This window comes from Thamnophis elegans, chromosome 1, assembly GCF_009769535.1.
Source record: "Thamnophis elegans isolate rThaEle1 chromosome 1, rThaEle1.pri, whole genome shotgun sequence".
In the NCBI taxonomy this organism is placed as follows: domain Eukaryota; kingdom Metazoa; phylum Chordata; class Lepidosauria; order Squamata; family Colubridae; genus Thamnophis; species Thamnophis elegans.
Window position 1 is genome coordinate 26,153,083 of NC_045541.1, and position 141,287 is coordinate 26,294,369.

A 141,287-nucleotide genomic window follows, 5' to 3' on the forward strand; every position below is an offset into this window, starting at 1 on the left:
CAATTAAAATCCTTAGAGGTACTTAAAAAAGAGAAGGTAGTTCAAACGTGGTTTCAGTATGGCCAATTACAGGCCAGGTGGAAAATAAACCAAAAAAACAGGATTTGTAAAAGCTGAGGATAACTTGTTTAAACAAATAAGAGATCAAAGTTTAATGCACATAAAGAGGATATATAATGTATTAATACAGATGGATTCAGAAACGGAAATGGTTAAAGACTGTATGATAAAATGGGCTCAGAATATTGAAGAACCTATAATGCTGGACACATGGGAAAAAATATGGGTAAGAAATGTAAAATTTACACAAGCACAACATCTGAGAGAAAATTTTTATAAGATATTTTATAGATGGCACTTAGATCCCAAAAAGCTTGCTTCTATGTATTCAAATGTTCAGCCTAAATGTTGGAGATGTGGTTCTTTTGATGCTACGTATTTTCATATATGGTGGACATGTCGTAATGTTAAGGCATTCTGGATAAAAATTTGGTGGATCCTGCAAAATATCTTCAAAAAAAGGATAAAATTCACTCCCCAGCTGTTTTTACTAGGTATATGTATTGACTTTGCAGCAGTAGAGATTAATTTGGTTCTGTACTTAATAACGGCAGCAAGACTCTTGGTGGCGCAATACTGGAAGAAGAAAGACCTGCCTACAATTCAAGAATGGACTTTGAAGGTTATAAACTTAGCCGAAATGGCAAAAATTTCAGCATATCTTAAAGAACATTCAAACGAGAGATATAAATGAGACTGGAAAAAATGGATTGATTATATACAAAGCAAATACGGGACTAAGAAACTCCAGATAGCTTATGCTTAAAATCAGTAATAACTTAAACTGTTAAAAATTTGGGTAACAGTAAGAAGCTGAGTTCAATGTAGAGATATTTTAGACTGTGATTGTCAAAAAGTTATACCATGTATGGGCTCTGGGAAGTCGGGGGGAGGGAAGGGAGGTGGGGATCTAGGGGGAGGGGGGAAATATAATATGTGTTAAATTTTAAAGCATGATTGCACTTGTATACTGTGGCTTTTTAATGCTAGTGTCAAAACAGAACAAACTGAATATATTGGAAGGTAAAGAAAAAAATGAAAAAAACAAAGAATAAGAAAAAGTAGTGAGCAATTGAATGAGAGGAAAAAAAAATAAGTATATCTGGAACAGGCAATCCAACACATCAAAAGAAAACTAACGGAGGCTCAACAATCATTCCTGGGACCAAAACTAGGTTTTCAAAGATTTGTAAAACAGTTGCAGGGTGGAAATTGTATGGTTCTCTGGGGAGTTGATGTTCCACAAGGCAGGCACCATGACAGAGAAGATGTACTTCTTAGGTCCCGACAGATTATACTGTTAATTGAAGGGTCTTGCAGCACAATTTGTAGGGGGAGGACAGAGAAAAATGGTCTTTTGTACCTAGGCCCTATGCCATGAAGGATTTATAGGTGATAATCAACACCTTTAATTGCATCTAAAAGCTTAAAAAGGAATAATGCCACACAGTATGCCTATCACTGCTTGCTGTGGTTTCTGAGCGGTATCCAAAGCAGCCCCCATGTAGAGTGCATTACAGCAGTCCATCCGTGAGATCCATTTGTGAGGTCACCAAGGCATGAATGACTGCCTGAAGGACCTCTTACTCTAGGAATAGGTGCAACTAGCACACTAGATGGACCTGAGCAAAGACCCTCATGGCCACAAGTATCATTCTGTTTGTTTTGTTTTGCCTTTATTTGTATGCCGCCCTTTTCCCTGGGGGGACTCAGGGCGGCTCACAATTCAAAAGAGGGAGGGGGAGAAGACAAACAATAGACAATACAGCATGTTAAAAAGAAAACACAACAATCGCACAATTCGAGTGGGGCTACAATCTTAACCCCAGGCCAGCCGGGACAGCCAGATCTTTAAAGCGGCGCAGAAGGACTGGAGGGTGGTGAGGGTCCGAATCTCCATGGGGAGTTCATTCCAAAGGGACGGAGCAGCCACCGAGAAGGCTCTCCTCCGGGTAGTTGCCAGTTTGCACTGGCTAGAAGATGGGATTCGGAGGAGGCCTAATCGATGCGATCGAATCGGTCTAGTGGAGGTAATTGGCAGTAGGCGGTCTCTCAAGTACCCAGGCCCACTTCCATTCTGCTCACTAAAAAGATCTAGGTCTTCTGTGAATACAGAACTGTATACAATCACCTTCCACCCCATCCACCCTATGATTAAGAAGGATCATAGACCCAGGATTTTTCAAGACCTTTATTTTACATAATGAAAGCTGTATACAAGTCCGCAATCACTTAATCGCCTTCAACTACAGATGGGGAATGACTGCGCCACAGGACATCAAGTGAGGCCCTCTCTTTCCCTCAAATGGACCTGTATTTGGCCTTTTTCTCTTGCGGGAGAAAACAGAGGCCTATTTTTCTACATGTGAAGGAGCAATCGTTCATTGTTTTCTCCAGCAAGATAGTAGTAGTAGTAGTAGAGTTGGGACTTAATAGATGCCACATGACACTGCCCAATTTATTGGAGTTGCATTTATATCCTTAAGCCACTTAAAATCACCTTTCCAGGTATATAAATACTTCACGTTACAAGTCAGAGATAATTTCCTTTAATCCAGTTTCTTCTTGTTGCTTCTCTATTCATGCACTGGAATAGAATCTGCATGTTTTATTAAGGGATTCTGAAAATCTCAGATTCGAATAAATTAACCATCAACGAGATCATCAGAATGAATTCATCCAAATTTACAAAACACAGTGTTGCATTTACCACTCATTCAGAAAGAAAATCATTCATGTACTTATATTACAGAGACAGGGAACAGATTTTGCTCTTTTACTGATCAGTATGTCCCAGCTTATGCTCGCATGACAGTTATTGCAAGTACCGTAGTTGTTGGTACAAGTGAAAATTACAAAAAAAAAAAAAAAAAAAAAGAACTAGCTTTTGAGGGGTCCTGGGTGCTCTCTGAGCTTGGTTGTTTTCTTGCAGACCTTTCATTTCCCAAACTAGGTAACATCATCAGTGCTTGACTAACACTGATAATGTTACTTAGTTTGAGTAATGAAACATCTGCAAGAAAACAACCAAGCTCAGAGAGCACCAAGGACCCGGCATTTCAACCCTCAGCTATAATACATACATACATACATACATACATACATACATACATACCAGTCATAGGTTGTAGGCGATATGCCCTGGTATGGAGCCTGCCTGAAGCACCGGGTACCATTCCGGTATGGTGCTCCGGAGGGCCTACCCGCCCACCTGAGTTCCTTACCTGTCCTTTAAACCCTTTGGCGTTTCCGCGCACGTGCATGGCGCATGCAGTGCCTGCGCAACGCTCCGCCGAGCAGCTGGAGCATCATGGAGGCTTGCAGAGGCATCGATGGCAGGTATGACGCATGCACACACCATGCACATTCATGTGGGCAGCGCCAGGCCTGCTCCAACCGTACCGGTTGGAACGGGATCCGGAACCCACCACTGATACATACATACATTGCAGCTAGTTAGTGTCTGAAGTAGCAAAATTTCATGATATTGTCAAATCTTGAGGAAGATTTTGGGTGGTGTTGCTCAAGATCCTGCAAGGGTTTGTAAAGGAATTCTAACTCTTGGCGAGTTCCTTGTGCCATGGTGCCCACAAGAACTACACTACCAACTCCTGCTTATTCACTTGTTATCAGATGTTTTTAATTACTATACTGGTCCACATAAAAAAGTATGTTGGGAAGGACTACTGTAACTGTCAGAAGCATGCTAAAAGTGTTTTTATAAATATGTCTCAAATTACAGGTTGTTCTTTTAACCTTTAAAATGAAAACCTAGAATTGTGATAAACATGCAGGTCAGGGGTGGGTTCTGGCCACTGCTACTGCCAGTTTACTCAGGGACACGCTTTGTGCGCACTCTTGATGCGTGCAATGTGCGCATGCACAGTAAGAAAAAAGCTTATGCGCATGTGCAGAAGCAAAAAACAAGATGGCGATAGAACCGGTTTGGGGGCGTGGCAGGCTGAGTTACTACCTATTCGGCTGAACCGGTCGAAACTGGTAGGAATCCACCTCTGGTGCAGGTCCCTTTATTTTCTTATTTGCTTCATTCTTATTTCTATTACTATTTCCTTTTCTCCCCGTAGTTTTACAGCAAAAAGGGAAAAATAACATCTATGTCATGTGACTGGTATAATACATGCTAAAGATATATTTTCCAAGGAGCTTTTTGACAGAACACACACAGAGAGAAAGAGACAGGGAAGCAGCGAGAAAGAAACAGAGAGAGTGAGAAACAGAAACAAGAAATAGAAACAAGAGAGAGAGAGAGAGAGAGAGAGAGAGAGAGAGAGAGAGAGAGAGAGAATTTTTACTATACTGAGCATGTGTAAATGATTTAAGTAGGTAACTTTGGCAAGGAGACAACATTATTCAGGTATAAGACTAAGAAATCAAGCTATGGTTGACTGTGATCTTTCATTAAGTGTAGTGTTTTATGCAAGAATATGTAATTCGATTATTTAACTTGTCACTCATATGATTTGTGAAAACAGCCAGAATGTTCTCAATTTTTACTTTATTTCTGAATTTTTTTAACAACCTTTTATATACAAGTTTTCTCTTTCTTGGGCTTTTTTATATTATAAAACTGTTATTATATGTCGGGTGTTATTAACTCCTGACAAGGGTGTTTATGTGAACAAGGAGTGCTTATTATCAATCCTCTTATTATTATTCCCTTAAGACAGCATATTTGCTTCCCCATGTACACAACAATAACTGGAGGTTTAATTGCCACTCTGGGATGCAAAAAATAACTGGAAGCATCTACACCATCAACAAGAAATAACGGCAAATGCCATCGATATTTCTTTATCTACAGATTTTTGCACTCAGTCAAGGGCAGGCATCATATGGAAATACCTACGTTTTAACAGAGCCTCAATTCTGTAAATGCTAATAGAAATCTTCCCTTTAAATTATACTGCTCAACCTGACAATGATAAAGGCTGATGTTTACATACTGTCTTTGTAGTTAACACCCAAAGTTCAATATACCACTAAAGAATTCTAGATAGGAAGGTGAATAATAGCACCCACATGGAAAAAAAAGTCTGGAGGAAAAGCTTTTAATTCATTAGGAGTAAAGAAGCTGGAATGAGTAGCAATATTAGAAGGTGCAAAATAACTCCACTTTTCTTGCTGGCAGTGCTTTGCATTGATGGTAAACACTGCTTGTTCAGAAGGTTACAGATGATAATCACATGACCACAGGACATTGCAGCTGTCATAAATACATGCCAGTTTCCCAGCGCCCCAATTTTGATCACATGACCATGGGGAAGATGCAATGGTCCTGTAGAAAGTTAGCACCCACCCCTCTTCTAGAAGAATGAAATGTTTTAGGAAGTATTAAAAAGGCAGAATATTATATTTCCCTGAATGACAATTAGCGAAGCATGTTTTTTTTAGAGACAGAAAGCAGATTCTCTCTTAATAGCTTCCACCTCTCTTAATAGCCAACAACAGATGTTGTTGGTTATTCTAGGTAGCTCTATTCATAGGCAAAATACTGCAGGCAAATACTGCAGGCAGAAATCCACGCAAGACATGTTATTTTGAAATTCCCTGCAGCAAGGTCTCAACTAGGTAGGGTTAGCCCTCAGCCACAATAGGAATTGCCCAACAAGCTTCTTCATTGCATCAGCCCAAACTTCAACCAAACTTAGCTCAGACAAACTCCTAGGATTTGTACATGGCTTCTCGGGAGTCTGACAACAGCCAATAGAATACATGTTCTTGCACAGGAACAAGAAGTTCAAGTGCAAATCCCAAGTTATAAATTCCACCCCCCTCTCAACTCCATGTGGTCAGCTGCCTTGGACCATCTATGTGGTTCTGCTTCATCATTAAGCCATTTTTCTGATCAGCTTCCAGCCTCCATTTTGTCTCCAGTGCCTATCTCCCACCTTGGAACTGGACCTGGATATTTCTTCCACAGTCCTAAGTGTGAAAACTGGTCATAAATCATTTTTTTCACTGCCATTGTAACTTAGAATGGTCACTAAACAAAAGGACAATATAGAAGTATGTTTTTGGTATTTTTCTGAATCCTAATCAAGTGGGGTCAAGTCAGAGACATCAATTGTTTCTATTCCCTTTTTTTTCCAGTTTCCCTAGAATGTCTAACCTCATGACTGTATAACATCTCAACAGGCCAAAACCTAGCATAAATGTTATACAGTACTAGGAACACCACATAGAATTGTGGAAGGCTATACAAATCTCTAACCAAGTTTTCAAACCCTACAATCCCATTATACACTAGCAATCATTAACAATTCTTTACATGTTGGCAGTCCAATATTTTTCTAAATAACTAATAATTAACATCAAAATCCAATCTTCTTTCAAACAACCTCGACTCTTGATGATTGAATAGGCACATCATTTTTAGATTTTTTTGGCATCAATATGAAAATCTCCAGCTTTGGGCTACAAACATTTGAAGACCAATCAATTGTAGTAAAGAGAGTTTTATACCTCTTTGCTAGTGTTTTTTTCCCCATGTTTTGGGAGCTTTGTTTTTTACTAGCTTAACTATATGGAAATGGCTTGCCATTGTTTTTTTGCAGGATAGTTTTTGGATCATTTAATTAACCTACAGCCTGAGTTTTCCTTGGTGATTTCCTGATAAATAATGAAAAACAAATGTCCAATGAAAGAACGCTAGCATAATTATACCGCAGAACTGTTAGTATAAAAACAAGTCAAGAGAAGCTTATGTACTCACTCTTTCATCCATTCATTCCTATCCAGATTTCTTATATTCATCTTTTCTATAAGGATGAAACTTAATGGGCCCCAGAAGGGTCAGCCTATTGCAGGAAAGGTCCTTATGGAATATGAGATGCTAGTCCCATTCAATTACCATACTATATAGTCAGGTAGATATGGTAAAAGATGCCTTGAAATAACCATTTAAGACTCAAAAGATTTTAAAGGTTAATTCCTTCTGGACTAATTACCTTATTGTAAGATTTGCATTATAGTTCTGAGATGTTTCAATCCGACACTTTTATCTTCTTGACTTGTTGAAATTGTTAGGTATGAAAGATTTGTAAAATTATTTTGTAGGGAATATAGAACTGTCCAAGGTTATTCCATGTCGTCACTGTAAAGGGGTTTCACCAAAATGCAAATAATTTATTTGATTTGTGTGGTCTGAGTATACATAGTTACTACTTCCATTTGCATTTGATTGGTTTTATAGAAACAGATTGCCAGTTTGGATATGCCTTTAATTTGATCCATCACAGTAAAAGTATAATGGAATGTGTGGAAGACCTTGGGGGATGAGGAAAAAACAGATGCTGCCTAGGGAACAATCAAGATGACAGAGGGAGGAGCCTGCAGTCACTTAACTTTCACAGGAAGAAATTTAGGAAGGACGCACCCTAATCGATCTGCCCTTCAAAAGTGGTGGCAGGAAGGAGTTTGTACCTTCAGATTTGCAAGATTCTGTTAATGTAAACTTCTAATAAAGTAGATTTTGTTCATCTAGTCATGTCTCCTATCTAGTTTACCCAGGAATATATTTTATTTTAAAAATACCTAGTTTTTAGGAATGACTTCTCTAAGTAAATTTGAATATGAGTTCTTCACAATTCAATTCTTTATTGCTTACTAAGAGAAAGCTATCCAAATGACTCTAATTAAGCTTTTTCCTAGGTAAACAGAATCTCAATGACAATTTTTTCCTTCCAACATTGAAACATTATCTCATGATTTAAATTCTAAATCTATTCATCTTAAAATTAATGGGGGGGGGGGATAATTCTCACAAGTTTTTTTTTTCCTAAGTCAAAGAATTATGGAAAATGAAAGCCAGCCTATTTTTCTCCAAAGATGTTTTTTGGGGGAAAAACAATGGTCACAGCTTACTAGATTTTAAATATGCTCTTATCTGGATCTAATTATGATCCCATTTAATATTTTGCATTGTCTGCCTAAAATTCTAAAATAATTTGGTTATGAAGACTTCTTTAATGTATTTTCTACCTTTTAAACATGATTTTAATTTTTGTTTTCCTACAAAGAGTTTTTAAAAAAGGAAAATGGTCCCGGAGGAAAAAAAAAAGAAATGCACATTGTAAGAGATATCGAAAACTGTTCAGTTATGAAATATATATCCTTGAGTACCATGCACTGCTTTGACTGTGATGGCAATATGTCCCATTTTACTGGAAAGGGTCTTTTGAATGTGAATGCATATCAGAAAATAGTCTTGTGCATGAAGACATCCTATATTTGAAGGACTATCTGGGACAAATGGGATTTTACAATAAAGTACTATTAGGAGGGAAATCTACCTTCTTGAAATTTCTATCAAACGATACAACCTAGATAGCCAATTAACTAAACACACTCTTACCCAACTTAGATAGGTATTTTATATTTGATTTTTTAATTGTGCTAATTATTGTTAAATGTTTGTCCAGGTGCATCCGTATAAATGAATATATATACAAACATCTAAGCAAGCTTACGCCCCATTCTTTTTTAAGATGGATTTTCTTTTCTTTAGCAATATAAATTGTTGTGGGAGGAATTCTGTGTTAGTCTCTGATAGCAAGACATCAGGAGTCTGGTAGCACTTCTTTTTTTGAATTACCAAATTGTATTAAAAGACATTGATAAGGCACTTGTAATCTGTCTCACATGTCCCTTGCATATGTAATAAATAACTAAACTGCATCTCACAAAAGCTTATGGCTTTTAATCAAATTAGACAACTCATGATCTGCTCAGTCATTCTTTCAGAGATATTTCCTTACCAGGTTCCTCAATGCTTTGAACAATGACAGGACTTCTGATGTGCTGGAAAAGTTGAGATACGTTCAGAGATGCATCTGCCTTGAAAATAGCCCGTGTTGAATTGTATAGCACAAACACAGCGTAGGAAATTATGGCATTTTGTATTAGGTCATAATCTGTCTAATGATAATTTTAGGTCATAAAGTGTTTGCCAATTTTAAATTCCACAGGAGTCATCGATCCCGGGTTTTGGGCACATTCTGTAAACTAGCTCGTTTGAGGTACTTTGGTTCAAAAATTGTTGCCCTATGATGCACTTCTATACCCAATTAAATGTTATGGGAATGAGAGTTCTTGTAGAATATGGATATTAGTTGAAAAAGTTGCTAACAGATGTCTTCTGAAGTCTTGCAATGCTCAGTGCCTCACCCTATACATTTTTAGTTTTCTTTTCAAATAGCATCTTTCAATTTATATAATGTGTGGTAATATATCTTTCTCTTTGGATATAATGTTTTTCCTCCCATCATACTTTGGCACTTTAGGAAGATTTTGCTATTTATTACGCAAGGCTCCTTGAATCTCTCTCTATAAAAACGGCTGTGTGTGTGTGTGTGTGTGTGTGTGTTTCAGCATAACTCTGGAACACCTTGAGCAATTCCAACCAAACCTGGTACACAGATGACTTATTCTCTGGAAATAAATATTGTGGGGATAAGCCACCCCTAAAACCTCTCGGTGTATGTGTTCTGTTAAGATACAGCATGTTGTACCTTAAAATGGATTCTACTGTACAGCACAGTGGAGTTGCCATGGTAATAGCTTAACAGTACTCCACAATGGGGCTCCCTCTGTTAAGGGGGAAAATCCAACATTACAAATTACATTTGGTCTGGACATTTTGCCCCTATAAATAAATACCAGGGCAATGCCAGGTTATCAGCTATCTACTATAATCTTGCGCATCCATAATGCATTCACGAAATTGATACTGGGGCAGTCTCCAGGCTTCTGATTGATTCTGTTTTGCTTTTTTTAAATTTTGGATATTATTCCAGGAAAGTTCTTAAATGAATATATGGAATCAGATGATTTCCAATCTCTACATAAACAATTTCACAATTTAATTTATAACGAAAAGAACTCTAGAACTGATTTCTGGAAGGGAAATAAGAGTGAAATAACAAAATAAACCAAATTTAGTTCGAAGCTAGCATGAAGAAACAAGAGGCAAATTAATCCAAAAATAGATATTTGCTTGAATTGAGGATTTTTTAGATTATTCCTGATGGCAGAGAGAAATCAGGTTGGGCTGAAGCCATTTGTAGAATTTCAGTGTGCCAATTTCTAAAGCTGACAAGAATTCTTATTCATATAAAGTTTCTATTACACAAATAATGAAAAGCAGATTTTTATTGTCCCTCTGGAAAAACATAGTTTTATGGACACAGATCTTTTCTTTTGAGTTAGGTCTCTCTTTTACTGTCATTTGGACTATGAATCCAGCAAGTAAAAAAAAACATGACAAATGCCTGTTGTGCATACACATACATGTATACATAACATATATGGATGGATGCAAAATTGCTCTCTTTTGTAGGCTTCCCAATTTCGGCAGGAAGCTGAATTAGAATTTAATTGTTAGTTGGAATACTTGGAAAGCATTTAGCAATATTTTACAGACAATAAAACACTTGACATTCCAAAGCACAGCTATTTGGGAGTTATAAGAAAAAAATGCTATGAAATATTCATGGAATGGTTTGCCTAGATTAAAAAAAACAGTGCCAAATTAAGTTGATGAATTCACTCAACATTTGATATCTGGGGGGAAAAGAAAAAGATTGGGACCTATACTGAACATTAAACCATCTCTGTGTTGTTGTTGTTTATACAGAAGAGTGAACTTCAGACCACATTCTAAATCAAGATAGCACAACACTCAAAGAAGGCGTGTTGAGGAATCAAATGATCCTAATTCACCTCAAAGAAATATCTCCTGGTTTCCTTTAGGTGGATTCATTTCCAAACTTAGATAAGGCATAGCTCCATCTGTTTTATTTTATAGAATTCTATTATCCATCCTTTTATAATTGTTATATATTATCCTCCAGCTAGAATTATTCTCCCAAATTAAAGGGTCTTGAAATTTAGAGGGGAGAAGGGTCTAAAACACACACACATACAAATATGTTTTTGATTCTAATTTAAAAGGTCTTCAGGTGAGGACACAAACTCACAATTTCGGTGAACTCAGCCAAAGCAGCAAAAAGCATTTTTAGCAATTAACCTGTGTTTAAAGTCTATTTAGGGATTAGATTAAAGAGTTTTTATAACAACCATCAATTGTGAAGGTTTTTATTTCCTGGAAGGGAGGGAAGGTAAGTGAATATATACTTTTTAATTTTTTCATCCTGTTCACTAACAACTTGGCCAAAAAGTAGCTTTGCATATATTATGAAATATGCCCCACAGCCCAGTTAACAAGCACATGCACATCGCCATTTTAACTATTTGTAATTCAGAGTTTTAGGGCTATTACTTCAGTAAAATGAAGAGCAACCATTCTGGTTTTTCAGAATTTAAAGGTTCCATAAACTTTGATTCCAAATTCTATTTCCCATAAAGCAAACACTGTAGTTGCTCCATATTTTGATAATATGGTAAGTTTAGCTTTACTACCTTATCAAAATCTGAACCAATGGCAGTTTATGATGAGATGGTAGTAAAATAACAGTATACATACTTTTTAACTGAGCATTTTTGCTTAGTGTGTGATGCAAACACAGCTAGTGTGAATCTATTAGATCTAATTCCAACTCAGATTACAAACTCTGGAGAATTCGAGACATTATTATCTTCCTTTAAGACTTGCAATTTAGGACTAATGGCTGTAGCAGTTAAAATACAACCAGCATGTCTAAAGTAACTGTTTCTGCTTTCATATTAAATTTGGTGTTTTACCATGAGTTTACCAATGATGTGAGATATAATTTTGCAGATACGTTATTTCATAACGCTTTCTACATCTTGGTAACAATGCTTATCATGATAAACTTCTTTTGTTGTTCCTGTAAACCTTTTCACTTGTAACAATTTTGAACTATTTTGGAAGACAGTGATATGAGGAAATTGCTCAAAGTAACATGGAATGACAAATAACAGCAACAACTCAATATTCAAATAAGGCATGAATGCCTACAGAAGATGCATTAATATGATTTAGACTTACAAATCAATAATAACACCAAAGAGCATAAAAGATGGAGTGATGGTGGGTTTTTTGATGCCTTCAAGTCAACCTTAACTCCTGGCAATTTCTTGGACAAGTCCCTGGTAAGACTTTTGGTAGTGATTTGCTACTTCTTAGGGCTGAGAGAGAGGAACTGGTTCAGAGTCACCCAACTGGCTTTGTGCCTAAAATGTGAGTAGAACTCATCTCCTAAATTCTAAACTGGTGTTTTAACCATTACACCAAACTGGGTCTCATAAGGGTAGTTACTTATACCAAGATATGAGTTTTTAATTACCCATGAATTGAGGAAAGCCCTCTTATACTTTTTTTGATAATACAATAATTGATTGAAACAAAGAATGGGAAGATATAATTGCTGAAAAACGTGGATGCTTTGAAAAATATCCTAATTTGTTACTTATGTGTCTATGTTTTTGTCTGTAAAATTGGTTTGTGTGGAAAATATAGTGGTCCAAAACTACATTATTAACAATTCAAATAGATCTGTGATGGTGAACCTATGGTATGCCTGCCACAGGTGGCACGCGAAGCCCCCTCTACAGGCATGCGAGCTGTTGCCCCAGCTCAGCTCCATTGCACATGTGCATGTGCCTCCCACTAGCCAGCTGGTTTTTGGGTCTCTACCATGCCTGCAGGAGACGCGCATGTATGTGTGGGAGGCCACACACACCTGCGCCTGTGAGAGACACAGTGTGCATGTGCAGGAGACAGGGCCTGCTCACCGGGTGCCCCATTTTTGGTCCCAGGGGCTTCAGGCAGGCCTGCTAGGCCCAAAACGCACTGAGGGGAGCATGGAGGGAATGTCACAAGATGCTTCCAAGATAAGCTAACATATATATATCTTACAGGTTTGAGGAGTTAACTAATTGCTTAAGACTGACATCAGTTTATTTACACATGCTAAAGAAAATCAAATGCTGAAAAGTACATCTTGCTTGCTTCCAATTTGCTATTACATGTATCTCAATCTTCTTGGGCATCCATACAGTTTAAACACCAGATCAATAATCTATAAGGGCTGAATGAAAAGCAATGCCCTTGATTTTATACATTGCCAACTGATGCACTAGATAGAACCTTTGATGAGTCTTTTACATCTGTTTTTACTTTAGTTGGCAAAAAACTGCTATGAGAAAACATTGTGTTGCTATTGTTTGTGACATGGAAACTCACAGTGAGTGCTTGTAAGTGTATCTTAAGGGACACACTGCAATTGAATTGATAACCAAAGTGATTCCTCCAACTGAAATTCACCCATGAATGCAAATGGTTTATGGGGATGAGCACGACGACATGAATACTGTTTTCCTGGACCCAAAAATATAAAGATGGTGACCTGATTGCATGATCAAGAATGAAGTAGATAATTTGTGACAAGCCAATGAGTTTGACATGAAAGAGTTTGGTAAACTGATTAAGAATTGGTGGCTCACTCAAAAGGGAAATTTTAGGAAGCGTGGTTTTTCACAGGAAAGTATGGCTTACAGATACTCCTCGACTTAGGACCATAATAACCCTGCCATTATGATCATTAAGTCATGATGATTGCAAAGTCATCATACAACCAATCTGTCTTTACAACCGGTTTTTGTGGCAGTCATTAAGCAAACCCATTGTTGGGGCATTTTTGCTGAAAACTGGAAGTATATGCTAGTTTGTGCAAAAACATTGTAAATTGCAGTCATGGGGCCAAAGGATACTGCAAACAGGTATAGATGAAGGCAGATTGCCAAATATCCAAAATGAGGTCATGTGACTACATGGAGTGGCAACAGCCATTGGAATCAGGTCATAAGTAGCTTTTGGAGGTCTGTTGTAACTTCAGTTGCTAAGTGACTGGTCATAAATGAAGAACTACTTATACTTCATTGATGTTCAGTATTGGAAATTTTTGATAAGATAAGCTCCTTGAATGCTGATAGCAGAAGTGAAACCTTCAAGATCTGAAATTCATCAGCAATTGTTATGCTATAAAGTTGAGGAATTTCTTTATTGCATTTTGATATCTCACAAAACAGCTTTCAATACTCTTTTATTATAGCTTGTATCAATAAAGTAGAATTCTGGTATTTGTTATGATATCAGTTTCCTGGCTACGTTTATCTGAAAGGTTGACAGATGATGGAGTAGATACAAGTAACAACACTTTGCTTCTTCCAACAACCAGTTCACTAACCTGCTCAGAAAATTAACAACCAGCTCTCCTGAAGTGGTGCGAACTGGCTGAACCCCACAATTGATTACTTTCCATTCAACCCACATATAGAATAGCACCTCCTACTAGGTTTTAGGTTAATGTAGTTCTGAATTGTGTGACTAAGTAGGGGCATCTTTTGATTCAGTTATAGGTGGGGCTACATATTAGGGTGGGTTCCCCTTTTTATTACAATAGTAGGGAGGTTTCTATAAAGGCACTACACTTCTGTTGAACAATGACATAAAAAGGCAATTTTGGAGAGTTTTTTTTAAAAAAACCTCAAGATATAAACACAAACAAAATGCTAAGTTTCTCTACCTTGTCAACCTAAAATTGGCAAATCCAGACAACACAAATAATTCTAGGGTGTTTGCCTCTCCCCATAAACTGTGGCTGAATAAGTATGTGCAAATAGTGACTAGAAGCTGGTTTTAAAAGGGGGAGAATCTGAAAAAGCTATTTATTAAAATGACCTGCCTATAAAATATCTGCATATACTGTATGCAATTAATCTCCTCTGAACATACTAGTCACACACGAACTATTATCCCACACATAATCACACAAATGTATAGGTACATTTTCCTCTCCCTTCTACCAATCTATTAATTTGTAATATATCTCACATAGGTAAACAAGAGCTTTCCAGCTTTTGATGATAGCAGTCCAGAGCCAATCTTGTATCCCAACATCTTACTATGTCTGGAGTCAGAAGCCAAATAAGTTCAGGTTATTCAGGTTGAAAGGGACACTTTCAGGAAATGCCACACCCTGAACAAGAACAGAAAGTTAGATATCCTGGATGAAGGCAATGGCCAATTACTTTTGTACAATTTTCAAGGAAACTGGCTAGATAAGCCAATGAAGTCATCAGGAGATGAGTCCAACAGTTGGGAAATCTCCACATTTCCATTTTTACTCTACTACCTATGCTCTCCTTCATGGGATGTGTTTCCTCTGCTCTCAGCTAGCCAAGTTGCAGCCACTTTAGCTTACAATTACTCCCTTCACTTCCTTTCTTTCTGCATTTACACCCTGAATGTGAAACTTTAGCAGATGAAACAACATTGTGAAGGCTTAAGTTAACAGGGCTGGAATGAAGAGCTTAAGACCAGTTCATTTCAAAACACAATGTAGGTGGCTTCCATGTCAAGAAAGAAGGAAATGCATTACTAAGAGCAGGGGAAAAATAGTCTGAGATTTAAACCCTGTGATTGTTATATATACTGAGCTGGATTTGGCAGTAGCTGAATTGCTTTATTAGTGGGACTTCTTGTTACTGCAATAAAAACAATTAAGCCATTTGAGGCTTGTCCTTGATGTTCCTGCCGCAAGATCAGGAAAAGCTCTTTGTTGTAAAAGAACTTAATTTCTGAGAATATGTGCAAAATGTTATAGTTGTTTGGAAGACTGATTGTTAATAGCCAGCAGTTGATATTTTCTCACAAGGAGTTAATCAGTGGCAGATATTAGCAGATTCCCTTGAGGGTTAATCATCAGAACTATACAGAGGTAATTCCCCTGTTAAGGGGATGTCTTAATGTGAAGGCTTTTGAAAAATTTTTAAAAAAACACTATAGGGAAAAAGAGAAAGAAACTGAATTCATGTGAAAGCCATAATGTGGTTTATGTGATATAAGCTTAGCAAAACAGTCGGAGAAAGTGATCCCTAGCAGCTGGGTAATTAATCACTGCTTAAGTATCTAAAAATTAAAGGAAAATTTTGCACTTTCTAGACTGTCAAACAGTGCTCAATATTAATACATTTCCCCTAATGCTTAGTTAAAATGTGCTTCCTTTCCACTTTCAGTTGGTTTTTTGTATGTTGTACTGTTTTCCTAAGAAGCAACAGCACTATGTTTGAATTTTGAAAAGAAATAACCTTATTTATTATCAAGTTTACATTGCATATAGTATATAAGTTGATTTTGTTCTCCAACAGCCTCTCAAGAATCAGCTAAATTCTGAAACCAGTCTCATTCAATTCCCATTAATACATTATATATTCAAGTTTTAAAGGGATAGGGTACTATTTTTATCTTTCCTATAAAAAAAAGTAAACCTCACAGTAGTAGTACTCAGTAATTAGTATTCTACTCTGCCTATTGAGCTTGATCTCTGTGGAACCAATCAACACTGGTTTCTAACAATTTCACCCTTTTTAGGCCTCTCATCCAGTTTGTTGTTGCTTCTTCAGGTCTCACATTCCTCAGGAGTAAGTTACAAATACCTTTGTTATATCAATGAAGCATCATTCTGAATTAGTACCTCATGAGTTTAAGGAACGATCTTAACAAAACACATCTGTTTTTTGAATCCAGGAATTGCCTCTGAAAATACAAATATAGATGGGTTTTTAATGCATGAAAATACTTCAGAACAATTATCAAAAGATTATTTTTGTTTCACCTGATTTATCATCCTATATCCATAAAGCATTTCATCTGTTTCTATCTACCCTGATTTTTTTCAAAAAGGTTTTGAGCTATATATCATTGCAACTGAGCTCTCCCTCCCCCCTCCCTCTTTATATGAATATATATTAAAGCTAATGTTATTCCTTCAAAGCAGTAACGTTTTGCGAAATTATTAAAAATATTTTTTTTACTCTGTTTTCGATAAGCCTATTAGGCTACAGATATCTTGCACTCAGTGGTTTCCCCCCCCCTTGGCACAATGATACAGCCACTCCTCTCCTAATTAACTCACTCACCTTTGTAAACAGGCATCATAAGTCTGAATACCTGGATTCTGAATGCTGGCCACTTTTATAGTGTTCCTAGCTATCCTAAGGAATCCTAAGAAACCATCGCTTTCTGGTTCACTTGCCTTTGTTATGATCTGACCTGATTGTATTTTCTTTTTCTAGAAAAACTTAAAAAAATACTGTCACAATTGTGGATCCTTTCTATTTCCATCCATTGCTGTCCATTTTCCACCCTCCCCACTAGGCAGGTTAAGGGAGGCAAAAATCACAGTAACAGTAGAGAGTATGCTCTTATTTCCCATTGTTATAGAGCCTCTCTAGGATACTGTCTTGATTTCCCAAGCAGGAAGAACTAGTTAATCCCTTAAACACGTGTATGATAGCTATTCAGTGGGGTGGGGAATTACTTTAACCTCAAAGAAATTGTGTCTATTTGAAGGAAAATCTAACTTCTGGGGGATAGTGGATACATCAATCAACCCCTTCTTCTTCTTTGTACAACAGGTTAACCCCCCAATCAAGTGGGTCAGGTGAAGAGGAACACTGTGACATCCTTAATTTATAGTTTCTCTAAAGCAATTTTGTAAAGTATCCCAGGTTTAAGGAAAAATATGCCTGAATATCTTATTCTAACCTGTAATTAGAATCTCACTGTCCTATCTTAATAAGTAACCTTAATCTAGTAAGAAAAATAATCTAGAACACTGTTTTCTGCTAGAGCAAATATAATCAATCATTCTATACAATGGTTATTATATTGCATCACATACTAACAGTTTGATTTTTTTTGTTCTAGGGTTGATTTATTCAGAATATTTTACATTAATGAACATGTTCAAATTCAGTACTCATGTTTGGCTGGTACAAGACTTTCTGAGTTTCTCTTTCGTATTTTTTAAAGTGCTGATGACCCTCCTGAATCATATCATCTTGTTTTCATTAGCAATTTGGGATGTAACATATTGAAACTCATCCACCCTATTGTCTGTTAACTAAAGATTTTACTAACCTTTACAATACATAATAAAACAGAACATAAAGATAATACACTGGCTAGCTATAATGGTGACTCTAAACAAATTTAAACCTACTTGAAATATGACTGAGTAGTTTAGTCATGGATATTATATGTAAGAATCAATTAATTTGATCAACTTCACTGGGCAAAGTTCCACAATTATCAAACTTTACCAGGATTAAAATTCAGCTACTATAACTGAGAACACATTTATGTGAAATCTGAGACAAATGCTAGGTAGGCATTTTCTTGCCATAGTTACCAAATGCTACTGTGGCCATTTTCAAACTTGAATATATAAAAAGTTGACTACACAAACGTAATGCTTTCCCCATCCATAGGCTGAGGGTGAAATCAGTTGTCAATGTTTCCATCTTTGTCACATTTCTATGCATGTTACAAACTTCCAATAATAATTTATACATGAATGTTATTCGAAAACTATTTTTAAAGGACAAAGGACAATTTGATCTATCTGCTATTGCTATCAAATTGCCTAAGAGTGGCAGTTGTTTCAAACAACTTTTTTAGCTTTGCAAAAGCCTTGCATCCATCCTATTTTTTTTTTTGTTCTTTTCTTTCTTTAAATGAGAATTCTAAAGTTATTATGTGCTTTGGCAGGATTTCAATATATCCACTTGCTGGGGGTGATGTGTTCCAGATTACTCTTATTCTCACTAGATCAATTTGCATCCCATTTTCCAAGTATTATTTCCTCCAAGTAGGTGAGTCTTTTTCATTCTGAATGTACATTACTGCTTTTTAAATTTCAATGTCTGCTCAAACTCTCTAGAGTTTGTCATAACATCTGATCATATTCTTCTTTACTTTAGCTTCTACCAGAATATATTTATTCTCACAGCTGGAACCTCATCCTATATTGTACTTTTCTATAAAAAAAACTTCTGGAGCAAATTTTAAAGCAAACAATATCACAAGAAAATAGTGTCGTACAAATGATGTATTAAAGATCATGGCTTTGACCCATTTTATATTCAGGAGTATATCCAAATCCTAAAGTTGCATCCAGAACTAAAGAAAATGTTTTCCATGAATATTTCCATGAAAATATCTTGTTGGCAATGAGAAATGCTAGTTTTCTGCATATTAAATTTATTTATTCCTAGACATAGCATGACAGGGTTTTTTTAACCTGTTATGACAAATGAATGTATTCCATTAGTGAATTCTTCAACTTGTCAATAGTTTCCCAAGTAACCATTTCCTTCCCGCTTTGCTTAATCTGCATATTTAATAAATATCACCCCTATACCCACACCTGTCATTTATGAAAAGGACAGAATCTATTTGATCTGAGAATGTTTGGCAGGTTGAGCCAAAGCCACCTAAAACTAATTTTGTTTTGACCACATTTTACCATGTTGTCAATAAGGATTTAATGGAAGACCTTGTTATAGGCCTTATAGAAAGCTCTGAATGTAGCAGACAGGATGGTATTGGAAATCAATAGGAGTTAGCAGTTTAGCAAGTTGTGGAAGTCCTTAGAATGGATTCATTTAGTAGGTCATCCAAGTATCTGGAAAAGTGGATATTTCTACCTCAACATGGGAGACTGGGCTACTTGTATGGGAGCATGGCCACGCATTCATGTTGGTTGTACAAAAAGAAGGCAAATCTATCTGAAAATGAATATATGTAACAGGATCAAAAAGCAAATTGTGGACAACAAATCGCAAACATGTTGTAGAATCTACAGGTTTACAATCAAGGTAATTTTACAGACTGCGTGCCCTATAATTTGTTTTAACAGCTGTTATTATCAAGGTGATAAGTGGCAAAGCTTTGCTTTGGATATTTAAAAAACATCAGTAGCCTGTACATCAGTTGAGATTTCTCTTACTTTACTCATCTCTACAGTAGTACTATCTAGACTAGATTATAGAATAGAATAGAATAGAATAGAACAGAACAGAATTCTTTATTGGCCAAGTGTGATTAGATACACAAGAAATTTGTCTTTGGGGCATATGCTCTCAGTGTACATAAAAGGAAAAAAAGAAAAATACATTCATCAAGAACCATAAGATACAACATTTAGTGATAGTCATAGGTTACTAATAAGCAATCAAGTCATACTAGGAAACAAACAACAATATAAATTGTAAAAATACAAGCATGTGGTTATAGTCGTAAGTGGGAGGAGATAGATAATAGGAAGGATGAGAATAATAGTAATAATCTTAGTAAATAGTTTGTTGTGGGAATTAGTTGTTTAGCAGAGTGATGGCATTCAGGAAAAAACTGCCCTTGTGTCTAGTTGTTTTGGTGCGCAGTGCCCTATAGCGTCATTTTGAGGATAGAAGTTGAAACAATTTATATCCAGGATGTGAGGGTCTGTAGATATATTTCCCAGCCCTCTTTTTGATTTGTGCAATGTATAGTCCTCAATGGAAGGCAGGTTGGAAGCAATGTTTTTTTCTGCAGTTCTAATTATCAGTTGAAGTCTGTATCTGTCTTGTTTGGTAACAGAGCTAAACCAGACAGTTATAGAGGTGCAGATGAGAGACTAAATAATTCCTCTGTAAAATTGAATCAGCAGCTCTTTTATTGCTATATATTATATTAAGACTGTTCAAAAACTGCAGTTGATCTAAAATGTGGCAATATTAATGGGATTGGATTGCTACTAATCTGGGCTACAAAAACCGGGAGGACAGTTAGATGGTGGAGAAGAAAGTAGCCATCCAGATTTTTGTATCCCAAATCAGGTAGCTCTAGTTTCATGGCTCATAAATAAACCAACTATCTATGTGACCTAGTGGTCTGCTTTTAAATCCAATTTAACTCTCTTTCTAACAGTATAATGGATTTCACTGGTAGAGCAATTATTTTTTTCCCTTCTCTTCCCTGAAGACACACATATCGTTCAGGCGACTCTTGGGAGCTTATTTGGAGTGCACATTGAGACTGCGCAGGGAATGAGAGGAACTACATTTCGAAGATTTGTGAACGTTAAGTCCACCACGTAGCGTTGGATGGAATCTAATCTCATATTTAAACATCCAAATGAGGTATGATAATTGAACTTGCCCTAGCCAGCAGGCTCTGTGAAAAATATCCTGGGGAATACAGTTCAAACATCTTTGCACTACAGGTAGTCCTCAACTTACAACAGTTCATTTAGTGACTGTTCAAAGTTACAATGGCACTGAAAAAAGTAACATGACCATTGTTTACACTTGCAGCATCCCGATGGTCATGAAATTTACATTCAGATGCTTGACAACTGGTTCACATTTATGACCATTGCTGTATCCCAAGGTCATTTGATAACTTTTTGCGACCTTCTGGCAAGCAAAATCAATGGGAAACCCCTGGTTCAATTAACAAGTTTTATAATTTAACAACTGCAGTGATTCACTTAACAAAATGTGGCAAGAAAAGTCGTAAAATAGAGCAAAACTCACTTAACAAATTTGTCAGCTAGCAACATAAATTTTGGGGTCAATTGTGGTTGTACGTTAAGGACTACCTGTATATGGTTTGGGACTAGAAGGCACCCATGTTACATTACTTCTCCTTCTTTGGATAGATCTGCCATTTGAAGCTTGACAGAGCAAGAGAGCTTTAGAGAAAGAATATTTTGCATAGTGGTCCCTAATATTTCTTACATATGTAATGCAATGTAATGTTTACCAGGGATATTAATTACTATTTTTAAGTCACTCAGCAAAATCTTATGAGCATGTAATTATTTTCTATGATTCTATCAAAACAATCCCCCTGAAATACTCTCCGCTTTTTGTTCCATTTTCTGTTAGGTGGTTTTAATAGGTATAGGAAAAATAATGTCATCAATTTTTGTACATAATTTAAATCTTCCCATTTCAACATAGGCACAGATTTTAGTAAAAATCTGAATTATGAAAGTGCAAAAGTGCCTGTTATTCCAAGTTAATTATTGCAAAACAATGCGATTGAGAATCATATCTGCCCTATCAAAATTCAGTCATCCGGCAGTGATTTCTAAATTATCAGGTGAAAGGTTGGCTGAGTAATATCTTTACATCTAAATAACTATAGAGATAGTTGGTGGTAGTTTTTAAGATGTGTCAAGATGATCCTAATTGTTGTCCAACTAGGCCCCAAAATCTATTTTAGCATGCTGTTCCTATCAGTTGTCATACAGATTGTTTGGTGGTCAAAAACCAGAGGAAATGGCAGCCTGCTTTTGTTGATCATAGCATATGGCATTCAAAGGTATACTGCTCCTGAACATAGCCACTCCATTCATGGATTGATCTTCTATTAATTCGTACAATCCCATTTTTTTTAATGTGGGGCCCTCCAGAAATTGCTGGACATCAAGTCCCACCCAACAGCCAAGCAATTCAATCTCTGGAAAGGCAGATTTCCCATCGCTGCTTTTGTGTTTATTAAAAAAAATGACCCCCCCTCCCCTTGGAACGTACTTCTCCATGCGGACAGCAACTTTGAACACCCTGGTGGGGGAGTGAGGGGGGGGCACATTTTATGGAAAACGAGTTGCCAAAGTTGCCCGCAGGGAGAGCCGCGCGGGCAACACGGCGACCGACTCCTCCTGTGGGTCCAAGCAAGGAAGCGGCTTCGGCTGCGGCGGCTGAACGGAGGGCGTGCGACGCGCGCCGGGTGGGAGGCGAGCCAGGCCAGGCACTGCGGGACCGTCTCAGCCGCCGAGCCGCTCTCCACCAGGCCAAAGAGGGCGCGTCGCAGGGCGGCGCGACGGCCTGCTGTATGGAGGAGCAGGGGGGAGGAGCAGGTGCCCCAGCCGACTGCGTGCGCCGTCCTTCTCCCAGGCGAGCTGGAGGGGCCGCCAGCGCTACCGCCGAGATGCACAGCAGCAGCAGCAGCAGCAGCAGCAGCAGCAGCGAGAGCGGCACGCCGGCGTCGCCGTTCCCTCACCATTTGCCAGCCCGCGGTCGTCTCTGCGCATGACCCCTCCCTGCCTCCCGCTCCCTAGCAGGGGAGAAGGTTAGGCGGAGAGAGGATTCTTCTCCGTCTTCCACATCGGAGGCTGTCCGAGGCGACGCACTGCAGAGGTGTGGGCAGGTTGCTCCGGCCTGAGCAGCCGACGCCGCCTTTCCTCGGCCGCCTGTCGGGCGACACGGGAGCTCCTGCCCGAACGCGCGGCGGCCTCCCCCGCAGCCCCGCCGCCGTGTTCCCGCGCCCGGGGATCCCCGCTTCCCGCTTCCTTCGTCCCACTCCCGGCCATGACCGCGGCGGCGGCGGTGGCAGTGGCGGCCGGATTGCTGGTCGCGTCTCCGCCGCCGCGCCGCCTCTTCCCCAAGTGCTGCTGCCCCCGGCGGCTGCCGCCGGGCTCCAAGAAAGTAGCTTGATGAGTGTCCAAAGTAGCAGTGGAAGTTTGGAGGGGCCGCCATCTTGGTCCCGGCTCTCCACGTCCCCACCGAGCCTGCAGGGCTGCTCCGCGGCGGCGGCAGCGGCGGCAGCAGCAGCGACGGCGGCAGCGGCCGTGGCGGCCTCAGCGGCGGCCTCCCTGCTCCATAACAACACGCCGCTCAAGGAAGGTAAATAGATGGAGGGAAGGCGAGGAAGCGCTCCGCTTCCGCGGCGGGGAAGGGGAGGCGAGGAGGAGGAAGATGACTGACTGGCTGATGTGGGGAATGGGCCCTTAGGGAGGGAGGGGCATGGCGGTGTCAATAGCATCAGCAACCTCGGCAGGCGCCGCCGCCTGAGGGCCAGCGCCTGGCTTGTCGGGGCCGAGTGCGCGATGAGGGCAGCGAGAAGAGGCGAGAAATGTCTTCCTTCTGCATCAGAGGGTGGAAGGTCTAGACTCTGCCCCCCCCTTCCTCTCTCTAAGGCAGGCTCCTCGGGAAAACTCCAGCCCTAATGTAGCCATTTATTCCAGACTCCCACCCCTCGGGGTCGACTTAATTCCTCCCCCCCCTCACTTTTCAGTGCTTGTTAGAAAGAGGGTAGATTTTGACATATAAGCGTCTTCGATGGATAACCTTCCTCCTCTTTGTTTTTAAACTGATTTCTTTATTTTTTTTTAACAAAAGGGAAATAATTTTGCAAATTTCTTTAAACCCCCTCCCCTCGTAGTTAATTATTGTTGCAAATTAAAAAAGGCGGCTCTTCCCCCCCCCCTTCCTCCTCCGATAATGGTGATAATGGTGATGAACGTGGCTGTTGCTTAAATGGAAAAAAAAGGGTCGAATCGTTCTGGCATCATGGAGGTGCAGGATGGTGGAAAAGAGACAAAGATCGACGCACTTATTGATACAGGGAAGAGACTTTCTTCAGCCGTAGGTTTTTCGAGAAGTGAAGGAAGATGGGTTTAAAATCCGGGGCGCAGAATAACTGCAACTTTCCCCCTTTTCTCCATTGCATCTTAGACGATTTTTCCCCCTTTCTTCCCTCCCTCTTTTCCTTCCCCCACCCTCTCCTAGCAGAACGACAGTGAGAGAGCAGGGTGTTGTGGGTGTTTGCAGGGAATATCTGTATGAAGGTTATGTGCAAACAAGTCTTTTTTATTGTTTGTCCATTCCCCCCCTTCTTTCTTGCATTAAACTGTGTTGCCACAAGATGTAGCAATTATACTGCTTTATGAAATGATTATTTTTACTTAAAATGTTGGTGAGCAGGGGATATAAAGGAACTTTGATTCAACAACATATGGTATACTGGAAGAATGAATACTGCATATTCATGATTTTTGGATTTTGATGGCTCTCTGACCACAGTGCTTACTCCAATGAATTCAGTGCCTTTTTGCCTTTTGTTTGTGTTTGTGTTGTATATGTGTGTTTCTAAAATAAGCAGTTCCTGAGAAGTACATAAACTTTAAATATGAGAAATATTACATTGTTTTTGAGAAACTACCGTAGATATTTCCTGTTCAAAATACATTTACATGGTAAACAATTTTTTTTGGCAATAGCATCTTAAAAGGTCTGATCTGAAAATAATTAGAATCCTGGCCCTACGTGGAAGTATCTATCTTGTTTCCCCCATTTAGACGTGTATGAATTATGTCATTTTTGCACACGTTCCTAGATAGGAAGCTGAAAATGCTAAGCGCTGTTTGAAATGAAGGTAGTATAGAAAATACCTAAAATTGGTTTATATCATGAATGGTATGACATTTGGTTCTTTCTGGTTTCTTTGGAGAAATTAAACTTTGAAAAGCTAAAGTTATACAGTATCAGGTATGAGTTTGAACCAGGTTTATTAAGCTGCTGCTAACGCACAGTTGGATAACTGGTTAACTCCATTAATATATAATAATCTTTAATATTGGGTCAGTCTTTATTTTTAGATCAATAAACTTGTCTAACTACTTGTTTATATTGTTTGAAATACATAAATAGACACCCATTTTCTGGCTGCATTTCCTATTTGCAGTACTTGCTGTACCTAATATTTATCTACTGTGCTGAGATGTTGGTTTTCTCATTTTGTTAATTCAACTTGCAAGGCCATCATGGATAGTAATTGCTTCAGTAACTCTTTCAGAAGACAATTTACTGGCATTAAAGTTTATCTCTGGCATTGGGAGCTAGAAATATTACTTCAGAGATACAAGATAATTTCCATGTCACATGAGAACTTTAATCCACCCTCATCTGACCTTTAGTACTTGTTATAAACCTATGAGTTCCCCTTGCATCTTTCATTTAAATAATAAACGTTATGGAAAAAAAGTGACACTGTAGAGCAGGGTGAACAATCAATAGAACTAAGACCATATGGAGGTCTCAGATTAATTTAACAAAGACCTTGTACTAGAAGAAGAAATAAAAATTGTATAATAAAACTCATTAACATAAAACAGGCTGCATGGATAGGTGTAAGTGCACAGTAATAATGTTGGCCTAAATTCAAAAGTTATCTACAAACAGTCATTTCATGCTTTGGAAATAAAAAGAGCATCTTGTCCTAACTTGCAGATTGGTGGGGTGGGGGATATAGAGAAAATCAAAATAAAATATTAAAAAGAAACAAATGGACATGAGAAACAGAAAGGATGTTTAGAAATAGATAACCTCAACTTTTATCTTAGGCCCTGCCCACTGCTTGCTTAGGCCTCACCCACTGTTGACATGCTATCCTCAATAGATCACTTCCAGAGGAAGTGGCCATTGAACTAAAATAATTGCCTGCCTTTACTGTGTCATTTTTAAAATTGGGCAGCATACTTTTAAACTGTAATTCTTTCTAGTTACTCTGTGACAATAACCCTTTAAACTCTCTGCATTCACTTTTCAAGCATTTGAAGTAATGAATATAAAACAAACATACAGGCAGTCCTCAACTTATAACCATTCATGTAGTGACCATTTGAGATTACAACAGCACTGAAAAGTGTCATGACCATTTTTCACACAACCATTGCAGCATCCCCATGGTCATGTGATCAGAATTCAGATGCTTGGCAACTGACTCATATTTATGAGAGTTGGAGTGTCACGGATCATATGGTCACCTTTTGCAACATTCTGACAAGCAAAATCAATGGGAAAGCTAGATTCACTTAACAACTTTGTTACTAATTTAATTGCAGTGATTCACTTAACAACTATGGCAAGAAATGTCACAAAATGAGGCAAAACTCATATAACTTTATTGCTCAGCAACATAAATTTTGTTTGTGGTTGTAATTCAAGGACTATGTTCAACAAAAATGAACACACATATAAAGCCTAGCTTTTATTTCAGGATTTCTAAAAATCATTAAATATTTGTAATTTTTGGAGAGCACATGAGGTAGCTAGATTGGAAGATGCAATTTGCTAAGAAGATCATTGGGATACTTAACAAATATGAAATATTTCACTAACTGCAGAAGTAAAGATTTAGAGTATTGTAAAATATTAGACTTTGAGAAAGAGGTAGTATTTTAAAAAGTGAGATAATTGTGTTGAAAATATCAAGCATACAATTTTATGAATGCAGTACATTTTTGACTAGGGCCTGCAACTCTGTTCGTTGACATGTCACAGGATGTCTTTCAGTGATAATGTTTTTTAATCCTGGTATTTTTTTAATCTGATTTTTGAAGGAAGTTTTCTTGTGGGAAGCATTTAGAGGTATAATGGGAAGTGGTAAATGAGTGGTAAACTGCTTCTTGTTCTCACCTTTAAAGTACCTCAAAATCATGCATTTTTGTATGATTTAGATATGTTTTCTGAGGGCAAGTTAGTGGAAGGTATGTATCTGATTTTCCTTTCAGAGAGCTTAATTTCTTGATTTGTGAAGAAAAGGAAATCATGCTGTCCAAAATGGGCCACTTTCTCACTGAATGTCAGAATTGGGATTCTGACAGACAATCACTTAATATATATTAATCCCATGGATGATTACTCAAAAATTAGTGCTACTGTTTTTAAAGGAATGTGGTCTCTATCAATTGAGGCTATGTACTATGCATTGCCAACAGTATCACCAGGTATTTATAACCTATAAAGTTATCATAAGAACTGCTGTATCTTATACTACAAAATTATAGAATGCATCCGTTTAAATTGTCTTTATGGCTCACCTAGTCCTGAGCAGGAATCAATTGAACCCTCTGTATTCATCCATCCCCTTTTTGAAAGTCTTCTGCCGGGCGGAATTATTTTCTATGGCCATTTGTATGGAGATGAACAAATGGCAAAAACGTAAGTGACAATTTAGAAATCATGATATTAAGTACATGAGTTGGTTTTACATGATGACATCACCACATACATGTCATTTTGGCATAATTGCTGTGTACATACATGTGGTTTTCATTGTTTTAGGCAGAGTGTCCAGTATTTATATCTCTTACCACTAGAACATTTCTCTTAATGCTCATTAGTAAGGGACAGTATTTCTTTTATCATATATCTGTATTTATCTAAGACAGCCATATTGTTTTTATTATTGTGAATTTTCTGGTTCAGTGATACCCATAGTACCATGAGAAGGCTATCAATGAATGTTATTTATTTATTTATTTTTGATGAAAACGGCTTGCACATTTATTTGATACTTTATGCTATGGATTGTGATTTTATGCTATGGATTGTGATTTTAAAATTTATTAAAATTTATGTAACTGCTGTTATGCAGCATAATCTTGGTCAATTTACAAACAATAATAAAAGCATAGAGATAGCCTAAAATTCCTAATGCAACAACACAATATCACAATATCTATAAATGATTTTTCTGCACTTCAGCCATAGAGTATCCTAGTACTTGTAAGAAAAAACAGGCCTTGAGGGTTTTATCAGAAGGCCCAAATCTCAAAAGGGAATTGTGTTCCAAAGGGCAGGGAAGCACATTGTGTCTAGTTTTTGCTAGACTAACATTTATTATTTATTAAATTTATATGCTGTCCATTTCACTGTACAACGGTGATGGTAAACCTATGGGATGCATGCCACAGGTGGCACACAGAGCCCTCTCTGGGCCACCAGCCGTCGCCTCAGCCCAATTCCATTGTGCATGCCTGTGTACCTCCTGCCGGCCAGCTGGTCTTTATTTTTATTTTTTTGAATAAACATAAACAAAATCATCTTCCATTACAAATTGTAGAAAGTGTGTCAATTGGTTACAAAGAACTTTTGTGCATCCCTTCCACAGTCATCACCTATGATTCATATCAAGTTATATATTTTACATCACATATATTTATATATATTGCTATCATCATACCTTATCCTTCATATGACTATAGTTGTTTTAACGTCCCCTTATAACAAACATTCCAAAATTTAAAAGAAAACCACATAGTGGCATTCCCTTATCTATTTTCAATATCATCCAATCACATTATATCTTTATAACACATTCAAAATAAAAATTAATTATGTTTAATAAAAATTTTAGACCTCTTTTCTTAATAATTGTTTACAATTTATATCCAATTTCCTTTTATCCTGTCAATACAAATAATTACATTATTATCATTATCAGTCATTTATTTAACAATAGTTTGACTAAGTTTAACTTACTTTCCCCCTTTTTTCACCATTTAAATTTTTTTACCAAATTTCCTCTTATCAAACCAATACATATATATACATTGTTATTATCAATTATTTATCTAACATTATCCATTAACACTACATTTTAACATAATGCTCTAATTTTAACAAAATTTTTAGACCTCTTTTCTTAATCATTGTTTACAATTTATATCCAACTTCCCTTTTATTGTGTCAATACAAATTATTACATTATCATTATCAGTCATTTATTTAACAATAGTTTGACTAAGTTTAACTTACTTTTCCCACATTTTTTTCACCATTTAAAATTTATACCAAATTTCCTTTTATCAAACCAATACATATGTATACATTGTTATCATTATCAATTATTTACCTAACTTTATCGCTAACACTACATTTTTAACAATGCTCTAATTTTAAGTAAATTTAACTAGTGTTTTATTATTAATTTTCATATCTCAACCTGTGTCTTTCCAGTAATAGTGTAGTCCTATTTCTTTTGCCATTTGTGGAATTAGTCTTCTGGTTATTTCCTTAATCAAATTTGTTTGGACTTCTCTTCGCAACTTGTTGCGTGTTACATATCTTGTAAAATCTCAAAACCCTCCATCAGCTTCTTTAATCAGTTTATCTTTGGTTATCAGTAGGTTGTCAAAATTTCTCCCCTTAAGTCCTCCATTCTTCTCTTTTTTCTTCTATACCTTGAAATCTGTAGTAAAGCACCTTTCCATCTATCTTCCCTTTCCTTGTCTCCAACCACACTCAGTTCACCATCAATATCCATGGTTATCTTGCCTCTTTGTTCCTTTCCCCCCTGGGCTTTTAGGATTCCAGCCTCCACTTTTTCCATTTGCTGAATATCTTCTATTTTTCCATCAGGTTTTACCACAGTAAAGTTTATATTTTCAATATTTTCCAATCTCTTCTCAATTCTCTCTGCTGTTTCTAATAATTTTTGAATTCCAGACATAATTTGTTGTAATGTTATGGTTTCTTTTTGAAGTTGTGCCATCCTTCCAATTAATAAACACTGCCACTCTAGTTTAGAAACAAATCTTTGTTTTCACTTCTTTCCGGCTAGTAACAAGCATCCAGAGGGCACCTGCATAAACAGCCCATGCTCTTCTCTCTAAACAAGTTGAAGCCTTTGAAGTGATCAAAGGGGAAAAAGAAAAAGCAATGTTTCCAGGTCTCAACCTCCAACGTCCAAGTGGCAGTGCAACTTTTCCCTCTAAGATTACTATCCTCTTTATATACCTTTTAAATCTTCTTTTTGTTTCAGGCTTAAAAGAAACAAAGTTCTTAAATGAAACAAAATGAAAAGAAAAAATCCATCCCAATCAGTATTGTAGAAATAAAGGAAAATATTTAATCCATAGGTAAAAAAAGAAATAGAAGAAGAAAATCTGAAACTTTCACTTTAAAAAGTAAAAAATATTCACAAAACTTCCATCGATAGAAGATGCTCGCATTGCATTTTGGGGGTTTGCATGTCACCTCCAGCCCCCGTTTTGGCTTCCAGGTTGGTGCAGAAGGCCTCCCAGGCCCAAAACAAAGCACGGGGGCGCCACATGAACTCCCAAAATGCAATGCGAGTGGGGGGCTCCTTGAACCCCATTTTGGGCCTGGAAGGCCTCCTGCACCAACCTGAAAGCCAAAAATGTGCAAGGGGGTGGGGCGCATACTCAGAGGTGGGGCATGTGCATGGGGGGATAGCGCCTACATTACATTATGGGTATGGTGCGCGCACTGTTGCGAGTGTGCTTTAGGCACGCAACAACAAAAAGGTTAGACATCATTGGCTTACAATATTATAAAACAACAATATTGTATAAGGATATAAGGAAAAGGACCAGGGACCTACTACCTGATCTGGTAGAATGGCAGGTAACCTCAGGGAAGATATGATCCCACAAATTTTAAAAGTGATAATTAGTACCTTGAATTGCATCCAGAAAGAAACTGAAAAACAAGTGCAGCTTGTGCAGCAACAGTGCAACATGGGCAGACTTGGGGCACCCAAAATTATTTGCACTTCTTTATACTGGACCAGTTGTTATTTCTGCATGGTTTTCAAGGACATTCCCATATGGAATGTGTTGCACTTGTTCTGTTTGAACCTGCCACTCATTTCTGTACCTAATACAATTTAAAATTATTGTGATAGCTTATAGAAAAAGCTGAAAGTAACATAATGAAATTAGAAAGAGACACATGCATAATCTTTCACTTAAGAAACAAAGCAAATGTGCAAGTACAAAAGATAAAGTAACCTGTTTTAGTAATGATATGAGAGAAATACTATTGAAATCATAGTTGATTGCAAAATAAATATAAGCCAGCAGTGTGAGGTAACTGCAAAAAAAATCAAAATAATTTGACTTTGCATCAAAAAATGAATTTCTAAGTTAGAAGAAGTAATTGTTCCTCTGTATGTATTACAGTTAGATTTGCATATTACATATTTAATCATTTCTGTTTTGGGCATCATATTTTAATGACTCAGGCTGGAATAGATGCAGAAGAGGGGCAGCTAGGATAATTATAAGGCTAAATGATAAGTGTTTTGAAGAGAGATTGGAGCTGAGCAAGTTTAAATTTGAGAAACAATGACTGAGCAGAATGTGATAGCACTCCTAAGTCTTTGAAATAATGTTATATAAAAGAAAGTCAAGGCTGTGTTTCTCTTGCCCTGGAGTGCAGAATATAAAATAATTGATTTAAGTTGCAGGAAAACAGATAATTTTTGACTTTACATTTTTTAAAGGCAACTCCTTGCCCTGTATTTCAAGTCTGGTTTGGAAATTAGAAGCTGGCCACATGTTGTAATACTAGAACCACAGAGTGTGTTCACAGCTACATGGCAAAATGGTATAACTGTAGGGTCCTTTTGAATGACTAGGATGTGGTATCTGAATTGTATCTTGTAACCAAGCTAGCTAGGCAATGCTTTTATTTAGCCTTATTATGGTATATGAACCTCACACACAGATTAGATTGTGATTTACTTACTTTTTCTTAACCATAGTGTATAACCTTATTGTATGTTGATTATTTGGGTGTGTCAACTAAATCAGGAGTAATAGTAATTTGTGGTTAAGTAGTCCACTGGGAAATACACATAGATTGCATGAGTATCTGAAGACTTTGCTGCTCCCACTTTATTTTCATTCCCCATGGACATGCAATGGTTTTGTTTTGTAAACAAAGGGAATGGAGGGAAGAGCAAGTCTGTCCTTATCCAAATTGTCATGGAAGTGGCTTCAGTCAACCAGTCCATCACAGGCTACCTTAGTTGATGCTTGCAAAAGAAAGACATTTGCAAAAAAAGAGTGGAGGCAAAGCAAAGGTTTTTGGAGTACTGATCAGAAAAAAGAGGGGGGATTAATGAAGCTGTGGTTTGCTTTGGGATCTGGTATATATTTATTGGTTGAAAGTTTTAACTATTGTTATAGTAAAGTTATAACTGACATTTAAAAACATGTAACACTAAAATGATCAGTGCATCTTAGAATGTTTAAAAAAATATTTTTATCTTGAATTTAAACTTTGACATTTTGTGTTGTGAGTACTAGATATTTTTTTTATTAAACTATATTGCAGTAGTCACCTCATCATCCATGTATGGAGTCACAGGAATCCCTTTAATTTGTTATCAGGAATTGGCAAAACCTATTTAAGCAAGATGTTGGTTGAATCATACATTGCACTAAATGTTTACTTAGAATCTTGTGATCCCAACCATTGTGATTTGTAAATAATATTTAATGGTTTAGTATATTGTTTGTTGTGTGTCAGTCCATTGTTATTTAGCTTGAAAACCCAAGTTATACAGCACGTGAATCTACTTGCATGATCACTTTTATGGAAAAATCTTTCTATATCTTTGGCATATGGTTTTCTCTTTAAAATATTAAAACATATCTCACTAAATTCTATAAATTGTTTTTCAGGTTGCTTTTTTGTAAACAAGCCTACCTGTTTAGATTGCCTGTCAAATAAAAGTTCTAGAATATAGAATAGTTAGTGTCTTCGCTTATACTTAAATCTGAATCAAATTCACTGATACGATGCTGCATAATTTGAATTATGAACGATTATAATGACATTTGGAACTCAGAATGGGCTCTCAAAACAATTTTGGCTAATTGTGGTATACAGAGTTTGAATCTACAGAATAGCATATTTTCATATTTTTTTCTTAATGAAAAACAAGGGTATAGTCATTTACATTTAAAATATATCCTGTGATTATTTCTTTTCACAGATTGCTACATTTCTTACATGATAGATGCATCTTCTAGCACAATGGTAGCCTCCCCAGACAAGGGACTTGGCAATAATTTATAGACCTCCTGATTTTACTTGCCTAAATTAAGCTCCTGTTTGGGACTCATTTGAAGTCTTTCATACATAGCTTGGTTTGATAATTAGCTTTGTTGCAAACAAGTATAAAGCCAAACTAAACAGTTGATTGCCCATTTCCTGTATGGGTGATAAGTGCCTTATGCTTCCATATTCTTATACATAAAGAAGGTCAAACTGTAGCTTTTTCTTCCCATTCTTATTACAACTTAATGGACTTTTATTATTCACTTGAAGCTCATGAAGCTGAGCAGCTGGTGTTAGAATGATGCCAGCCTTAACCTGAGGACCACTGGCTCTCTGCTTATTTCTCCCAACATTAGAGATGAACAAATCATAGGTTGTTTAACTTCTTGATTATCGCCCTCTTAAACTTTGTTCCAAGTGAAGAAAGCTTGCTAGGTTGGTTGATGATATTTGCTTAGTTAAAAGAACACAAATTGGGACTATTATATTTTTAGTTTCAGTGGTTGCCATGCATGAATGGAAAGTATGCAGATATTTTCACTCTTCATAGATACAATGTGCTGAACTTAATTTTTTTTGTCCTGGGAGAATTCAGTACCTCAAAACGCTGCAGAATTAGTTCACAAGGGTAATAGGCATTAGTATTAAACATTAAATGGATTCATTACAAATTTTACTTACAAGAAACCATTTTTAACGAGCTTAGGAAAAAAAGCAAGAATTTAGCATAAATATATTACAGCCTACAGATCGTATTGCTTTCTGTATTATATTATCTCCCCCCTCTCCCTCTTGGATCATTGCAGACTACCTATGGTCTTTAATTACAGGTTGAACTTATTAATATAATTAGGCCATATGTTTTCTGATATTCTTATGTTATGCCTTATAAAATGCAGTCACTTTTCAATTAATGTATTTAATTTAAATTAAATATATTTTAATTTATAAGGATATATTTTCCTATTACAAAAAAGCATCAGTTTTACCCAATATTTAGCAATTCTTGAAAATCTTGATGACTTAGCTATGTTTATATGTGCGCAGAAATTTAATTTTATTCATTGGGGATTGTTTAGAAATAAATATGGATAAAACTACTGTGAGATTTCAGATTGATTATTTTGCTTAATATTTTTCCATAACTTAATATTATTGTAAGATACTAAAATCTCTTAATATCTCTGTGCAACATTTATTTATGATCTAAAACCAAACACAGTAAAAGACCAACATGGAACAAAATCACTATAAAAATTTAAAATTGCAAGAAAAACCTAAAGCAATTAGCAGCTAACAGTTAATAGCATGAAGGAAGATCCAGAGGGTTTCTAACATCTATAGCTGTTGCTAAAATTTTACAATATTCTTAGAAGTTTCTAAGTTTCTTAGAAATTTCCGAAGAGTAGTCACTCAGAACAAAGATCATCAGCCTCCTAGTCACAATGGCAACTAGAGTTGTTAACAATTGGAAGTATTAAACCTGATTGTTATTTGGGTGTTTAATAGCAGGATGGTGGCAAATCGTTGATATTATACGGCTGGTGATTTGGAGCATCTATATTATCTGTTTCAGCAGTAACCGGTTCTGGTCGGTTCAGCAGGTCTTCAAAATATTCACACTGGAGTCAGGCAAGGTGGTATCTTGTCACCAACTTTATTCAACATCGGAATGGATGCCATATTGTCGAAAGCGCTTGATAATCAACTGGGAGGAGTCATTATCTACCCAAATAACTTTATACTGACCGACTTAACATTCGCTGATGACATTGCCCTGATCGCAGATTCATTGGATTCACTACAAGGCATGGTGGATAGAGTGGCAAAAGAAGCTGCAAGTCTAGGCTTAGTCCTTAGTAGCAACAAGTCCAAGCTTATGATATGCTGCAACCACATAGACGACCAAACCATCCACATTCAAAATGAACCAATTGAAGCTGTTGATCATTTCACCTACCTTGGCAGCAACATTACGGGAAATGGAGATGTTTCTTCAGAAATAAATGCTAGAATTCAAAAAGCAACAATTGCCTGGAGCTCACTCAAGAAACTCTGGGCTAGGAAAGACATTTGCCTGAAAACCAAAATCCGTATATACAAGGCTGCTATCATACCAACGTTATTATACGGTTGTGAAACCTGGCCAATAAAAATTGCTCATCAACACAAACTGGACTTATTTCAAAATCGTTGCTTGCGTAGACTTACGAAAATCAAGTACTCTGAAAGAATATCCAATGCTGAAATCCGCCGAAGATGTGATATCAATGAAAATGTATCTGCCATTATAGAACTTAGACGCTGGCGCTGGCTAGGCCATACATTGAGAATGCCAGAAAATCGAATCCCAAAAATTTCCCTGCTTGCAGAGCCTGGTCTGACCTGGAAACGGCCAAAAGGAGGTGTTCGTCTAACCACTCTGCGTCACTTCAAACGGAAAGCCGAAGATATAGTCATGCGCCCATTCAATCTTAGCCGAAAATCATATAATAGTGACTGGCTGCACCACCTGACAACCCTAGCCCAGGACCGAAAACAGTGGCGCCAAATTTCCATGGAAGTCGCCTATACCCACGATGGGTGAAGAGGCGTCAAGTACAAGTACAAGTTTAATAGCATTTGTGAGACAGGTTCTACCTCTGAATCTGAACAGAAACCAGTTGGCTTTTAGTTGTGATGCTTATATGTCTGCCAACAGTTGTTCCAATTAGGGCCAAAGTAAATAATTTCTCATATGGACATATAAGATGTTACAGAAACACCTAGACAGACCATGGAAGAGGAGCTATTGTACTATAAAAGAGAACGGGAGACTTTGGCTCTGACATTTTGGATGTGTACTTCATGTGAAACAAATATTTTTAATCAGCCATACATTTTGCAGTACAATTGATACTCAAATTGCATCATCTTGGATTATTGGTACAAACCAATATTTATATCTTGATTGTTGTAGAAACTGGTGGATTGTAAGTATCTACATTTAAATCAGTATTTTTCCTTTATGTTTGTAAATGTTCTATTCAAGTTAACCCATGTTTGCAGTATATCTGATTTTATTACTTTCAATATATCTAACCTATTGAACTTTGTTATATTTTAAATGCTATTATGGTTCCATTTTCCAGCATACTCTATTAGTCAATGAATTGAACCTTGCTAATCTTTGCCAAACTTTCTAGTCCATCATTTGCTTGCATCGCAAATCCAGAATATGTTCCTGCTTGTTGAGCATCCCTACAAAAGAAGAATCAGTCTTTATTTGTTCCAGGATTGACTCAGTGGTAATCCATTATACTCATAGTGATTATAATAATCTTCAGATTTATAATTTAAAGGTATCTGTCTATTTTCTCTCTCCCTCTTTCTGTGTGTACAATTTTAACAAGGGAAAGACTATTGCTGCTGCTGCTGCTTGTAATAGACTTATCAAAACTTCATTCAGATGGGACTCCCCGCCCCATCCAACAAGACTGCCACTGAACAGGGTAACAAGGAAACAGTCAGACCAGGGGATCCAGGCGCAGGTCTTTTTAAGGAGACCTCCCCCTCAGGAGCTGATCCCGGCACCACAGCTATTCCTGGATGTTATCCAGTGACAATGGGTCCAGCCTGGGTCGATGGCTAATCCCAGTGTGGTGAATAAAAAGCTCTACTCTATGGAGAGCACCATGGAGGATCTCCTGAAGCTTCCTCAAATAGATGACCCCATAGTGGCGCTACCCTCCAACTCGGTCCTCCTAGCCGACTCATTGAAGACAAGCGGAAGACAAGAAGGTGGAGAAGGCCTGTCATAAGACTCACATGGCTACTGCATGGGCCATGAAGGCCTTCTCTTCTTACTTCAGCAGGGCAGCCCTATTTTGGCTTCGCAAGCTGCTAGCCAACCTCCCTGCCGGAGATACTAGATCGCGCCAAGACGTGAACAAAATTATTGCAGCGGTCGAATACTCGGCTGATGCTTCCCTTAACGCCACCAAATTTTCCTCTAGGGCTATGGCATCTAATGTGACCACTCGCCGCCTGCTGTGGCTACGCCACTGGCAGGTGGACATGAAGGCGAAGTGGAAGTTGGCCTTGGTCCCTTTCAAGGGTGGTAAGCTCTTTGGTGAGGCCTTGGACTCAGTCTTAATTGAGTCCAAGGACAAATGCAAAATCTTTCCAGCAGTCAAGGGTCGCTCCTTTTTTTGTAGGCAGCCCTTTCGGAACACTGACTCCCCTTCCACATCTAGGGGATTTACCAGATCCTATCCCCAAAGCAGGACCGCTCCCAGGATAGAACATCCTTCAGGAACAAAACCAGACAACAGGGTAACCGCAGGTCCTTTTAAGGAGGGTTCTCCAACCGCTCCTTTCGCAGAACCAAGTGACCGTCACCAGTCGCCTCCCATCTAGTGACTCTATCCCAGCTACTGGGGGAGCTGATCTCGTGCATCGCTTTAGTTCCTTGGGCGCGGCTGAATGCACGGGATCTTCAGTGGTTCCTTCTTCCCATGCAGCGGCGCAAGGCCAGCAACTCCAAGAGGGTGGTCAGCATTCCCCCAAAGGTGATCCGGTCGCTTGGGTGGTGGCAATCTTCACCGCTGATGCGGGGGTCCTTCTTCAAGGAACCAAGAGTGCCAGCTTGTATGTCTGGGGCACCCACCTACAGATACACGTGACGCAGGGCAGATGGTCGCAGGCAGAGCTTGGCCATAACATAAACTGGCTGGAGCTCAGAGCCGAAAGACTAGCCTTGCGCCACTTCCATCAGTTCATCGAGGGTTGCCATGTCCTCATACTGATGGACAACATTGCCACCAAGGCCTACGTCAATCACCAGGGCGGAACTCGATCAATGGCCCTGATGGCGGAGGCGGAGGCCATAGGACGATGGGCGGAGCGTCACCTCGAGTCCTTGAGAGCAGACCACATCTTGGGGGAGGACAAGGTGACAGTGGACTGGCTGAGCAAAATGACCATCAGCAACTCGGAATGGCAACTTCATCCATCTCTGTTCTACCAGCTGACCCAGAGATTCGGTCTTCCAACAATAGACCTGTTTGCCAGTCTCAAGAACACTCAGCTCCTCTGGTTCTTTTCAAGATTCCAATGCCCCGCCACCGAAGGGACGGATGCTCTTCGATGCTGTTGGCCTCCCGGACCTCAGGTGATCAGGGAGATCTTACTGGAGGGCACCGAAGTACTGCTAGTCACTCCATACTGGCTAAGGAGGTCCTGGTTTGCTGACCTTGTCAGCCTGTCAGTGACCAAGCATTGGCGCATACCTCAGGAACAGGTCTCCCTCAGTCAGGGGGCCATACCTCACTCGGATCCTCAATGGCTTCAGTTAGCCATTTGGCACTTGAGGGGGGCCTCCTGAGGCAAGACAGTTTTTCTGACAATGTCATTCAAACCGTCCAGGCGACCTTCCACCGTGCGGATCTATGATGCTACTTGGTCTATCTTCTCTTCTTGGTGTCAGTCCCATCACATCGATGCCACAGCACAAATCCTACAGGAGGAATTGGACAAGGGCCTCACCCCCAACACTCTTTGGAGAAAGACAGCAGCCCTGGCCACCATCCAGAGACGATTCTCAACTGCTCAGCAGACACCCAAGGGTCCTCAGTCCCTTAAAGGGGACTACCAACATACGCCCTCCGACGGTACACTGTTACCCAACTTGGGACTTATTGATTGTCTTACAGGCCTTAACATTGCCTCCATTCGAACCAATTCGTTCTGCTAGCCTATGACATTTGTCGTTCAAAACCACCTTTCTCGTAGCCATCACCTCAACGCGCAGAATTTCAGAACTAGCCGCGCTATCAGTTCGGGAGGACCTTTGTATTATACATTTGGACAGAGTCATTCTGCGATTGGATCAGCCTTCCTATCAAAAATTAACAGCTTATTCCACAGAACACAAGAGGTCATCCTCCCCCACTTCTGCCCGCACCCCAATCATCCCAGGGAGTGCAACTGGCACAAATTGGATGTGCTCCGCGCTGTGCGGGTGTACAAAAAGTGGACAGCCTCTTTTCGCAAGTCAGAATCATTCTTCATATCGTTCCAGCCCACCTCCATGGGCAGGAAGGTATCATCTTCCACCATAGGGCATTGGCTGCGCGCTTGCATTAAACTGGCTTACGAGCAACAATCCAGACCTGTTCCTCTTCGTATCACAGCACACTCCACAAGGAGCACCGCGACTACGGTCGCTTGGGCTACTCAAGTGCCTATTGAAGAGATCTGCAGGGCAGCTACCTTGTCCTCGCCATCACCGTTCATTCGGAATTACAGACTGGACTCCTTTGCTTCTGCAGAGGCTTCATTTGGAAGGAGGGTCTTATAGCGGGTATTTGCGGCTCCTGCTAACCAGGACATTCCTTCTTCCCACCTGGGACTACATAGCTTGGGTGTGTCCCATGCTTGGACACTCCAAGCAGCGCCTAGGAGAATGACCATTGGCTTACCTGAATGGTCATTCTCTAGGCGCTGCAGGAGTGTCAAACCTCGCCCTGGGGTCTCCTGAGGGTGCGTGACTTATCACCTCTATGGCATAGACCTTTTTTCCGTACAGCATCCTTCTGGGTCTCATACCTTCGTTTTTTAAACTGAGCCTCTGAAGGGAGCAGGAGGCGTGGCTACACAATCTTTGAAGTTAGTCCTTGGGCAGCAAGCTGAAGTTAACCCATGCTTGGACACTCCTGCAGCACCTAGAGAATGACCATGCAGGTAAGCCAATGCTCATTCAGCATGATTTGGGGAGCTATGACCCAAAACTTTTATAGGGTCCCAGATGCTGATGTAGAATAGTAGAGAACTCATGGACAGGAAAAGAAAGAAAGAAAAAAAGAAAAAACATGTCAGATATAGGGAAAAATTGAGGACAAGTAGTTAGAATGATTAGGAAAAAACATAATCTGAAATATTTAATCTTGATTCATATAATACTGTAAGCCAAACAAGGTGTATCGTGTAATAAACTCAACTAATTATGGGTTATAGAGTAAATCAGGATTAAATAATGATTTAATATACCTAGGTCTATGACTTCTGTAGATTTGATAATAATGTCTTCTATTTTAACATATATATGTGAAAAGTATTGAATTGGAATTAATCCTTATGTCTGACTTTGTGGAGTTTAATCTTAAATTCTGAGTAAGACCAGCACCTGACCCAACAGAAAGTTATCCTCCTCTAAAGTTGCAGTTATATTGCTCTTTTCTGCTCCGTCTGTCACCCTGTGGCTCCTAATCGAAGAAAGATTATACATTTCACTCATCTAATGCAACTCCACTAGAGTCTAAAAACGTATGCCATAATAAGAATTTTATGACAATTAACTTTTTAGTTAGTGGTACGGTTTGTATTACCATTTCTTGAATTGTTTAATAGACCTAGTTCTGACTACTGAATATTTGGTGAACCCTGAAAGAGCAAAAAGATATGAATGTCATAAAAGAACATTGTGATGTCAGCACATTAAACTCTATTACCCAGTGCAAATTTCAGTGAAGGGAATTTATCTTTGTGATAGTTGGCTATAGGTGTGCTATTTTAATACACAATGTTACATTTATCCTGGTTTGCATGATTTTCAGAACAATAGAGCAAGGTGCATGGTGAATGCCATCAGACCCTGAGGTTAGTGTACAGCATTTTTGAAGTTTTTCATGTTGCTTACTTAAATTCTTAAAGTCAACATTTTATTGTGTACCCTTAGATCATTTGAAGTTATATTTAATAATCTGATCGCTTTAAATGCTGCTGTACTATAGAATATGTTTACAGAATTAGTAAAAATACAGGCTTGTCTTGAGGAACTTATAATTTAAAATTCAACATTGGAAAGCAACAGGAAGAAGTAAAGAACATGGGAATCAATGCAGTAGGATAAAGCTATGCATCAGAAATGTGTATATGCAAAATGTTTAAGTTGAATTCTGCCTATAGAAATAGAAATGTTTTGATATCAGATTGTAGTTTCTTCAGGAAGCTTCCCTAGAATCCTTCTGTCTTCTTCCTTTAGGTGAAGGTTAAGTGTAGCTTTTGCTATCCATATTTAAAATGGTTACATGAAATGTCATTTGAAAATCTGAGTTGTAGCTAGTGCTAATCTTAATATTTCAGTAAATCATTATTGAGTGAAAACCAAAAGTTAAGGAAGGATTGAATAAATCCACTAGGACATTTTAGAGCACCATATCATGGATCAAAGTTGGGTCTCAGTTAAATCATATCAGGATACCAGAATTTGCTTTTTCTTGATGGCTTGCATAAATTTTATAATGCTGTTTTGGAGATTTGAAATTCTCGTGATCTTTTTTATTCTATACATTATGTTAGAAACTTCTTGATAAGCAGTTGAAAAATTCAAAAAGAATACTATTATTGTAATTTTCAGTTTTGTTTATTTAACAATAAATTAAATAGTTATTGTGGGGATGGGGGTGATTTTATTGTATTATATATTTATTTGATTCTTTTTATTACTTTTATTATTTTAAATGAGGGTTCATTTTTTCTAAGCCTCGTTGAGTCACCTTGGGTGAATAGGCAATATAAATTAATTAATTAAATAAATAAATAAATTTTGGAAGTGGATGAAGAAGACACTAGAGCAAGAAGAAAATTGTAGTTGGGTATCCAAAATATACGTAACACACATAATTTATCTTCTTGATTTTATTTCTTTCTTTTGGGCAAACCGGTAGTAAAAAAAAAATGCTTTAAAAAAGTAAAAATAAATTCTGACGAGCAACTGCGACAGTCAGCTGTGCCGCGCGAAAGCAAATCTAAATCGTGCAGCACAGTCCCCCACCCCACCCCCCTGCTGTTCTACTTAACTTTGCAGACTCAGAAAAGGCTTCTTAGCATCTGCATGAAGCGAACCATAGAGACTTCAGAGCATTTCAACCCTGGTCTGATCACCTGACCATGGGGATGTTGCAACGGTGTAAGTGTGAAAAATGGGCACAAGTCCTTTTTTCAGTGTCATTGTAACTTTGAACGGTCACTAAATGAACTGTAAGTCAAGGAATACCTGTATAGTAGCTGCATTGATGCTCTACAGTATAAGAATATGTAAGAGCTCATCAGGCATTCACTGATGCCTTTTTTAATGTGGGATATGCTAATCAAATCTTTCTGTTTGGAAAAGAAAAAAAATTAAAAAAATTCAGAGAAAAACTAGAGAGAAATCTCATTAGTTATCTATGATAATTACTGCAGTATTGAAGGTGTTAACAAATGGTTAAATCTGGAAGAAGCCAATACTAGATTGCTGCTCTTTGCCTGACACACAGCCAAGAAAAGTTATAACACAGTTAATTTTGAGATATGTAACATTCCTAACCATTGATACCCTGTGTTACAATTATTTCCTTTGGAAATATGTCTTTCAAAGATCAAAGAACATAAATATTAATCAGTGGCTTCTCCTATGAGACATAGTATGTGAAATATATCACTCCAGCTCCATGCTTTCCAAAGCTGGCAAATAATAAGTGCTTGCAGGTTAGTATAAACCTTCTATAGTCAAGCTTGTACTGGCTTGCCCAGAATTCCAGATAAAATTTTTACAACTTGGGAGAAACATGTAGTGATTTGGTTTCACTAAGTTATTTCTGAGAAAACAGCAAATCGAAATTGGTTATTTTCTTTGTCACAAAAGATGTAATAGAATCACAGGCCACTTGTTATCGTTATAGACAACAGCATATTCATCATGCAAATGTTTGCTTGGTAAAATTACCTGTCCCAGTAGAGATGTCTGTGGGTGAAAGAGGTACTTATCATAGAATGGGTAACTGGAAGAAACGACATCTCAGTGCCTTCTGGAATTGTTGTCCAGTCAGTGTAAACAGTCTTTGGCATACTAAAAAAAATTGAAATTACTCCATAATTAATCTGTTGTGTATTCTATCTAGGATACCTTTCCATTATAGAATAAATTTGGGGATTAAGAGAACCTGGAATCAGAACTAAATAAAAATGTAACCCTGATTACTGTATATGAGAGAATGTATTCTATTTTGGGGACAATTGGTCTTATTTGATCTGAATGGCATACAATTACATTGCTATCAACGTATTTAAATCCTTTTTTTTTTAAAAAAAACCTAGATAATAAAAAACAGGCCAAGATTTTGAAGGATCAATTCTTGCTTGATTTTTTAGGAAGAACAGTGTTTATTGTTAATGTTCTATTGAAGTAATTAAACTTGGTAGATAATTTTCTGATTTTGATAATATTTATTAAAACTAAATTACACTATAATTAGGTTTTCATATGATGAATACTTTGAAGCTTGCTTTGACCTGAATCCTTGAAAAACATTTTTGAGATATAGGTAGATGAACAATAGTAACAATACATGGAAATTACTGTTATCTGTGTAGTACTACCTAAAATTATCCGGTCCATAATCTTAAACTGGGAGAAGCAGTGCATAATAAGGCAAAACTTTGTCAACAAAGGTACCTCAAATAGGCTGATTTATAGAATGTTGGGATTCATTCTTCCTGAGGAAATGAAATTTGGGGAAGTTGAGGCTTCAGTGCTCTTTGCCTGCTGCAATACATGATCAATTTTAATTTTCTGTGATGTTTCCCAACCACTCATAAAATTCCTTTTTTCCACCCCTGCCCAACTGTAGTTGCTTACCTGTCTTATGGGAGGAGGAGGAAGAAGAGGGAGCGAGGGAAGAAACATTGGTACTACCTGATATGTTGCTTCTCAGTGGGTTGCAGGAGGGTCCAGGAATGGGATTATCATGTCCTTGTCTGCCCAGAGCAGAGACTGAGTCATGATTGTAGCCCTGCCTCTCTGATTCTCTCCTTCACTCCGGTTTTGACTAGGTCACAGCTATGTAAAAAAGACCTGGTAGAAGAAAAAAAATCCCTCCCCCATCGGGCCAAACTATGGACCAACTGACTAAAGGCTGGGTTCAGACCCTCCTGCAACCCACTGAGAAAAAACGTCAGGTAGGACCAACATTTCTTCTCCAGTATTGGTTGCAGGAGGGTCCAGAAATGGGACATACCAAAGCTGGTGTCCTAAGGGGAGAGAACTGACTTGTCTGGAGTTAGGAGAATCACTTCTGCCCTCTAACGCTATCTTCCTGAGTACTCCTGGGATCAGAGGAAGGGGGGAAAGGCGTAGAGCAACCACTTGGGCATTGGCTCCTTCTGTTCTCAGAGTTGGAAATCAGGAAAAGAATCTGGGAAGTTGAGCATTAATCAGAATTGCAAATAAGGTAGGCGACTGCCTATGGGAGGACTTGCTTGCAAGTCACTTGCTCCTGCAGAAAGGATGGCCGCCAGCTCCATGAAACGGCTGTTTGTCCTGTGACTGAAATCTAGGCCTGTCACAGAAGGAGGATCTGTCAGACTGCCTATCAGCTCAGGCTGGAAAGAATCTTTGCTGCTGGAAGTCATTATCCCGGGCTTGGAATGTAGGTCTCTGGAAGTATGGAGATGGGCAATGATCTGCCAGTCTAGTCATAGTTGGCAGAACCTTATGTTTGTCCTTATTTTCTATTAGGATTGGTTCCAAGGATTCGTCGAAGAGGGAACCTCCTGTAAATGGAGAAGCGGCTAGCTTCCATTTAGATTTGGCGTCCGCTTGCCAATTGCAAAGCCATAGTAAACGTCTGCATGTAACAGAAGAAGAGAGAGCTCTGGACACATATTTTACCGCATTCAGAGTAGTGTCTGCGGAAAACTGAGTGGCTGCCAGCAGCTTATTTATATCTTGCTGTAGCTGAACCTCCTGAGGGGAAACTCTGCTGTAGTTGATGTAGCTGGAGAAGGGTTGTGCGGTTAAAGAAGGAAGCCAAAACTGCCGCCCTAATCAGCTGACTGAAAAGTTTTCCGTAGTGACAATTCAGCTTTCTTGTCCTCTGCCCTCAAATTGTCTGCTATGTCACCCGTTACTAGGAAGAGGATGTCAGAGCCGCCATGGGTGCATCTATTATTGGCAACTGAAGGTCCTGAGAGAATTCAGGTTCCATATTGTAAAATTTTCTATTGTCCCTCCCCCCCCGGAGTGGGAAAAGAGCCTGGATGAACCCACTGCTTTTTGACTATACCCCCAAAAAGTTGAGAGACTGAAATCTCCTCCATTTGTGCCATGGGCTCAGAAAAGAGTCCACTATCTGGGCCCTGATTACCCATGGGTTGCGCCATAGCCGAGGTGACTGATCCTAATTTAGTCATGGTTCTGGCCTTGTGAAGCAAGGACCTGAACAAGGCCAGTGGAAATAGTCCTGTAAAGGCCGGAGGGTCTGGGGTTAAACCCTCATCGTCTGATAGGTCAATATTCCTCTTATCCTCTTCACCCAAGATAGAGACCTCGCTCCAGAGGGAAGGTGAATGAGGCCTGTTTCTCTGAAACTCTTGACATATCTTCATGAAAGAGGCTGCCTTGGGACTACTCATGGCTTGCTGGAATTCCTCTCTGGTTTCCTAGTTGCCCTTGGGGTAGTAGATGGGCTTCCCACCCCTACTGGTGTAGCGTCCACCATCTTGAGGGCCCTCTATACTCATGCCCTATGCAAAACTTCAGAAGCGACTCGGGCCTATCACCGCTGATGAGGTGAAGTTCTGAGCCTGGAGCGCCAGCCGTGCTACTGCTTGTCACTTCTGGTTCAATTGCCACCAGTGGCTTCAGGCTTCCCTCTAATCCGCGAGGTCAGCCCCAGTATCTTCCTGCTGTCTGTGGCGATCTCCGTCATAAAAGACTGATATTGGTTACTATTTGTGGTTTGCTCAGGCTCCAAAAAACAAGACATGCAGAGTTATTTCTAAGTAGTTTCCCTTATTCCTCATCTATAGACAGAAACCTTGCCAAATTAAAGCAACTATCCTGTTTCCCTAAAAATAAGACCTCCCCGGTTAATGTCCAATCAGGGTTTTGAACGCATGCGCTAAAATAAGTCCTCCCCCCCAAATAAGCTCTTGCTGAAAATATTGCAACATAGCAGCAGTCACGAGGTGAGCACACTTGCCGCCTCCTGCACTTCAAAAATAATAAGACCTCCCCGAAAATAAGGGTTCACAAGAAAATAAGACCTTGTCTTATTTTTGGGGACACACGATACTACATTAAAGATACACTCTTGAGACTTCTAGAGAAGAACTATCTTAACTCTCTCCCAACCAGAGTACCAAAACTTTGCCCTCTCTTGGTCCTTTCGAATGCAGCCCCTCCCTCCTGGGAAGCCAGACTACATTCCACCACAATTTCTATTTTTTTTTTGTCTCAAGGGAAAGGGATATAAACAATAAATTCATTTCTATTCAAAATCATGAAAACAATAGGAAGGCTGTTAAAACACAATATTATATATAAAAATAGGAAAAATGGTTATTTGAAAACTAGGTGCCAGTATAGTACCTATCATTTTAAATTTGTATCTTATTTGGAGGGAGGGCAAATAGAAATCTGCTTCTACAATTCAAAATTTAAAATGTCTACACTGATTCTTTTTAATATTTAATCCTTCCTTAGCTTGGAATACCCTGCTGAGCACAGGAGAACTCACTTTTAAATGCTTTTTGGTATTTGAAGCACTAAACTTTGTTTCAGTGAAGAATACAATATACTGTTTGGTATTCCAAGAATGGAATTACATTTCTTTTCTTGTAAGTTAATGCAGCAGTAATTATTTACAGTCTGTACGATAATTGTTTCACTTCTCTCATTCCTGACATAACCAGCTATGAAGAGAGTGCAAGGAACCAAATCTTACATACAAAAATAATGGTAAAGGTCATGGATTGAACCTAGGTCGATGTTTAGCTTTGTGGGTCATGGAAAATATCCTTATCCTTAGTGAAAATATTAGTAGCTTTCTTTTCTTCAGTCCCAACAGCAGTAGCTTTAGGACATTATCAGCTGTACTTTGAGATGGAGCACCTTAGGGGGCTTATTTAGCTGTTCTTATGAAAAAAGTATTTTTCTGAATAATGAACATTGGAATATTTCATATTGCAAATGATATGAAAGCAGAAAGCAAGGATTTATACTCAAGCTGTTCTGGGACAAAATTCTACAACTGCACAAACATATGATTTGGTCTCTATGGCTAGGAAATGTTCCAAAATAATACAGTAAGCTTTAAAATTCCATTTCTATCTACATTATCTAATTATGAATCAGATTTCAGAAAATTTTAATATGTATATATCAATAACATGCATTTTAAAATGTTACAATGAAAATAGGTTAAAGCTTGGTTATACATAATTCAATATAAATCTTGTTTTGAATCAGCTAGTTGCAAAGAAGCTTGCTAAGATTTTCGCAATGTAAGAACAGAAATTGTCACAGCTTTAAAAAAGTTGCAGTGATAATCCTTGGTGAATGAGAACACAAATTTTTCGGAACAATTACTACTAAGAAAACTACCAATTATTTGTATAGTTAAAACAAAAATTACTATGATCTTTAAATCTTGTTCTCTTATGTGAGATTAAATGCTCATTATACTTGAAAATTGTGTATGAAAGCTGGCAAAATCATTAGACATCATTTTATCCATGTCTAGAAAATATACATGTTCTATTGTTTTGTTTGTATCTAGTTGTGTTTTTGTATCAGTTTTATATATTTGATATAGTCAAAAAACTTAGTTAAAAAAATTAAATCTAGAAAATGTAGTGACATCAGAATTCAATAATCTTTAGCTCAGAATAAATCTGTGAATGAATTATTGATTACGTTTGTATGCTGTCCAGCAACTCTTAGGCCCCAAGTAAAATTGAATCAGTAGAAGGAAGCTTCATGTTGTAAACTGTATAATAATAAATAGATGCATATGTGAACTTTACCATTGAGAATGTTAGAAATCCTCATATCTGTTCATTTTGGTGGAGAAAGCATTTGTGGAATTTCTCGTGCAAATAATGATAATTTCAACAAATCTGCATGCTGATAAGCCTATCTCAAGATCACACTATTTTAAGAGACGGGCCCTTGTAGGTATCTTCGCTGTTAGATTTGAAGGAATGTGCAGACACATCCAGAGAAACAGACTTGAAAGTAGCCAGGTTCATACCATGTAAGCCTTTCAGAATAATAACCAAAATCTGGAACTCTACCAGGAAGCATGCTGTGAGCCAGGGGTCACCAACCTTTCAGACCTCAGGGACCACTAAATTAATAATTTTCAATCCTGCGGACCACTAATATGATCTGCCTAATGACCAGCTGGGTGGGTGTGGCCCACTTGATGTCACTCACATCAAGGGGCATCTTGCCAGCCTTGCCCCTCCCCTCCCAGCCTCTCCTCGCCTGCCCGGGCTCGTTAGGACCCCAATAGGAAGCAGTTGCTGGAGCTAAGCAGCCACCATGAGAAAGAGTTGGCAAAATAGCTGGCTCAGTTCAAATTGGATCTGGCCAAGAAGGAGGCTTAGTAGAAGCACTTCACTACAAGCATAGGCTTTCCAAGCAGGGGGAAGACCTGTGGGAGTGCAAGGCCAGGTACTGGCCCTTGGAGACTCGCTGGGCTGAGATGGTCTGCCAGTTCCAGGCTATGATGCAGTCCCACTGGAATAAAGTCCTCTGGCTCTTCACCACCCACGGCTCTTCCCTCCAGCCTTCGCCCAAAGCTCCGCACCAGGAGGCTGAAGCAGCCCCAAGTTGGAATTTCTGGCCCCCTCCAACCTGCACAAAAAGACCCTGAGAGGGGAGACTGCAGCAAAACAAGCATTCATTGCATGTATCCGGCCCAGTGCAATATATTGTTTTAGTGCAATAAAAAATATACAAATACTTTTTCTTTCGGCCACAAAATTTTTCTTACGGACCACCAGAGGTCCAGGGACCAACAGTTAGTGACCTCTGCTGTGAGCTACAGTACCTCACACAGCAGTAGTGTTACATGGGAAAACCTCAAACCCTCCAAGATTGTGCAAGACCACCTTCTGTAGTTGAAGCTTCTGAATATTCTTCAAGAGCAGGTCCCAGTGTTAAAATGCCATGTCATCAAAGAGGTATCAGAGACATCTTCAAGGGCAAGGATGGATGCTCTATATCTATCTAGAGGTTACCCATAAACATAACCAATGTTGGTATTATAAACCTGTCAGAATCTTGACTGGAAAAAATCCAAATCTGCTTCCTCCATATATTTTTATATTTAAAAGTTTTAATACTTTTTCTATCCTGCTACATCAGGGTCCATCTTTTGCTTTCATAGAATGTCATAGGGAAAACCATTCTCCATAGTAATGGGAGGAGTATCCAGGTTGGGTTGACCTTGTCCTCTCATTGATTGGGCTGAATCAGATAAGCTGGGCCACGCCCTGGTCACCAGATACCACCCAGTTATCGACTCAGCCCCTCAATGGGTGGCTGTGAGCATCCCAAGCTCCTGGAAAATTTTAAAGAACTGGCTCTTGGCTGATTCCCTGGCCGGGAAGAGATAGAGAGAGAGAGAGAGAGCACGCACAGCAAGCCCTTCAGGACAACGCTCAGCCCAGGTCATAAAGAGAGACCTAGGGCACTAATTGAGATTGCGGGCGAGGGGACGCTTCATGTTTCTGATTTTTGTAAGTATGGTATTTGAATATATTATTCATGGTATCTGAATATATTTTTCAAGACCAACTTTGCTACTCTACCAAGTGCTAATTTGTGGCATGTGCCTTTGGCTGCTGATTCCTATATTGTTGATAGTTTTTATAAAAGGCAGAAACTATCTCCCACTTCTCAATTCTAAAGCTGATTGGCGTATCTGTTGTCATGAGTTCCATATTTTTTAATATTTAATCTTAGGGCCATTTCGCTGTACTCCTTCACTTTCATTCTTAGAGTTTGTATTTTCAGCTAAGTAAAACAAAGTATCAGGAGGATTAATCCAAAAAAGGTTGTTGTACTCATAAGCTATATTTTGTACATTAAAAGTATTAATGTTGCAAATCCTGACAGGAAAACCACCATGAGTTGTGAATATTAGTGGTTTATTGTGAAAATCGAAACAACATCCACTTGTTACACTACACAGCAGCTATAACAGTTTTAGTTTCAGAGGGAGAGAATCAGTTGAAAAGGGAAAGACTTCTTCAGTCTTGCAGAAATAGCACCTCCCTCAGGCTTGGCCTCTCCCTGAACTATAAACAACTGGCATTATTTAAGAACTAACATTTCCCTTTGTAACTTGGATTTGTTATTTTTCTCCTCCCTCATCTCTTTTATTTTTTGTGTCATGTTTCTTAATATCCCTGTTGGTAGGAATTAGTTTTTTTCATTGATTTTTATATATGCTTCTCTGAGAGTACTTCTGCCTGAAGAGCAGGATAAAAAAAATGCTATAAATAAGTTGCTCTTTCAGAGAGACAGTTCACTCTTTAAAGTCCTGTGGACATAAAGCATAATGATAAAACACCTTGTCACCTTTTGATTTGGATATAGCTGATCTGGCAGGCAGTTCTGATGGATCGTTATACTACTCCATAGGTTTCAAAGATCGTTTATCAACAAGGATGAGAGATTGTTTGAGGATATAGCAATGGTGGGTTACGGCCGGTATGCCCCAGTACGGGCGTACCAGTGCCTGCTGGGAGCAGCAGGCACCGTTCCGGTATGGTGGTTTGGAGGGCCTGCCTACCCGCGTTCCTTACCTGTATTTGACCCAAATGGGCCATTTATGCACATGCAGCATACGGTGCCTGCGTGATGCTCCGCCGAGCAGCTGGAGCATCACAGGGTGGTGGGTGCGCATGCATGCGCAGCACACATGCACGTGATGGAAACTCTGCTCCGTCACAGTGTACCAGTTGCGACAGGATCTGCAACCCACCACTGGGATATAGGTAAGCAGTAAGCACTAGAATGTTCTTTTGTAATTGCACAAAGCACTGCAGAATGAACTTTTGCTAAATTAAGAATTATTGAAGTTCAGTAAAATAGGTTTGTCCATGAAAAATTTATTTATTTGTGTACAGAATAAACATTGTGAAGACAGCTATTCCAACTGGGTCACAATCCAGGAAACTGAAAGCCAAGGCGGTTGGTGGTTCCAGATTTCAGCTGAGTCAAAATCCAGAGGAGTCTTAACAGGGCGATTAGCCCAAGATTGATGCACATCACCCCTTTCTCCTTGTTGTGTTTATATGGCCTTTGCATCTTTCGCATGACCTTTGCTTAGTGTCCATGCTTGAATTCCACTATAGCATAATTGATTGTCCCACCTGTTCCTTGTCCCAGTCTTGACAATATCTTCTACTGGGATGGCATGCCGCCTTATGGTATAAGAAGAATAAAATTCACAGATACTTTCAAATCATTACATAAGAAACTCTCTATTATCTGTATGGGGAAAAATAAAACTAAGATCTATTTGAGAATTTCACAATGGCTGTCAATGATGAAAGCGTTTACATAGCCAAGTCTGGGGAAGTTTGAAAAAATTGTGACATATAAAGACATTTTGGACACTGAAGGGAAATTAAAATCTAAACAAGAGCTTGAAGACCAGTTATCATGGTGGCCTCAATTGCAAATGCAATCTAGATATGATAAAGACATAAAAATGTACGGCTTTTATAAAGGACAAACAGCCTTCAATCAACTATTGAATTCTGATGAAAAATTATTTAAGAAAATATATATTTTTTACTAAATTTGAAAATGGAGGATAGACAATACCTTCTTTCTCTTGAGCCGCCATTGCAGTGCTTGAATTCAAGCATAGCATACGTAACCCACAACCTTCTGAGTGTTTTCATTTCCTTTATGTCTGTTCGGGTATGTGTTGTCATTGTACTTCCCATTACTTTTTCTCGATTGTCTCCTGTGTGTATTTTTGGTTCAAGCCTGGATAAAACACGTTTTAGGCCACATACAGACCAAATGCACTGCTTGGGTTTGAGCATGGACTATTCCATTTGTTGCATGATGTGCACACAGAATATTTGCACAGCCTAGAGTAATAATATTAGAGTAGCTAAATTAGCATCTTGTGAAAATTGATATAATTCTCAGCTACTTATTCAGATTGCTGGGACAGTGTTAGGAGGAGTTTAACATTTTGGTAATGTATCAAGCTTCATGCATGTGCTAATTTTTATATAGATATGATATATAGATATACAGTTTATTGGTGCTTTCAATTTGGCTTTTGACTTCTAGTGACCACCTGGATTAGTTCCTAAAGTTTTTTTGGCAAGGTTTTTCAGAAATGCTTTACCATTGTCTCCTTCCTGGGATTGTGAGTGGCCTAAGGTTCTAGGTGGGACTAGAATTCTCAACCTCACAGTTTTTAGTCTGATGCGTTATAACCATGTATTAAAGTGGATTTATTTTATAACACAACTTTCTGCAATTTTATTACAGCAAGTGAATATTTAGGGGGAACTCATTTAAAACAATATTCAAGTACTATAATCTGATACCTCATTGTGTTTCATGTTCATGTTGACCCTGATTTGATAAATGTTTCATATTTAGGTTTAGTTGCCTTATCTCTTGAAAGAAGCCATAGTGTTTAGAAAACACTGACAATAATTTTTATACATGGAATGCTGAAATTTAGCTGAAAATTAACACACACAAGCAGTAAATAAAAATAGGATTCTGGAATATGTAGGATGCATTCTGCACAATATTACTTCTTTTTGACATTCAAAGGTTAGAAGGCTTTGGAAGAAGAAATGATACATTTCATGAAGATACATAAAAATAAAGCAGTATTGATTCATTTAATAGAGCCTCGCATTTCAATGATTGTGGGCGTTTGAAAGAGAAGAAATCCTGATTGAAAGAAAATTGATTGAAAGGAGATACTTCTCATTTGAACCATAGCATTCAATAATTATTTCTTCTAAGCCTGTAACAATGATATAGAATGTAGTGCTGTCTTTCAGATAGATCTTGGTAACATTTAAACATTATTTAATTAACATTTAAATATATTTAACCACCGGTGGCACAGTAGTTAAAGTGCAGTATTTCAGGCAAACTCTGCCCACAGTCTGGGTTTGATCCTGATGGGGCTCAAGGTTGACTTAGTTTCTAAGGTTGGTAAAATGAGGACACAGATTGTTGGAGGCAGTATACAAATAATGCTTACATTGTAAACCACCCAGAGTGCTATAAAGTGCTGTAGGGCGATATATAAATCTAAATGATAGCGCTATTGGTAAATAAAGCTAATGTAATATAATTGTGGAGTCCTTGATGCTTTCTGAATGTGGTGGTTTTCTTGTTGATATTTCATTACCACCAGTAACTTCAGTGCTAGAAGGGAGTAGGTTTTGCTCTCATTTTATACACTAGTGACTGGTTCTTTCAGCATTGGTGGGAGTGGTTTCAGTGGTTCATTGATTAGGCTGTTGTTTACTGTTAGCTTGTTTGTCTGAGTTGGTAGTTCCTTAATGGGGGTATTGTTTAGTTCTTGATCGTTGGTCTAGTGTTAGTTTTATTGTTAATTTCTGCTCATCTGGGTGTTGATTGCTGTTGAGATGTTTAGGTCTTTCTATTTTCTTTTTGGCTTTTTGATTGCTTCTTTTGAATGATATGTAGGTTTCTTTATCTCTCTATGCCTGTTGATGACTGATTTGTCTGAATGCCAGGCTTCTAGAAATTTTCTAATGTTTTTGGACTTGACTTGGTCTAGGGTGCTCATGCCAACCACCAGAAGACATGGCAAAAATTCCTTAATTTCATAACACATGGACATTAACCATAATTTCAATCAGGAAACTATGAGCACTCAAGATAATATTACAGCAGCTGAGAAAGCTAACTGTCACTTACATAGCCAGTAGACAGCTCTCTACCTACTGGAGACCTTAGAACTGAGCCCAAAGCCAGGCCTTCAAGATCTTATGAAAGGACAGGGACCAATGTAATCTCCAGTTGGAGAATATTCCAAATTGTGGGCAGAAAAGTCTTCTGTGCCTTGCCGGCCTGCATTCCTCAGATGGCAGAAGTGAAGGCATGCCCAATCTGCCAGATTGGATGTTGGTCTGTGGTTGGTGAGATCTAAATTTAAGTCCCTTAGAAATTCAAAATGCTGGGAAAGGTGGAAGGAAAGAGAAGGATGACTAGTAGCAAGGTGGATGGGCTTGTTTATTATGACAATGAGTATACTATAAAAAAATCTAAAGGGCCAGACTGCCGACAAAGGCCTATGTGTGATTACTAAAAATTAACATCTATCTGATGACATGTAGTAAACCATGGAAGCACATTAGGTGTGAGAGATGGTGGGAAGTAGGGATGAGAGAACAAGTTCAGTAGCTGTTTAAAGAGGCAGCTAATTGAGAGGTGGACTGTGAGAAGGAAACATTTCAATGAGACTCAACTTTAATTCGCTTGCTTTACGATAGCCTGGGAAAGTTTTTAATATTATTTTCCTCCTTAAATAGCATTAAATATGCCTTTCTGAATTGGTTCTTGTTTCTTGAATTTATCGAATATATGGGACTTGCACAAAGTGAGTTTCAAAGTCACTTATCTTTAGCCCAACCTTATTCTGAATTGTAGAGAAAAAATTGGGAAAGGAATGCTGTACATTGTCTTGATCCCATGGGAGAAAGTTAAGATATAATTCTAGCATACATTAAAAACAAATAAGTTCAAATAGCTATTTGCTACAGGGCTAAATTCTGTGTGTGTGTGAGAGAGAGAGGGTGGGGGCAGGCAAGCAGACAGGGCAGGCTTTGGCATAGTTACAGGTGAGATAGAAAAAGTTTTGTGTATTTTAATCTTTGCTTTGTGTGTATAAATTAGAAAAAAATAAGACATGAACTTTTTTTAAAATCGAGGTGTTGTGGTGTGAAAATTTAGAACAAACAATATTGAGTGTTCCAATGAAGATCTGTGACCTTAAGACAATAATTAGATGTTGAAATGTTTGAAAGAGCTTTCTGTAAAACAAATATTCATTATTCTGGATATTAAATAACAATTCAATTGCAATAACAAACTTTAGAAACTTGCAAGTACCTAGTGAAAATAGAGTAATACTAATATAAACTTGTTGGTGTTTTAAGTTATTGTAAATTCTCCTAAGTGCTTCAGATGCAGTGATACTTTTATAGTTGGACACTGATAGATATGATGCTCTTTTCTAAAACTGAAGTGGATGGCTTTATTATATTTTTAATAAAAAAAATTAATAACACTAAAATAAGATATATGGAAGCATTTAGCTTGAAAGGGTATATATTTGTCAATAAAAGTTAAACTTTCATTATACCTTGGGAATAGATAGTTGTAGGTCTTGTTAGCTTGCTAAATTAAAAATCAGCAATTTGCTTCTATTCCTTTGAAAATGTATTATTGAAGTTGTAAGTTTTTGAAACTAGAAGTAAGACTGCTGTATTGAGGTATAGATCTAAGTTGGAAGTACGGGAAATATACGACATTGCATTATTTAAATTTAGCTACTCTTGAATTTTTCTCATGTTTTATTCATTTTTCTTTTTCTTCACATTAAAATTACATTTGGAATTTAGGGATGTGTCCCATGATTTTTGGGAGGGTCATTAATTTGTGGGGCCTCAAATTGTAGACTTGTGTATAATGCATACTGCACAGTGGGCCACTAGGTGAATCATAATGAAAAAGCTATTTTAAGCTAAACAGACTGTAATTTCCTGGATTCCTTTTTTTAAATTTGACATATTAATCACTTTCTAATTCTCAAAAATATATTTTGAACAATTGTTAGATCAGCAATTTTGTGTTTGAATGCTTTTAGAACTATGAATAAATTCCATCTGGATCCATTTTGTTTTCAATTTGTCAGTAAATTCTAGAATTTATAAACATTATTTACCTCAAGCCCTTGGAGTTCTTTGATTAAAAAACAATTATTATTTGTGTCACTAGAGATCTCTACTACATCTTCTGCAAAGGAGGAAAATGCAGATAATGTACTTAACTTTTTTATAGTCTTGCTTTTTTTGGTTCAACTGCCTACTTCCCACTGTTGATATATTTGAAGATTTATACATTATTGAATTTCATATTATTATGAATTTCCTTATTTCCAGTTTGCATCTTTTTCTTTTCTTTTCTGAAACTTTGTGTTCTGCATTTAACACATGTATTTTTACTGGAAAAAGGTATTTCTGGAGGAGGACTACATAATGCAAAGTTTAGTTTAAATTTGGGGGGGGGAATGGTTCATGGTTACATAAAATCATTTGCAGTTGTGTAATGAATTAAACATGTTTTATAGGTGCAATGGATGAGCTTCATAGCCTGGATCCAAGAAGGCAAGAACTGTTAGAGGCTAGATTTACTGGAGTTGTGAGCGGCAGTACTGGAAGTACAGGAAGCTGTAGCGTTGGAGCCAAGGTAAAAAGGAATGTGGACTACTGTATTCAAAATAAATTTAGAGGGTTTATACTTTGCTTTATAATCAATATGGATTGTGTGCAGTTGTGCGTGTGATTGCAACTAACTCTGAACCATGGTGGCACAGTGGTTAGAATGCAGTATTGCAACCAAATTCTGCTCACAGCCAGGAGTTCGATCCTGACGCGGCTCAAGTTGACTCAGCGTTCCATCCTTCCAAAGTCGGTAAAATGAGGACCCAGATTGTTGGGGACAAATGCTGACACTCTAAACCACTTAAAGTAGTCTGTAAAGCACTATGAAGCTGTATATAAATCTAAGTACTATTGCTACAGGGCGGGGCATAACCTTTTCCTAGGGGGTCACAGCAACACTTGTAATAACAACACAAATAATTCATACACCATTCGAAAGCCCATCAAAAACTGAGTTTATTGACACGATTTAATAGTCAGTATGACCACCATTAGCCCTTCGAACAGCATTCAAACGAGGTGGATAAGAACACAACAAATCTTCAAACAGTTCCGTTCGATTTTCCAGATTTTTCAACACAGTTTCCAAATTCATTCTCAAAGTTTCAACCGAATATCGATTTTGAACTTGCTCCTGAATCATCAGAGCTTCCACTTCATCCTTAATTATGGCCCCAATGTTCTCTGCCGGATTGAGATCTGGCGAATTTCCCAGCCAGACGTCATTGCCCCAAAATTCGACATTGTTTTCCTTTAACAATTGCTGAGTCGCATTTGCACGCATGCAAGGAGCTTTGTCATGAAGAAAGACAGCCTCACCAACCACCAAGACATTGTCTGGATCACTGAGAAATGGAATGACATTCTCCAATAAAATTTTCTCACGGAAATAACTGCCATCCCAGGATTCCCCTTTATCCTTCAAAACCCAATGCAGTTTCTTGGCTGTGAAAATGACGAAAATCCCGATGCAAGTCGGATTGCGAACGATTTGTCGATATCGTTCATGTTTGGCGATGTCGGCGACGTCTTTAGCCCAAATTCGATCGTTCTGGAAATTCGGTTTTCGAATGGCATAAACGAAGAATTCGTCAGATGGCGCCAAATGAAGAAAATCTTCCTCGGTCCATTCAGACAACCAATCGCACAACCAAAGCCGATCTTGAACGTGTGTTTGAGTTTTCAATGGTTTGCAAATGACGTGGAATGGCTTCAAACCTTCTCGTTCTCGATATCGGCCGATTGTCCTTTGATCAACTCGTTTTCCACGAATTTGAAGGATTTCTTGGGCCACTTTTCGGTTTCCTTTTCGTTGTTTGCGACTGCCAGTTGCAATGATGGCTTTGCTTTCTTGGGACAGTTGCAGAGGACGCCCTTCTCCAAATTTTGTGAAACATTCTTGGGCTGTTTTGTTCCAATTATCAGTAACCCAATCCGGATGACGTTTCAATTTGTTTGCAATCCATTTTCGATTGATAAACGTCGCTCCAGCATCGCGAGCCTCTCGAAAGGCAATGCATTTTATTCTGTCAATGATCCTTTGTTCTTCCGAATCGAATTTTCCAGCCATTCTTAAAGCAAATTTAACATTTAATAGCTCATTCAATTCAGTTTTTTATGGGCTTTAAAATGAGGTGTCGCGGAAGTTGTAAACTGCTGTCGATCTTGCTGTGACCCCCTAGGAAAAGGTTATGCCCCGCCCTGTATTATCAGGTCTTATCATTTAGAAGCACTTATGTATCAATCAAAATGATGCAATGAACAACAACACCTCACTTTAGTGGAGGAGGGTAAGAAGATTGTGATCTTAGTAGTTTTTTAAATAATTTCATCAGCTTTTAATACTATTAACCATGGCATCCTGGATCAACTGATGTTGATAAACATGAGCAAGTGTGATATCTGGTGATCTTCATTGGTTTCTGTAGGACAGTAGTAAAGTGAGCAGATAATGAAATAATTTGAGCATCATAGCACAAATGTCACGCTTTCATACTTGCGTCAAATAATGGGAAACTGTACAAATATGTAAGAGTGAGATTTTCTATCAAGGCATTATTGGGTGTGTCCTCATTTTTGCACCATTTTGGTATGTTGCAGATTTCACTGCTGACCAAACCATAGGTGATTGTTGAGAATTTTATCCAATAAGTTGCTGCCCAACTTATTGGATAAAATTCCAGTGAGACTAAGTTTGCTCTTACTATGGAATGTTTTTCACAAGAAACTTAAAATGTTTTTATTTACTTAGCCCTTAAATGATTGTATTCATTGACATAATTGTTTGCTTATTTTTAATTGTTGGTTTTAAATTCTTAGTTTTTTATTGTTAGTAAATGATATTTCATTATTTCTATTATCATTATTGTAGACAATTTTCCTTCTATAATGAAAAATAGTGTAAAATATAAATTAACTAAATGTGACATATTGAAATCTTATTTCTCACATAATCCTCTATAAACAGTTGTAATTGTTACTGCTTGTTCCACAACGCTATAACCAAAGTATGTATGTATAATCATGCATTTTTCAAACCATGAAATCTATTAGTAATGCATTATTTGATTTATAATTAGCAATTTTACACATTTATTTCTTTTATTTATTCTTTAGGCTTCAACTAATAATGAGAGTTCCAACCACAGTTTTGGTAGCTTGGGATCTCTAAGTGACAAAGAATCTGAGGTATGAAGTAGTTAAAATATTTAAGTGAGAATTTCTAACCTGTCATTTATATTACTAAGTTCAGTAAAAGATCTACACATTTAGGAGGGTTTCCTAGCTAATTATAATTAGAATATTTGCATTAAAGATATGGAGAAAACTGATGCACATCCTGTCAGAATTGATGCACTTACAGGAAGATTATTTCAAAATGATGTATTGTTTCATTGTGAATTAACTGATTTTTTTTTTTTAAGCAAATGAAATTTTTGGATGAAATTATGAGCCATTCAAATTTTCTTAATAGTTATGTAAAAGAGACTATACACACACAGCATGTGGAGAGAATAAGATTAATAAGCCATATATCTTAAGCTTGTTTTAGGTAAATAAAAGGATATGTTGCTTACAAGATTGTTGATTTATTCAGGGTATTATTATGGATACAATCCAATCTGATCAAATATCTGAAAATTTTATTTTAAATTGATAACATTTTATCTTTAAGAATTGTAAATAAGAGAAGTCTGTTTTTTGTATATCTGCATTTCTGTTGTGATAATTTGACACTTTTTTCAACCTATTAACTATAGGGAACTTTATTTTCACATTTCTAAAACTGAAAACAAGGGTTTATATCCTGTATCTTCATGATTTATAAATTACTGAAAATGCTCTAATTAAGCAGTCTGTTTAATAAATGGTTTCACCTTAGTTAGGTATTGACCATGTAGGGTTATATGTTAAAATCAGGCTGCTTGCCTTGGTAGACTTTCTTCTTCCTGTTTCTTTACTCCAGATTTGTTCTGAAAAATTCCCAAATCCTGTAGGAATAGATGTTGATGTTGTTTGTGAAGTTGTAGAAAAAGAGACAACCACCCTTTATCCCAGTTCAGCTGATAGAAAAAGTTCTATGAGTTGAAGCATTGAGATTCAAACCAGAATAATAATTTGAAAATGGCAAGAACATTAATTTTCTGATGACTTATGATTATGTTCAAACTATCTGAAAATTAAATGTAGATAAGGACTGCATTTGAAGAATGAAAACAGTTCTATTTGCCTTGGGAGGGCTTTGATTTATTTCAAACAACTCCTATGTTCCAGTCAGCAGTTGGGGATTTTTTAAAAGATTATTTTCGGGTGCTTTACCAACCACGACACCAGAGAAGGGGTGGGGAAGTAGCAATGGTTGTCCGGGAGTGGTTAGCTCCTCGCAGGATCCCTGCCCCGGAGATTGTGGGGTGTGAGTCCTTTCTCTTGAAGTTGGACCTAGGGGTTCAAGTGGGCCTGTTCTTGACGTCCCTATCTCCCAGCTGCATCACAACAGCCCTGCCTGCGCTGCTGGAGTCAGTAGCTGGGTTGGCGGTGGAGTTCCCCAGACTAATGGTGCTGGGGGACTTTAATCTACCGTTTCTTGGCGAACACTCTGAAGGAGCACAGGAGTTCATGGTCTCCATGACAACCATGGACTTGACCCAAATAGTTCAGGGCCCAACTCATAGAGCGGGACACACACTCAACCTTGTATTTCTCCCAGGGCAGTGGAGACGTGATCTGGAATTAAGGGGAATAGAGATCTCGCCCTTGTCATGGTCAGATCACTCCTTGCTGAGGCTTGATTTCAGGACACTACTCCCCCATTGCAGGGAGGTGGAGCCGATTAAGTGGTTCCGCTCCAGGCGCCTTATGGACCCTATGGGATTTCAGAGGGAGCTTGGAGAGATACCTGACTCCCTTGCCCGCAACCCGACCGAATCCTTAGTCGCTACTTGGAATGCTGCGGCGACTGAAGCACTAGATCGGATTGCGCCGTTGAGGCCTCTCCGCGGCAGTGGATCCAGCAGGGCACCTTGGCTCACGCTGGAAGTCTAGTAACTCTGAATTTGATCGAACACTACTAAGAGCCTTTATTAGGACTTATTTAGTGGCGATACGGGCGGCAAAATGCACTCATTTTTCCACTCTTATTGCATCCGCGGAGTCTCGCCCAGCCGCCCTGTTCAGGGTGACCCGCTCCCTCCTGAAAGGCGAGGGGGTGGGGGAACCCCTGCAGGGAAGAGCTGAGGAATTTGTTCAGTTTCTGTCAGACAAAATCACTCAGTTTTGGACAGACCTAGACTCCACTTGGGCAATACCAGCCGAGGTGCCGAGGGCAAGTCCAAATCGGTTTTCCTGAGATGAGTTCGATTTAGTCACCCCTGAGGAAGTGGACAAGGCCATGGGAGCGATGAGCGCCTCCACCTGTTTACTGGACCCGTGCCCCTCCTGGCTGGTTTCGACCAGCAGGGCGGTGACACGCGGCTGGCTCCAGGCGATCACCAACGCTTCTTTGCAGGAGGGGTCTTTCCTGCAACCATTAAAGGAAGCGGTGGTGAGGCCCCTCAAGAAGCCTTCCCTGGATCCAGCCATCCTGAAAAACTACCGTCCGGTCTCCAACCTCCCTTTTTGGGGGAAGGTTGCTGAGAAGGTGGTGGCGCTTCAGCTCCAATGGACCTTGAATGAAGTGGATTATCTGGATTCTTTTCAGTCTGGTTTCAGGCCTGGGTACAGCACAGAAAACGCTTTGGTCGCTCTGACCGATGATCTCTGGCAGGCTAGGGATAGAGGGCACTCCTCTATCCTGGTGCTTCTTGACCTCTCAGCGGCTTTCGATACCATCGACCATGGTATCCTTCTGCAACGTCTGGAGGAGGCGGGAGTGAGAGGCACCATTCTACGGTGGTTCTCCTCCTATCTCTCCGGTAGGTCGCAGTCAGTGTTGGTCGGGGGACAGAGGTCGACCCCTAGGCCCCTCAATTGTGGGATGCCGCAGGGTTTGGTCCTGTCCCCCCTCCTATTCAACATCTACATGAAACCACTGGGTGAGATCATACGACAGCACGGGATAAAGTACCATCAATACGCAGATGATATGCAACTGTATCTATCTGCCCCGTGCCAGCTCAGTGTAGCAGCAGACGTGATGTGCTGATGCCTGGAAGCTGTCAGGATCTGGATTGGGGGTAAACAAACTCGTACTCGATCCTGACAAGACCAAGTGGCTGTGGATGCTGCCCCCAAAGGACAATTCAGACAGTCCATCCTTGATCCTGGGGGGTGAAAACTTACACCCCTCAGAGAGGGCCCGCAATTTGGGGGTCCTCCTAGATCCACAGCTGACACTGGAACACCACTTGTCAGCTGTGACCAGGGGGGGCTTTGCCCAGGTTCGCCTGGTGCATCAATTGCAGCCCTACTTGGATTGGGGTGCACTTCAAACAGTCACTCACGCCCTTGTCACCTCAAGGCTGGATTATTGCAATGCGCTCTACATGGGGCTACCCCTGAAAAGCGTTCAGAGACTACAGGTAGTCCAGAATGCAGCCGCGCGAGCAATATTGGGTGTACCAAGATACACCCATATTACACCTATCCTCTGCGAGCTGCACTGGCTGCCAATTGGTCTCTGAACGCAATTCAAGGTGTTGGTCATTACCTTTAAAGCCCTACATGGCTCAGAACCAGTGTATTTGCGAGACCGCCTACTGCCACACACCTCCCAACGGCCGATAAGATCCCACAGGGTGGGCCTCCTTAGGACGCTGTCAGCCGGACAGTGTCGGCTGGTGGGGCCTCGGAGGAGGGCCTTCTCTGTGGCCACTCCGACCCTGTGGTCAGCTACCCACAGAGGTCCGGACCTCGCCCACCCTCATGGTCTTCAGAAAAGCTGTTAAAACCTGGCTGTTCCGGCAGGCCTGGGGCTGTTGACCTTATTATATAGGGTCCAGCCCCAATTTGAATGTATGCGTGTTGGAGAATTTTAATCTTATTTTACTTTTATTTTGTTTGTCTTTTTTTCTTTTCTTGTTCTGTGTAAGCTGCCCAGAGACTTCCGGGATTGGGCGGCCTATAAATCTAATAAATTAAATTAAATTAATTAAATTAATCCTGCCTGTTAGACCTGTCCCAGCTTGGGGATTTAGGAAAGAAAGGGCCCTCAACTCTATTCGTAGCAAACAGTATACTTTTACTAAAGCCAAGTGGTTACAGTGTATGTTAAGGCAGATCTGAGGATTCCCACATAAAGCTGATAGTTTTCCCCTTCTCTCACCCCCCGCTCCCGTGCTAATGTCCAATAATGTTCAAACTGGTGGTTTGGGATGGTGTTTTAAAAGTTTGGTGCCTCTTTGGTTCGCATTCCGATCACATTCCATTCCCATGCCTATATCTTTGCATCATTCAACAATTGTCTTTGGTTGGCACTTCTGGTTCCTACCATTCTCCTTCTCTATTTCCTCCCTCCCATACTTTAGGGCAGGCTGCCATCAAAGCGAAGCTGGCTGAGGTGGTATGATAGTAGATCTAACACTGCCTTTAATATTTTTATAAGTAATTCAAGGAGGCAAACATACCTACACAATTTTCTTCTCCTGTGGGATGAGTTGGGCTGAGAGAGAGTGGCTTAACAAAAGTCACCCAGCAGGTTTTCATGCCTAAGGTGGGACTACAACTCGGTAGCGGTTCTGTCATGAATAATGGTTGACCTCTGAAATGTGGAGACAATTCCCCCTTCCCTCACTTGTCCAGGAGAGGAGTTGAGCCCAGGTAAGGTCTGTCAAGATCATCTTACTTAACTCTCTACAGTTGCCTACCAGCATGAGAGTGCTGTGTTGCCTTGATGGTCTTAATTGTGTGGAAGCCATATAAACCTTTTAAATAAATAAAATCTGACACAGCTTCACTCACCACCTCCAGTTGTGCCCTCTCCTTGACTCCTTGGGTGATTCCACGATGAACTATGAATTTAGTGAACGGTGGGTTAGAAACCTGCCACCTGGTTCTATCAAGCAATGAAAGTTGAGAGAATGATTGGATTTGGGACATGATTAATGATTCTTTAAGAGAGGAATATTATAGACTTGAAAGATGCGGTGATGTACCCCTTCAGGAATATCTGGCCTGGGCAATAAATGCAATGTTTGGAATGCCTTTTTAGGGAAGATTTTACAAAAGGTGGTTGGAACGCAGATACAGGAGTGCTGGATAAGAAAAGGATTACCCTGATTTGCTGCTTTCAGAACTGAAGGTGGGATGGAAGGCACATGGCTCCCTTTTGTTGATGTTCTCTGTCAAGACTTAAATAAAGGAAGTACAGCTAATTTGGTATTAGATTTCTCATTGGCATTCAGCACCATCAATCATAGTATTCTTCTGGATCAGCTGCAAGGGCTGAAATTGGCATAATTTTATAGTAATTACTCTTACCTGAGTGGACAGTTCAAACAGTGGTAATGATGGATGAATGAAAAAGACATTGGCTGCTCCTATATGAGCTTCTATAGAGTTTCATTTTTTTGTTCTCTGTGTTTTTTTAAAACTATGTTAAAATGCTGAGATAGCTTGTCCATCAGTTTAGGGTGAGATATTCTTAGTTTGCTGATGGTACCCTGTATTATATCTTTATCGTAGGCCAAGGAGGAGATACAGTAGATCTCGATTTATTATCTAGAACAGGGATGTCGAACACAAGGCCCGTGGGCCGGATCAGATCTGGCCCACAGGGCCGTCTTGGAAAATGTAAATGTAAAATGTAAGCCCATGTCGCTTCAGCCAGATCTACCCAATGTGAAGAGGAAACATTGGGGCCAGTGTAGCTTCGGCCCGATCTACCCAATGCGAAGAGGAAACATGCCAGCAGTTTGGGGAGTGGCATCACGCTGGTCACACCCACTCAGTCGGTCACCCACTCAATCATAGCCCTGTTGCGGCCCTCAATGAATTGAGTGTCAAGGTTCCAAGTAATACATCCCATTCAGTAAGAATTCCTAGGCAAACAAATTCCTCAAATAACATTTTTGGGGCATTTCAAATTGGCACATTCCTGGTGAAGAACTGGCTCTAAGTTCCCACCGGTTTTACACCCAATTAAAAGTAAAACTTTGTCACTTCCCCCCAGAGTCTCCAGTCACATGGTCCAGTCAGCATATAATCCAGTTGCTAGGTGACTATCAAAAAGAAAATGGTCACAGCTTGGCCAACTTCAGGGTTGACATTGAGTTTGACACCCCTGATCTAGGAACTGTAAAATATGAAGCTGTAACTAACTCCCAAAAAGTTGGTTGCTGTTCATCTAGTAAGTTTGCTTGTATCTGGCTCTAAAAGTGTTGTATCTTACTTCTCAAAGGGTCAAGTGCATAACGTGAGGGTTGTCAAGGTAATGAGGATTTAATAGCTGCCAGCTGATGAAAGGTTGTAAACTGTAATCAGCAAGGCTGATGCAATGAGGCTGATTCATTGCAGCTATGGTACAACCCTTTTAAGACTCTGATGGTGGGGTCCACATAAGTCATTTACTGTTTTAAGAGCAGTCTATAGGTGGTCATTAGAGGGTGTTTCTTCAGCGTGTATTCAGTTCTCTTCTTGTATCTGTAGAACACGGTAAGGGAATTTATCTCCTGCATGTATATGTCTGTATATAGTTGTATATAAACCATTGTTAATTGCATAAAGACTCTGTGCTGTGTTATGCTCCTGGGTTTATACATAATACTTGTCACACTGCCAAAACTCTGACAAAGGTTCTCATAGATTCATGGCTCCTATTGGAGCACTAGGTAGAGGCTATGGCTATGGAACACTTTGCTTATTTCCAAGCTGATTTGCCTATTATGTCCACTTTTAGAGCTGGGGTTCTCAGGGACAGTTATTCATGCCTTCATTATTTTGTGGTTTGATATCTGTGGTGCAGTGTGTATGCTGCTAATACCTCTATTCTGGTGCTTCATACTTTGCCAGATGGTATATTTCCACTTTTTCTTTCCTTGGTCAAAGTTAATGTATAATTTCATTAACAAACAGAAAGGACTTTAAATGAACTATGTGGAAAGGCCCTTAATGGTTTTTAAAAAAAATAATAACAGAGTACATGTATTTGTTTAGAGGCCAATATTTAAGGATATATTCGGTATTTCTATACAAGCATTTTATTTTTTTGTTTAAATTATCTGAGATAAATTCTGTGTTCTAATACAATGATGTAATCTTGGTAAATATGTAATTTTACATATGGTAAATAGGTAATTACACAGTTTTGTGTTACAAAAGTAATATGTGAGTTATAGAAATAAATTATGCTTTTTTGCTTCTTTTTGGTACAGGTTTAGGTTTAGTTTTATTGGATTTATATGCCGCCCTTCTCCCAAGGACTCAGGGCGCTGTACAACATAAGAGAAAACACATATTACAAAAATTAAAAAGGGACATTAAATAAAGCATCCAAACAGATATACAGTATGTAGATTAATTGCTAACTTTTCTTATTTGTTGAAAAAGCATGTTTTAAATTTTTTTTTTTGCCAGACTCCTGAGAAAAAACAATTGGAGTCTTCAAGGGGTAGAAAAAGGAAAGCAGAAAACCAGAGTGAAAGTAGTCAAGGTAAAATATATTATTATGGAATCAATTTGATAGTATGAATGGAAGTTGCCAGTTGATGCCATATTCAGTAAAAGTTCAAACTTTTTGAAGTATTAGAGATTGTGGTGAGTCTCTTTCTGTTTTGTGATTCCTTTAATTATTATCCACATTTCATAGGTGCCCAAAACAAACACCCCTCTAATTAATTAATATTATAACAAAATGATATCTATTAGAGTTGTTAATAAGTTATTGATGCTAACAGTATTTTGAACAAGATAATTGTTTGAAAGGCTCTATACTTTTATGGTTGTCAGGTACATTATTAACATTGTGCTCATATTTTTTCTTCACATGTTTTAAATATTTTGTGAGACAAAATTAAAACTTAAGAAAAAAGCTTGTTATGATGGCATTTAGTAAAGATTGTTCTTACTTTATAGATTTTCAGGCCTTTTAAGGGAATTCCTTTGGAAGTATCAGAATAAAATGTTTTCAAATTAAGGACTTTGATTAGACATTTTTAATTTTATAATTGGTAAATAATATATTAAAACTACAATGTTTTAGTGTTGTAAGACCTATAACAATAAATAAGTAATCTATTTTTTCATGCTGCTAATTTCCTCAGCTAGTGAAATGTTGATAGGACATTTTCTTTGCTTCCTAAATTGATTCTGCTAAATATATTTAGAATCATAGAAAAATCATAGAATCAGTTTGAAAAAATAATATGAATAAAAGCTAAATATAATTATTATAACTAGAAGATATAAAAACAGTAAGTGACTCCATATGAAAAATCATGCCATTATAAATCTGTTAGTCATGAATTGCTCTTTTGTTTTCTGCAGCAAACTAACAGGTGCTATTTTACAAACTTCAGCTAAACTTTATTATACTTAAATCAGTAGTAAAAATAAATCTGGGAAAACTGGATTGTTTCTCATGCTTCCTTTTCTCAAAAAAATATGTTTAGGCAAATTTTATTTAAATACTTGCAAAATTAAAAGAATATGCTGTAAGGAACTATTTAGGAAATATAAGTGACATTGTTTATGTTTTTTTTTAAAAAATTCCCCACTGTTTTTTTCTTAATCTTTGTTTCAGGGAAAAACATCGGGGGACGTGGGCACAAAATTAGTGACTATTTTGAGGTAAGTTCAATTTTAATATAAATGATTTTGTTGATATGATCTTTTATTTTGATTCTGATTAAAAGTATTCATACATTAAAGTGTACTTCATTTGATAGGAAATGGCCTGGTATCTATTTTTAAAAAGTAGTTTAAAAATGGAGCTCATATGGTTTCATACCAGAAATAAATATTCATGTGCAATAAGTGCCTAGAATACAAAATTATACCTATTATTTTAAGTACTATCAATCTAAACCATTGCCTGCTGGCTTCAAACTATTGCCTTCTGACTCTAAATTTTTTCATTATTAACATTTATTGTGCCATATCAGAGAACGGTAAGCACAGTAGGTAGTCCTCAACTTACAACCACAATTAAGCCCAATAGTTCCATTGTTAAGCAATGCAGTTGTTGTAACCCTTTCTTGCCACAGTTGTTAAGTGAATCACTATAGTGGACTGGGGGGGGAGAGGGAATGGTTTTGTGCTTGCGCACTGCTTTCACAAATGCAGCTTTGTACGCATTCGCCCACCACTTCCGTGGTCTAGTTCCAAATGGGCCACGGTCCAACACTAGGCTACAGACCTGGGGTTTGGGACCCCTGCTCTAGAACAGTCTGCTCCACCAACATACAATTGATTCCCAATTCTTTTGGCCATTAGTATACCTTTTAAGCCCAGCTTTGTATATTGGAGTCAAAATGGTTGGATTTCCCATCATAAGACAATAATTTTAAGTTACTGATTGCCATTTAAGGGCTATTTATTGTTTGTTCTTTATCTTTTGTTTTTTGTTTATTGAAGCTACCTAGAGTCGCGTTTTTGAATTTAAATAATAATGTATATATCCTCCACCCCCATTCTTTTTCAGGGTATCTGCTTGGTACATTTTAATGACTTTTCCATAATTAAGCATGTAATTGATTGCACTCCATTATTGTTTATAATAGCAGTGGAGCCCTTAGTGCAAATAATTGTTTGGGGTTTTTTCAATTAGCTTATCTTCATTCACAATCCAAAATTGTGAAATTATTTTTTGGCTTTCAAACAGGCAAGCTAAAAACCAAGGCTTTCTTACAACATAATGCTAAAACAGATGAGAGTGGATTGGGTATTCTGAACCACAAATTGTATTATTCAGCTCCATAGTTGAGAGGTATTTTAGGAATTGTAGCCAGTTTTGAACCTACCTTCTAGCTTGTTTTGGTCTGAATATCAAATATCAAAAGGAGGATTAAAAGTTTGTTGTTTTATGCTGATTGTATTAAAAAGATTATCAAAATCTACTTCCACTCTATTTTTAAGTCAACTATGGAAGCTTGAAAAAGATACACTTCCTTAATGGTCTTCTTTTCATCATGTATGTTAATTATAGACAATCTTTTCTGCATAAAAATATGAAAGGCAAGCTATAGAGACTTGTAGTTTTAGTTTTGCTTTTCTATTTCAGTAATCCCAGTGTGCAAACATTAATCAAGGATCCTATCAATCTTAATGACCCTACATAATGAGGTTTTTTTTAAAAAACTTGGATGTTATCCTAGATGTTATGCTAGAATAACAGTTTAGGAGCTTGTGTATTGTTCCTGGGAATTTCCTTCCCTTTCACTACATGTTCAGTTTTCTCTCCCAAAAGTTGATATTTTCTTACATTTTTTATCCTGTTTAAAACCAGGTCCTTATAGCAATTTGGGGTTCAAGTTGTATTATTATTTTTTCTCACCTGAAATGTTATGGTTCCTGGTGATAAAAATACAGCTTCTCTTTGATTTAATTATGGCACAACATTTTCCATACAGATAGAACTTGCACTAACCCTAACATTTCTCTTACCCAAGCTGAGAAAAAAATAATCTTGTTGTATTAGGCATCCAACTTTTGGATGTTTGGTGAAGAAGGTGGCTAAATTAACACAACTGTCTGCATGAAATTAATTAGAAATCCCCAGCTTTACAAAGACTTAATATACAAATGGTTTGACAGAAAGTATTAGCATACCTAAATGTTACTGTTAACTTCCTGTGCCCACATTAAGAGAGGAGTGTGTATTAAAAATGTATAGCTTACTTTTCCATTTAGGCATTGATAACCTAATAGTGTTGGGCTGAATCCAATAGTATATACCCAGACTTCCCTTTGCACTATGTGGTTTTCCTTTCATCTTTCTCTCCCACTCCCTTCCCTCTGTATGTGCCTTGAAATCAGCTCTGTAAGGTTTTCTAGCATATTACACAAGGAATATATTCCTATTGATGGATCTAGTCTTCTTGTAGAATCATATTATTAGTAATTAAAATTCAGCTATGTTTTAATTGTGCTTATTTCATATCCAGATGGTACTTGATATCAAAAATTATAGGTCTTGATTTACCCACTAGTGTTAAAGAAAATTTAAATGGGAGATCTGATATTAAATTTAATAAGGGTATATTCTTCAGCTATAACAAGCTTCCAAAAGGCAAATTTGTCTTTGGTTTTTTTAACCATACAGTTCTGATTTTGTGCTATTGGTGCCCTTTCAACATACATGAATTGAAGGCATAGAACTAAAAGCTTGTTCATTGGATGGCTCACATATGCTAGCAGTGATAGAGTTGAGCCCATGGAAAGTTTGATAAGCCACTATTGTTTTAAACTATACATGTGATTTAAAGTAAAATTTTCTAACGGGAGTATTTACGGAAAATCTACCAATACGGGATTGCGGAGAATGTGCATAAAGCTGTTCTACTTCAACCTTATGCATTACGAAGCCATTGATCTATAACAATTTCTTCAATTTTATTTCTATGTTTATAAATTTGAGGCAATTGTTTCAGCTTATTTATGGAGTTATGATGGCTTTCTCCTTTGTACTATTTAATAATAGTACCTGACTCACCGGAGCAGTAAGGCAAGGAATGTTGCAGATCCCTTCTCCTTAGAAGGTACATCTGGTAGGACCTAGAAGAAGGGCTTTCTCTGTGGTGGCTGCCTCCCTTTGGAACATTCCTGCAGAGATTAAATTGGCCTCCACTTTGACATTCTTTTCCAAGACCCTGAAGACCTGGCTTTGTCAATGGGCCTGGGGGTGGAGTGAAATGGAGCCCATCAAGTGGCTTGTCTGACTGATTTTGTCGCTAGGGGGATGGGGGAGTTATTATTTTTTTTTTTACTGTTTGTAGATTGGGTTTTAATTTTTGTAAGCCACTCAGAGTCAATGAGAGCTAGTGGGCGGCCATACAGATTTAAACAAACAAACAAACAAACAAACAAGAAATAAATAAATGTTATATAATGCAAGAACTGGAACAGATGGCATTCCAGAGAACCTTTAAGATTTAGTTTGAACCTCAAGCCCTGAGCTAGAGTCTCTGAGGCCCCTTGTGAGAAGTGTTTTGATATATATTTATATGTCAATATATAATTACTTCTTTGTTTATATTGCTTCTAGTTGTCTATATTGTACTTTATAATATATGTTATATAGTGAAATGCCCAGTGTCATTCTGGAGTCAGACCTAAATCAAAGAAACAAAAAACCTTACAAGGCAGGTTATTAACATCTCTTGAGGAGCTATTTGTTTCTTCAAAACAATTTCTTTTAATACTTTTACTATGTATAGTTTAGGCATGCCTAGAATTTAGTAGCACTCCGAATTTAGCAGAAGTGAAGTTAAAAAAAACAAAAACTGTTGTACAAAGCTGCCAGATCACGTTATTGTTGTTAGTGTTACTTTTTGCAGAAATTAACATCAATAATCTAATAATCATATTAAGAATAAAGCTAACAATACATGGAAAGCAACCATTTTACCTTAAATAGGGAATTATAAATAGATAAGAGTTGATTGTTTGCCATCATTGATGCTTCAGTAAATATGCATCTTTTTTTTCTCTTAGTATCAAGGTGGAAATGGGTCTAGTCCAGTGAGAGGAATGCCTCCTGCCATTCGTTCTCCTCAAAATTCACATTCCGCCCCTTCTTCTGTAAGTGTAATCTGTACACATCATTAGTCAGCATCCAATGCAGAATGTCTCGTGCACCTTTGAAACTAATATTGCAGCGGCTGTTTTTATATTATGTTGTTTGGGCAAAATTGTTTATCCTGTTGTTTTATGTCTTTACTGACCAATTACTTGGCAATAAACCTGTACAGAAATAGAATTAATTTCCTTTGTTTATGATGTCTGGTCTGAAGTTAGCTGGAAATACTTGCAAGTCAATGCTTATAAGAAATGCCAAAAATCATATTATGAATGGCCATTGCAAGGAAATGTAAAGAAAGAAGTCTAAAAATAAACTAATATGCTAGATGTTGTTCCATAGCTTAAATAAATTTAAAGTCCTGAATGTTCAAATGCGGTCCATTGAGTCCTACTGCTACTTCACAGTGGCACAATTTTGGAAGATGAAAGCATTTTTTAACCAAGGAAATTTGTGGTTGCTATTGCTTCATCAACTGGGGAAAAACATTGATAAACTATTAAAAAATAAAAAAACTGAAAATTCAGAGAAGCTGCAATATCCAGGGGAGGTAAACAGTCTTTGCATTTATATCACTTATATATAAGAGAAAGTATCCATTTTTAAAAAATAATAATTGTGGTTTCCAGTTTTACTTGGGGGAAAACATTCACTGAGAAGAATCCCCATCCCATTTTTTTCTTGTCCTGGTTATTTTATTCAGCACTGATAAAAGATTTCCTCTTTCATTATTATCATAAAAGAAAACTATATTTCACTATATATTTACCAATTACTTGGAGCACCATTAGCTTTCTTTCAGATTCATCCAGAAGCCTGAAATTAGACAAGCTACTTTAATGAACAGGAGAAATTTTAAAATCATACAAATTGTTACCATCTATATTTGTATCCATGGATAGTGCATCCTTTCTAGCCAACAATCTAGCGAAGTGACAAGCACTTATTCTTTGGTGAATTCTCTGGATGTCCTTATCTGTCCCTTGGGTTGCGGTTACATAAAGCTTCAGACAGCTAAAAATAGACAAATCAACCTAGTTCATCAATAGCAATAATAAGGTTTCCTGATTATTGTGTGGTAAATGCCTTTCATCCCACATCCATTTTAGTTACTTGTAGTTGCTGCATTGTTTACTGAAACTTAACACAATTTCTACTTGCTGTAATGGACGATACTTGCTACTGGAAGAATTTGAAACTAGCAGATGCTCTCAAGTGTTTTTTTTCCATTGTGTCCCTTGATAGTAGGGGAAATATAAGTCAACCAGCTATTGTCCAAAAAACAGTATCATGGGGAAAGCCATTGTCCAACAGTGTTTGGAACTTTCATGTCATGGTTATTGTATTTATATAGTGATCTGTAAAGTGTTTTTTTCTTCAGGAGTAATTATATTCAAGAAAAATCAAGTAAATTTCTTGATCCTCTGTGCTGTTTCTAAGATGCTTTATTTTTATTGATTTTTTTAAAAAACCCACTTTGCATTAATATCTCATGGATCTTGTGTATCATGGATACCTTTAGATTTACAGAATGAAAAATAAAATTCTTGCCTATTGTGTAATTGTCACCCATTGAAAACCCTAATGCAAAAATTTATAAAGATTTATTCCAGTGTTCTGATAATATGATAAATTCTGTTTGTATATCTAGGTTCGGCAAAACAGCCCCTCTCCTACGGCATTGTCTTTTGGGGACCACCCTGTTACGCAACCCAAACAGTTATCGTTTAAAGTCACTCAGGTGTGTTATTTTGAATTCTCAGTATCTATTTAGTGCTAAGTAAATGAATAAATGAAGGCGTTAATTAATTTCATTCACCTTTTTTTTTCTCCATTTCTATCTCCATATTTCTAAAAGTGCCTTTGCAATGAATCTGTAGGTCTCCATAACTAAAGTGAAGCACATGGTGCAGTGAAATGCTGGCGATACCTAGAAACAAAGCATTCTTAACGTCTGTGTTTTCAACTCTCTCCACTGTAATATCAAGTGATCTGCTAGGAGATATTTATTTTAAAAATATTGAAAATATTTCAAAACATTTGCTTTGGGATTTAAGTTTCCACGACTCATAGATAAACTGGAAACATCAGGTGATGAATGAAACGGAAGAAAGGGAGGAAAAAAATGCTGGTCATTACTATCAGGATTATCTATTCACAATAACAAAAACCAGGAAGAGACTCATTGAAGATGAGTTAGAGCCACTGTTAACGCTTACCTGGTGGTTAATGTGGTGAAATGTCAGAATTTCTCTGCCTTTATATCATCTTCAGATTGCTGTCCTGCAACCCTGTTTCAAGTGAGACAAATGCTCTTGGGTAAAAAGGAGAACCTCTTAACAAGGGATATCCCCAGCATTTCACTTGGATTTATTCCCTGTTGGATGCTAGCCTTATTACAGATCCAGAGGAGATTCCTAGGGTGGAATCTTGCCCAGTCATCTGGAAATAGTTTGAACCTGTTGGACCTGAGGAAGTGGACAGGGTCCTCAGGACTGTGAGCTCAGCCACCTGCTCTCTAGATCTATATCCCTTCTGGCTTGTTAAAGCAACCTGGGGGATATTGTGTGGGTGGATTCTGGGACTGATTATTTTTTTCATTAAGGAAGGGGATTGTTACTTTACCCCTTCAAGAATCCTCAGTTCACCCCCTCGTCTAGAAGCCATAGCTAGATTCCACCAATACTAGATAGTTTGTCCAGAATTCATCTCCCTTTTGGGGGCTGGGGAGAAGGCGGTAGAGAAGATGGTTGTACAGCTTCAGAGGACCTTGGAGGAAACAGAGTATCTGAATCATTTCAGTCAGGAATCAGACCTGGGCATAGGATGAAAATGGCATTGGCCATGCTTTTGGATAACCTCTAGTATGGGCAGGATTGGGATAGTTCATCCATCCTCACTCTACTTGTACTCTTGGCAACTTTTGATGCCATCAATCATGATAATCCTGGGTTGGCTCAGTTGATTGGGATTGAGCAGCATGGCGTCATGTTGACTTGCCTCCTTCCTTCAGAGTCTGTACAGCATACCCAGCTCTGATTACAAGGCCATTTCGTTTTTGGTAAAGATTAGACCTAAAAATCTATGTCAATGGACATTTTATCTTGGATCCTCTTCATTAGTACTTTGGCATTTTTTTTAATCTCTGAAAGTTCTGTTAAAGTTAAATTTTTGACTGAACCTTGAACTGACTTTTTTGTGGACCCAAATCATTTATGTCACATTAATTTGTTTATTGGTTGTTTGAGTAACAAAAGCCATTAAGATACATTTGCACAAATAGGGTGTCGGGAGAAAGCTTGCCCTTTCTTTTCCTTGGGTTTGGAAGGTTTTGGACTTTCTCTTGTAAATTTTAAGGCTTGTAGTTTTTAATACATAAGCTAAGCATCAGTCAGTGCTTTCTGAATAAAACTACAGAAATGTATATAGTGCTCATTTTTTCTCTGTCTTCCTAAGGGAAATTGTTACTTTGCTTGGGTTAAAGAGGTCAATAATTACTTAGAATGGTCTGTTATGATATGCATTTAATTCGCTGGGTTTTTACATTCTCCCATCTCTTCCCCCACCCCCATTTTTTTTTATACAGACTGATCTTACAATGTTGAAATTAACTGCACTTGAAAGTAATAAAAATCAAGACTTGGAAAAAAAAGAAGGTCGTATAGATGATTTGCTCAGGGTAAATGTGATAATAAGATTAATAGAAATATTGGGTTACCTGTGCTAAATTAATGGAGTAGGAGAAATTATATGCTGTTTTAAAATGGTAACTTATATAGTTGGATTTGACTCAAAATACAAAAACAAAATGGCATAAAATTTGCTTATCATGTTCTAAATATATTGTCCTCCCACGTTTCCATATGCTTAAAATTAATTCTTTAGCCTCACTTCTGCTGCAAATTATTTTATAAATAAATGCCAAGGTTTTCAAGAGGCGATACAACTGTACTTTTATTTATATGCAATTTATAATCCATACTCATAATATGTACATACTTTCATTTAATTCTTAGGCTAATTGTGATTTACGACGGCAAATAGATGAACAACAAAAGTTACTTGAAAAATATAAAGAAAGATTAAATAAATGCATTTCAATGAGCAAGAAACTTTTAATTGAAAAAGTAAGTTGGGTTGTATTTTATTTGTATTTAGAATGCTATAGAAAGGAAACTTTGCTTTGACCTTATAAATAGAGAATGGGACCAGAAATAGTTCAATCAAAAATGAGTTAGTAAGAGAATCCTTAGATCAAAATACTGACAGAATTGCTGTGATTGACACCTTGTGAGAGCTCTCCACTTTTCTGTCATAGTCAGTCAGATGCTCTAATATCAGGGCAGCTGATAGGTGGAACAGTTTCCAATCATTGAATAAAACAGTTTGTGGCTACCTTGACTGAATAAATGGGTATCCTGTGACAGCCATATTGTGGTGAAGTCCATAATTATTTTTTAACAATTCTGATTTTGAAGTTTTTCAAAAAATGTGTGATCCTGTACCATGGCACTTGAAAGTTACTGAAACAGGATATTCTGTTTAGCTTTGGTGATTTCAGCTGATATACTAAGTGGTAGAAGCAAGCTGTTGTTTCTAATCTAAGAAAATATTGAATAATGCTTGAACAAAGATTGCTGAGTTGTACACAATAAATAAAAGCATTAAAGTCAATGTTTTAGGAAAAAGAAAAATAATTGTATAACATTACAAAATGCCTTAAAAATGTCACAGGAACATACCTAGATTATATTTTATTAGTAGATAAAATTGCCTTTTCAGAAACAGTTAAGTCACACCTCTTGAATATTTTGGTTTCTTTAGAGCACGCAAGAAAAGCTGGCAAGCAGAGAAAAAAGTATGCAAGACAGATTACGCCTTGGGCATTTTACAACTGTTCGACATGGTGCTTCATTTACTGAACAGTGGACAGATGGCTTTGCATTTCAGAATCTTGTAAAGTTAGTCAATGTTTTGTTTTTAAATTGCTAGTAATTATCAGTTCCCCGGAGTGGTTGATTTATATTAGTTCAAACAGCTAGTGCTGTGACTAGTTTTATATACAGTATTATTATTCTGTTTTGAAAATGAAAGAAACAGAGTACTTAATCAACCTTCCTTCCTTCCCCCACCCACTTACCTACCTACCTACCAAACATTAGTTGAGTAATTCAAAAGGAGAGTATTGACCACTTTCCATAAAGATTATTATAAACATAGATCACAGATTTCAGATTGGCGATTGTCTATAAATAACTTGCTGGTCTTTTGTGAAAAGATCTCAAATCCACAATATAAGCAGGTCTATAAGTAGTCTGCCTGGTTGCAATAAACCAAAAGCAACAAGTAAGCCAGAAGTTAATAAAACATGTAACTTGTTCTTGAGAAGTTCTGCAGTTTAAAGGTGATATTTTGATTTGCAGGCAACAGGAGTGGGTAAACCAACAAAGAGAAGATATTGAAAGACAAAGGAAACTTCTTGCAAAACGGAAACCTCCAGCTACCACTAATTCTCAAGCACCTTCTGCCAATTCAGAGCCTAAACAGAGGAAAAACAAAGCCGTCAATGGAGCAGAAAATGATCCATTTGTTAGGCCCAATTTGCCACAATTGTAAGCTCAGAACATTTACTTAAAAACAAATGGATGTATACAGGGGCATCTGTGGCAGGGTCAGCAATGTCAAATGGCAGGCATAAGCGAGAGATCAAAGTGACCCCTTCCCTCCTTTAACAAGGTCTAGAAAAGGAAGGGTGTTTGATCACCTGGTCATGCCCAGAGTTTTGGTATTGTTGACACACATAACACCCCACACTTGCATGTGTCAATACATACAGTATAAATAGATAAAGCAGTACTCAGCTCTGTGTGGGAATTCATTAGTATTAATGGCAAAGGGGCCATGTATAAGGACACTAGAGAGTGGAATTATATTTTCTCCCAATTTTCAATGTGTACTGAGCACAGGTTATTTTTAAGGTTATTTTTGTCTATGATCAACATTTTTGTTACCTGCCTGCTCTTCCCCATAAAACTCATAAAGAGACTAGGAACTAATTCTTTTGATCATGCTAATTATAGCTTCTCCCATCTCCTGTGAAAAAGAACTTGTTTCCTACATGATCATTTTGGTGGCAGACGTGTAATAAAATTTGTTTTCTATAAATATCCATATTTAAGGAAATGCATAACTTGGACTAGATTTTAATGGTAGATGAATTATGTTTATACAGTTAAATACAAGATCTGAATATACTTTTAAAAACAAATTCATAGAAGGATTTTATTCTGGACGAGTCTTAAAATCTTGTTCCTGATCTGTAAAGTGTAACCTCTTTGAAACTACTATTTTTAGGGTAATCAGTGGTTTAGTGTTCAAATAAAGCATACTTCTTAATGGGTAATCCCACATTATTAGATCTTCAGTATTATTGGATTTCCAGGATCACTTCTAGACTGGATTAAAATTCTAGCGTCACCATTATTAGAACTCCAGTACCACTTCTCAGTGTTGGAGAGAGAAGGGGGGAGGGGAGGGAGGAAGGGAGAAGGAGAGAGAGAGAAAAGGGAATTAATTTGGATTCTGAGATGCTTGAATTCTACATTCAACTCTTGCAATTGTTTCTGCAAAGTCTGAAAAATAGGGCTGGGTACACTTCAATATTGATTTTTTTTGGGGGGGATGCATAGCTGTTCAGGTTTGTTAAAACACACTGATCTTTTTCAGTGTTCTAGGTCAGTGATGGCTAACTTTTTTGCTGTTGGGTGCCAAAAATGCGAGGGTGCATGGACATGCTGGAACTGATAATGGAAAACACTCCCCCACATGCGCGTGCGTGCATAACAGCTCGCCCCTATGCACGCCGCACTAATCTCCAAGCTGAGCTTGGTATTTCCTCCGGGGGGAGCAGGGGAGGCCATTTTTGCCTTCCCCAGGCTTCAGGAAAGCTTCTGTAGCCTGGGGAGGGCGAAAAATGGGCCCAACGGGCCAACTGGAAGTTTGGAAACGATCTATATTCTATTCCACATTCTATTTGGAAGCGAACTTCCGGTTGGCTTGTTGGGCCAGTTTTTCAACCTCTCCAGGCTCCAGAGGCTTTCCTGAAGCCTGCAGAGGCTGTTTTCGCCAATTAGTTGACCAGTGTACACGTGCGCTAGCTGACGGCTTGCATGCTGGCAGATATGGCTCCATGTGCCATAGGTTCACTGCCAAGGTTCTAAGTGAACCTAACAAAACTTATGGCTGCTTTATAAATTGCTTGAACTTCAGTAAGCAGATTTCCTAAAACAATTGCATAACCACACCAAAATCTGTAAAATGTCAAACTATTTTAGTGAATTGCATGGAGGTGCTTAATTTGTATCAGATCAAAGCACAAGCTTTGATACCTATCATTTTCAAGTCATGTACAGGCTTCTTTATATTTAGAAGAAAAATTTGTCTTTATATGCAATTATTTTCCATTTGATTTTTAAAATTGTATTACTTGTATTTACCCTTGTAGGCTAACACTAGCAGAATATCATGAACAAGAAGAAATTTTCAAGCTTAGATTAGGACATCTCAAAAAGGTATGTAACATATTCAGTTTTTCCTAATCCACTCTTAGTTTTGATTATTTTGAAGTGCTATAATCACACAAGAAACCACTTTGTTAAACTTCATCTCCCATGTTTTTGTTCCTTTCTAGAAAATCAGTTGTTCCCTTCATTCCATATTGTGCATATAATAATTATTTCATTTTAAATGCTTGTAAAAGTATCCACAAAACACAATTATCCATAGGACTGTGTATAGTGAACATAGACAAATAAAAATAAATGTCACCAAACCAACCTGCAGTGTTTCACAGATACCTGATTTCATTAAATAATTTAAAAAGCTACATTTTCCTCAAAATATGTGTTCCACAATTCAAAGAAAAGATATGGTTTTGAAATCCATGTTAGAATTACACTTCCCTTTTTTTGAACATACTAACTCACATTTTTTCCCAAAATTCATTTAATCAGTCTCTTATTAGTCATAATCAGTTTGAATTAACAAACAAACAAAACCAGGAATATGCACAAACAAAACCAAAACAAACATTTTTTGATTCGTTTCCTTTTTCCTCTCTTTCTCTGCTGTTTTGTATCACTACACATGGATAAGTATGATTAAAGTGCCTTCAATATTTAAAATAAATTATGAAAAGATTTGCAGAATTTAACCAATCATACTGGATTCTTTTGTTATTTTTTGTACCATTGATATGATGATGATTGTACACCTGTGTCCATAGCCCCTGATATAAAACTATATACTATGTTGTTTGAATGGGCTTCAGTTTGCATTTTTTCTTTTGGTTTCCTTTCCTCTAACTTAAATGTATATCCCAATTGTGCTATAGATGATATTCTAGGCCTCCAGAGCATATTTGAAAATTTGGATACAGATAGAGAAGAAGAAGGTATCCATTTTAATAGTTGCTATAATGTTCCATGAGCTGGCAGACAGGATTGGTTTAGTTACCTAGGATAGTAGTTCCTAAACTGTTTGATCCATTTACCGCCTTTCCTGGTCTCAAAAAATGCCAAACAGGCTCTGTTGTTTTATACAAACATCTCGGTAGCAGCAGTCCCATACTGAATCTTCAACTCTCAAACAAGCATTTACCAATTGCTCCATTACTCCTAGGATATGCCAAAATTACCCTTGGAGATAATTTCCCCAGTTTAAGAACTACTGATCTTTAATGTTAGAATAACATTTTGGAATATTCAGAACTAAGAATGATAAATAACACAAATCATCCTTAATATGAATATTTTCAAATAGGAGAATTGGTACCCGAATACATAAAATTAGATAAATAAAGGATGGGTATGAACATAGTACGTCATTGAAAAAACACAAAACAGTTTGTCATAGGGGTTTACTGTAGTTTCTCAAGATTTTATACAAAAGACACAGAAAAGCAAGGATTTCTTTAGCATTCACTTGCATTTTCTTTTCAATTCCCAGTCACATTTCTTAGCAGAGCTGGCATGATTATTTACAGTTGGAGATAGCAGGCTTGGGTACATACATCTCCTTCTTCCCATTCCTAGATAAAGCACAGCTGCTTAAGATTTTAAATTGCAGAGTAACTGGAACCCTTTTCTCTCTACTTAATATTATGGAACATAAATGTTTTCTGTCTAGATATGAATGTAGTCTATATTGTTGACATTAGATAAGTGCATTGCTCTGCAAATAGTAGTCAGTTAGCAACCACTTATTCAGCAACTATTCAAAGTTATAATGATGTTTAATGAGTGGTACTTATAACCTGGCCTCAAAGTTGTGGCCATCATAGTATCCTTGCTTGTGGAAAGAATAAAAGGTTTCCCACTAATGTTACATTTTTATATTATCTGAGCTCTTTAAGATCAGCAACATCCAAAGAAAATGTAGATCAAAATAGTTAAGAGATCTATTACTTTGTTCATTGTTTAAAAGTGGTTAATTTTTAATTTCTTGAAGAAATATTGATCAATTTTAAGCAATGAGTGGTTTTTGGATTGATTATTACAGTATTATTTGGATTGGTGTCCAAAGTAGATATTTATTATCCATTGTGTCATATCAAGATTGTAAATGAGAAACATGCTGGAGAAATTGGCACATATAGCAATGTATATATTTCCTTGTCATGCCCAATGAGTAGGACTAATTTTGATTGGTCAGTTAGGGAAGCTTTTCATTTACTTAGGTTTGAAACTAGCTGCAATTCAGTTTAATTTATATTCTTGTACTATGAAAAAAGTCACAGGACTGGAAAGAATAATTTAAGCTATTCAGTACAACTTCTTGTTCAATGCAGCTATCTAAATTAAAATATTCCTGACAGATGCTGTCTGACATCTGCTTGAACACACCCAGTGAGCAAGTGCCTACTCTTTCTCTGTAATTTGTTCAAAAGTAAAACTGTTTTTATTGTTAGAAAATGTTTTCTAACAATCTCTTGCTATTTAGCTTTCTCTAGGTAAATCCATTTCTCCGTGTTCTCCCAAAATCTTGGCCTTCCTTTATGTAACATACTATGAGTTATTTAAAAAGTGTTGTCTTATCCCCTCTCATTCTTTCCTTATCAACATTCTCAGTTTCTTCACTTTCTTATCAAGTAGTTTAACTTCTAGATCTGTTTGTCTGAATCCTTTTGCAAGTTTCATCCTGACAACTGAATAGAATATTCAGAGCTCATAGGCAGGAAAGGAATGATCAAGACAGTATAAAGTAGAACAGGGGTCCCCAAGTGCCAGGCCATGGCCCACTACCAGGCTGTGGCCTGTTTGGAATTGGGCCATGAGAGTGGGCCAACCCACCATTCTACGGCTGCGTGTGCACTGGCCTGCCACTCACGTGATCCAGTTCCCCTCTCCCTCCCCCCATACCTGGGCCACAAACTGCAAAGATTGGGGACCACTGAAGTAGAATGCTTATTTCATTTCCCAGAAATCAGAAACTAGTTTGCTTCTCTTGATACAATTAAAACTGGTTTTGCCTTTTTTTATAGTCATACTTTTAATTTTTCATATTTTTTGTAATTTACTATTAGGCATCCCCTATTCTATGCCCATGCATTTGATTTTTGTTTTCTAAATTAATTTTGCTTTAATTGCTATTTACATTTATTTGATTTTTGTTTTATTTATAACTCTTCTCTCTAATCTATTTATTTAGTGATACTACAATTTTGAATTTTATTTCTGTCTTTTAATAAATTAGCTATTCTACCAAAATTTATGCCATCTGTAAATCAGACTGGAAGTGTTTCAACCTCCTCCTCCTCCTCCTCCTCCTCCTCCTCCTCCTCCTCCTCCTCCTCCTCCTCCTAGTAATTAATAAAAATATTAAAGGGGGCTGGACCAAGGATAGATTTTTGTAGCACTTCATTCCATTCCTTTTTTGTTCCAGTTTAATGTAAATATGAAACACATGATTGTGTGTGTGTTTATGTAAAATATAAATATATTTTTCTAAAATGTCTATATCCATTTAATCTAATGTCAACCTGTTTCATTAGTTTGCTAATCAGTATATCATATGAATTTGGTAAGAAGTTTGGCAATCAATGAAGGAATTTACTTGATCAAAAACAAGATAAGACACAGTTTTGTTCCTGACAGAACCATTTAGTATTATCTACTTTAGAATCTTCCTGAATATCGACAGGAGCTGATGTCGCAATGGTATGACGTGCGATTTCGGAGCTCCGAGATCGCAGTAAAAATTTTTTGCCTCTGGATGGTCCTTTTGGACCTAAACCGTCCCGAAGAGACGGTGACAGGAAAAAGTATGTCTTGTTGATCTCAGGGATATCACAAAGTCCCTGATTGATCCAAGAGAATGTCTTCCTGCCGGTGAGAAAAGCTGCTGAAGTTGGGACACAACGGGAGGAAAGCAGAAAGAGAAAGTGTGTCCATCTGGTGAGGAAATTTTATTGTTATAAAAGAGACTGCTCCCAAAAAAATCAAAGCTAAATTAAACTTGCAAAGAAAAGAAAATAAGCGGTGAAATTAAGCTATATTGGACAGTGTGTTATCCTTTTTTTTCATTTTCTTTTATGTATGGAAGTTTTGTAAATATTTCCTACTTTTTAAAGTGAAAGTATTGGTTTTTCTTCTTCTATTTCTTTTTTTACCTATGGATTAAATCTTTTTCTTTATTTTTATAATATTGATTTGGATAGGTATTGTCTCTTTATTTTGCTCCATTTAAGAATTTTGTTTCTTTTAAGCCTGGAATAAAAGAAGATATAAAAGAAATATAAAGAGGGTAGTAATATCAGAGAGAAAAGAAGTTGCACTGCCGGTTGGAGGTTGAGTCCTGGAAATATTGCTTTCTCTTTTTTCTCTTTGATCATTTTGACTTTGCCTTCAAAGGCTTCAGCTTGTTTATAGAAGAGATAAGGAGAAGAGCATGGGTTGTTTATGCAGGTGCTCTTTGGATGCTTCTTTGGCAGCTGGAGTGAAACCTTGTTTTGAAACTACAGTGGCAGTGTTTACTAGTTGGAAGAATGGCACAGCACCAAAAAGAAACCATAACATTACAACAGATTATGATTGAAATTCAAAAATTATTAGAAACAACAAAGAGAATTGAGAAGAGATTGGAAAATATAGATTGTAATGCAGTGAAATTTGATGGAAGAGTTGAAGATATCCAGCAAATGCAAAAAGTGGAGGTTAGAGTCCTAAAAACCCAGGGGAGAAATGAACAAAGAGGCAAGATAATTGTGGGTACTGATGGTGAACTGAGTGTAGTTGGAGATGGAAAGAGTGGAACATGGAAAGGGAAGATAGATGGAAAGGAGCTCTACCCCAGATTTCAAGCTATGGAAGAAGAAAAAAGAGAAGAATTGATGGATTCAAGGAGAGAAACTTTTACAAAAGCACTACTGAAAACCAAATTTAAGCTGATTAAAGAAGCTGACTTGAGATTTTACAAGATAAAAGCAACAAGTTGCGAAGAGAAGACCATACAAATTTGATTAAGGAAATAAACAGAAGACTAATTCTACAAATGGCAAAAGACATAAGACTGCACTATTACTGCAAAGGCACAAGTTGAGATATAAAAACTAATAACAAAATATTAGTCAAATTTAGTTAAAATTAGAGCATTATGTTAGAAATGAAGTGATAATTAATGATAACAATGTACACATGTATTGGTTTGATAAGAGGAAATTTGGTATAAATTCTAAATGGTGATCATGAAAGGAAGTTTAGAAATTTCTGTTATGTATGAAAGTTTATAATATTAAAAAAAGTAAGTTAAATTTAGTTAAACTAAGACTAAAATAAAATGATGACGGATATTGTTAAATAAATGATAGATAATGATAATAATGTAATATTTGTATTGACATAAAAGGGAAATTGGATATAAATTGTAAACAGTGATTAAGAAAGGAAGTTTAGAAACTTTGTTATTAAACATAATTAATTTTTATTTAGAAAGTGTTATAAAGATGTAATGTTGCTGGATGATATTAAAAATAGATAACAGAATGCCATGTGGTTTTGCTTTAAATTTTGGAATATTTTATATAAAGGGACATAAAAACAATTATAGTCATATGAAGATTGAGGTATGATGATAGTAATATATATAAATATATTTGATTTAAAATATATAACGATATGAATTGTAGGTGATGACTGTGGAAGGGATGCACAAAAGCTCTTTGTAACCAATTGACACACTTTTTACAATTTGTAATGGAAGATATTTTTGTGGTGTTTGTTGTGTTTATTCAAATATATATATATATATATATATATATATATATATTAAAAAAAAGAATCTTCCTGAATATCAATGCAGATGTGTCTGTTGTACCTTTGTCCTACTTTCTTTCACCTTTTTTGGAAGAACATTAGCTCTCCTCTAATCCAAATTGCTGTTAGTTTGTGCTCAAAATTGGTTGAAAGTTGTTAATTGGGATCAGTAAAAAAAAATGGGTCCAACAAATGAAAGTAGTAGTTTGTTGCTTTATTTTATCACCACTGCAGTTGAGATGTGGATAAAATATTGTTTTTTTTCCCTTGTTCATTTTTGTAACATTTTCTGCAGGAAGAAGCTGAAATACAAGCAGAACTTGAACGTTTGGAAAGAGTTAGAAATCTTCATATACGAGAACTCAAAAGAATAAACAATGAAGATAATTCTCAGTAAGTTTCTAGATTTTAATGTTCCATATTCCATTTTCTCAATGTTTACTGGCTTTGGAAAAATGTGACACAAAAATAAGCAAAAGATACTGTTATTCTACTTAGCCAGTTTTTGGCTTTCTTTTTCACTCTTGTTTTTCTTGAAGTAAACATAAAATAACACAAAATATATATTAACTTCCTTAGATAATTCTGAGAATTTTTTTCTTAAAAAGGCAGAATACACATCAATGATGATTTTGAAAAGTAGAAAATGTACTCTTGTTCATTTGCATTCTCACCATCTTAAAATATCACTAAATAATGCAGGGAGCAGACTTTTGTTACATCACAACCCTCCTTCCTTCAAGATACTTGAAAATTCACTATTAGGAGATTTAAAAAGCCAATTCATTCCTTTTCCTTTCTAATATCCCTACCCCATTAAATTCTTTTTTTTTTTAATATATTTTATTCATTTTCACATTCCATTTTACAATCACTTATATACAGGGTATTTGCTATAAGAAAAAAAAAGAAAGATAAAAAAATAAAATAAAACAAAATAAAAAAGAAAACCCAACTCATCATTCACAACCCCACCTGGCACTTCCATCCTCCATACACCCCATCTACCCCCTCCAACTTTCCTTTCCTCCCTCTAACACTCCCCTCCTACTTCCCTTTCCCCTCAAACCTTCCTTCTCCCCTTACTCCCAACACGCCCTCCTTACATTCCCCTTACTCCTTCCTTACTCCTCCCTCTTCTTTCCCTCTACCTCCCTCCTTGGTGTATGCCTTTATTCAAGTGTTGTTTAATCTGATAAAAAGTAAAATAAACCAAGGAAAAAAAATATAAAGAAAGAAAAAAGGAAAAAAAAAGGAAAAAAAAACCCTTTTTCTTTTTTCTTTTCTTTCTTTTTTCTTGTTTTTCTTTCCTTTAATATATTACTTTTATTTTTAATCCATACGAACACAAGATACTTTAGATAGAAGGCAGTGCCAGGTGTGGGCCCTGGGAAGTCGGGAGGATTAGGGATGGGGATTTATGGGGGGTGGGTGGGTGGGTGTTAACATAGTCTCAATAAGAACAAGAATGCACCCATTAAATTCTTTATATCCTGAAAGTTTGTGTGGTAGTTCATAGTAATTTTTTAAAAAGCTTCCAATTTCTTTTTATGCATCTCAAGAGTCCTCTGAAGTAGTAGAAAGTAATATCTTATTTTCAGATAGTTCTTGTTTGCTGCCAAACTGATTTGGCATTTGACCATCTGTGTTTGATTTTGGTGGGAATGGCTCCTCCTTTCACGCAAGGACTGGATTAAGTTCCTCCAATTTCATGTAGAGCCACTCCCAAATGTCATCAGGTATTCGAGGTTGCAAAGGAGACTGTGGAAAAAACTATATTCCACAGATATGCATCCTGTTCTTTTTGTGGAAAGGATGACCCATAGCAATGATTAGCTGAGGGTTTTTTTTAAAGCATAAAGAATCAAACCTTCAGGTATTGTACCAGTGGTGGGATTCAAAATGTTTTACTACCAATTCTGTGGGCAGGCTTGGTGGGCGTGGCAGGGTAAGGATATTGTAAAATCCCCATTCATGGATCTCTGGATAAAAGTAGAAGCAATTCATGAAGCAGTTATTTGGGGTCCCTTCCATAGTGTCTTAAATGCCAGTCTTCTGATTGAGCTCATAGCATAATGGCTCTGATCCCCATCTGCCTCTGTAGTAACCAGATGCAATGACTCCTGCCAGATGCCATTTGTTGCATAACTTATGATTCCTTCTTATTTTTAAACAGAGGAGCACAGGCAGCTGCATACTAATGTGATCTATCTTAGACTCCCTGCATTATACAGAGATGAAAATAAGTGCTTACATCTGCAATAAGTAGCTTTCTTCAACTTTTTCTTTTCTTCCCCTTGCTTGTTTAAACACTTACTGTAGATAGCACTAACTTTAAAGTTCTGTCTTGTTTATAAACCACATTTGTGCTTAATTTTTTTAAGGTTCAAAGACCATCCAACATTAAATGAGAGATACTTGTTACTTCATTTACTTGGTCGAGGTGGATTTAGTGAAGTATATAAGGTAACATCTTCCCTTTTTTTGTTATAAGTATACATTGATTGCTAACACGCTTCTAAAGAAATCCTCCTAAGGCATTGTTAATATGTTTAAAGCAATATATTTCTTTTAGCATTATTGTGACACGCTTCAAAACTTTTTACTTTCATTTGTATTAACAACATGCTGTTTCTGCTACTCTTTATCAATTGTATAGAGCTGTGATTTATTAAGTTTTGGACCATAGATTATAAAATTACTTTGGTTCAGTTAATTATAGTTAAGATTGTGTATGATCTCAGATAAAACATTCAATTGATGGTAATTAAAACATATTTTAATCATATAGTTAACTACTTCAACTTCAACCACAACAATATACAAGCACATAATAGATACAAGCTTAAGGTAAACCGCTCCAAACTTGACTGCAGAAAATATGATTTCTGCAATAGAGTGGTCAATGCCTGGAATGCACTATCTGACTCTCTGGTTTCTTCCCCAAACCCCCAAAACTTTAACCTTAGACTGTCTACTATTGACTTCACCCCATTCCTAAGAGGTCTGTAAGAGTAGGCATGTTGGTGTATAAGCGCAGCAACATGCGTACCGTCCCTAATATTACTTTTTATTCATATCCTTTTCATGTATCCAAAATCATGTTTATGCATATATATGCTGTCTAATACATGCATAATAATAATAAATATAATAAATATAATAATAATAATAATAAAATTAATAATATTTTTATTGTTTCTAATTAATCTAATTATTTTAATTGCCTGTCTATTCAGGAACGGCATTTTAGCTGGTTTGCTGGGTGTATGAGTGTATGAATGTGAGAGAAAATGTGCCCACTTTTAATGTATTGTATTGTATTTTAGTAATTAGTGTGGGATGTGTCTGAAGAGAGTGTTTGATCGGTAAGTATGGTAGGACCAAGGATGCGACCTGGAGTCCCCTCCACTGAGTGCAGAAGCAGAAGTGGATGGGGGCCCAGACTCACCTCCCGTCCTGGTGTGAATGGAATACATGACCTGCCGGGAAGAAGGGGCCATGGGAGAGGGGGAGGGGGATAGGGGGACGTCGGAGCATTTCGGTCACGACTGGGAGGGGCAGATATGGCGGGAGCTGTAGGGCTAGCCATTACCGGGGAAGAAGGACTCGCTACATTACAGTTATTGCTTGTTCTGGCCCCTCAGGCTCAACTCAAGGATCTGGTGTCAGAGGAATACAGGGCCCTGGTTTCAGGTTGTTGTTGCTAAATGCCAGGTCGGTTGTGAAAAAAGCCCTCCTCGTCCGGGATCTAATATTGGACGAGGAGGCAGACCTGGCATGTATAACCAAAACCTGGCTGGGCCAAGAGGGGGGGGTCCCCCTCTCAGAAATTTGCCCAGATGGATTTCAGGTGCTCCACCAACCACGACACCAGTGAAGGGGTGGGGGAGTAGCAGTTATCGTCTGAATGTCGTTGGTTCCTCGCAGGATCCCTGCCCCAGAGATTGTGGGGTGTGAGTCTCTCCTCTTGAAGTTGGACCTAAGGGTTCAATTGGGCTTGCTGTTGACGTACCTGCCTCCCAGCTGCGTCACGACAGCCCTGCCTGTGCTACTAGAGGCAGTAGCCGGGTTGGCGGTGGAGTTCCCCAAACTTACAGTATTGGGGGACTTTAATCTGCTGTCTCTCGGTGAACACTCAAATGGGGCACAGGAGTTCATGGCTTCCATGACAACCATTGACTTGACCCAGGTAGTTCAGGGTCCGTCTTATAGGGCGGGACACACGCTTGACCTTGTATTTCTCTCGGGGCAGTGGAGACGTGATCTTGATTTAAGGGGAATAGAGACCTTGCCCTTGTCATTGTCAGATCACTCCTTGCTGAGGCTTGACTTCATGACACTACTCCCCCATTGCAGGGAGGCATAGCCGATTAAGTGGTTCCGCCCCAGGCGCCTGATAGATCCGGAGGGATTTCAGAGGGAGCTTGGAGAGATACCTGACTCCCTTGTCCGCAATCCGGCCAAGTCTTTGGTCGCTGCCTGGAATAGTGCGGCGGCTGGAGCATTGGATTGGATTGTGCCTTTGAGGCCTCTCCGCGGCAGCGGATCCAGGAGGGCACCTTGGTTTACCGAGGAACTCCAAGAGATGAAGCGCCAAAAGAGACACCTAGAGCGATGTTGGAGGGCTAGTAACTCTGAGTCTGATCGATCACTATTAAGAGCCTTTATTAGGACTTATTTAGTGGCGATACGGCGGCAAAATGTACGCATATTTCCGCTCTTATTGCGTCTGCGGAATCTCGGCCAGCGGCCCTGTTTAGGGTGACCCGCTCCCTCCTGAAAGGTAAGGAGGCGGGGGAAACCCTTGCAGGGAAGAGCTGAGGAGTTTGTTCAGATTCTGTCAGATAAAATCACTCAGATTCGGACAGACCTGGACTCCGCTTGGGCAGTACCAGCCGAGATGCCGAGGGGTAGTCTTAATCAGATTTTTGGGGATGAGTTTGAATTTGTCACCCCTGAAGAAGTGGATAAGGCCATGGGAGCGATGAGTGCCTCCACCTGTTTACTGGACCCGTGCCCCTCCTGGCTGGTTTCGACCAGCAGAGAGGTGACACGAGGCTGGCTCCAGACAATTATCAACGGATCTTTGCAGGAGGGTTTTCCCCCCGCAACCATTAAAAGAAGCAGTGGTAAGACCCCTCCTCAAGAAGCCTTCCCTGGACCCAGCTGTTTTGAAAAACTATCGTCCCGTTTCCAACCTTCCTTTTTTAGAGAAGGTTGTTGAGAAGGTGATGGCGCTTCAACTCCGACGGATCTTGAATAAACTAGACTCCTTTCAGTCTGGTTTCAGGCCCGGGTACAGTACGGAAACCGCTTTGGTCTCCCTGACCGATGATCTCTGGCGGGCCAGGGATAGAGGCTATTCCTCTATCCTGGTACTTCTTGACCTCTCAGCGGCTTTCGATACCATTGACCATGGTATTCTTCTGCGATGCCTGGGGGAGGTGGGAGTGAGAGGCACCGTTTTACGGTGGTTCTCCTCTTACCTCTCTGACAGGTCTCAGTTGGTGTTGGTCGGAGGGCAAAGGTCGACCCCCTAGGCCCCTCGATTGTGGTGTGCCGCAGGGTTCGGTCTTGTCCCCCCTCCTGTTTAACATCTACATGAAGCTGCTGGGTAAGATCATGCAACAGCATGGGGTAAAGTATCATCAGTATGCCGATGATACTCAATTATATCATTCTGCCCCTTGCCAGTTTAGTGAAGCGGTGGACGTGATGTGCCGATGCCTGGAGGTGGTTAGGATCTGGATGGGGGCGAACAAACTTGTGCTCAATCCCGATAAGACTGAGTGGCTTTGGATGTTGCCCCCGAAGGACTGTTTGGACAGTCCTTTCACCCTGGGGGGAGAAAGTTAACGCCCCTCAGAGAGGGCTCGCAATTTGGGAGTCCTCCTGGATTCGCAGCTGAAATTGGAGCATCATCTGTCGGCTGTGACCAGGGAGACCTTTGCCCAAGTTCATCTGGTGCACCAATTGCGGCCCTATTTGGACCGAGATGCGCTTCTAACAGTCACTCATGCCCTTGTCACCTCGAGGCTGGATTATTGTAATGCGCTGTACATGGGGCTACCCTTGAAAAGCGTTCGGAGACTGCAGTTAGTTCAGAATGCGGCCGCGCGGGCAATATTGGGTGTGCCGAGGTACACCCACGTTACGCCTATCCTCCGTGAGCTGCACTGGCTACCTATTGGTCTCCGGCCTCAATTCAAGGTGTTGGTTATTACCTTTAAAGCCCTACATGGCTTAGGGCCAGGATACCTTCGAGACCGCCTGCTGACACATACCTCCCAGCGGCCAGTAAGATCCCATAGATTGGGCCTCCTTCAGATGCCGTCGGCCAAAAATGTTGGCTGGCGGGCCCTTGGAGGAGAGACTTCTCGGTGGCTGCTCCGACTCTTTGGAACCAGCTCCCCCCAGAAATCCGGACCATACCGACTCTGATGGCCTTCAGGAAAGCCGTAAAAACTTGGCTGTTCCGGCAGGCCTGGGGCTGTTGACCTCACTGTTGAGGTCCGGCCCCGACTAGAATGAATGTATGAGGGCTGTCTCTTGTTTTAAATTGTTTTGTGGTTATGTGCTTTTTATATTTCTTGTAAGCCGCCCGGAGTCCTTTGGGATTGGGCAGCATATAAAAACTCCAAATAAATAATTATTATACAATTGTATCACAGCGGCCAGTTGTTTCGCCGGATTTGGCATTGGTTACTAGTCGGGCCCTACCCAGATCCAAGCAGTGCGGCTTTTTGCATTTGACTGATGGTGATTTTGTCAATTTTTAACTGTTTTAAATGTAATTCCAGTGCTTTTGGAATAGCACCCAGTGTGCCAATTACCACTGGAATTACCACTACTGGTTTGTGCCATAGTCGTTGAATTTTGATTTTTAAGTCCTGGTATTTTGCGATTTTTTTCATGTTCTTTCTCAGCGACCCTGCTATCACCTGGTATTGCGATGTCTATGATTGTGACCTTATTTTTCTGAACCAGTGTGATGTCTGGTGTATTATGCGCCAGTATTTTGCCTGTTTGTATGCGAAAATCCCACAAGATTTGACCATCTGATTTTCGATGACTTTTCCAGGCTGATGTTCCCACCAGTTTGTTGCTGTTTTAATATTATATAAATTATTATTATTATTATTATTAATAATAATAATAATAATAATAATAATAATAATAATAATGTCGCCTCTACTCCTTTGCAAGGTATTACAAGGTCATTAAAAGGGGGGGGTATCATAGTTTGCAAAGCAGTTTACAAAACGGGGCCTATAATTTAAAAAAAACAAGATTGTAAACATGATCAATTTTCCTTTAGAAAAATAGATGTTTTATGATGAATCATCATAAATCATAAATCACACACACACAAAAATGGCAAATTTTCAACCTCTTCCCCATTATAATTACTGGAAGAAAATATCTCCAGAGCTCTTTCAACATTCCAAATTCAACTTATCTCCATTTTACATGTTTCAATTAATAAAGTCTAGAGACTCATATGGTACTGGGAAGTGTTAGGAACTACTTCCTTGAAACTTTAACAGTATTTTTCTGTTTACTAATGTCATCTAATGGGTCTTGCAGGCATTTGATCTTTATGAGCAAAGATATGCTGCTGTGAAGATACATCAACTTAACAAAAGCTGGAGAGATGAGAAAAAGGAAAACTATCACAAGTAAGCATTTTTTTAAAAAAACCTTTCTGCTGGTGGCAAGTTAAAATGATACTCCAGTATTCATGATTAATGATTCCCATTTTTTTCAAAAGGCATGCCTGCAGAGAGTACAGAATACACAAAGAGTTGGATCATCCACGGATAGTAAAACTTTATGATTACTTCTCCTTGGATACAGATACGTAAGTATATAAAATAATACCTCTTTATTTAAGAGCAATTTGAATTATATTAATATCTTTAATATCCAGTTTATTTCATATTTTTATTTTATGCTTAAATATATATTTGTTTCTACTCTTGTAGGTTTTGTACAGTGTTAGAATATTGTGAAGGCAATGATTTGGATTTCTATCTCAAACAACATAAACTAATGACTGAGAAGGAAGCTAGGTCCATTGTAATGCAGATTGTAAATGCACTGCGATATCTGAATGAAATTAAACCGCCCATTATACATTATGATCTTAAACCAGGTAAGTTAGAAATATTAATAGAATTTCCTTTATATATAGATTTTTGTAAAATATATCATTCGCTTCATGCTTATTAACAAGGGAATTTTCTATTTTTGTCCTTTAAATCCATCAGGTTTGCCTTGTTTAAAAACAGCATAGAATAGGGCTTAAAGTGTCAGACTAGGACAAGAAGAGGCAGATTGAGTCTCACCTTGGTCCTATCATTCTCTCAACCCAACTTACCACACATAAACATTGGAAGGGGCTGCTAAGTATAACATATTGCTGAAATTATGACCTAATTTGAATTACTATACATTCTGTGTTTCCCCGAAAATAAGACATGCCCTGCTAATAATCCCGATCTGGCTTTTCAGAGCATGCACCATAATAAACCATCCCCTGAAAATAAGCCCACCCCAACTACTTAAGCGCATGTGCAACCGGTCCCCGCCATTACCACTGTACCACCTACCAGTACAGCTTGTGGGGCAAAAAGAGGGCTCGCCGCAAAAACAGCAGCAGGTGAAGCAAAGTGCTACCATCTCCCGCCCTTCCCTCCCACACAAAAGAGCCCGCTGCAAAAACAGCGTCAGGCCAGCAATGTGATCACCCCTTCCCGCCTGTTCCTTCTCGCGCAAAAAAAACACTACCCACTCCAATGCTAAAGGCAGCCTGCCTGGTCCCCTTCCCCGCCATCCCTTTAACAAGGGTTGGCAGGTGGGGGGGGGGGAGAAGCGAGATGCACCTCTTACCTTTCCAGGTCCATTGCGTTCCTCATCCTTTCGCCCATTGAATCCCCTTGTAAAAAAAATCTCATAAGTTCAACTCGCAAGTTTTTTTTTACAAGGGGATTCAATGGGCGAAAGGGCGAGGAACGCAACGGACCTGGAAAGGTAAGAGGCATGTCTCGCGGCCCACCTCGTCCCAATGGTAAAGGCAGCCTGCCTGGTTCCCTTCCCCGCCGTTCCTTTAGTGAGGGGTGGCAGGTGGGGGGGGGAGAAGCGAGACGCGCGTCCTAGCGCTACCAAAGACTGACAGCTCCCCTATGTTCCTCGCCCTTTCACCCATTGAATCTCCTTGTAAAAAAAACCTCACAAGTTGAACTCATGAAGTTGAACTCATTTTTTTTACAAGGGGATTCAATGGGCGAAAGGGCGAGGAATGCAATGGACCTGGAAAGGTAAGAAGCGCACCTCGCTTCTTCACTTCTTTGCAATTTTGGGGAAACACGATATATACACGAATATATATATATACTATATATATATATATTCATATATATTCGTAGATTTTCACGGGTGTAGGTATGTTGGTCTTCTTGTATTCGGGTCTTTTCCTGTGTAAGATTGAGATTGTCTTGGCAATGTTTCAGTGAGGTCTTACTCCCCATCTTCAGGCTGGAGTTTTCAGCTTAAAGCATGCTCGGAGTTGCCGTCTTTCTATAAATCTTTGTGGGGGGGTGGGGGGTCCTGGCGTTGTTTCAGTAAGTGGATTGATTGGCTGTGTGGCTGTATCATGATTGTACATTGGTGCTGGCTGTGTGTCAGTTGTTGTTTTGTGTTGTAACGGCCTGAGTGGTGGGTGGGGCTCGTTGACTAGGGCTGGTTTCCAGATGTCTGGAAACAGCCAATCAATCCACTTACTGAAACAACGCCAGCACTCCATCCCCCACCCCCCAACCAAGATTTATAGAAAGACTATCTCAATCTTACACGGGAAAACACGCGAATACAACAAGACCATATATCTATATCTATCTATCATCTGTCTGTCTGTCTATCTAATCTATGTATTTTATATATTACTTATTTTATTATGTAATATAATCAACATTAGAGTTTTTATTCTGGAATATAAAATAACAATAGCCTAACTTGCTTCCACTGTGTAGAAACATAATTTTCTTTTTGTTTTTGAATAGGTAGGAAATAATTTTATTTTGTTGCTTTATTTTTGGATTACTTCTTAGTGGATACTCAATATAATGTACAAATAGAAATAACAAAATAGAGCAGCTACAGAGCTTAGTCAATCAAGAAAAACTGAAATGTAACAAAATTATAGTGCAAATATAATTGCAGGCATTGTTTTCCAGTTCTTGAAACTTTTGTTTTTCTATTAAATGCTTAATACATGAAAACGATAAAATTCAGTACAAATAGTATGACATTTATACAATACCCAAAAGTGCATTATTTTTTAAAAAATCCATAATTTGGATTTGAATTTATGAAATGTATACTAATTCTTATATAAAGTTTTATAGGCTTAGTGGTAAATAACTAAGTTTGCATGCATTCTGTGACTTGAAATATAGGAACTTAAGATGTTTGAGATATGGGAACTTTATCTTTTTCCCAGATGTAAGTCATCCAGCATCGTCTGACAGGTGAGATGGGCAGCACAAAAATTTAATAAATAAAGTAAATAAATTGTCTTTCAAAGGAATAGTTTGCTACGTGAGATAGTTCTATGAATAGTTTATTTGTGATTTATAACATGCCTGTTAGATATTTCAGTTCTGTAAAATTTTTAGGGCTGTGCAATGCAATTGAAAGCGGAGTATCTCAGAATAAGTGATTCACTGAAGTTGTAAAACTCATTGGTTGCTTTGAAAGCTGTATTCTGTTAACTCTGTGGGTCTGTGTAAGCGTAGACAATACTTTTCCTGGGTTCACCAATGAAGCAAAATAGCTAAGCAAATGTGTATACGCATTGAGAATGTAATCGTTTTTAGGGTTGAACAAAGACTACAGATGTGTTTCATGATTTGCAGAACTATGAGCAAAGCACTTCTCTTTGAATCATTCAAATACCCACATCTTTTAGAGTTCATGTGGCTGCTTCAAAAGTTGTTCCAATTTTCTTCTTTTGATAGGAAACATCCTTTTGGTTGATGGAACAGCATGTGGAGAAATAAAAATCACAGATTTTGGCCTGTCTAAAATAATGGATGATGATAGCTATGGTGTTGATGGAATGGACCTAACTTCACAAGGAGCTGGGACTTACTGGTATATTACTTTCCATTTTGCAAACTTTCCTTTTATTAAACAAAAAAAATAAATAAAAATGACATCTTAGTTATTCTCATGAATAACAAAGTTTATGTACAGCTTCCCTACAGTTATAGTAAAAAGATTGGTATCATGCCTAATTCAGTTCATATCTTAATGGTACAGAATTTATCTTTTATCATGTTGAATTTAAAAACCTGATATGCAAATACAAACTGAGAAATATTCACTGAAGACATTCTAATATTCCACATACCGTATTTCCCTGAAATTATGACATGTCCTGTTAATAAGGCCATGCCATATTTTTCCTGTGGGCAAAAAATATAGAGCCCTCCAATAATAAGCCCCCTGTACAACCCCCCTCCAGCCAGGCAGAGCGCCACTCACCAACCTAGCAATATCCCCAAGGCGCAAAGCTGCAGGAGCCGGGGGAGGGGGGCAAAGGTGCTCACATTGCTTGACGCCTTTGGGGTACTGCTAGGTTGGTGGGTGGTGCTGTGCCCAGCCGGAGCGGGGGGTTTCCAGGCAGCTGCTCTCATGAGCAGCCTCCCGGCAATGCCCCTTTCCAGCCTGGCAGAGCGCCACTCACCGGCCCAGTAATATCCCAAAGGTGCTAGTCGCGTGGCACTCTGCATGGCTGGAAAGAGAAGTTGCGCGAGCACTTGTTCTGCCTCCAGCTCACGTGCCTTCCAGCCTCACCATGCCCAGCTCTCCCTGCAGGGCTGGGCCAGGGCGCCGCCGTGGCTCCGCTGCCACTACCGCCGTGGCTCCGCTGCCACCGCCACCATGCTCCAAGCATAACTGGCTTCCAAACTCCGGAGATCTGCTGCTGGAAGACTCTAGCGGGACAGAGAGTCTTCCCGCAGCCAGCCCACAACCATAGAGCATAGTCCCAGAGCGGCCGCTGCTGGAAGACTTGGCAGCAGATCTCCGGAGTTTGGAAGCCAGTTATGCTTGGAGAATTGCGGCAGTGGCGGGGCCACGGCGGCGGCAGCAGCATCCTGGCCCAGCCCTGCAGCGAGAGCTGGGCATGGTGAGGCTGGGAGGCATGCGAGCTGGAGGCAGAACAAGTGCTCGCACAACTTCTCCAGCCGGGTAGAGCACCACGCGGCTTAGCGCCTTTGGGATATTATTGGGTCAGTGAGTGGCACTCTGCCAGGCTAGAAAGGGGGGTTGCCAGGTGCCTGCTCATGAGCGTGGTCACCTCATGGTGGCTTTGTTGCATTGTTGCGATAGCGCAACACAGCCGTTTGCCCCTGAGGCTGTGCCCAGCTCTTCAGGCGCAGGCTCGCAAGAGAGTAGCCACCCGGCAACCCCAAACCAATAATTTCCCCCCCCCTCTGATAATAAGGCCCAAGCAAAATTTGGGTCGGGGCAAAAGAAAATAAGGCCCTGTCTTATTTTCGGGGAAACACGGTATACATTTGGGCTGAGAGACAGCCACCTTCTTTTTACATAGAGCTGTGATTAAAATGCAGTATTGCAGGCTAATTCTGCTGACTGCCAGGAGTTCGATCCTCACCGGCTCAAGGTTGACTCAACCTTCCATCCTTCCGAGTTGGGTAAAATGAAGATCCAGATTTTTGGGGGCAATGCGGTGACTCTGTAAATCGCTTAGAGAGGGTTGTAAAAGCACTATGAAGCGGTATATAAGTGCTATTGCTGTATATTTCTTAAATGTAATTGGTTCTAAAGGGAAGCCAAAGGAGATAAATTTGATTTGTGAATTGTGGTGATCATTCATGTTTCACTGTTGAAATTATTAAAGTTTCAACAGTATTAGTACTCTGCAGATACTTCGGGAAAAATGCTTTGCAACAAACGATAGCATATGAAAGAGAGGGTTGTTGTTTTTTCCAGACCCTTAAAGCAGCATTGTATTGTGGTTATAGAACATTGTAAGCTGTACATAAATGATATGTACAGGCAAAGCCATTTTCCATCATGGCGAGTGGGGGGGAAGTATCATGATCGCAAATATATGAATATGTGCTATGTTTTAAATGTACTTGATCTATAAAATTGTAATTTGTGAGCATTCAGAATGGCTTGTATTCATCTCAGTTGTGTATCTTATCAACTTCCAACCTGGGTTTTGAATTCTCTTTATCAATTCAATTTCTAGTTTGGTCTACCATAATTTGTTACAATTCATTAAATTTACTCTCTGAGTTAATTGAGCTTGCTTGCTAATCCAGAACTAGAAACCAATGTTTGTAATAAGATATTATGATATATCCTTACTTGTCCTCCCTGCACTGAGAGAAGTAAAACAGGTGCGTTTTGCCTTTGTACTCTAGAAAGATTAAAAGGATGGGATTTTTGTTCTGCTAAAATAGCTATTAAATATGCTGTAATCATATTCCTTACTGATGATACCATTTGTTATAGAACAGAAATTACTTTGAGGAGAGAGTTTAATGGTTTTACACAATATACAGATGAAGATTAATAATTCAAGATCAGTATACTCCTTTTTGTAGAGACCTAAATGTCAGTGATGCTATGGCTGAGTAGCTAAGACACTGAGCTTATCGATTAGAAGGTTGGCAGTTCAGCAGTTCAAATCCCTAGTGCCACGTAACAGAGTGAGCTCCCATTACTTATCCCAGCTTCTGCCAAGCTAGCAGTTCAAAAACACATAAAAATGCAAGTAGAAAAATAGGGGCCGCTTTGGTGGGAAGGTAACAGCGCTCTGTGCACCTTCGGCGTTTAGTCATGCCGACCACATGATCATGGAGACGTCTTCGGACAGCTCTGACTCTTCGGCTTTGAAACGAAGATGAGCACCACCCTCTAGAACCAGAAACAACTAGCACACATGTGCGGGGGAACCTTTACCTTTAAATGTCATCAGCATCACTGGTCTGTAAATGAACAAGATATTGTACAGGTCCAAAAGTTCAAACATCTGGGAAATGTTTTTCTTCATTCTAGAGTCTGAAACATACCAAATATGTGACTCAAAATGTACAGTACATCAGTGCCCTAGTACTGAATTTCCTTTCACCTAGAGGTGGCTCATACTGTACATTCCTGCAACCTAACATAGTTCTCTGTGGAGCCCAGTGTGATTTATATTCTAACCCCCCTGTTGGTCCAATCTAAATTGTAAGAACTATTTTCAAGAACCCGGATACCATCTTAAGTCCAGACTATTAAAAATAGAGCTAAGGATTTGGACTGTTTGCTTATGTTTGTTAAAATTAAGCCTAGCCATACGAATGTGGTTCCTTAAACATTGGCTTTCCTTCATGGTGCCACCATTAAGCTCATTCACACGGCTTTTAAACGGGATTACTCCTGTCTCGAGTCAATGATTCAGAGCACCAAATAGGCCTCTTTGCTTCTGATTTGTTTTTGAAGAAATAAATTGCTGACATAAAGCAACTTAGTATGTTTATGTCTTTTAACAACTCCTACACATAGAAGAGCACACTCATTAGTAAGATGAAATGCCTGACCCTCTGCAATGCTGTATAGAAAACAGGAAATTTCAATTCAATTAAGAGAGTGTACCCTTGTGGATCTGGAGCCGTAGAGTTAGTAAACCATGTGCTCCAATGCTCTGTACTGTTAGCTTTGCAACAAATAGTAGTATTAATTCCCCATTCTAATTGCCACATTTCATAAGTTATTTGGGTAACTCTAATTGCTTGCTTCATTTTACTTTATAGCTTGGATATTGAGATATGCATAAAAGTAGCACAATTTTATGTAGTAGTGTCATTCACAAATCAGAGAAGAAAGATATAACTGATCCTAAGTTGCAAATTTTGAATATTTTAATTTTAAGAGTTTGTTTCTTACTAGTATGACAAACTTATGAGGCAATGATTTTGCATTTTTATATACTTATGACTAATTTTTTTGTTTTTCTATATTCTGACTGAAATAATATTATTTCTACTCATAATAATTGAAATAAGGGTTTAGATCAACAATATTAGGTCCTGAAAGCTTTTAATAAAGTCTTAATATAAATATAATAAATAAATAAATAACTTAGTGTTGTTATGAATTGCATTAACAACATACATGCTGTTTTAATGTTTGTACTTAACTATTTTGACTTGGTTTTTTTTAAAAAAAAATCAGTATTCTGGTGGACAGCATATGCTGTTTAACCTGAATGATTTTTTTTTCTTTTCTTGTTTTCGTTCAGGTATTTGCCTCCAGAGTGCTTTGTTGTTGGAAAAGAACCACCCAAAATTTCTAATAAGGTGGATGTGTGGTCAGTTGGAGTAATCTTTTTCCAGTGTCTATATGGCCGAAAGGTAAGCATGTGCAGTAACAGCAATTTTCCGTACAGAAAAGTTTGACTAGCATACTTCCATTAATCAAATATGTACAGGCAAGTACACTTTTTTTTTCTTCAGTTCAATTGTGTCCAAATCTCAGAGACTGCCTGGTCAAATCCCTGGCAAAAAATTTTTCAAGTAATTTACTGCCTCCTTCCTAGAGCTGAGAGAGTTGACTGGCCAAAGGCCACCCATCTCGCTTTATGCCTAAGGTGGAACTAGAGCTCACAATGTCTCAGTTTCTAGCCTAATGCTTTAACCACAGTCAGGCTCTCGATCAACTTATACCTGATTTCATTTCTCGTTGGTCTAAAAAGATTTTAAAAAATAAATATGTGGATGTTTGGTATAATAAACTGAATTTTTTTATCTCTTTCCAGCCATTTGGCCATAACCAATCACAACAAGATATACTTCAAGAAAACACAATATTAAAAGCCACTGAAGTACAATTCCCAGTAAAGCCTGTTGTGAGCAATGAAGCCAAGGTAAAGAGTTTCAACCATCAATTCTGGTAGAATGTGTAAAACACATCCTGGCACAAGAGGTTCAGTCAGACAAAACATTTAAAGCTAACTACAAGCCAATTTTAATTTCACATGGGAATTCATACATTTAAAATCAAATGCATTTTTTTTCAAACAGTTTCTGTGTTTCCCTAATTTATGTCCCAAAGGTGCTTTTTTCACAAGAGGCAACTGGACTTTCTGTTTTTTCTTTGAAGACATTTCACTTATCATCCAAGAAGCTTCTTCAGATCTGACTGGTTGGTGGGGCATGGAAGGATTTATACTCCTTGTAGACAACTAGTGATTTCCATTCTTTTAGAGCACAGGTGTCAAACATTGCCGTCACATGATATATCATGACTTTTTCCCCCGCAGAGCTGGGGTAGGCACGGCCTGTGCATGATGCATCCTGTCCACGGGCTGCCACTTCGATACCCTTATTTTAGAGAGTTGTTGAGACCACCTGGAGGTTTTTCTGTGTCATTAAGGTCACCTGAGTAGTGCAAAATTCCACACCCATTTGCACTACTCAGGTGACTGATGACATAGATGAACCTCCAGGTGGCCTCAACTACTCTCTAAAAGGATGCAAATGACTAGCTGCCTGCAAGCAAAACTTCTTGGATAAGAAGTGAAACATCTTCAAAGAAAAAACAAAAAGTCCAGTTGCCTCTTGAAAATCACCTTTGGGACAATAATGACCTGGATGACTAAGAATTCCCCAATTTATGTAAATCTATTATCAGATGCTGGAGAAAATTATCGGATATTGAAAATTATTCTCTGGAATCCTGAAACATCAATCCTGTTGAATAGAAAATAAATGTAACTAAAGATGAGTGACATTAAATATACTTTGAACATCAATAATTGCAGAAGTCTTAACCAGATAAGCCAATTTGTCAATTTTAGAAGAAAATCCTAAAGTACAGTTATATTGTCCTAAATCCTAAAGTATAGTATCACTTTCATCTGTTTTAAAATTATATTTGCTATTGTGAACTAGGCATCATGTAATGCTAAATCAAACATGTAGTTTAAAATGAACACTACTCCTTTCCCGACAAGCCAGCTTCAAGCAGTGCATTATAAACCTTAATTTAATTTAAAATTTTAATTTAAATTTTAATCATAGACTATTTCAAACATTACTGATTTAAAAGAAATTACAAATCTCCTGAAACAGAAATAAGGATTATCCAACCTAAATCTTTGTTTTATCTAATTGGGGTGCTTATATAAATAGTTCTGGACAAGTTTTATATATTTCTTCCAAACTAACCTAATGAAATGGTTTGTTTTAATGGTGTTGGTTGGGAAAAAAAGCCATGACATTCTGGTTGGTTTAACCATAATTTCTGACTAAATAGAAAGTTTGTTTCGGCTTGTTTAACCATTAGTCCTTGTGTGGAGGCAAGTGAAAACTTATTCATAGAATAATCTAAAATGACAGGCTGATATCTGGAGTTAAGTTTACCACACACTTACATTATCCCATCTCAACAAGCAAAGTGTTCTATGTATATTACAAGTGTGCAAATCGCTGAATAGTTGTACTTATTGGATAGATTTTTGCAGGAGAGGAATTCTGGAGATAATAATAGTACGTATAAAAGGGAGCATGATTACAGAACCTCTTAATGAATCAAACCTTTCAGTTTTAGAAGAAATAGGATTTTTGATCCAAGAAAATTCAGTTCTTAATCACTACAGGAGACCTGCATGTAGTAAAACAGTCTTTACATTGATAATAAATACCTTCAAAAAAAGAAAATATGGTCTAGTAAATGTGAAGACGGAAAAATGAACTATGAAAAAAGGAGATAGGAGAAACAACAGAAAACATGAGAGGAAAATATAGATAAATAGCTTCCAATCTTCCTCTTGGCAGCTATAAAATTCTAATCAAATCTATCCAGGATTACATCACAATTCTCTTTTTTTCTATAACTTGTATGTCTTGCGTCCCAACTGCTCAGCTAGCAAACAAAATGCAAAAATTGTTCCTCCCACTGATTACCTATGAGGAGCCGCTATGAGATAACAAGTGGGTTATCTCACAATCTCTCCTTTATTCAGAGATATTTCATTGTTTGGTGTTGGCCTTCTGGGTGTCAATTTCTGCCACAATGCTATACCCACTCCTTTGAAGATTGGTTCACTATAAATCACACCAGAAACACACACACACACACACACAGACAAACACACACACATCCCAAAAATTATTATTTTTACATAGTATTCTAATTGGAATTTCCTTAAGTACTGTGTTACCATTCTCAATCTTCAATTGAGTATCATAATATTACTGCAAAGAATGATCTCTAGTTGTCTTCATGTTAACATACACATACTTTGAAACATTGCTTAATTTTGCAAATCATATATTGATCCTGTAAACCTTAACAATCACTGTTTCTGTGTCATCTGCATCCCAATCTAAAAAGTCAGAAATGTAACATTTTTTTCTCTGATATCTTACCCATAATCTTCTCGAATTATTGTGGGTCTCAGAAACAACCAAAAGGTCAGATGTTGCCTATGGGCCATAGAATCCCCAGATCTGTTCTAAAGCTTAAACAAAAATCTTTTTCTCTCAGTTCCAGTTGTGCCAAGTTGTCTAAATCTTTCTCCACCTCTCTAGTTACGACTTCTGTCTTACTTTCTAGAACTTCTACTTTGTCATTAATTGTTTTTACATTTTCAGCTAGTTGTCCTACAATTTTTTCAGTCTTAACTTCTTTCATATCCTTTTTTAATCCCTCAAAATCCTTCTTCCATTACTATTTCAAAAGCATCCAAACTATTGACAATTTTGCTAAGATTTTTGCTTTTAAATCAAAATACTTTAAGGTGTTTTTAAATTATAAAAAGTGACTTATCAAGTGCCTTTGTTCTTTCCTGCCATCCCCAAAATCCCTCTTAAATTTGCTTGTTTATTGCTTTATATTCCTCTTTATTATTATTACAAGTAACTTCAAGGTGGGGAACGTATCCAACACTCCTTCCTCCTATTTTCCCCACAACAACAACCCTGTGAGGTGAATTGGACTGAGAGAGAGTGACTTGCCCGAGATCAAATGAATTGTACCCAGAACGGTTTAAGAAAGTGAGACTTTTGCTAGTTGTATGTCCATAAAGACTACACAGTAGTTTTGAACCAATGTTGATTTCTTAGCTCCTAAGCCACTAAATTCATGAGTGACTACAGGAAAGTCAATTTCTGTGATCTATTTGTGAGGAACCGTTATCCAGACTGTAACTGGGTAATCTCCCAATATCTCCTTCTCCAGGGAATTTTGTTGGTCAGAACTTGCTGTCTGGTTGCCATAGTGCTGTCCTTGCTTACAGGGATGTCTAATCTGCCATAGATCCTCACCCAGAAAATAAGAATGATTATTAACAGAACAGGAAGAACAGAGTTGTCCTGGCATCAAGTAGCCCCAACATCTAATTAAATGTTATTTTCATCCATTCATCTTTTCTTTTGCATTTCCATATTTGTTTCCAGGGATTGGGTAATCTCTTCAGTCATCACAGGAAGGAAGGAGTTGAGGTTCCAGCGAGGACAGTGAATTAGCAAATTCACTTTTCTCCCTGGTAAATTGATGGAAGCCCCTCCTGAATCAAAGAGATTTCTATAAATTAGAAATCTAGTTAAATTTCTAATTTAGATGCACATTAATATACACATTTTTCCTACAATCTTTATTGCTATACTAATTTGCTTTCTATATTTTCATTGAAGATTATTATGTAAATGATGATGGGGAGAAGTAAGTAATTTCTGCCTTGTTGAGCATTATCTACATATCTCCAATAACAAGGTTAAAATATTTAAAAGGAAAAACAGGGAGAAATGACACAGAATTAAAAGTTTAAAAAAATTAATTGGCAGTACAATATTATGTACATCAGTAGCTGATTTTGATTTCCCATCTCTTTACAATGATTTACTCTTAAATTAGAATTTAGTAGATTTTAGAACAGTGTTACTCCCACTATTGTAATGTGGCTATTAAAAATTCCTAATACAACATTGTTGAGCAATTCATTTATGGCTGGCTTGTATGTTCTTAATAATACTTCAGTGGGAAAATGTTATTTATAATTTGTGTATCTGATTACTTAACATTATAGTTGACTATAAATGAAACACAAGTTTTGAATTTGTTAGGCGGTGCTGAACAAATTTAGTCAAGCGTGGCTTGTTGAAAATATCTGCTAAATTCAATGTAAACTGAAATTTGAATCGGAGATTTCAAATTTGATGTTATGCTACTTCAACATTTACATGAATGGGTTTCCACTAGAATAGTGGGATTTTCACCTATATATTCTTCAAATTGAGGTCGCCCAGCCTCTAGGACACATTTGGGAGGGGGAAGAAAAAGGAGGGATATATTCTGTTAGTTGACATTCCATCAGCAAACTGCATTTAATTCCACACCATGCTGTCTGTTTCTCCCCCTTCTAGGCCTTTATCAGGCGTTGCTTGGCATACCGTAAGGAGGATAGGTTTGACGTCCATCAGCTAGCTAACGATGCTTACCTACTTCCACACATGAGAAGATCAAACTCTTCAGGAAACTTGCATATGACTGGACTGGCAGCCTCTCCCACACCACCAATATCAAGCATTATTCCTTACTGAAGCTTCTTCACCAAGATGGTTCGCTTGATACCCTCATGAGATTCAGCTGCAGTGGACTTTCATTTGAAAGCATCCTGTTAGCGTTGTTTACACAGCAGGACAAATTTAACGATGGTGTCTTTATACTGTGGCCCTTCAAAGAAAAGTCGTTTCTCTGAGGAGACTGGATCATGATCTGAGAAGGGTACCTTTATTTTAGATGTTCACTTTGAAAACTTGGAAGGACAGCATTGCCCGCTGCCTCCCAACCAGATGTACTGTGTTATTAAGACTGAAGAAAATGTGTGTTTGGACTTCTAGGGAGGGAATACTGTAAATAATCTTTTTACTTTAAAAAAAACAAACCTTTTGGTTGATACTGGAGAGTTCTTATAAAGAGGGGTAGTTTTCATTATTTCAATAAAGAAGAAAATGGAGCACAGAACAACAACTCAGTGCCTGGACAAGATAAAGAAAAAAGCTAAATAAAAGAATCTTTCTTCCCAAGAAGTCAACATTTCAAAAACCAAAGTCAAGTTGAGTGACACAGCTTTGTTTCTTAATTTCAGTGGATAGAAGGGATTTAATATCAGGGTGGGGCGGGGGTAGGGCTGGTGCGAAGTTTTTAAAAATGTGTTCGTTGATTGAATGACTGTATTTTCAAAGGGATAAAAATAACAGTTCCAGCAAGGGAGCAAAATCTAGTTTGAAACTAGCTCAACTATTTAAGTGGCATTTTGATACTTAGCAGAGTTGTCAACTGATTATCTGCTATCCAGGCTTTTTGTGGTGGATTTACAAGGCCGTGTATGTAACCAAAAGCAAATTGGTCATGTTTAATGTTTCTATGCAGGATAATGACAAATTCCCTTCTAATTTTATTGTAAATGTATTGTACAGATGTCATATTTTCAGTTTTAAAAAAAAATTCAGCAACTTATTTCTGTACAAATGTTTAAAAAGTATGGCTTTTTCTAATTGGATATTGTATTTTTTTTAAGTCTCATTGAAGGCGCTTTTAATTGCTGCTAAATGATGTTGCTTTTGCTTTTGCAAAAAACAAAAACAAAACAAAAAAATCAAAACAACCTCCTTAAGGTGCAAGTCAGCTGAAAGTCCTAGAGAGACTGAAAGTAGATAATTCATTAACAATCAAGGCATGTCAAACCAATCTGTGTTGGAACTATACAGTTCAGTTCAAGTCAGTTTCCTGAACTGGAGCACGTGGATACTAGATGTAGAAGTTGTTTATGGTTATTCTCGGTTTCTGGAAGTACTGTCTACAAGGTGGGAAGATGTTCCTCTAAAGAGATGTCTCTTGTGGCTTGTACAGATATTTTGAAATGTGAAACATTTTCTAACTGCCTTGTATGGTAAGGTTTTTTTTTTCCTTTCTCCAAATGCAGTATCTCTCTTCCATACAAGATTCCTCTTGTCATATTCATAATGCTGAATACTTGTATGTAACTTTGTCCATGTCGCAGAAAGGGAGGCTGTATTACCACAGGTTTTTCATTTAATATTGTACAGTTAAAATGTGGCTCTTGTTTCTGATGTTGCAAGCCATTTTGTTTTTGTTGTACATAGGATACATTAACTGTCTCTTCAAAATGCTGCTGAAATTGTAGAGAATGTAGCCAAAACAGTAATAAAATAATGAGAGTTGAAATTTAAGCTGGTTTTGAAAGTCTTATTTTGGAATATAAAAGACAGTTTACAATGTCTTTTATTCTTAATACAAGTAGTTTCTCTAAGTCCCTCAGTATAAAACCAATTGTTTTCTGTCCAATTGCATTTGAATAGACATTCTGTCTTGGAGCTGGTCCATCTATTATGTAGAGTAATGCACCAAATTTAGAATTGCCTAATCACAAATTGAAGGATTCTTTCTGTTGATGGAGACAAAAAATAAATTAGTAAAAGCATCCCATTGGATGAGCAAGCAATCTGGTATGTTTTGTGTATTTATTTCCTTATCTCTGCAGCTCCTCACCCTATTTTACAGGTCCTGCAGTCCTCCCAATGCAGTTCTGTGAAGATTGGGGGATTTAAGAAAAAGCATCTGCTTTTGTCCTCCAGGATCATGTGAAGACTTTTTTTATTGTGACACACTATCTGTAGGAGATGACCAGGCTGACCACAAGTCCCTGCGCTCCCGCAAGAGAACTAAGTCCAGCCCACCTTGAATGCCTCTATTATCTCCCACTCATTTCCCTTGACCGACAGTTGGTCAGATTCCTGTAGAGAACTTAAGCTTACAAATAAATCTTCATACTTGGTTGAACTGCCCAAAATTCCTGATTCTCCCAGGACTTGACATTATCCAATCCAATCAGAGCAACAGTCCAGGTGACTATTAACTTTTGCAATGGCACATGAAGGGAAGAATTTATATTTTTTGCCACAAGTTCTAAACGCTTCAGCCTACAATTGGTGAAATGTATATGCACTTTATCACACAAGTCATATGTGGTTACATCTCTTGTAAAGTCTCTTGTGAAATGATTCCTGTTATTCAAGAACTTTGAAAACACTCTGGTTTGTGACGAGTTCTGTTTTTCGGCGCTTGTATTATTGTTTGTTAACCTTTCTTGCTTTTCAAAACTTGCTCCACATTTCTTCATTTTAATTTTTCTGTAGAAATTAAAATGAACATCATCACAAAAAAGTGTAGTGCCTATGCTGAGGTGTGGGGGGAAGTATTAAGAAACAATAATTTGGCCAGCATAATAAGCTGTAAATTATATGTACATAATAGTATTATGGCTTATAAAGCATGTTTTTCCTGCTTTTTAGTTTTAGTGTGAACCAGGTTAAATTCAATTTCTTCCAACAGCTCACAGCTAAAATGTACCATAGTTTACTTTTTCAAGTTTCGCACACAAGTCTCATTTGAAGTGGGTATCTTCATTATTTTAGCAAATTATTGAGAGAGAAAGCAACTTAGAGATAATATTTGCTCATTCCAGTCATCTGGCACTTCATCTGTTCTCAAAAGATTTCTCAAAAATAACATGTAGTAGTTCAACTATACATTATTACCTTCTAATTCCTTAGTCCCTTAGGATGCAATTAATCTGCACCTGGAGACATAAATTCCTTCTACTGTAAGTAAATATCATGATCCCTGATTGCATTTCTATAAATCTCCAGGTTCAATCAATCATCCTACTAGTCCCTTAAGTAAAATGCCTGGTTTTTGTTGGAGGAAACAACATTTACTACTTCAGTAGCTCTACCGATGTTGCTGTCAGCATTCCAAATAACATCCAAAATTAAATCAATAGTCCAAGGCAAAGTATTGCTCTAAGTTCCAATTTATTAAGAGAGTCATGTTGGCACATATGGGGAAACCCAAATCTGAGCCCCCTGGGTTTCCCCAACGCAGTTGAGAGTTCATGATCTTGCCCCACACCCACAAGTCCATCACATGGTTCAATCTGCCACTGCCATGTTGGCAGTTCCACCCATCCAATTCCGGTCAGGTGCAGAGGTGCAGAGACAAAGGATGACCTTGGATTCTAGAAAGGAATTTTATTTTGACAACATCACATTCTACTCCTTACTATTCCCCCTCCCAATTCCCCACTAATCCCAAAAGGAACCAGCTGCAGGCCTGACAGTTGCCTCTCAACATTTTGCTTTTTTCCTGTAGCAGCTGATCTGCCAAATATCTCTTTTATTTGGAATATAGGTAGTCCTCAAGTTATGACCACAATTGAGCCCAAACTTTCTGTTGCTAAGCAAGATAGTTGCTAAGCGAGTTTGCCCCATTTTCAAGATCTTTCTTGCCACAGATGTTAAGTCAATCATTGCAGTTGTTAAATTGGTGACACAGTTGTTAAGCGAATCTGGTTTCTCCATTAGCTTTGCTTGTCGGAAGGTCACAAAAAGTGATCCCATGACCCCAGGACACTGCAACTGTCATAAAATATGAACCCATGGTTATGCATCTGAATTTTGATCACATGATCATGGGGTCCTAAGTATGAAAAATGGTCACTTTTTCAATGCTGTTGTAACTTTGAATGGTCACTAAATGAATGGTTGTAAGTCAAGGACTACCTGTATATCTAAGGAAGTCCTTTTTTATTCTCGGCATCCTACACTCACCTCAGCTCATTCTGAACATCTGTTTTCCTTCATCTATTCTACAGTTCTGCAGAATATCTGTATTCTTCCTTTGTAACCCATCTCTTTCTATTTCCAGCATATATCCTTTGCAGATCTTTAATAAGCTTTTCTTTTTTGAAAGCTGACGGATTTCTTAAGATTATCGTTGGCAGAGTTTGCCTTCTAACAGATCTTAGGAAAATTGAAATACACCCCCCCACACACACACACACTCCATACAACGTCATGTCTCTTTGAAAGATCCATAATTTGCTTTTAGAAGTCATGATCTACATATGCTTCCTTGGAAGGGTGATACTTGATAGAAGAGCAGAAGATCCATAATTTGCTTTTAGAAGTCATGATCTACATATGCTTCCTTGGAAGGGTGATAGTTGATAGAAGAACTCTACCGGTTTCTTTTAATTCCTAATCTATATAACATTGCCTGATCATTCATTTCAACTTCTGAGCAGGAATGGAACCAGCTCCTCCGAGGCAATTGTTTCTGCTGCTTTTGAGCAAGGTGTATTTTAAATTGCTACACTTTAGTCAAGGAAGCCCTTTTGCGTGGATTGATCAAGCACATCTTGCTTATTTCCCATATTCTGGGCATTCAGGTATAGACAATGAGGGCTATAAACATAAATTGGCTTTTTTTCTGATTTCATTAACATCTTCATTGTTTGACTCCTAAAAAGGTAAAGGTAAAGGTTCCCCTCGCACATATGTGCTAATTGTCCCCGATTCTAGGGGGAGGTGCTCATTTCTATTTCAAAGCCGAAGAGCCAGCGCTGTCCAAAGCTGTCTCCGTGTTTATGTGACCAGCATGACTAAACGCCAAAAGCGCATGGAACGCTGTTACCTTCCCACAAAAGGTGGTTCCTATTTTTCTACTTGCATTTGTACATGCTTTTGAACTGCTAGATTGGCAGAACCTGGGACAAGTAACGGGGTTCGAGCTGCCGACCTTTCTGATCAACAAGCTCTTTACCAAGACGTTTGTTTCTACCACCGTCTCCTTCTAATTTACCTCACTCATTCGTGGGTCAGATATATTTTTATCACTATTTGTGAGGCGTAACTCTCTGTAAACAATTGTGAGGCCATTGCCTCAGAAACAAAATCTCTCTGTCCCCATCTCTTGCAAAGGCACTGGCCGGGTGTGGTATTCTTTCCTCTTCAAGTAACGGGATGGGTAGATAAGAAAAGCAGCTGAAGCTCCAACATTTTGAGCTTCAGACTTTGTAGTGATACTATGATAGCTATTCTTTGTTGGCATTGTTTGTCCCTCCCAACATCAGCAGTAAGAAATAATTGTCAGGGGACATGATAGATAATTGGAAGTTGTACTCTTATATCACTAAAACCTGTTCCTGGCAGACAACACACTTCCTAAGCTGAGGGGGCTGCTTTACTACCTTGTAGCAGTGAGTCATCAAACTACCATGACTTTTCTCTTTGTCTTGCTATCAAGCACAGTTGCCCTTCTGTCTGATCTTTATGGATCTGTCATCTGTCCAATTCAGCAGTGTGTCTTTCCACAAATACTCAAGCCAGAAGCGACATTAGACATCCCACCTAGATGATATCAGCTCCTTAAGAGTGGGATTTTTCTATACATGATGTGATTTTGTTTACTGTCATATGTGTGTGTGGGTCTGTGTCTTTGTTGTGTATGTGTGTTTTTGAACATTGCATACCCCAGACAATATTTGGACATTTTAACTTTGATGACAGAAACTTCTCACTCTTTATATTTTCTTTCAACTCTTTACTTTAGTCACTGCACCAAATTAGAAACCGTGGGAAAAAATCTTTTAAACAGAGTGGTTTTGATTGCTTTTCTGTTTGCCTATGTAACTTTCCTGTCTATATTTGTCACTATATTTGTCACTCCTTTATTTCTGGTGGATCCACACTGTCCAATGGCCTAAATCAGCAAGATCTCATGAGACTTAACTCTTCCAAAAGATTTTGGTTATTCAATTGTGGTTATTTGGCTGACAGTAATGCCCAATGTACACAACGTTGAAATTTTTTGCCCTAAGCATTGTGGCCCTATGCACCATAATCTATAGATAAGATATAGATAAGATAATTTGCTGTTATTTCCATGCACAGCCATCACTTTATGAAAGTAAGCAAAGCATCTTTTGCACTGAGAACTGGTTCTGCGGGCAGCCAATATTGCAGCAAAAATTACTTTCCACAGAGGTAAACATGCAGGTCCAAGACTTCTGGTGCCCTTTAATTGGTACAAGACTCCATGCAAGCAATACTATCTCAGCTATACTCTATTCCAATGTTTGCTCCCTTTAATATGATCGCCAACTGGATACTATCCAGTGTGGCATTTATGCTGTCATAATACATTGTCACCCTTGGGTGTCTTTAGCTTGGGATCTGGTGAGGGCATAGAAGAGTTGTAATGTATCTTCAGTGTCTACATTTTACGAAATGGTATGTTTTGTTGGGAAGACACAAGCTGTTAAAGATACAAGAATCTCCAGGACGAGCATGGAGATCTATCATGATGGATAGGAATACATTCCTATCTTACTAACAAGAACATCATTTGAAGAACACCTTCTCATTGATGAGGCAGACATGGTTAGGATCAAGGGCAATTACAGAATTTAAAATATTTTATACTTACAGCCTGATAGTTGAGAGTAGGTATCCAACAACTATCTCACTTTTACCCTTAATTTGGATTACAATCCAGAGATTATCCCGGCAACCAGTTTCATAGCTGAATATCCTTTTTAGAATGATCTAAGTGTAACCAAAGTTTGGTTTATCTGTTACCATGAGATTATTCACAAAGGCAGACACACAATATGTAATTAACAACATGCATTTTGTTTTTACTTATTCTTTACCTTGTATTTCTTTACGTTGATCAGCACAGGATGAGGGAATTCTGTCCACTAAATGGCATTTTAGGCCTATAAGTTACAAGTAGCCTCCTAGTGTTCAGCTGATCTTATTCCTACCTGTAACAGGTGAGAAATATTAGGACACACAACAATTTGGAAGAGAAACTAATTAATTTTCACTTTTGGTTGACCTGATTTAATAGCATGTAGGCAAGCTTAATTTCATTGCGTTTCTTGTCTGAAAGACTAGAAAAATCTAGCAGACAAAGAGCTTGACTGTGTCAACCTTGGAATAATTCACATTTCACCATGTTTTGATACATCGCTTCTTTCGCAAGTAACAGAAACTAAGGATAGATTATGCTGAAGGAGAAAGAAATGCTGTCCAAACTTCACTGAACTTTGGTTTGGGAGGAAGGGAGCTGGGTAACGCGGGGTAGGTGGAGAGGTAGCGAAAGCCTGATCAGATTATTTCGAGTTAAAAGGCAAACTGACTCTTGTGTAAATTATTATCCGAAAATAAGGTTAAGAAAGATTATTTGGAGTGACTACAGGAAGTAGTGGTAAATATCAGAGAAGCAAGGGACAAGGGTAAAATTCACGCGGAATGATCTACATTGTTTAAACTCTATTAGAAGGGAAAACTTGGTGAGATTATTTTGAGACAGAATGCAAATTGATTCTTGTGTAAATTACTATTTGAATATGTGGAATGATCCACACTGCTTAAATCCTACTAGAAGGGAAAGTTTGGTGAGACTATTTTGAGCTAGATCGTAAACTGATCTCTGCATAAATCTGCATAAATTTTTATTTGAATATAAGGTTAAGGAAGATGAATTGGAGAGTCTACAGGAAGATGGGGTAAATAACAAAGAAGCAAGAGACGAGAATAAAATACATATAGAATGATTTATACTGTTTAAACATTAATAAAGATGGGGGGCTGAGCTTAATACAAAGAGTTTTTTTCTTTTTTCTTTTTTTTTCTTTTCTTTTCCTTTTTATAATTTGTAATTTCTTTTTATTTAGTTTTTTCTCATATTACTTTTATTTTTAATCCATAGGATCACATGATACTTCAGAAGGGGTTTGACAGAGGGCAGTGCCAGGTGTGGGCCCTGGGAAGTCGGGGGGGACTAGGGAGGGGGACCTACTGGGGGTGGGTGGGTGGGTGGTAATATAGTTTCAATAAGAAGAAGAATGCACTTGTATACGGTTGTCTCTTCTTTTTTTTCTTTCTTTATATTTTTTCCTTGGTTTTTTTTTATCATATTTTGTTTCCTATTTTCTATCTTCATAGCTCAATATTAATAAATAAGAGTTGAATAAAGGAATACACCAAGGGGAGAGGTAGAGGGAAAGAAGAGGGAGGAGCAAGGAGGGAGTAAGAGGGGAATGTAAGGAGGGTGTAAGGGGAATGCTAGGGTGAGGAAGGGGAGAAAGGAAGGTTTGAGGGGAAAGGGAAGTAGGAAAGGGGAGTGTTAGAGGGAGGAAAGGAAAGTTGGAGGGGGAAGATGGGGTGTATGGAGGATGGAAGTGTCAGGTGGGGTTTTGTTTTATGCTGAATGATGATGAGTTGTGTTTTTATTTTATTTTATTTTATTTCTTTTCTTATAGCAAATATCCAGTATATAAGTGACTGTAAAAAATTGAATGTGAAAATGAATAAAAATATATTTGGGAGAAAGAAATGCTGTCCAAACCAAATGCAAGCATATGAAAGTTGGATCCAAGGCAAATGCTTATATACTAAAAGAGAACTGAAGAACAGTAGAATGAATTCCACAATGAGAGAAAGCAGTTTTATGTGATATTAGTTGATAATCCGTCATTGCTTGGGTATTTATTTATAGGAGGAAAATATCTGGACCAAACATAATTTCTAATGTTGGATTTTCCCCGCTACCAGAGGGAGCCCCCTTGGGGAGTACTATGAAGCCATTATCATGGCAACTCCACTGAACAGTAGAAACCATTTTAGGGCTGTACAGTAGAAGCCATTTTAAGGCACAACAGGCTGTATCTTAACAGAATACACACCCTGAGGAGTGTTAGGGGTGTCTTACCCCCATAGTATTTGTTTGCAGAGAGTAAGTCATCTGTGTACCAAGTTTGGTTGAAATTGCTTGAGGCATTCCAGAGTTAAGCTGCAACATACACACACACACAGCCATTTATATATATATATATATAGATGAAGTTAGGAAGCAAATTAATGAGAAGGAGAATATTGGACTTCCTCTTTGCACACCTCTAAAAATATTGATAACTAAAGGAAATAGATATGCAGTTAGTTAGCAGAAGAATTTTTCATTTTTCTTTTCATTTAAAAGACTTACTTTGTAGTTCTTCACACCACATATTCCATGCTGGTTATTTAATATTTTCTGTGCTTCCATTGCTTCTTTCTTTCTTCTCACTTATCTTTTTCTTCTGACTCTGACCTCAGATATTTACCTGACTTCTCTTTTTCCACGCAGGAAGAGATCACAAAACAGGCTTTTAAATAACTTAGCTTAAATTACTTGGGTTTACAAAATTAGACCTTTCTACCGTCAGAACATTCTCTAAATTAAACCTTATTTTCTTTCACACCTTCATCATTCTCCAATAAATTTTCATACAAAAATTATATTGTTAACTTGAATGTTTTTCTGTAAAAGCCTATTTTATGCTGTACAAAGCTACATGCAGTCCAACCAAAAAAAAACACAACATCAAACTAAAGCACACCAAAAAAAAGATTTATGTTACCTTCATTTAACAATAATAGATTTCTACTCTACATGAGGTAGGTCTCTTTTTGAAGAGCTATCCAGTCCCAAACTGATTTTTAAGATAAATGATCTTAGGGAAGGACTTTAAAGTTGTCTATTAATGGTTTGCACCTGGACAATATGTTCAATAAATACAGAGGTCCTTGTCACAGGCTGACTACTATGGTGAGATGCATTGTGTTTCTTTTTCAACTATAGTACTGTATTTCAGCATTTGTATCCTGATATATATATATATATATATGTTTGGGTGTGTGTTGTATTTGTGCTGATAAATAAATAAAGGCACAAATAAATAATCAGCACAAATACAACACAAATGTAACAAAGGCAACAGTAAAAATATTGGGTTTCTCTCTGGATGGTCTCTTGTGACGAGCCGATAGACAGAGAATGGAAGCAGTGAGCTTCCTCCCATATTTGGGCATACCAGGGGTTGTGACACTAATTACATATATACATACATACATACATACATACATACATACATACATGTAGGTCTCTAGTTATTCGGGTTTTCTCCCGCGTAGAATTGGAGAAAACCCGAATAACTAGAGACCTACATACTAACACCCGCGAAAACCTCAGAAAACACACACACATATGTATGTATGTATGTATATACATACATATACACACAAACACACATACACACACACACACACACACACACACACACACACACACACACACACACACACATATATATATATATATATATATATATATATATATATATATATATATATTAGCTTATCCTTAATTTACATCAATCACCATCCTTTTTGATATTTCTTTCTTTTTTAGTAGCATTTCCTATTTTTGTCTTTAGGGAGAGGTGCAGAAGAAAGCGATGTAAAGAAAATGAAAGGTTTAGATTTTTTTGAAAAAGCCAATTAATTGTATGAAATTCAATAAACAGCATCTGAGGGCAGAGCATATGAAAAAAAAATGTGGATTAGGAGAGTTTCCCATAAAACCAAAGCCACTGAAAGAATTCTGTAAATGATGAATGTAACGTTGACAGTTGAATTAATTTTCTCTTTAAAAGATGGAATCTACCTGGAAAAGGATTATTTAGAGATTGTGTTTAGAAAGCTCCCATAGCACTATCTCTGTATACTGACGATTTTTCTACTGCCCCAAGCTTTTAAAATGTAAATTATTAGATTTTATCTCTTATTTTAATTTGCCCCAATTCCATAAATTTCGAGTCGTTTTCTTCCAGGATTCCGTAATGTTAACGATACGGGTAAGCTTTTGAATTCTCTACAGTCGCTCTATAGGCAAAGGTCAAATAAACAAAGGGCAGGCAGGAACAGTGGAGGACTGGGAATAAAAAGGTGAGAAGGTGAGCCTTGTTTTTTGTTTTGTTTTCCACCAACGCTTGATGCTAGAAAGGTTGGCACCAAGTGTTTTGGCACAGCTGGCTTCCTGTCCAAATGCTGTTGTGAGTGCACTTTATGGGTATACAAGTGAACTGCATAATAAATTGAACTTTAGAACTACCCAGGACTTCCTGGTTTCATTAATTATGCAACTTATCTGCTCTGCAATTATACCTGATACTAGGGGAGAACCACAGACCCCACACTTAAACCTTAAGCTACAACACTTAAGCTACAAATATTCCCTCCCATTGACATATCTGATGGGATAAGGTTACCTTTGACTAAAACTGAGGCTTTTTAATAAATTAGTGAGTGAGAATGATCAGCTTGTCAACTCTTTTAAAAATGCAGTGCTAAATGCATCATCGTTTTAGTCAGTTCTGTAAGGCAGGTCACAAAGATTTGGGGGAACATAACCTCTAATTTTTACATTCCATGATGTTAAAATATTTTGTTGTTGAACTGATAAGTTTCTTTCCCAGTTAAGCATTCACTATCTCTGGGAATTAGTCAAGATATAGGATGCCCTCCCTACAGGGATGGGATTCAGCCAGTTCGGACCGATTTGGGCAAACTGGGAGCTCTGACAATTAGCTGGGGAACAAACAAATTGGTTCGCTCCAATGATCAGGTTGGCCTGCTCCCTCGCCCCTGCGCTTTACTTACCAATATCCTCTCAGCTGATTCACTTGGCAGAATGGATTGAAACGCCTCAGCTGTGTTACTCCCCAGAAGTAACATGGAAAGTAAGTTTTGTTAAGTTTTACAGAGCGCATGTCAGGTGGGGGCGCCTGTGAAGCATGCGAACACTGAACCAGTAATTAAACTGGCAGGATCACACCACTGCCTCCCTATGTTGTTCCCATAATACTATTATTGTCTGTTCACAACAATGTGAAGTCACAGCTGCCAGTTCATTAGCTGGTGTTGGCCTTCATACACATCAAATTCTTCCCAAGAACTTAGGATGTGCGAATGTATCAGAGTAATATATCTGTGAACCTTAACCCTAACCTAACCCTAATCCAACTACAACACTAGCCACAGCAATAACTCTAACCCAAACCCTAACCCCAACCCCAACCCTTACCCTAACTGAAACCCAATTGTAACCCTAACCTTAACCCTAACCCTTATCTTTCCATTTCAATTGTAATCCACTAATCAATATCTATGGTTTGTTGGTTCTGATTTATAATTGCAGCCCATAATGATGTGAGTTTGGAACACAGTATATTCGTGTCTTTTCTATAGTTTTTGTTCTTCCCGCTATCTTACAGAGCTAAGCCCTGGTTGCCCAACTATAGCTCCTGAATTCCATTATCCATTTGTTGATAGATGCTTAGGAATTCTAACACCTGATATGGTCCTTTTGACCCCGGGCAATGACAAATTCTGTATAGGATTCTTTCTGTTTTCTTACCATAATAAATTTGTTAATGGATGCAATTATTCTGATTCTTCTAAGTCCTGTGTAGCATGGATGACCCTTCTGGTAGAGACACCACTTAGCATCATAGTACCAACCTCATTAGGGCATCACAAGCCTCTCCCCAATGAAAAGAAGGCATCCATGGATGGATTGTAATTGTTGTTATTTATTCAATACGTAAAGCCACCCATCTCATCTAAGCAGCTCTGAGAAGCTCACACAATAAAAATCCAATTGAAAACAAATTGGAAATCAATATGCAAAGAAATGAAAATATTCACAATCAGTGTAAGATATTTGATAATCAAATACTAAATCATAGCTGTTCTACTTCCTAAAGCTATATTTACTATTTTGAGAACTTTCCAGTCTTAACTGTTTTTTATGTTTCATTTTAATCAGAATTATTTTTATTTTAGGTTGCTGCTGGAACATTTTTCTGTAAAAAGCTCTCAGTAAATTAATTTAACTCTTGAGTACAAGTAAATTAATTATTACAGTATGGTTGCTGGATCAAGGTTCATTTAGGCAGGAAAGAATTCCAACTGTGAAATATCCCTTTGGGGGGGTAACGGAGGGGGGGGACAAGATATGTTCTTAAATTAACCCCGTTATAAGCTGACTTTTAAAAAATAATAATTCTATTTTACTGATTCGTTTTCTAACTATGATTCAGGAAAGAATCTAATCTATTTTTTTTAATTTCTCCATTCATGTCAGCTTTTGTTTATTATTCAGGTCCTATAACTGTGATGGTGAACCTATGGCACACGTACCACAGGTGGTACGCAAAGCCCTCTCTGTGGGCATGCAAGCTGTCGTTTCAGCTCAGCTCCACCGCGCATGTGCGTGTGCCTCCTGCCAGCCATCTGATTTTCCAGTCACTGCCATGCATGCACAGGGGTGGGGTGCATGTGGGACATCGCGCATGCATGCGCAGGGGGCAGAGGGGCACCCCCCTGCAGCCTGTTTTGCTCCCAGGAGGCTGCAGGGAGGCCTACTAAGCCCAAAAATGTGGGGTCACATCAGTGGTGGGTTGCAGGTGGTACGCCCCGGTACGGGCGTACCAGAGCCTGCCCGGAGTACTGGGTACCGTTCAGGTACAGTGCTCCGGAGGGCCTGCCCGTCCACCCGAGCTCCTTACCTGTCCTTTAAGCCTTTGGTGCTTTCGCACACATGCATGGTTGAGCAGCTGGAGTGTCATGGAGGCTTGCAGAAGCATCGCAGGCACGTACGATGCATGGGTGTGTCACATGTGTCCATGTGGGCGATGCCAGGGCCATTCCAACTGTACCAGTTGGAACAGAATCCGGAAACCACCACTGGGTCACATGCACATATATGGGGGGGTCACATGGGCATGGGAGTGGAGCATGTGGGTGGGGGAGTCACATATGCATTGCATTATGGGTGTGGGGGACACGTACATTGTCACACGGGCATGGGGGCATTTCTGGGTCTTTATTTTACCGACCTCGAAAGGATGAAAAACTGAGTCAACTTTGAGCCGGTAAGAATCGAACTGCTGAACTGCTGGCAGTCAGCAGAATTAGCCTGCAAAACTGCATTCTAATCACTGCACCACCATGGCTACAAAATAAAGTTTTGTAATTTCAGGGCATCATACCTTGGATATTTCAACAGAATGACTAGGTATAAGGAATAGGTTGAAGTACACACATTGCCATAAATAATTTGCAGATGGGATGTTTCATCAGAAGCAGTGGTGGGTTCCATGTCGGTTGCAATGGGGCCTGGCGTCCTCCACATGAACATGCATGATGCGTGCGCACGAGCATGCAGTTCATGCATCTTACCATCCAGTGCCGCCTCCGCGACACTCCAGCTGCTTGGCGGAGTATCGCACAGGCGCTGTACGTGGCTTGCGCTTGTGCGGAAACGCCGAAGAGTTTAAAGACAGGTAAGGAGCGCAGGCGGGCAGGTAGGCCCTTCGGACTGTACTAGAACGGTATCCGGTGCTCCGGGCAGGCTCCAGTACACCCATACCGTCGCGTACCACCTGCAACCCACCACTGATCAGGAGTGATATCTACACAGCATCAACATTTTTCTGATATTTTTATTTATTTATTAAACTTATATGCCACCCATCTCACTACCAGGAAACTTTGGGCAGCTAGCAATGTAATAAAAACAGAATATTAAGCCATGAAAAAAAATGATCAGGAATAAGAATTAAAACATTAAACTTGATGGTTGTGAAATGTTTAACAATACATAGCGAATATCATCCTACCCAGCAGTGCAATTTTCCTTTTAAGTAAATGGACTTGAGCAACTCAGACTTCATGAATGGGGCAATAATCCGCTTGAATGGCAGAACAATTAATCAGCAGAATTGGTGGTGAAATCTCTGATAATTAAATGCTTAACAAATTTAATACTGAAATGATGCCTTTTAAACTAATGCTTTCCCACTCAGCGGGTCTTGGTTGGTAATTAGACTTGTCTTAGTATAATTGGAAATGAAAAGCTGCTATAGAATTTATCTTTGTGAAAATATGACAATAACTGAAAGTCAAAGCTCTGATTTGCAAAGATTTTTTTTCCCAAATATCTTTCAGATGAGACTTTTTTCCTTTTCTTTCTGCAGGTGGGATGGAGAGAAATGACCCTAAGCGAGGCCTTATCTCCCTTTTCCTCATCACGTAATTTTCAAATCAATCAGCCCAAAAGTATAAGGAATAGAAAAGACTTCTGGCTTAAAAAAGGTGATTTCCAGCCATTTTAAGCCCCAAAATCTTTTTCCTATATAGAGCCAATTCTGCACCAACAGCTGTACTTGAAATCTCTACAGAAATTATTTTTAAATGTTATTTATTTACTGGTAGTCCTTGACTTACAACAATTCATTTAGTGGCTGATCTAAGTTACATCACTGAAAAAAGTGACTTATGAACATTTTTATTCATGACCATTGCAGCATCCCCTTGGTCACATAATCAAAATTCAGAGCTTTGGCAACTGATTCATATTTATGACTGTTGCATGTGATGGATCACCTTTTCCGACTTTCTTTTTTTTCCAATTTTTATTTTTATTTTTGAATAAACACAGATAGACAAAAAACACACAAAAAACCCCACAAAACCATCTTCCATTACAAATTGTAGAAAGTGTGTCGATTGGTTACAAAAACTTCTGTGCATCCCTTCCACAGTCATCACCTACAATTCATATCAAATCATAAATTTTAAATCATATATATATATATATGTGTGTGTGTGTGTGTTGTATTTGTGCTGATAAATAAATAAAGGCGCAGCACAAATCAGTACAAATATAACTATAATATACAAATATAACTATAACTATATATATTACTATCATCATACCTCAACCTTCATTTGACTATAATTGTTTTTATATAAAATATTCCAAATTTAAAGCAAAACCACATAATTAGCTCTTCCCAATATCATCCAGTAACATTACACCTTTATAAGACGTTCTATATAAAAATTGGTTATATTTAATAACAGAGTTTTGAAACCTCCTTTCATAGTCATCATTTGCAATTTATATCAAATTTCCTCTTATCAAACCTATATATATTAGATTTTTACAACCCCTGGTAAGCCCCAATTATGGGAGGAAGCTAACTGCTTCCATCATCTGTCAATCGGCTCGTCACAAGAGTCCATCACGACAGAAACCCAATATTTTTACTGTTGCCTTTGTTATATTTGTGTTTTTTTATTTGTGCTGATAAATAAATAAAGGGAGACTAGTATAGATCTATTTCAAGCCCCGGTATGTCTGTGTGTGTGTGTGTGTGTGTGTGCGCGCGCACACACATTATTATCATTATCAATTATTTAACTGTATCCATTATCACTTCATTTTATACATAATGCTCTAAATTTAACTAAATTTGACTTAATTTTTTATTATAAGCTTTCATTACATCAACCTGTGTCTTTCCAGTAATAGTGCAGTCTTATGTCTCTTGCCATTTGTGGCATTATTATTCTGGTTATTTCCTTAGTAAGTTTTGTATGGATTTCTCTTCACAACTTATTGCTTATTGCATATCTTGTATAAGCTCGAAACCCTCTGTCCGCTTCTTTAATCAGCTTATCTTTGGTTATTAGTAGTGTTTTTATCAAAGTTTCTCTCCTTGGATCCACCAATTCTTCTCTTTTGTTTTCTTCTAAACCTTGAAATCTGGGGTAGAGCTCCTTTCCATCTATCTCCCCTTTCCATATTCCACTCTTTCCATTTCCAACCATGCTCAGTTCATTGTCAGTATCAACAATTTTCTTATATCTTGGTTTATTTTTCCCTTCAGTTTTTAGAACTCTGACCTCCACTTTCTTCATTTGATGAACATCCTCAATTTTTCCATCAAATTTTGTTGTTCTACGATCTATGTTCTCCAATCTCTTCTCAATTCTCTCTGTTACTTCTAATAATTTTTGAATTTCAAACATAATATTTTGCAATGTTAAGGTTTCTTTTTCATGTTGTGCCATTCGTCCAACTTGTAAATACTGCCACTCTGGCATTCAAAACTTTTTATTAAATTTAAAGCAAGTTCATTTATAATCTTTCAAGACGAGGCTTTGTTTTTACTCCACTCCAGCTACCAATGAAGCTCCCGAAAAGCACCTGTATAAGCAACCCATGCTCTTCTCACTATCACTCTCTGTAAACAAGCTGAGGAACCTTGAAGTGCAAAATCAAATGATCAAAGAGAAAAAAAGAATAAACAATATTTCCAAGCTTTCCAAGCCCCCAGCCACTAAGTGGCAGTATTACTTCCTTTCCCTCTGTTATTACAGCCCTGTTTGTATTCCTTTTATATCTTCTTTATATTTCAGGCTTAAAGAAAACAAAATTCTTAAATGGAGCAAAAAAAAAAAATGCCCCTACCAACACTATGGTGATGAATAAAATTTTAGAACTAGCAGAAATGAACAGACTGACGATACGAATTAATGACAAAGAAGACACAGACTTTTATACAGTCTGGGAGAAGCTATACAAATGGCTTGATGAGTCAGTGAAGACCTAGACATAAAAAGAGATAGCTAACTAACCTATCACGATTAAACCAATAACTCAAATGAACAATATACAACAACTGAGAGATAAACGAAAGGAGAAATGTATCAGGGGCGAGAACCCACCGTCGAGCAATTTTGTCACGCTACAATGCTGGGAAAACTTTAAAAAGCTGATAGGAAATTCGCTATAATTACCTGCATGAAATTAGTGATCAAACTTCATTTTAGATGAGGCGAGAAGACGTATAATCCTTGCCTCTTCAAGCAAGGAAAGGGAAAGAGAACCAGATTGTCCTCAGCAGAGGAAAATACGCAAATGTAACAAAGGTTAGAAGGGAGGGAAGGAGGATAGTAGGGAAGTCTGGATGGAGAGGAGAAAGGAGAGGAATAGGAAAGGCAGAAGAAGGGGGGAAGAAAGAGGAGGAAGAGAAAGAAGAGAAGGGAAAGAAGGTGGGAAGAAAGAAGGAGAGAAGAAAGAGAAGAAACTGGGGGAGGAAGGAGGGAGGGAAGAAGAGAGGGTAGTAAAGAGGGAAAGAGGGAGGGAAAGAAAGAGAGAAGGTGAGTTGAAAGGAAGGAGGGAAGGAGGGAGGAAAGGAGGGAGATTAAGAGAAAAGGAAGGAGGAGGGAAAGAGGCAGGGAAGGAGGGAAGGTATGTGTGAAGGAGGGGGGGAGCGAGGGAGGGAAAGGAGGGGGAAGGAAAGGAGAAAAGGAGAAAAGAAAGGAGGGAAGGCAGGGGAGAAGGAAGTAAGGGGGGAGGGAAGAAAAGAGGGAGGGAAAGATACCTAACCTTTGATGTTTATAATGATTTGATAGTATGGGAATATCTCGAAATGTAGTTGTATTGTTTTGTTACAAGTTATGGATGTTGTATTTTCTTTTTACCAATAAAATCTATAATAAAAAAAAAAAATGGTATAATGGAGGTATACCGATGTGGAAATGTTGCAATGATGATAATTGTGTTAAAAAAGTGGGGGGGAAAACTGTTCAATAAAAAATATATTTTTTAAAAAAAAAAAAAAAAAAAAAAAAGAACCATCCAATCCACCATTATAAAAATAAGGAAAAAGATTTTAATCTATAGATATTAAAAAAGAAATATAAAAAGTAGTAAAAGAAAAACTAATCCGTTCAATTTAAAGAATAGGAAACATTTGCAAAAGTTCCATCTGTAAAAGAAAATTAAAAAAAAGGATAACACACTGTCTAATTTCGCCGCTTGTTCTCTTCTGTTTTCAAATTTAATTTAGCTTTAATTTTTTGGGGGGTAGTCTCTTTTATAATAGTAAAATTTCCTTACCAGATGGACACACTTTCTCTTTCCATTTTCCTCCCATTCCAGAGCTGTCCCAACTTCAGCAGCTTCAATGACTGCACATTTGTCATCGGCAAAAAGAGATTCTCCTGGATCAATCAGGGACTTTGCAGTGTCCCTGAAATCGGCAGGATGTACTCTTCTCTATCACCATCTCTTCGGGATGGTTTAGGTCCAAAAGGACCATCCAGCGGCAAAAGTATTGACTGTGATCTTGGCGCTCCAAGATTCTCGTTGCAACGTCAGCTCCTCCTCCACCTTTTCCGACTTTCTGACAAGCAAAGTCAGTGAGAAAACCAGATTCACGTAGCAACCATGTTACTAGTTAACAATTGCAGTGATTCATTTAACAACTGTGGAAAGAAAGATTGTAAAATGGAGCAAAATTCACTTAACAAATGTCTTGCTAAGCAACATGAAATTTGGACTCAATTGTGGTTGTAGGTCAAGGACTACTTGTATTAAATTTATATGCCACCCCTCTCACTGATTAAGGCAAGATATCTATTTACAGAATGCATGTAACGAAAATTGCTGGCTTCTGTACAAAAATTGAGACCCTGAGCTACTCCACTGGTTATTTCTGGTGGAGGGGTTGGGTGGAAAGGAAGCTCAAGGTCTGCAAAGACACAGTGTCATTGTTCTGAGGAATGGTCCCAATCAATTCAGGACTCTGAGCTGTAGATTTTCTCAAAGATCCATTGTATTGGGTGCATCATATTGGCACGTTCTAAATATTTCCCACATTTCATTATAATAAAAGAAATAGACATCTCCCACCCCTAATGTCACAAGTCATGATAACCAACCGGGTAGATGGCAATCTGCTCAGCTACTCCCTCCAGCCCAGATGTGGTATTCAGCAGGTTCTGACCAGTTTTGGAGAACCAGTAGCGGAAATTTTGAGTAGTTCGGAGAACAGGTAAATTCCACCTCTGACTGGCCTCGCCTCCATCTATTTTCTGCCGCCCAAGTCCCAGCTGATTGGGAGGGAATGGGGATTTTGCAGTAACTTTCCCCTGAAGTGGGAAGGGAATGGAGATTTTACAGTATCCTTCCCCTGCCACCCTACCAAACCATGCCATGCCCACAGTACCGGTAGTAAAAAAATTTGAATCCCATCACTGCTCCGGCCGTTACGAGACACGTTTTTCTGACGTGTCTCTAAATATTTCGTTCTTGCCCTCACCCACAAGTGAGCCATTTTCCTTAATTATACCAGCTTCTAACACCTTCTATGCTATGTAAAACCTCTGTTATCCATTACTTGGGGAGCAGTTTGGGGACAGCATTGACTTGAAATAGGGGCCAAAGACACCAAGTCAGCGAATAGCACCTTCAGGCTATTCATTATCTAGTCTCTACCAAGGTGTTGAGCCACACAAGTTCTTCAGCTTTCTCTAATTTCTACTGTTTCTTTGCAACAATAATGCAAGCAAAAATAGCTAATAATTGCTCTGTTAAAGACATCTGGGCACTCAGTTCTCCGTTCTCTGGTCTCTTGCATTTTGTGATGATCTTGAATTTAGGCTACGGATATTCCTGTGGCTTATTGCCAGGACTTGTTACATGTTTCTCTTTTCCGCTTTTCTTACACTTTCAGGAATAGACTGTATGTATGTACCGGTATGTATGTATGTATGTATGTATGTATGTATGTATGTATGCTTGTATGTATTGATTTTATGATACATTCATATCACATTTTGATTTAAAAAAACCCATCAATGACCTGCTATAAAAATATTTTAAATTGATTAATAGAGAGCATTAAAAAAATCTTAATCACTGTCTGGCATGGGGTTTGGGCCCATTTTATGCGGGTTCTTGGGCAGAAGGAACAATTGGGATTGCTAGCCACTCTCCAGTCTTATAATTAAAAAAAACAAGATAACATCTCTATCTGCCTCTTGATAAAAATATCCCAAAAGTGCTTTTTTCAAGAGGCAACTGAACTTTCTGGTACCAGAGTCCAGTTGCCTCTTGAAAAAAGCACTTTTGGGACAACCATGACCAGGATGACTGAGAATCTCCACTGACACTTGATAAAAATACTTTTGCTAATGTTTCCAATTTTTTCAGGATATGGAGTGATCTAAGACAGGCAGGAAAAGTTGGTGCCCCCCAAGACTGGTGGGGCAGAGGCAGCTGCCGAAGACAAATAGTCATGGTAAGCAAAGACTACTAAATGCTACATGCAGATCTTTTTCTGAGGGGTTTTCTTGCAAATATTTCATTATCCAAACTAAGTAACATCGTCAGTGCCAGATCTTTTCCTCTTTCCCACTCTTGAAAGAACCTATAAAGAGAAGTAGAGCAAAGTGCAGTTATTACCGCTGCATAACTCAGAAGAAAGCTGAAGAAATGGAAAATATATTCTAAAAGAATACTGTGGCAAACTATTTCTGCATGGCTGCTAAGAAAACCAATGTAGTCATTAGAAAGGAAGTTTGAGCTTAAGTAAGGTTTACATTGATCCAGAGTTTAGAAACTTATTTAACAAAGAAGCTTGGGATGGGATTTGTCAGTGAAACAATTTTCCTCCTCCATTACACTGGTACCTTGGTACTCATTGTTCATTGGTACTGGATGAGTACCAAACAAAATTTTCCCATAAGGAATAATATAGCAAGTAATAAGGCAGCCTCCACTGACAAGCTCTAGTTTGTGCATTAGTACCAAATAAACGATGAGAACTGGGACAAAATGTTTATGTCAAAATGTGTCGAGTACCAAATTTGATGAGTTTCAAAGCATGTGAGTACAAAGGTACCACTGTACTATTTCTTTAGGTGATGTGTTTTTCAGAGTGTAGATGTATAGCTTTTCAGTTTGTAAAACCAACATACAACTGATTTAAAAAAAAAAACAACATTTGAGAAGCATAAGCTAAAGACAATAAATAAGCGGAATTCTGGCCTATAATGAAGGTTAAAGGCAGGAAAAGCAAAAACCACTTTAAAAAGTATTAGCAGTTATCAATTGCACACAAAAACCAGGGATATTTCCCACTTTAAACATCTATCCTTGGAAACTTATCCAGTTTCTCTGATCCAGAAATCTCACTGATAGAAATCCTGGTTCTGAAACATCCGTGAGATCCTGAATGCAATGGTGTACACATGTGCACTCACACCTACATATTTTCTTTTTTCCTTTCCTAATTTCATTCTAATGGCAAATTAGACCCATGTGTCCAGGAAGCTATTTAAATGATTCCACTTATTTTTTGTTTTTGTTTTAAATCTAGCAGAATGTTAGATAAGAATTGCCTTTGTGTATGTTTTGGTAGACATAGCCATAATAATACGGTAGTACAGCAATTGCATTTTAAAAATTAATATGTATCATTTATTTATTTATATATTGGATTGATTACCCACTGCTTTCTCAAGACTCTTGGCGGTTTCTCGCAATGAGAACATTAAAAATAAAACACCCATGGTAAAGATAAAAACTACAGATTTACAGAATCATAAAACCATAGTTACAATTATCCATTGTTGATGCTATGCATCACCATAATCTCCGGGAACGATTCTGTTTTCAGTATTTCATGGAATGCTAAAACGGTAGGGAAAATTTCCCTTCCAGAAATTCCAGAGTGTAGACACTGCCACAAAAATGTAGCAGGACCTTATAAATACATTAGGTCGGTTTTATTGGAGCACATGGCTCTGGAGACACTTTGGTGTTAAGCAGGGGTAGGTTCCGGCAGTCACTACTGCCGGTTTGCTCGCAGCCGTGCGCGCTTGATGTGTGCTGCACGCTCTTGCGCAGTACAATAAAAATTCTTCTGTGGATGCGCAGAAGCAAAAAACAAGATGGTGGCCTCCCGGAGAACCGGTTTTGGGGTGTGGCAGGCCTGGGTTGCTGCTGGTTCCAGTAACCCAGGCTGTCAAACCACTATTAGTTCATCCAAACTGGTCCAAACCGGTAGGAACCCACCACTAGTATTAAGCCATATAGACCTTCACAACTAACACCCTGAATTACATTCAGAAGCTAACTGAAAATCAGGGCAGGATTCAAAACACTAATATATTTTCATGGTGACAAGTGCTACCACTCTATGGGAGCCATTATATTTTAGATCAATTAAAACTTCCAGGTGACCCTTTAGGACAGATCCATGGGTAGCTTATAGCAGTAACCCAGCCACAATATGTAAGGACATGAGCTACTATTGTGGGATCCTATCACCCCAGGTAAAATCCCAACTACTGTACCAGATGAGCATAGGCTTCCAAGCGGAGGGAAAACCTGTGGGAGTGCAAGGCCAGGTATTGGTACCTGGAGACTCAGCGGGCTTAGATGGTCAGCCAGTTCCAGGCCATGATGCAGTCCATCTGGAACAAGGCCCTCTGGCTCTTCACCACCAACGGCACTTCCCTCCAGCCTTTGCCCAAAGCCCCACATCAGGAGGCTGAAGCAGATCCCAAGTCAGAATTTTTGCCCCCCTCTGCCCCGCACAAAAAGATACTGAAGGGGGAGACTCTCTGCAGAAACACAAATGTTCATTGCACGTATCTGGTCCAGCAGCCATAGTTTGAGGACCCCTGATTTAGTGCAATATGAAAAATGCAAATAATTTTTCTGCTGACCACCAACATTTTCTGATGGACCACCGGTTGGTGACCACTGCTATAGAATATATGGTTTCATTTAACAGTAGATTCTATCCCTTTCTGTGATTGTAGATCTGCAGGAAAATATTTCATGTTTCTAATAAAATGTTCAATGAGCAGACTTATTAATTGGGTCTTAGGAATAAATTAATTGAGCTATTAATTTATGCAAAGCATTTGGCTTGGCATATATTTAGTGTACAATTAATTTTATTCCTAAACTTTTCTAGTTCATTATTAAGGGTGTTTATTGCTTTTTTTAAATTAATAATATTAAATGTTGTGGGATACATTATAAGTTACACAAAAGGAAAGTAATTTTAGTTCATGTTTTTCAGAAAATCACTGTTGCTTAGAAATACTTAAGGGATGTGGCAAATCCAACAAAATGCCCTTTGAAAGCAATATTGAGTTATGCTGTATGACATTTTCATTGTGAATTAGATATTTGCCATTATAATAGTTGTTAAGGTGGACATAGTTACTAGAGACCTTAATTACAGATGTTTTCTTTTTCTAAATGTATATTTTTAATTAAAACATTTATTTAGTGCAGCTACATTTTAACCTGCCCATAATTATTAATACAAGCTCTTACCATGATGCTTACCTCTTATATAAGTAATGAGATCTTACCATTCCTTGCAGAACAATAATTTACTTCCTTGGTTTGTATCGTAGTGGATTTATCCGAGAGTTTTTCAAGCAGAGTTGTAAGACAGGTCTTACCATGTCATCTCTCTACTGAGATTTCATCGAATTATTTCCATTAGGTGGCAATTAATTTGAATGCAAAAAATATAAAATTATTATTTTTATCATTTTGCAATTAATTATTCTAACTGGAAAATATGTACAGTAAGTCTAATTTTGGAGATAGTTCAATCTTCTGTCTAGTTTTATGTGGTTTAATATTTCCTTCCAAGAATCTAAAACTTTTATCACATTCCCATTAGAGATGAAAGCTCCCCTTCAGTTTGCTGGCTTGCCAGACAATTATTTAATATTTAGAAGATATATATGAGATTCTTACCAGGATTTTATGCTACCAATATACAACAATTAAGATGCATTTGCTGGATAGATGCTAATATAAGAATGATCCTGCTGCTATAGAGATTGCCAAGTATTATTATCAAATGCTTTTTTCTCTGAATCTAAGTCCGGAGCTTCTTTTAGCTCTGAGGTAGATTAATTATAATGTATTGCAAATATTATCTTTTTGGAATAGCAGTAGACTTATATACCGCTTCATAGGGCTTTCAGCCCTCTCTAAGCGGTTTACAGAGAGTCAGCATATTGCCCCCAACAATCCGGGTCCTCATTTTACTCACCTCGGAAGGATGGAAGGCTGAGTCAACCCTGAGCCGGTGAGATTTGAACCGCTGAACTGCTGATCTAGCAGTAGCCTGCAGTGCTGCATTTAACCACTGCGCCACCTCGGCTCTAAGTAGTAAAGTAAAGCTATATTACTGAAGTCATTAATTTTTCAAAAAGAGAGGTTATTTGTAATCTCTATCGCCTTTTGATTTTGTAATACTGAGCTCGGTCATCAGGAAAACCACTGTACTTTTTGTTCAAATTGCTCTAAGTTGCAAGATGCAAGTTTCATTAAAGAATCTTTTTTACTCTGTAAAGATATTTCTTTCTCTATGGCTTGAATTTAACCTTTACTGAAATCTGGATATATTGTTAATGGAATTAAAGGAGAAATGTATGGAATGAATCTTGAACACCTTTTCTCCATATTTGGCATATTACTTATGGGCAATAGCTATCATGATCATTTGTATGAACGTCTGCTTGGGAGAGAAAGGATAAGTTTAAATTCTTACCAGGATCTGAATATTTTTCAGCTCAACCTACTGTTTTCTTGAGTCTTCTATTATAAAAGGAATAATATGAAGTATGCTGACTGAATTACTTGATATTTTTTAAGCATGGTACACACTATCCTCCTTTATTTTGCAGCAAAAATAGAATATTTGTTTTATTCTATTGTATGTTCAATAAAACAATAAAATTTGCTTTGGTCAATTTTATCCAGACTTTTAAATGAAATTTGCACTACTATTATAAAGGACATGAAGTTATGTCAAAAGAAAACACAATGGATTTTCTGGAACATAGTAACCTAAAGCAAGCAGAGTAGTAACATGCACATGTAATGATGGCATTTGTGTGCTTTGAGGAGGATGAATGCTGTGCCACTGGCTCAACTATCCTGAACATGTCATTTCAAAGAAGCAAGAGTTTTATTCTCATAAACAACATGATGAAATGTATCTTATGAAAATCCATAATACTAAACTTAGGGAAGTATTGTTGATATGAATGTTGAAATATGTGGCAAAAGAGGAACGGAAGTGTTTGTACCCAGATGACACACTGCATAAGGAAAGATGGAACATTTATTTTTGTAAGTAAAAAATAATTTAAATTTTTTTAAAAAAGAAAAGAAAATCTATACCAGATCAACCATCATTCTGGTCAACAAGGACTGGACTGTGTTTTGGAGTTCTTGGATAAGTAGGTTACAAGACTATGGACTGTTGGTTCAGCAACCCAGGCCAGCAGCTGCAAAACTACTGGAAGGATAGTCATAGTCATAGTCACTTTATTTGTATGCTGCCCTGTTCCCTGGGGGGACTCAGGGCAGCATACAGTTCAAAAGGGGGGGGGAAGGACAAACAATTTACAACATAAAGACACTACATCATTTAAGAACACAACAGTCATACAATTCGAGTGGGGTTAGAGTCTTTAACCCCAGGCCAGCCGGGACAGCCAGATTTTAAGGGCGGCGCGGAAGGTCTGGAGGGTGGTGAGGGTCCGAATCTTCACGGGGAGTTCGTTCCAGAGGGTCGGAGCAGCCACCGAGAAGGCTCTCCTCCAGGTAGTTGCCAGTCTACACTGGCTGGCTGATGGAATTCGGAGGAGGCCTAATCTATGTGATCTTATCGGTCTAGTGGATAATGGTTTAATATTGCAAATTCACCAAGACTGAAAACAAAGAAAAAATGATCAATTATTACAGATCAAATCCAATGAGAAGAGGATATCTAAAAAGAATGCTCCATGAAACGTACAGTTTAAAAACATAGATATAGGAATAATTAGGAATGTATAAGAATGTATTTGAATAACAAGTGGTTATGTTAGTACCCTGTCGAAACTGTCAAAAAGGATCGTAACTTATACACAATTATTTTTAATGTATTTTAATGTTTTAAATTTTCAATAAAGTTTTTTAAAAAAATAAAAAAATAAAAAGAATGCTCCATCTCTGGAAAAAGCAACTACCCCCAATGAGAAATAACAGAATAGAGTCTAGCAGATCAACATTGATTTATGATATGAAGTAAAGTATTTGCATTCCAATAAAGAATTGGAAGAATTGCAAAGGTTTACCCAGGGGAAAGAAATTGAAGCCTTGCCAGAAGTAGCTTGGACTGCAGAGACAAAACAGGGGAAGCCAACATAACTATTGAATTGTTTTCATTCCCAAACCAGGCACTCTCTCCTCTGCCTTCTCAGAAGGAGCAAAGTCCTCTAATTTAAAAACAAGAGGAAAGGAAACAAAGAATAACTAAGTATCTAGAGCAGTGTTTCTCAACCTTGGCAACTTGAAGATGTCCGGACTTCAACTCCCAGAATTGGGGAATTCTGGGAGTTGAAGTCCGGACATCTTCAAGTTGCCAAGGTTGAGAAACACTGATCTAGAGCACCACAAAAAACAACAGAATATGGTTGCATTGAAGCTTGTTCCAAAAAATCAGCTAGCACAAGTATTAAAAGGTGGTGAAACTGTATATCATATATAAGCACCAGCTAACATACAGCACAGCTACAGATATAACCAAATACCTGGGATGCAAAATGAACAATAGGCAAAAAAGGGCAAATATTGCATCACCAAAATAGAAGACCACGTTGGAAAGTAAGATCAATATGCTCAGATCAAATGGGGAGAAGAAAGCAAGAAAAGATGGGGAAAAAAAGCCAAAGAACAAGAAAACCAAAGAATCTTCAATTTCAGTCAAATCAAAAACATTTCCATTAATCCACCAATGAAAAGACTGTAGTGAACCAGTTAATGTTGGACAAAGAATACACAGTGCAATTCTGGGTGTGGCTATGGAGCAACCCAAAGGAATAAAACAAGAATGCAGCTTCAATCAAGGAGATGGCTAAGAATAAAAGAGAAACTGAAATAACAATATAATAACAATAGAAATGATGAAGAAAAAGACAAGGGAGATCAAAAATTGATCAGCAGCAGATAAGATGAACTATATGGTTTTTGGTTAAAACATCTGACTGGTCCAACCCACTCATTGCCAAGCAGTTTAGCAAACCACAAGAAAGCGAATTGAAGATTGGTTAACATCTGATAGAATCTACCTGATAATGAAAAATCCAATAAAAGAGACAACTGCAGGACAATTACCTGCTAACCAACAATGTTCAAATTACTACTTGATGTGGTAGCTGACACCGTCCAACAAATTCTAGTATAATAAAAAATAAAGTTAGTAAAATAAATACAAACACAAAGGAAAGAGTCATCAGCCACCCACATCAAACATGCCTTTCATATGATTCACTGAGTAAGTGGCTTCCTCCAATGATGACATTCACAAGAAGAATCACTCAACAGGAGTCAGTTGTGTTTTGTTACTTTCTGAATGGATGAACAGCAATGTCAGCAGAAAAATAATCCACCTTCCCCATGGATAAGGATGAAGATGAAAGCTGAATCAATCTAGGGAGCTCTTTTGAAGAGTCCCATCTTCTCTTTTTCTTGTAGACTAGGGGTGGGGAACTATGGCCCTTTTATGATCGGTGGACTTCAACTCCCAGAATTCCTGAGCCAGCCAACCATGATATCTCAGGAATTCTGGGAGTTGAAGTCCACTGGTCATAAAAGGGCTGTAGTTTCCCACCCCTGTTGTACACTATTAAGTGATAAGACAGGCAGTATTAGACAACCATCAGTCTAAGAAAGAATTTGATTCCCAGGCAAAATTATTATTGTATCTATACTCCCACGCAATAATGGCACTTATATTCCTAGCAAGATTATTATCCCAGGCAAAACCCAAAACAATTGTTCTAGTTTTATTTTTTATTCATTAATTACCATCAAGGCAATTGACACCTAGACAATTGCAATCATAGCATAAACAACTGAAATAGTGGATTTATATGACAATGAATCGTGCCCGTCATCCACACAGTGACACTGACAGTTTCTACTTAGTAATAAGGAACATTGGTGGGTGTAGAATATTGAAAGTACACAAGACAGTTGAAGAAGAAAAAAAGGTCATTGGAAGAATTTCTGAAGGACCATGCACTCAACCTAGTATGCCAGAAAGGCTTACTGAGTTTTGAAGAGACCTAACTGGTCTACAAGAAAGTCCAAATAAAGAACAGAAAAGAGACACAGAGAGGCAAAATGTTATACAGCCAGAACTTTAAAAAATAGCAGGCAAAGTAGATAACAGGTTCTGGCAATGGCTCAGAGCAGAAAAGTTAAAGAAAGAGACAGAGGGCTATTTCTAATTTTGACTTAGATCAAGATGAAGCCTTAAGAGCAAATGCATATTAACTCAGAATTGAGAAGACAGCTACAGACAGCAAGTGCTGCCTCTGCAAAGAAGTTGAAGAAACAGTGGACTTCTTAGTTAGCTGTTGCAAGAAGATTGCACAGACCAAGTGCAAACAATAGCATGGCAAACTAGCAACAATGGAAAGTGGAATATCCACAAGAAATACCATCTGCGAGAACTGGTGGGACCACAAAATAGATAAGAGTAAGAGAAAATGAAGAAGCTAAAGTGTTGTGGAACTTTAAAATTTAAAGCTGCCAGGTAATTCCCCAGACTTAACAGCTATTGATAAGAAAGACAAAAAAAATAAGTCTGGATAGTGGATGTTGCTGTACCTCCAGATAGCAGAATGGAAGAGAAAGAATCAGAGAAAATAACAAAATACGGTCAATTGCCCAAATAAGTCTAGATAGCAACAGAAAGAAATGTCAGCCTAACATCAATGGAAACGTCTCCCTTACTGATAAAGTGAGGGGTTTTGGATTGGGTGACCACAATATTGTAACAGGTTTATTGATTTTTATTGTTGTTGCAAAGAATGTTCTTTGTTTATTGCCAACAATATTATTTCAGGTGATATAAATGCACATTCTACACATGCATCAGAATTACAATACTGTAATCAAATACTTTGTATAATAAGAAATGGCAAATGAAATATCCTGAAAAAACTGAAGGAGGAGGAGGAGGAGGAGGAGTGTGAGCAACTCCATCTCAACAAATATGGAACAGGTCTGTATGGCTTAGAGATCAAAAAAGATTGATGTAAACAAGTATTTCCTTTTCCAGAAAGCCTTTCCTGGTCCCAAAGTTGTTTTTTTATGTAAGTCATAATCTAAATCAATGCTTGTCAACCTCCATTCCCACCCAGCCATCTTGCAGAAACTGTTTTGGCCTGGAATTTCCATTTGCCATTGTCAAGGCTGTATTGCTACCCTTTCATTCTTTTAAGCCTGCTGCCCACCTCATCTAAAACACCAAATAGCCATCCTCTTCCTAAAATGTTGTCGTTATGCAAAAATAAATAAATAAAATAAAACCCCATAGTCAAGTTTAAATCAGCTCTTATGTACCGTACATAGCATCAATATCAGAAAGGAGATACGCACATACGCATTTTTGAACCAAGACACTAATTGCTCAGACAAGCAAACTTGTGTTTAAGATCTCACAAAGAATAGAGCCATTCATGGAAAGAGAAATGCTACATAGACAAGATCAGACACAAGATCAGATAGCTAACATAATACGGATAAAGTAGAGCACAAATGATGTAACAAGGAAGATTTATCTTTGCTTTTCTAGCTCAGGAAGATGTTTGACTTGGTTAGATAATTCCAGAATGTGGAATCTATTAAGGTTAATAGATATGCCATGAAATTGATAATTCTTTTATGGAATCTTTACCATAAAAGAAACTCTGTTAAAAAGAAATATTTAAGAAACAGAGTGATTCAAAATATGACAGAGAAAGAGATAAAAATGCATTTCCCCCCATAGTCTGCTTAATCTATAGTAAATGTATTATAAAATTGGCAAGATTGGAAGAGATGACAGTTGGAATAAAACTGCTTGAGATAAACAAACAACATCACTTTGTTAGCCAGAAGTAAACAAGACCTAGAAAAGCTTATTATGAAAATAAATGGAAACTTAAAATGCTGAGTTTATGTTAAATATTAAGGAGAATTTTCAATCGGCATGCATAATTACATTACAGCATTTTGAACATTAGAGCTAATGTTGAAGAATTGAATATGGACACTGTGCTGAAAAAATAAATAGAAGATTAATCTTAAAAAAGAAGGCATTGAGAAATACATATTACTATGCACAGAAGATCAGATATTTAAGGAAAGCTTGAAAACAAAATACCAAAAATTAAGAATGGTGTCTTCTAATTATGGATCTGAAAATAGTTATTAAGTATACCATCTTCTATAAGAAGAAGGAGTTAGTAAAGATTATACCAAATAAAGACTGATTGCTTTCTTGAGGTGATAATCAACAAGCAGGAAGTCACATACTTACATGAAATGTGAGTGGACATGGATTGGAAAAAACTTGGCATAGTTAAGGGAACTAGAAGGGAAAAAATAAAGCAAATAAAGTGAACAGATTATAAGAAATTACAGAACTATCCCTGGTGTAGCTACAAATTATTATTAAAGGCAGGCTGTGGTAGTCAGCATTATTCTGTTCCAAGAGCTGATTTGATGGCATCTGTGGAAGACATGTTGAATAGTCTTTTGGCGGATAGCAAAGAAATAAATCAAGGGACATCCTCTTATCACAAAGAATGGGAAGTGTAAAACAGGGTTTCTATCAAGCTATGGAAAAGTGATGACGATGAGACAAAATTAAACTTTATAAATAATAGAAGAACAATCAGAAGAAATCAAGTATAGAAAATGTCCAAATCAACTAAGGGGAGCTTAATCCTTTATTAAAGGCAATGGTCCCCAACCCCCGGGCCACGGACTGGTACCGGTCCATGGATCAAATGGTACCGGGCCACCCAAGGAACATTAAATTATTTCAATTTTATTTACTGTGGTGTATTTCTCTCAAGTTTGTTCGACTTTCCATGGACAAGAGGTTTACCGGGAGCTGAGACATCACCTAAAGCCGCACCAATACTGCGCATGTGCAAAATATCGTGATATCAGGGCGCTCTTCTCTCTGTTCACCGGTACTTTCTCATGTTTAACAGTGCTTGGTGCACGTGTATATTGTGTTTGCTCAAATTTAGCCCACAAATTAGCAAAAATGAGTATGAAACAGACGTCATTAGAAAGTTTCCTTGGGAAAAAGAAAAGGCCCAGTGAAGAGACAGAAAAGTCTTTGTTTTTAAAAGAGTTCGAGCGCTACTTCCCAACCACAAAAGACTCACGAACTGGTAAGGAATGGATCTGTGACCCATTTGTCAACAAACCAGGCGAATCTAGCATGTCTGTGCAAGAAGAAGATCAACTGCTGGAGATTGCAAATGACAGCGGCCTTAAAACTATGTTCGAGACAACAACTCTGCCGGTGTTCTGGATTAAAGTCATGGCGGAATACCCTGAGATTGCCACCACAGCACTTAAATGCCTATTGCCATTTCAGACATCCTATTTGTGTGAAGCGGGGTTTTCTGCAGTGACAGCAACTGAAGCAAAACAACGGAATAAACTGGACATAAGCAACACACTTTGGTGTCATTGTCTCCTATTACCCCCAGATGGAACCGTCTCGTTGCAAGGAAACAAGCTCAGGGTTCTCATTGATTTAGCGTTCTAGTGAGTTAAAATGTTAAATCACTTTATATTCATTTTTTGGTGTAACTGTATTTTATTTTGAAGGCATGTTTAAATACAATTAAATTAAAATTATTAAATCAAAACAATCTAAAATATAAACAATCAACGTTCCCCCCCCCCCCAGCAGGCCACAGTAAAATTATCAAACGTTGACTGGTCCGCAGTGATAAAAAGGTTGGGGACCACTGATTAAAGGCTCCAACCTCAGACAGTTTCTAGGTCTGAGTGTTGGGGAAGATAGCAGGTCGCAGATCCTATGAGTCCAACCCTAGCTGTCAAGTGTGGGAAAATTAGAAGCCCAGGGAATTCAAATGAATATAAAGAATCTCAACTACTATTGGTCAAGCAAATTGACGATAAGTATCAATGGAATTCAAGGTGAGCAGGACTTAGATATCTTGTGGGTTTGAAGGGACTTGAGACTGATGACGTGTTTGACACTTCTTCAGCCTCAGCCTGGTCATCTCCTACATTAGCTCTATCACACCCACAGAATGCTACAGATATTATTTCAGAATCATTAAATCTGATACCCAACGTTGAAAATCCATCTGATTCTTCCAATGCCCTAGTCACAAATTATGTGAATCTTTGTAAAACATGGCTTTTTTAAATATTGTGGAAAAGTGAATCTAAAATCAGGGCTGTGGTTACAATTTATTGTCTTACCCTTTGATATTCACAGCTTTAAGCAAGGTTTTCAACTGTTTGTTATTTCCTTGATTCATAATTTTCCAAGGAATCTCTCCATGGGAGAAGAGAAGGAGTAGGATTGTGGAATGTGTGGTTATCATTCCTTCCTAGAAGACCAAGGTCATCTTTTGTCTCCGCACTTTTACACCTGACCGGAAGCAGCTGGGTGGAGACGCCAACGTGGAAGAAGAAGATTGGACCACGTGATGGATTGTGGGTGTGGGGACAAGATCATGGGTGTGGGGACAAGATCATGAACTTTTAACTGGATGGAATTCTGATGTCATTTCCAGAATTGGGATTAACACAGATGTGCTAAGATGTCTGCTTTATTAAATTGGAACTTTAAGGATCGTTTTGCCTTGGACTCTGATTTAATTCTACATGATACTTGGAACGCTGACATGGGGAAGGAATGGGGATTTTTCAGTATCCTTTCCCCGCCATGCCCACAAAGCCACGCCCACAAAGCCACGCCATGCCCACAAAGCCACGCCCACAGGATCGGTAGTAAAAAAATTGAATCCCACCACTGAGGTAAGCAATGGATATAGATGGAAGGATTAGAGTCAAGTGAAAGGCAATGCTATCCCTTTATATTCTCAAAATATATGACTGAGGCATCTTCTCTTCCCCCAGTTAGCAGGTTTCCAGGAGGAGTCTGCAGAAGGAGAAGCAGCAGAGCTGGGTAGTCCTTTTCACTCACGCCACTATACCAGATCTTTCCTGAATGGCTGCCAAGATAGCTTTGACTTTTTAAGAAAAAACATCTCTATCTAAAAAGGGGGGAGAGGGAGAAATTAATTTACCTGGTAAACTAGTCAGCCTGCTGCCCCCTTTATTTTTATGCCAATTGCACAGCTGGGATGAAAGAAACATCCTTCCGATGCTTAGGAACTAGTCATTCCATAAGACAGAGAAGATTTCAACTGCCTGTTTATATAAATACCGCAGCATGGCAAACCTGTTAAATTATTCTAATTAGCAGCTTTTGCGCTTTTAGTCCTTTTGTTGCATTGCATGAGGCATTTTAATCCATTATTTGTTTGTGGAGCAGCTGCGCTTGACATGAATTCCGGGGAAAACAGTGCATTAGTGACGGCAGAAAGCAGCAGGTGAAGAGTCCCTGCTCTCCGCCGCAAATCCCCAATTCTTTGTTAAGCATCTTCTTTTGTGCCATGGGGGGGGGGGCGCTAAATCAGCTCTTTCTGCTTCCTTTTGGGCCCCCTCAAACCATAACATTTGCTTTCTGAGGTGAGAAGGCTGTGGAGGCCTTCCTGCTTAGGTGAACAAATGGCAATTCACCATGCGTTGCTCACATTTCTGAGTGAGGCCTTGTGGTGGTAGTAGGGACGTTGGCACAGCAGGGTACCTGCGAGACCACTACTGCCACCAGTAGCCTCCCATCATCCAGTGCGATCCCACAGAGTTGGCCTCCTCAGGGTGCCGTCGGCCAAACAGTGTTGGCTAGTGACCCCAGGGGGAGAGCCTTCTCTGTGGGAGCGCCTTCCCTCTGGAATGAGCTGCCCCTGGAGCTTTGTATAATCCCCAACCTCCGGTCTTTCCGACGCGCCCTAAAAAATTGGCTTTTCCAGCAAGCCAGCCTGGCCTGAACAAAACAAAATAAATTATTTGATCACTGTTGGTTTTAATTTGATTTTTTTTTAAAATGTCATTGTCAATTTTAATCGGGTTTGGGATATTCTATTTAATTTTTTTAAACTTTTGTATTATGTGTTTCTTTAATGTTGTACGCCGCCCTGAGTCCTTGGGAGAAGGGAAGCATATAAATCTTACAAACCTAAACCTAAACCACAAGAAGAAGCACAAAACTTGAGCACCCCCTCGGGCACATCTTTCTTATTTTTCCACCATCTTTTTACCCAACCATTTGGAACCATTTTAGCTCTTAGTACTTCAGAGATTCATTATTTATTAAAATACTGTTTATATACCAGAGGACCCCTAATAGCGCAATGGTTAAAGTGCAATATTGCAGGTAAACTCTGCCCACAGCCTGGAATTCAATCTTGACAAGAGCTTGACCTCAGCCTTCCATCCATCCAAGATCGGTAAAATGAGGACCCAGACTGTTGGGGGCAAATATACAAGCAATGCTTACGTTGTAATCACAGAGGGAACAATGGAAAATATGTGTCTGAAAGGACTGATGTTCCTATTACAATTTAAAAGATAACTTTTATAAATGATGTACCCTTTGTATGTAATACTAGAAAACTATCTAGAATATATAACAGTATTTCAAATTTATGTTCGAAATGTGTAAAACATTGTAGGAAGTTAAAACCCATCCCTCTCCCAGAAAAATGAAATATCCTAGGAAATATTGAAATGGTAGAATATTATATTTCCCTGGATGTGAAAAGGAAGAAACATGTTTTAAAAAGACAGAGTAGCTCCCTGCAGCTTCCTGCCCATGTCTCTTTGTCAATGGGCCA

The 141,287-nt window shown here is 38.1% G+C and overlaps 1 protein-coding gene across 2 annotated transcripts; it reads left to right on the plus strand.

Moving 5' to 3' along the window:
• The first annotated feature begins 22,752 nt into the window (after positions 1 to 22,752).
• TLK1 (tousled like kinase 1) lies at positions 22,753 to 107,321 on the plus strand. 2 transcript variants are annotated; one of them, XM_032211719.1, is made up of 21 exons: positions 22,754 to 23,520; positions 56,466 to 56,584; positions 59,176 to 59,247; positions 66,568 to 66,643; positions 67,733 to 67,779; positions 71,644 to 71,730; positions 73,380 to 73,469; positions 75,315 to 75,407; positions 75,745 to 75,855; positions 76,553 to 76,689; positions 77,152 to 77,340; positions 79,233 to 79,299; positions 85,334 to 85,431; positions 87,423 to 87,504; positions 92,629 to 92,720; positions 92,813 to 92,902; positions 93,027 to 93,196; positions 96,060 to 96,195; positions 100,367 to 100,478; positions 100,883 to 100,990; positions 105,492 to 107,321. In XM_032211719.1, the coding sequence occupies exons 1-21, from the start codon at positions 23,331 to 23,333 to the stop codon at positions 105,666 to 105,668; spliced, it is 2,343 nt and encodes a 780-aa protein (XP_032067610.1). In that variant the 5' UTR covers positions 22,754 to 23,330; the 3' UTR covers positions 105,669 to 107,321. The 2 variants fall into 2 exon arrangements, with proteins under 2 accessions (XP_032067620.1, XP_032067610.1); XM_032211729.1 differs by lacking the exon at positions 75,315 to 75,407 and having other exon boundaries at positions 22,753 to 23,520.
• The last annotated feature ends 33,966 nt before the right edge of the window (positions 107,322 to 141,287 follow it).

Coding starts and splice junctions, on each gene's coding strand:
- TLK1 (XM_032211719.1), top strand. CDS start 23,331: ATGAGTGTCCAAAGTAGCAGTGGAAGTTTGGAGGGGCCGCCATCTTGG. Junction 73,470..75,314: donor TATCGTTTAAAGTCACTCAG/GTGTGTTATTTT, acceptor TTTTTTATACAG/ACTGATCTTACAATGTTGAA. Junction 100,479..100,882: donor AGTGTCTATATGGCCGAAAG/GTAAGCATGTGC, acceptor ATCTCTTTCCAG/CCATTTGGCCATAACCAATC.